Source organism: Rutidosis leptorrhynchoides, chromosome 3 (genome assembly GCF_046630445.1).
Source record: "Rutidosis leptorrhynchoides isolate AG116_Rl617_1_P2 chromosome 3, CSIRO_AGI_Rlap_v1, whole genome shotgun sequence".
Taxonomy (NCBI): domain Eukaryota; kingdom Viridiplantae; phylum Streptophyta; class Magnoliopsida; order Asterales; family Asteraceae; genus Rutidosis; species Rutidosis leptorrhynchoides.
This window is the reverse complement of record NC_092335.1, coordinates 550,413,813-550,557,991: the sequence shown is the minus strand read 5'-3', so window position 1 is coordinate 550,557,991 and position 144,179 is coordinate 550,413,813.

Genomic DNA, 144,179 nt, shown 5'->3' with positions numbered 1-144,179 from the left:
CCTTATTATTTTCTTTTGCCTTTTTAAATTCAGTTGGGGTAATTTCTATAACATCATCGGAATTCTCGTCGGAATCCGATTCATCGGAGAATTGGTAATCCTCCCAATATTTTGCTTCCTTGGCGGAAACACCATTGACCATAATTAACCTTGGTCGGTTGGTTGAGGATTTTCTTTTACTTAACCGTTTTATTATTTCCCCCACCGGTTCTATTTCTTCATCCGGTTCCGATTCTTCTTCCGGTTCCGACTCTTCTTCCGGTTCCGATTCTTCTTCCGGTTCCGACTCTTCTTTCGGTTCCTCTTCGGGAACTTGTGAATCAGTCCATGAATCATTCCAATTTACATTTGACTCTTCATTATTATTAGGTGAGTCAATGAGACTTGTTCTAGAGGTAGACATCTATCACATAATATCAAACAGATTAATATATCACATAATATTCACATGTTAAAAATATATAGTTTCCAACAAAATTTGTTAAGCAATCATTTTTCAAGTAAACACGGTCGAAGTCCAGACTCACTAATGCATCCTAATAAACTCGATAAGACACACTAATGCAAAATTCTGGTTCTCTAAGACCAACGCTCGGATACCAACTGAAATGTCCCGTTCTTATTGATTAAAAACGTTCCATATTAATTGATTTCGTTGCGAGGTTTTGACCTCTATATGAGACGTTTTTCAAAGACTGCATTCATTTTTAAACAAACCATAACCTTTATTTCATCAATAAAGGTTTAAAAAGCTTTACGTAGATTATCAAATAATGATAATCTAAAATATCCTGTTTACACACGACCATTACATAATGGTTTACAATACAAATATGTTACAACAAAATAAGTTTCTTGAATGCAGTTTTTACACAATATCATACAAGCATGGACTCCAAATCTTGTCCTTATTTAAGTATGCGACAGCGGAAGCTCTTAATAATCACCTGAGAATAAACATGCTTAAAACGTCAACAAAAATGTTGGTGAGTTATAGGTTTAACCTATATATATCAAATCGTAACAATAGACCACAAGATTTCATATTTCAATACACATCCCATACATAGAGATAAAAATCATTCATATGGTGAACACCTGGTAACCGACATTAACAAGATGCATATATATAAGAATATCCCCATCATTCCGGGACACCCTTCGGATATGATATAAATTTCGAAGTACTAAAGCATCCGGTACTTTGGATGGGGTTTGTTAGGCCCAATAGATCTATCTTTAGGATTCGCGTCAATTAGGGTGTCTGTTCCCTAATTCTTAGATTACCAGACTTAATAACAAAGGGCATATTCGATTTCGATAATTCAACCATAGAATGTAGTTTCACGTACTTGTGTCTATTTTGTAAATCATTTATAAAACCTGCATGTATTCTCATCCCAAAAATATTAGATTTTAAAAGTGGGACTATAACTCACTTTCACAGATTTTTACTTCGTCGGGAAGTAAGACTTGGCCACTGGTTGATTCACGAACCTATAACAATATATACATATATATCAAAGTATGTTCAAAATATATTTACAACACTTTTAATATATTTTGATGTTTTAAGTTTATTAAGTCAGCTGTCCTCGTTAGTAACCTATAACTAGTTGTCCACAGTTAGATATACAGAAATAAATCGATAAATATTATCTTGAATCAATCCACAACCCAGTGTATACGTATCTCAGTATTGATCACAACTCAAGCTATACATATTTTGGAATCAACCTCAACCCTGTATAGCTAACTCCAACATTCACATATAGAGTGTCTATGGTTGTTCCGAAATATATATAGATGTGTCGACATGATAGGTCGAAACATTGTATACGTGTCTATGGTATCTCAAGATTACATAATATACAATACAAGTTGATTAAGTTATGGTTGGAATATATTTGTTACCAATTTTCACGTAGCTAAAATGAGAAAAATTATCCAATCTTGTTTTACCCATAACTTCTTCATTTTAAATCCATTTTGAGTGAATCAAATTGCTATGGTTTCATATTGAACTCTATTTTATGAATCTAAATAGAAAAAGTATAGGTTTATAGTCGGAAAAATAAGTTACAAGTCATTTTTGTAAAGGTAGTCATTTCAGTCGAAAGAACGACGTCTAGATGACCATTTTAGAAAACATACTTCCACTTTGAGTTTAACCATAATTTTTGGATATAGTTTCATGTTCATAATAAAAATCATTTTCTCAGAATAACAACTTTTAAATCAAAGTTTATCATAGTTTTTAATTAACTAACCCAAAACAGCCCGCGGTGTTACTACGACGGCGTAAATCCGGTTTTACGGTGTTTTTCGTGTTTCCAGGTTTTAAATCATTAAGTTAGCATATCATATAGATATAGAACATGTGTTTAGTTTATTTTAAAAGTCAAGTTAGAAGGATTAACTTTTGTTTGCGAACAAGTTTAGAATTAACTAAACTATGTTCTAGTGATTACAAGTTTAAACCTTCGAATAAGATAGCTTTATATGTATGAATCGAATGATGTTATGAACATCATTACTACCTTAAGTTCCTTGGATAAATATACTGGAAAAGAGAAAAATGGATCTAGCTTCAATGGATCCTTGGATGGCTCGAAGTTCTTGAAGCAGAATCATGACACGAAAACAAGTTCAAGTAAGATCATCACTTAAAATAAGATTGTTATAGTTATAGAAATTGAACCAAAGTTTGAATATGATTATTACTTTGTATTAGAATGATAACCTACTGTAAGAAACAAAGATTTCTTGAGGTTGGATGATCACCTTACAAGATTGGAAGTGAGCTAGCAAACTTGAAAGTATTCTTGATTTTATGAAACTAGAACTTTTGGAATTTTTGAAGAACACTTAGAACTTGAAGATAGAACTTGAGAGAGATCAATTAGATGAAGAAAATTGAAGAATGAAAGTGTTTGTAGGTGTTTTTGGTCGTTGGTGTATGGATTAGATATAAAGGATATGTTATTTTGTTTTCATGTAAATAAGTCATAATTGATTACTCATATTTTTGTAATTTTATGAGATATTTCATGCTAGTTGCCAAATGATGGTTCCCATATGTGTTAGGTGACTCACATGGGCTGCTAAGAGCTGATCATTGGAGTGTATATACTAATAGTACATACATCTAAAAGTTGTGTATTGTACGAGTACGAATACGGGTGCATACGAGTAGAATTGTTGATGAAACTGAACGAGGATGAAATTGTAAGCATTTTTGTTAAGTAGAAGTATTTTGATAAATGTATTGAAGTCTTTCAAAAGTGTATAAATACATATTAAAACACTACATGTATATACATTTTAACTGAGTCGTTAAGTCATCGTTAGTCGTTACATGTAAGTGTTGTTTTGAAACTTTTAGGTTAACGATCTTGTTAAATGTTGTTAACCCAATGTTTATAATATCAAATGAGATTTTAAATTATTATATTATCATGATATTATCATGTATGAATATCTCTTAATATGATATATATACATTAAATATCTTTACAACGATAATCGTTACATATATGTCTCGTTTAAAAATCATTAAGTTAGTAGTCTTGTTTTTACATATGTAGTTCATTGTTAATATACTTAATGATATGTTTACTTATCATAGTATCATGTTAACTATATATATATATATATATCCATATATATGTCATCATATAGTTTTTACAAGTTTTAACGTTCGTGAATCACCGGTCAACTTGGGTGGTCAATTGTCTATATGAAACATATTTCAATTAATCAAGTCTTAACAAGTTTGATTGCTTAACATGTTGGAAACATTTAATCATGTAAATATCAATCTCAATTAATATATATAAACATGGAAAAGTTCGGGTCACTACACCAACATCCCATCTTCACCCTGATAACTAGCATACAACAAATCCGTAACCTGCAGGGAAGATGTGGGGGATTAGCACGAAGCTAAGTGAGTGCAACTAACTATAGGCAATAGTATACAGGAACCGTCATACTACTCATGTCACATAGTCTAACACACAAACATCACCCAAGTGCCGTCTACAGAGACTCTGGCGGCTCGGCCACACCATTAACCACCAGCTGATCGGACTGGGGCTTACCAGAAGTTCCTCCACCACCGTATGTATATACATAATCCACACGCGACGGACGCGTCATTCACATATATATACACCACGGCTGTCTCGGCCACCACATGAGGAACCCAACCCGCAGGTTGATCTCTCCTACCGAGGCCACCACACAATAGGGACGCACTGGGCTCCAACAGACAAGCATCAACCAACATGCAGTCATCACAATGTACTAACTATCCACACCAATAAGTATATCTAACAAGCATGGCAGTCATGATATAACATGCTACTATATACTATATTCTCCAGTTAGTCCCACTCACCGATACCGGCATCACTCGGTAGTCTCATATCACCGAGTCTTTTCCTCGTCTGTATCACCTGAAAACAATACTCACAAGTTAGCAAATCATATTCCAAATGCTAACAATATTATAATCACAATATATATACATATATACATACACACATATTCCATCAATATACAAACTGGCAGCATAACAGCTAACAATCAACACTTAGGTAAAATATTCTGCCCTGGATACACAGTCGGTCGACTGTATCCTCAATCGGTCGACTGACGTAGACAGTCGGTCGACTGTTGACACAACCGATCGACTAACTTTCTCAATCGGTCGACTTATTTAGTATTTACACAATCGGCCGAAAGTCAAACTCAGTCGGTCGGTTCACTCGCCAGTCGGTCGGTTCAACCCTCAGTCGGTCGACTGTCGACCGACTGTATTCATCTTTCTCAGAAACTGAACAAAGGCTATGGACTTCACGATGAAATCCTCAAATCTCGATCTAGAGCTCGTTTTAAACGCCAAAAATCGACCACAACTTGTTCACTACTTGTTATTGACTCAAAACCCACAACAATTTGATCATAACAACACTTAAATCACTAGTTTTGACACAAATTCAAGCTTTTTACAAAACCCACACAAAACTATGAATTTAACATCGAATTGAACACAAAAATACATGTTACTTACCTTGTTAGAATCAGTAGACAACAAAGAACACGATTCTAAGATCAATTTGAGCTCAAGAACAAGGATTAAGGATTAGGGTTTGGTAGGTGAAGGAGATGAAGTACGGAGTGTGATTTGGGAAGAATCTAGAAAATGCAAGAAATGGCAACACTAGGCATCATATTTGGGTTAAATTCCCACACTGAGCAACACACGGGTATTTATCAGTTATCTGATATCTTTCGTACTTAATTTGACTGCCATAACGGAGTCCAAATTAAATAAACAAACTTGTTCTGTGACCCTTGTCACATACTGGTCCTATCCACATCATTAAATAATACAAAATATAAAATTAGAATAAAAGCATATAATAACACCACCCAACCTGAGGGCAAAATAGTAATCTAACAACTAGGCCCGCTTCGAGGGTGTTACAAATCTACCCCCCTTAAAGAGATTTCGTCCTCGGAATCTGCTAAGTCATAGCCAACACGGGTCACAGGGAACAAATACCAACACAATTGGTCACACCGGTAGCTACACCAAAACACATCCTAAGATAACAAGCATTACCAAGGTTCATTAGTTTTTCTCATCTGCCAACCTATAAGCGAAAATCATTAATTTAAATACTCACCGTCACTAAGTCAATGCTAAGCCTTTCTGTTACGACCAACTCCAATCATGCAACACACATTCAGATAATTTATCCCGCAATTGTCTATAGCATCACAATTATCGCTCGAAGGGGTAACCAAGTACCAACAATCAACTGTTTAACAAGGCCGCGCACGTCATCTTTTATCCTAGCACTATGCTAAGAGGATAACGATTAAATAATTCAACACTAGATGCAATCAACATTCATTCAAATACAAGACAACCCAAACGTATAATATAGACCCATCATCAACTTAATTGACTTCCACAAAAAGTTTCACGTCAAACTGTCACTACACCCCACTTTCTGAAGATACCAACGGTTATATACTGTCAATTTCATTGAATCAAACTGATCCATCAAATTTCAAGATTACCCATAAAGTTAACCCATTAAATCTTATATTCAGTTTATTCTAAGTCATCAGTCTGTTGTCATCGTGTCACATGAAAACGCAACTCAGTTAAGCCTACAATTCTGCATCACTAAATCAACAAAGGTCATGGGTATTACAAATCACCAAAACGGGCCACAACGTAAATGAAGTCAAATCATGTCCTACGGTCATATGCTTTACAAAGCTCCGTCCATTCTCGTAGGTCAAAAGCTAACTTATCGGTCTAAGGCCAAACACATCATCTGCTAGTCTACTATCCAAGTGTTGAGACCCACTATATGTCGATCTGCAAACTTACTTACTTACATTACACGATATCCGAATCGTTCCTCACATTCTGGTCTAGAAAACAGTCTTTACCACGAGCTAAAGAAGTTCAATGCTGAAAACCTATCGCTATCTAATAACTGAAAAAGTCTAATTTTGTCTGAATTCCAAACTTGATCTATCAATAATCTTACGAAATACCACGAAAATTCCATCTCATGTCTAGGTTTTACACACTAACTCTCGAGTCACTACTAATGACCCACAACATTATATCTGTCAATCATGATTTGAGGTTATTCTCGAGTCACTTTCATCGAATTTCCTAGATCAACTCACTCTAAAACACTGAATAATGGCTATCATTTACCTTAGAATACACAAACTTAGCTAATTTCATCACTACAACATAGCCAAATCAACTCGGATTACACTGATTTACCCAAATTCCGTAATTTAATACTTGTTTCAATCCTGATATTTAAGAATTTCGTTGAAATTTGCTTATCTGGTTCAATGTTCCCCAATTATTCAACGACTAAATCGTTATTCTGATCAACTCAATCATAGTTGAAATGATTACCAACCCAATTTCAAATCAATTCAATCATTACATCACAAATCTTGAGTAAAGAATAATCGTCCACACATTCTTAATGTAATTATCAAACTATTAATTTCCTCAAGTAACATCAATACACATGCCCAACACTGCTACAGTTACATCAGAAAAATCGTCACTTGGTTAAAGTGCTACCAGAGCCCGCAATTAAATACCTAGTTCAAATTTGATATTTAAGGGTTTCGTCATAAATCACTTATCTAAGTTGATACTTACCCAAAATTCATCACTTAAAACCTGATTTTATTCATATCATCATCCTTAGAAGAAACACTTAAAAATGCAATATTAAATCAACATTAATCATTCGAATCATGGATTTCAAGTCAACGATATCCACCCCACAAGCAATAAACATCCATCTAACAATTGAGTCCGTCAAATGATATCAATACACGCGTTTGACACCACTGAAACTATCTCTGCATCGACTTTATTTTGCTTTGAACTTCATCAGAACTCAAAACTAAGACTTATTCGATCATCAATAGCCTAGTGTCATAACCCGTCCTTAACCATAAGAACGTGTTAGATAACGTATGATTTCATTGCGAGGTATTGACCTCTATATGCGACATTTTTAAAAGAGAAACTGCATATATTATACATTACAAACCATAACCATTATTTTTGTTACAAACTTTAGACAATAAAAAGATGATTATCGTTTAGCGATAATCTTCGACTTACAAACTTTACATATAATGATAACAACACGATTTCGAGCATATTTTACAACACAAATCCTTGGGTATGCAGTTTTATTTTTGACACAAATATGCGTACGCAAGATCCTGCTCAAATTCAACATAATGCAGCGGAAGCTTTAGTAATCACCTGAGAATAGACATGTTTTAAAAGGTCAACATAAAGTTGGTGAGATATAGGTTTAATGCCGGCAGCAATATATATATATAGACCACAAGATTTCGTATATAAACAGTTTAATAAAAATATTCTAAGTGGTTGAGCACTTGGTAACCATACTTAACATTTAATCACGTCGCATATTCCCTTTATTATGAAATCTTACTACACCGTACCAAGTGTAGTCACGAAACGAAGTACTGTGCAACCGTTGAATACTGGTCGTCCAGTCCGGTTGGGGTTGTCAGGCCCGATAGATCTATCAACAGGATTCGCGTTTACAATACCGCTGTAAATAACAGTTACCAAGCTACAGGGAAGTATGCCAGTGGTACAACTCAACGTAGAATATATTTTTCAGTTACTTGTGTCCATAACGTAAAACATAAAATACATGTATTCTCATCCCGAAATATTTAGAGTTTAAAAGTGGGACTATATACTCACTTTCGTCTTGAAGATATATATATAATTTGACTTGGTCTCCGGTTGATATCACGAACCTATCCATATATAATATATCAATACCTTTTCTTTTTAAACAAACGTCACATATATATACTTGTTATACTTTTAATACTTTGAATAATTCCTTAGTCCGTAGTTAGCAGTTCGTTGTTAGTAATTCAATTTTAATGGTTCATTTTTAGATGTTTAATATACCCGCAATGAAATAAATAAAACCCCCAACGAAATAAATAAAACCCCATCGTATATGTATTGGTCGAGATTAATCTTGACCCATGGTACCGGTGTTGTCAAATGACGTGTTGCGTACATAAAGTACCGGTGTTGTCAAATGACGTGTTGCGTACAATCATGGGATCTTATGATTAATCTTCTCGTGTTGTTTACGGGTGATCCTGAACCATATAAAATTGAATTATAAGTACATATATATAAAATATCATGTTAACTTAAAAAGATGTGATTTATTTAATTTTTTCCCAATTATTTTCGTGGCTAAACTAGTCTTGGATATCCGATTTTGTTTCGGTCATAGTTTCTTCGTTACAACTCCGTTTTCGTTGATTCAACTTGCCATCTCCTTGGATCGAGTCCCTCTTTAAGACTATGAACTGTAAATACCTTAGTTTGTATTCAAAATCACACGGCATAGGTCAAACTTTAGTGAAACTTATGAAGTTAATCATTTTCCATCATGTAAACAACCTCAAATGATTATTTTTCTAAAAATACTTATACTTTGAGTTAAATCATGAAATTTTTATGTGTTATCATATTCATAGTAAAAATCATTTTTCCAGAAAATAAACCTCCAATTCAAAGTTTAAGATGGTTTTTAATTATCCAACCCAAAACAGCCCCCGGTTGCACTCCGACGTCGTAAATTCAGTTTTTAAGGTGTTCTTTGAAAAACCAAGTTATACCTTGTTAAGTTAGCATATAATTAAGATATGTTACAGGTCTTGAAGTATTTTAAAAGTTAAGTTAGAAGGATCTATTTAGTTTGCGAACAAGTTTGAAATCATTCAAACTATGTTCTAGTTTATAAACTCTTATATATATAGCTTTAAATATATGAATTGAAAAAGAGTTGAAGTAGAGTTTTTACCTCAAGTTTAAAATGTAAAGTTGCTGGAAAGAAGTAGTAAAATAAAAGTTGAGAGAGTTCTTGCAAGTGTGTGTGAAAATTGGAAGTAAAATTTGGAAAATGAATGTGTAAAAATGAGTTAGAAATGGTGCTTATTTATAGGCTTGAAAATTTGGTTTTTAGTGAAAATATCTAAGATAAGTTAAAATTTATTATGTCATGAATGACATATTATTCCAATAATTGAAGATTTCTATTGGTATATACCAATAGTAAATACTTCTAGAAGCTGTGTATAGTACCCTAGATATACGTATAGGATTATTGAGGAAACGGAACGAGAATTCAAATATAACTATCTTTTGTAAATATACTTATATTGTTTTATGTATAAAAGCCCTTTAAAAATGATTAAATACATTACTTATACGATATATGTATAAACATTATAAATCATCAGTATTTATGTCAAATAACGTTACGTATGGTTATCGTTTTGAAAACTTAAGTTAGTAGTTTCAAAATATACTTATAACTTATTGTTATTAATAAAAAAATGAGATATTAAAACATTCTTAGATCATGTTAAATATGTATATATACATATATATACACAAACGTATAATTATCATATATTGTATAGTTCGTAATATCATCGGTCAAACTAGACGGTCAAACGTTGTGTAAAACTCTTTTCGAAAAACATAAGTCTCGACAATTTGGATTGCTTGTCATGTTGGTAAGGTTTAATTTATGTAAATATTAATCTTATAAATATAGAATGATCGAAAAAGTGCGGGTCATTACAGTACCTACCCGTTAAATAAATTTCGTCCCGAAATTTTAAAATTGTACCTATTTTGCGTCATCGGGAAACAAGTGTGGATACTTTTGTTTCATTTGATCCTCTCGTTCCCAAGTAAACTCGGGACCTCTTCGAGCATTTCAACGAACCTTAACGATTGGTATGTTGCTCTGCTTGAGCTGTTTAACTTCACGATCCATGATTTCGATTGGTTCTTCGATGAATTGTAGTTTCTCATCGACATGGATTTCTTCAAGAGGAATGGTGAGGTCTTCCTTTGCAAGACACTTCTTAAGGTTTGAGACGTGAAAGGTATTGTGTACTCCGGCGAGTTGTTGCGGTAACTCGAGTCGATAAGCTACCGGTCCAATGCGTTCGATGATCTTGAACGGGCCTACATATCTTGGGTTCAGTTTACCTCTTTTACCGAAACGTATTACACCTTTCCAAGGTGACACCTTTAGCATAACCATGTCCCCAATCTGAAACTCTAATGGTTTCCTTCGGACATCGGCGTAGCTCTTTTGGCGACTTCGGGCTGTTTTCAATCTCTCCTTGATTTGTACTATCTTCTCAGTCGTTTCGTGTATGATCTCGGGACCAGTTAATTGTCGATCTCCTACTTCATTCCAACAGATAGGAGATCTACACTTCCTTCCATACAATGCTTCGAATGGTGCAGCTTTAATGCTTGCATGATAACTATTATTATACGAAAATTCTGCTAACGGTAGATACTTATCCCATCCGTTTCCAAAATCGATCACACATGCCCTGAGCATGTCTTCAAGAGTCTGAATTGTTCTTTCACTCTGCCCGTCCGTTTGCGGATGATATGCGGTACTCATATCCAAACGAGTTCCTAGTGCCTCCTGTAGTGATTGCCAGAACTTTGAGGTAAATCTACTATCACGATCAGATATAATGGAAATAGGTATTCCATGCCTTGAAACTATTTCCTTTATATATAATCGTAATAATTTCTCCATTCTATCTGTTTCCTTTATAGGCAAGAAATGTGCAGATTTGGTAAGACGATCAACAATTACCCAAATGGTGTCGTATCCCCAGGCAGTCTTTGGTAACTTCGTGATGAAATCCATGGTAATACCGTCCCATTTCCATTCTGGAATTTCTGGTTGTTGAAGTAACCCTGACGGCTTCTGGTGTTCTGCTTTGACTTTGGAACAAGTTAAACATTCCCCAACATATGTTGCAACGTCTGTCTTCAAATTAGGCCACCAATAATGCGTCTTAAGATCTTGGTACATCTTTCCAACTCCAGGATGTATCGAATATCTTGTCTTATGTGCCTCGTTCAATATCAACTTCCTTAATCCACCCAACTTCGGTACCCAAATACGATTTGCAAAATATCGAATTCCATCTTCCCGCATAACGAGTTGCTTCTCATACTTCTTCATTATTTCATTTCCTATATTTTCTTTAGTAAGTGCTTCTCGTTGAACTTCTTTGATTTGTGAGTTGAGATTCATGCGAATTTTTATGTTCATCGCTCGTACTCGAATTGGTTCTCGTTCCTTTCTGCTTAGTGCGTCAGCCACCACATTCGCTTTCCCGGGATGATAACGAATTTCACAATCATAGTCGTTTATTAACTCGACCCACCTACGTTGCCTCATGTTCAGCTGTTTCTGATCAAAAATATGTTGAAGACTTTTATGATCAGTAAACACAGTGCATCTAACCCCATATAAGTAGTGTCTCCATATCTTTAACGCAAACACGACTGCTCCCAGTTCTAGATCATGCGTCGTATAATTCCGCTCGTGAATCTTCAATTGTCGAGATGCGTATGCAATAACTTTCTTTCGTTGCATAAGAACACAACCAAAACCTTGTCGCGAAGCGTCACAATATATTTCAAAATCATCGTTCCCTTCAGGTAACGATAAAATAGGCGCCGTAGTTAACTTCTTCTTCAGTAATTGAAATGCGTTCTCCTGCTCCGAGGTCCATTCGTATTTCTTCCCTTTTTGCGTTAATGCTGTCAACGGCTTAGCTATTCGGGAAAAATCTTGAATAAACCTTCTATAATAACCGGCTAAACCCAAAAATTGGCGTATCTGCATTGGTGTTTTAGGAGTCTCCCATTTTTCAATGGCTTCAATTTTTGCTGGATCAACCTGAATTCCTTTGCTACTAACAACGTGGCCAAGAAATTGCACTTCTTTCAACCAGAAAGCACACTTAGAAAATTTAGCGTATAGCTGTTCTTTTCTCAACAACTCTAATATCAACCTTAAATGCTGCTCATGCTCTTGCTCACTCTTGGAATAGATAAGAATGTCATCAATGAAAACGATAACAAACTTATCTAAATACGGACTACAAACTCGATTCATGAGGTCCATGAATACAGCTGGCGCATTCGTCAATCCAAACGGCATGACCAAAAATTCGTAATGACCGTAGCGTGTCCGAAAATCAATTTTCGGTATATCTTCTTCTTTGACACGTAATTGATGATAGCCTGATCTTAGGTCAATTTTCGAGTACACACATGATCCTTGGAGTTGATTAAATAAGTCGTCAATTCTCGGTAGTGGATACCGATTCTTGATAGTTAACTTATTTAATTCACGATAATCTATACACATTCGGAAAGATCCGTCTTTCTTCTTGACGAATAAAATTGGAGCTCCCCACGGTGAAGTACTTGGTCGTATGAATCCACGATCCAGTAATTCTTTTAACTGACTCTGAAGTTCTTTTAACTCGGACGGTGCAAGTCTATATGGAGCACGGGCAACCGGTGCAGCTCCTGGTACAAGATCTATTTGAAATTCTACAGATCTAAATGGAGGTAATCCCGGCAACTCTTCCGGAAATACTTCAGGAAAATCTCTTGCTACAGGCACGTCATTGATGCACTTCTCTTTTTCTTTCTTTTCGACTTTATTAACATGTGCTAAGATAGCATAGCACCCTTTCTTCAAGCACTTTTGAGCTTTCAAATAACTAATGAGTTTTAGCTTTGAGTTACCCTTCTCTCCATAAATCATCACCGGCATTCTATCCTTACAAGGAATGCGAATTGCCTTCTTGGCACACACAACTTCAGCTCCTACTTTGGACATCCAGTCCATGCCGACTATTACATCAAAACTTCCTAATTCTACGGGTATTAAGTCAATTTTAAATGTTTCTCCGGCTAAATTTATTTTACAATCACGGCAAATTTTATCGGCTTTAATTAGTTTACCATTAGCTAACTCAATCATGTACTTAGCATCTAGAGGTAATGATGAACAATTCAATTTAGCGTGAAAGTCTCTACACACGTAACTTCTATCAGCACCAGTATCAAATATAATAGATGCGGATAAGTTATTAATGGTAAACGTACCCGTAACAAGCTCCGGGTCTTCACATGCCTCTCTAGCATTAATAACAAATGCTCTTCCACGTGCAGGTCCGATATTCTTCTCTGGATTCGGGCACTGGCTCTTATAGTGACCTTGTTTTCCACACCCAAAACAAGTAATGGTAGCCAAAGCAGTTCTATTTGCATTGGTGGCAGGAGTCTTGGTACCATTTGTATTTGTAACGAGAGCCCTACAATCTTCAGCAAGATGACCCTTTCGATTACATTTGTTGCATACCACATTACAGTAGCCAGAGTGATGTTTGTGGCATCGGTTGCATAAAGGATTTTGTCCTTTGTAACCAAATCTTGAACCACTACCTGCACCTTGTATGGTTTCTTGTTTCTTAAAAGATTGTTGTTGGTTACCTCGATCATAATTTCCATTCCACTTTCTTTTGTTACCTGATACCTTCACATCAGTATTGGATGCTTTCTTATCCATGATGACCTGATCCATTAGCTCATTTGCCATGGTTATAGCTTCATGAATTGTCTTAGGTTTCGATGCTGTAACATTTGCCTTGACCTTTTTGGGCAAACCATCTTTGTACATTTCAATCTTCCGTTCTTCGGTTGGAACCAATTCAGGACATAGTAAAACTAATTCCATGAATCGCTGATTGTAGTTGGTGATTTCAGTACCAACAACCTTCAGGCTTCGTAATTCATCTTCCAACTTCCTAACCTCGTTCCTTGGACAATATTCGTTGATTAACATTGTTTTGAATTCTTCCCACGGAGTATCATAAGCTACATCTCCTCCTACAGCCTTCACATAATTTTTCCACCACGTGAGTGCACTATCTTGTAAAGTGCACGATGCATACTTGGTCATGTCCTTTTCAACACAACCACTGATTTTAAACACAGTCTCCATCTTTTCTATCCACCGGGTTAAACCGATTGGTCCTTCTGTTCCACTGAATGATGAGGGCTTGCAAGCTTGAAAAGTTTTGTAAGTGCACCCCACACGAGGATTTGGGTTAACTGCAGCACCTCTTGCAGCCTCGACCCATAACATTCTGTCGTTCACTCGTTGATTGATGAGTTCCTGGATTTCTTGTTCCGTCATTCGGTTCAATCGCGCCATATTCTTCTATAAGAATGAAAAGAAAATAATTATTCACATGGAATATTATAGATGTAGTGTATATTTACAGTACATTATAGCTTATTAATAATATGAACCAGGTATTATTATAAAAGCCTTTTCTTCTTATTAGCGTTTTATAATTATATCTAGGGTAGTACCTACCCGTTAATGTCCATACTTAATAGCTTAGTACAGAATCAATTACTACCATCCAAATAATACTTAACCATGGAAAATTATTGCATTTCACACTTCACTATTTTACATATGCTTATCTTACATCGAACATTAAGCAAACCACACTAATAATATTATACAAAACATTATATGATCCCATGGTTTAATACGGCAGCGCATCGTTTGGTCTATTTTCTAGGACGTTTAGGTTCAAAGAATCGCTTAACGCTTATCCTGGCTGTCTGCCTATATTTTGGCTGTGGGACTGAAGAACTGGATGCCGAGATAGAACGAATAGGAATAGCGGGAATAGGGGTGGTAGTGTCTAGTGGAGTTGGTGCCACATCATCCTTATTAAACTCAGGATTTGAATTTTCTAATTCATTAGCCTTTCGTTTCTTTCCTAGTTCGAACTCGTCTTTTGTAATTTCCTGTATTTCTTCCTCGGGTTCACTTTCCTCCTCGGGTTCACTTTCCTCCTCGGGTTCACTTTCCTCCTCGGGTTCACTTTCCTCCTCGGGTTCACTTTCCGGGTTCTCTATAGTTGGTTCATCAGGAATTTGTGAGTCTTCCCCAAAGATATCATTTTCGTCATCGGATAGGTTAATGACTGGAACACCATCTGAAGATTCTGGTTCGGAGTCGCTGAATGTGATAACAAGTTTTGAGCCCGACATCTATCATACAACAACTAACCCATTAGTACTACATAATATTTACATATAAATTTTAACCAACAATGATAAGCAATGGTTTTTAAATCAGACCCGGTCAAAGTCCAGACTTACTAATGTATCCTAACGACTTATCGGTTAGACACACTAATGCAAACCTGGTTCGCTAAGACCACCGCTCTGATACCACATGTCATAACCCGTCCTTAACCATAAGAACGTGTTAGATAACGTATGATTTCATTGCGAGGTATTGACCTCTATATGCGACATTTTTAAAAGAGAAACTGCATATATTATACATTACAAACCATAACCATTATTTTTGTTACAAACTTTAGACAATAAAAAGATGATTATCGTTTAGCGATAATCTTCGACTTACAAACTTTACATATAATGATAACAACACGATTTCGAGCATATTTTACAACACAAATCCTTGGGTATGCAGTTTTATTTTTGACACAAATATGCGTACGCAAGATCCTGCTCAAATTCAACATAATGCAGCGGAAGCTTTAGTAATCACCTGAGAATAGACATGTTTTAAAAGGTCAACATAAAGTTGGTGAGATATAGGTTTAATGCCGGCAGCAATATATATATATAGACCACAAGATTTCGTATATAAACAGTTTAATAAAAATATTCTAAGTGGTTGAGCACTTGGTAACCATACTTAACATTTAATCACGTCGCATATTCCCTTTATTATGAAATCTTACTACACCGTACCAAGTGTAGTCACGAAACGAAGTACTGTGCAACCGTTGAATACTGGTCGTCCAGTCCGGTTGGGGTTGTCAGGCCCGATAGATCTATCAACAGGATTCGCGTTTACAATACCGCTGTAAATAACAGTTACCAAGCTACAGGGAAGTATGCCAGTGGTACAACTCAACGTAGAATATATTTTTCAGTTACTTGTGTCCATAACGTAAAACATAAAATACATGTATTCTCATCCCGAAATATTTAGAGTTTAAAAGTGGGACTATATACTCACTTTCGTCTTGAAGATATATATATAATTTGACTTGGTCTCCGGTTGATATCACGAACCTATCCATATATAATATATCAATACCTTTTCTTTTTAAACAAACGTCACATATATATACTTGTTATACTTTTAATACTTTGAATAATTCCTTAGTCCGTAGTTAGCAGTTCGTTGTTAGTAATTCAATTTTAATGGTTCATTTTTAGATGTTTAATATACCCGCAATGAAATAAATAAAACCCCCAACGAAATAAATAAAACCCCATCGTATATGTATTGGTCGAGATTAATCTTGACCCATGGTACCGGTGTTGTCAAATGACGTGTTGCGTACATAAAGTACCGGTGTTGTCAAATGACGTGTTGCGTACAATCATGGGATCTTATGATTAATCTTCTCGTGTTGTTTACGGGTGATCCTGAACCATATAAAATTGAATTATAAGTACATATATATAAAATATCATGTTAACTTAAAAAGATGTGATTTATTTAATTTTTTCCCAATTATTTTCGTGGCTAAACTAGTCTTGGATATCCGATTTTGTTTCGGTCATAGTTTCTTCGTTACAACTCCGTTTTCGTTGATTCAACTTGCCATCTCCTTGGATCGAGTCCCTCTTTAAGACTATGAACTGTAAATACCTTAGTTTGTATTCAAAATCACACGGCATAGGTCAAACTTTAGTGAAACTTATGAAGTTAATCATTTTCCATCATGTAAACAACCTCAAATGATTATTTTTCTAAAAATACTTATACTTTGAGTTAAATCATGAAATTTTTATGTGTTATCATATTCATAGTAAAAATCATTTTTCCAGAAAATAAACCTCCAATTCAAAGTTTAAGATGGTTTTTAATTATCCAACCCAAAACAGCCCCCGGTTGCACTCCGACGTCGTAAATTCAGTTTTTAAGGTGTTCTTTGAAAAACCAAGTTATACCTTGTTAAGTTAGCATATAATTAAGATATGTTACAGGTCTTGAAGTATTTTAAAAGTTAAGTTAGAAGGATCTATTTAGTTTGCGAACAAGTTTGAAATCATTCAAACTATGTTCTAGTTTATAAACTCTTATATATATAGCTTTAAATATATGAATTGAAAAAGAGTTGAAGTAGAGTTTTTACCTCAAGTTTAAAATGTAAAGTTGCTGGAAAGAAGTAGTAAAATAAAAGTTGAGAGAGTTCTTGCAAGTGTGTGTGAAAATTGGAAGTAAAATTTGGAAAATGAATGTGTAAAAATGAGTTAGAAATGGTGCTTATTTATAGGCTTGAAAATTTGGTTTTTAGTGAAAATATCTAAGATAAGTTAAAATTTATTATGTCATGAATGACATATTATTCCAATAATTGAAGATTTCTATTGGTATATACCAATAGTAAATACTTCTAGAAGCTGTGTATAGTACCCTAGATATACGTATAGGATTATTGAGGAAACGAAACGAGAATTCAAATATAACTATCTTTTGTAAATATACTTATATTGTTTTATGTATAAAAGCCCTTTAAAAATGATTAAATACATTACTTATACGATATATGTATAAACATTATAAATCATCAGTATTTATGTCAAATAACGTTACGTATGGTTATCGTTTTGAAAACTTAAGTTAGTAGTTTCAAAATATACTTATAACTTATTGTTATTAATAAAAAAATGAGATATTAAAACATTCTTAGATCATGTTAAATATGTATATATACATATATATACACAAACGTATAATTATCATATATTGTATAGTTCGTAATATCATCGGTCAAACTAGACGGTCAAACGTTGTGTAAAACTCTTTTCGAAAAACATAAGTCTCGACAATTTGGATTGCTTGTCATGTTGGTAAGGTTTAATTTATGTAAATATTAATCTTATAAATATAGAATGATCGAAAAAGTGCGGGTCATTACACCTAGGTTCAAATATTGTTCAACTAACATTACTATGTTGAAAAAGTCTACTCTCGGTCAACAGTTCATCGAAAATCACAATCATCGTCAAACAACACCCGATCTAACACTCGTTACATCTCTTCCGACTCTCGAAACTACTGTATGATTCACTACAATGTATTTTCGTTGGCCAGACGTAATACATCATTCTAAATCACACTTTCATTTCGAGTATTTCGGAACAAGATCTTAATAGAATTCATCAATAAAACACGGTCTATTTTCTGAAGTCACCGTTAGTTATAAATTTCTACTATATCCCAACTAATAGATTTTACAATCTAAGACTGTCAAAACAGCAATAAGTCTTGTAGGTAAACAAGTAACTCTGTTCCAGCTCGATCTTAATTCTACTAAGTCCTCTTTAGCAACCATAATTGAAAATCCGACCCAACATTCAATAAACTATACCTACTTACTTCGTCTTATTTGCAAATACTATTATTGTCCGTCCTCGACCTTGCATTCAAATCTTCAAAAGATAAGATGTTCACATTAGTCACTATCGAACTATTAGATCAATGATTCTACCTTAACAGTAATAAGATCACTGTTCTAATCACGTCTTCTGACCTAGTCAAGATTCATCACAATTCAGCTTGAACTGAATTCCTATTTCGATTAAAGTCTTTTCCACTTTCAAGAAAGTCACTAAACGAACGTCTCTTATACTGACATCTAATGAGTCACATCAATTCACAAAAGTCAACAACTTCTCAGTACAACTCTACGAGTCCTACATAGCTAGTCAAATCCTGCAACGGTACAGCCAGGCTAGTAATAATCCTCACATAACAACAAAACATAATTTTCCTATCTTCAGTCAAGACTACATGGAAAGCTCTATTCAAACATACTTCTTAAAGGTCACCACCAACTCACATGTGTCTAAGGTAGGAAAAACGAATCCTCAAGGTCTTACTACGATCACAAACATCTGAACCAAAAGTCTACATCATACATGACATGCAAACTACATACATACGACAGTAACAAACAGGGTTTGGGTCCTCTTAATAGGAGACAAGAAAACTACTACTCTATTCCAATCCTCACAGGCCACTACGTGTGTCCCATTGATCCATAAAAAGGAATTATATTTCACCTAAGTCCCACACAACAAGTCCCGTCATACTACAATATCACAGGGCCCGTCATCTATTGATTCAGTTACGGTCAACAAGCATGAAATCTACACTTCACATAGTTACACAATAGGTTTCGGGGCTTTCACTACTCATCAAGGGGTCACTACCCTAATCAGTCTTTATGGGTCACTACGTGTGTCCCATCAGTCAACGGTCAGGAAATGACTTCATATTCGCCTTTTGTTAATACTACAAATCATTCACTTCAATTCTTCTAGTCTAGGCCAACAGTAATCTCACATATAGTACAACAGGCCATATAACAAAGAATTCACAATAGCATGACACCATATCACAAAGGTCATATCTATAAACTCTCATAGAATATAACAGTCAGTCTAAGGGAATAAAATCCCGATAGTGGCAGGGTAGCTCTAGACACAGTCGTCGTAACTGTGTCCGTCAACTGTCATCTACTTCTATCTTACAAGTACAATTAATCAATCGCAACTTGAAACACTAATCGTCACAGATTATCATTACAACAATAAACACCAAATTGACAAAGGCATGAACTCAATCTACAGGTACAATAATAACAATTACAGCAACGTAATAAGAATGTACCTTTATGAATAAGAAGACATCTTCTGTATCTATCAACACCTCGATCGCACCCGCACCCTTAACCCTCATCAACTCTGCAACTGAATCCTCATCATTGGAGCCATGTCAACTAATACGCGTCAAGTCCTTCATCCAAATCGGCATCAAACGCATCCACCGAAGTTCTGTCAGTACTGAGGGTCAACAAGGCACCAGCAGGGTGGAATCGATCTTCATACCTGTCTTAACACAACATCTCACACACAAAGCTTAGTAGATAATCTGTTAGTTTCCGCTAAATAACTCGTCAATACCTACTTCACTCACTTAACCCACCCCAAGATATGTTTGACTCGACACATGGTTTGGAAACATGTCACTTCCGTGCACATGCTGCCAAACCTACGCTCTGATACCAACTTGTAACACTCCATATTTTTTTTTTATACATCGGAAGACCAATTTAACTAGTATATAAGTTAAAAATATATATATATATACATATATAATCCACTTAATGAAAAACATGTTAATAAATAAACGACCGGGTGTTATATTAAAACGTAAATACAACTTTAATAGAAAAGATACGACATCAGAGTTTCCGACTTTGTCAAACATATCTTCCAACATCCCATCTTCACCCTGATAACTAGCATACAACAAATTCATAACCTGCAGGGAAGATGTGGGGGATTAGCACGAAGCTAAGTGAGTGCAACTAACTATAGGCAATAGTATACAGGAACCGTCATACTACTCATGTCACATAGTCTAACACACAAACATCACCCAAGTGCCGTCTACAGAGACTCTGGCGGCTCGGCCACACCATTAACCACCAGCTGATCGGACTGGGGCTTACCAGAAGTTCCTCCACCACTGTATGTATATACATAATCCACACGCGACGGACGCGTCATTCACATATATATACACCACGGCTGTCTAGGCCACCACATGAGGAACCCGACCCGCAGGTTGATCTCTCCTACTGAGGCCACCACACAATAGGGACGCACTGGGCTCCAGCAGACAAGCATCAACCAACATGCAGTCATCACAATGTACTAACTATCCACACCAATAAGTATATCTAACAAGCATGGCAGTCATGATATAACATGCTACTATATACTATATTCTCCAGTTAGTCCCACTCACCGATACCGGCATCACTCGGTAGTCTCATATCACCGAGTCTTTTCCTCGTCTGTATCACCTGAAAACAATACTCACAAGTTAGCAAATCATATTCCAAATGCTAACAATATTATAATCACAATATATATACATATATACATACACACATATTCCATCAATATACAAACTGGCAGCATAACGGCTAACAATCAACACTTAGGTAAAATATTCTGCCCTGGACACACAGTCGGTCGACTGTATCCTCAATCGGTCGACTGACGTAGACAGTCGGTCGACTGTTGACACAACCGGTCGACTAACTTTCTCAATCGGTCGAATTATTTAGTATTTACACAATCGGCCGAAAGTCAAACTCAGTCGGTCGGTTCACTCGCCAGTCGGTCGGTTCAACCCTCAGTCGGTCGACTGTCGACCGACAGTCGGCCGACTGTATTCATCTTCCTCAGAAACTGAACAAAGGCTACGGACTTCACGATGAAATCCTCAAATCTCGATCTAGAGCTCGTTTTAAACGCCAAAAATCGACCACAACTTGTTCACTACTTGTTATAGACTCAAAACCCACAACAATTTGACCATAACAACACTTAAATCACTAGTTTTGACACAAATTAAAGCTTTTTACAAAACCCACACAAAACTATGAATTTAACATCGAATTGAACACAAAAATACATGTTACTTACCTTGTTAGAATCAGTAGACAACAAAGAACACGATTCTAAGATCAATTTGAGCTCAAGAACAAGGATTAAGGATTAGGGTTTGGTAGGTGAAGGAGATGAAGTACGGAGTGTGATTTGGGAAGAATCTGGAAAATGCAAGAAATGGCAACACTAGGCATCATATTTGGGTTAAATTCCCACACTGAGCAACACACGGGTATTTATCAGTTATCTGATATCTTTCGTACTTAATTTGACTGCCATAACGGAGTCCAAATTAAATAAACAAACTTGTTCTGTGACCCTTGTCACATACTGGTCCTATTCACATCATTAAATAATACAAAATATAAAATTAGAATAAAAGCATATAATAACACCACCCAACCTGAGGGCAAAATAGTAATCTAACAACTAGGCCCGCTTCGAGGGTGTTACAAATCTACCCCCCTTAAAGAGATTTCGTCCTCGGAATCTGCTAAGTCATAGCCAACACGGGTCACAGGGAACAAATACCAACACAATTGGTCACACCGGTAGCTACACCAAAACACATCCTAAGATAACAAGCATTACCAAGGTTCATTAGTTTTTCTCATCTGCCAACCTATAAGCGAAAATCATTAATTTAAATACTCACCGTCACTAAGTCAATGCTAACCCTTTCTGTTACGACCAACTCCAATCATGCAACACACATTCAGATAATTTATCCCGCAATTGTCTATAGCATCACAATTATCGCTCGAAGGGGTAACCAAGTACCAACAATCAACTGTTTAACAAGGCCGCGCACGTCATCTTTTATCCTAGCACTATGCTAAGAGGATAACGATTAAATAATTCAACACTAGATGCAATCAACATTCATTCAAATACAAGACAACCCAAACGTATAATATAGACCCATCATCAACTTAATTGACTTCCACAAAAAGTTTCACGTCAAACTGTCACTACACCCCACTTTCTGAAGATACCAACGGTTATATACTGTCAATTTCATTGAATCAGACTGATCCATCAAATTTCAAGATTACCCATAAAGTTAACCCATTAAATCTTATATTCAGTTTATTCTAAGTCATCAGTCTGTTGTCATCGTGTCACATGAAAACGCAACTCAGTTAAGCCCACAATTCTGCATCACTAAATCAACAAAGGTCATGGGTATTACAAATCACCAAAACGGGCCACAACGTAAATGAAGTCAAATCATGTCCTACGGTCATATGCTTTACAAAGCTCCGTCCATTCTCGTAGGTCAAAAGCTAACTTATCGGTCTAAGGCCAAACACATCATCTGCTAGTCTACTATCCAAGTGTTGAGACCCACTATATGCCGATCTGCAAACTTACTTACTTACATTACACGATATCCGAATCGTTCCTCACATTCTGGTCTAGAAAACAGTCTTTACCACGAGCTAAAGAAGTTCAATGCTGAAAACCTATCGCTATCTAATAACTGAAAAAGTCTAATTTTGTCTGAATTCCAAACTTGATCTATCAATAATCTTACGAAATACCACGAAAATTCCATCTCATGTCTAGGTTTTACACACTAACTCTCGAGTCACTACTAATGACCCACAACATTATATCTGTCAATCATGATTTGAGGTTATTCTCGAGTCACTTTCATCGAATTTCCTAGATCAACTCACTCTAAAACACTGAATAATGGCTATCATTTACCTTAGAATACACAAACTTAGCTAATTTCATCACTACAACATAGCCAAATCAACTCGGATTACACTGATTTACCCAAATTCCGTAATTTAATACTTGTTTCAATCCTGATATTTAAGAATTTCGTTGAAATTTGCTTATCTGGTTCAATGTTCCCCAATTATTCAACGACTAAATCGTTATTCTGATCAACTCAATCATAGTTGAAATGATTACCAACCCAATTTCAAATCAATTCAATCATTACATCACAAATCTTGAGTAAAGAATAATCGTCCACACATTCTTAATGTAATTATCAAACTATTAATTTCCTCAAGTAACATCAATACACATGCCCAACACTGCTACAGTTACATCAGAAAAATCGTCACTTGGTTAAAGTGCTACCAGAGCCCGCAATTAAATACCTAGTTCAAATTTGATATTTAAGGGTTTCGTCATAAATCACTTATCTAAGTTGATACTTACCCAAAATTCATCACTTAAAACCTGATTTTATTCATATCATCATCCTTAGAAGAAACACTTAAAAATGCAATATTAAATCAACATTAATCATTCGAATCATGGATTTCAAGTCAACGATATCCACCCCACAAGCAATAAACATCCATCTAACAATTGAGTCTGTCAAATGATATCAATACACGCGTTTGACACCACTGAAACTATCTCTGCATCGACTTTATTTTGCTTTGAACTTCATCAGAACTCAAAACTAAGACTTATTCGATCATCAATAGCCTAGGTTCAAATATTGTTCAACTAACATTACTATATTGAAAAAGTCTACTCTCGGTCAACAGTTCATCGAAAATCACAATCATCGTCAAACAACACCCGATCTAACACTCGTTACATCTCTTCCGACTCTCGAAACTACTGTATGATTCACTACAATGTATTTTCGTTGGCCAGACGTAATACATCATTCTAAATCACACTTTCATTTCGAGTATTTCGGAACAAGATCTTAATAGAATTCATCAATAAAACACGGTCTATTTTCTGAAGTCACCGTTAGTTATAAATTTCTACTATATCCCAACTAATAGATTTTACAATCTAAGACTGTCAAAACAGCAATAAGTCTTGTAGGTAAACAAGTAACTCTGTTCCAGCTCGATCTTAATTCTACTAAGTCCTCTTTAGCAACCATAATTGAAAATCCGACCCAACATTCAATAAACTATACCTACTTACTTCGTCTTATTTGCAAATACTATTATTGTCCGTCCTCGACCTTGCATTCAAATCTTCAAAAGATAAGATATTCACATTAGTCACTATCGAACTATTAGATCAATGATTCTACCTTAACAGTAATAAGATCACTGTTCTAATCACGTCTTCTGACCTAGTCAAGATTCATCACAATTCAGCTTGAACTGAATTCCTATTTCGATTAAAGTCTTTTCCACTTCCAAGAAAGTCACTAAACGAACGTCTCTTATACTGACATCTAATGAGTCACATCAATTCACAAAAGTCAACAACTTCTCAGTACAACTCTACGTGTCCTACATAGCTAGTCAAATCCTGCAACGGTACAGCCAGGCTAGTAATAGTCCTCACATAACAACAAAACATAATTTTCCTATCTTCAGTCAAGACTACATGGAAAGCTCTATTCAAACATACTTCTTAAAGGTCACCACCAACTCACATGTGTCTAAGGTAGGAAAAACGAATCCTCAAGGTCTTACTACGATCACAAACATCTGAACCAAAAGTCTACATCATACATGACATGCAAACTACATACATACGACAGTAACAAACAGGGTTTGGGTCCTCTTAATAGGAGACAAGAAAACTACTACTCTATTCCAATCCTCACGGGCCACTACGTGTGTCCCATTGATCCATAAAAAGGAATTATATTTCACCTAAGTCCCACACAACAAGTCCCGTCATACTACAATATCACAGGGCCCGTCATCTATTGATTCAGTTACGGTCAACAAGCATGAAATCTACACTTCACATAGTTACACAATAGGTTTCGGGACTTTCACTACTCATCAAGGGGTCACTACCCTAATCAGTCTTTATGGGTCACTACGTGTGTCCCATCAGTCAACGGTCAGGAAATGACTTCATATTCGCCTTTTGTTAATACTACAAATCATTCACTTCAATTCTTCTAGTCTAGGCCAACAGTAATCTCACATATAGTACAACAGGCCATATAACAAACAATTCACAATAGCATGACACCATATCACAAAGGTCATATCTATAAACTCTCATAGAATATAACAGTCAGTCTAAGGGAATAAAATCCCGATAGTGGCAGGGTAGCTCTAGACACAGTCGTCGTAACTGTGTCCGTCAACTGTCATCTACTTCTATCTTACAAGTACAATTAATCAATCGCAACTTGAAACACTAATCGTCACAGATTATCATTACAACAATAAACACCAAATTGACAAAGGCATGAACTCAATCTACAGGTACAATAATAACAATTACAGCAACGTAATAAGAATGTACCTTTATGAATAAGAAGACATCTTCTGTATCTATCAACACCTCGATCGCACCCGCACCCTTAACCCTCATCAACTCTGCAACTGAATCCTCATCATTGGAGCCATGTCAACTAATACGCGTCAAGTCCTTCATCCAAATCGGCATCAAACGCATCCACCAAAGTTCTGTCAGTACTGAGGGTCAACAAGGCACCAGCAGGGTGGAATCGATCTTCATACCTGTCTTAACACAACATCTCACACACAAAGCTTAGTAGATAATCTGTTAATTTCCGCTAACTAACTCGTCAATACCTACTTCACTCACTTAACCCACCCCAAGATATGTTTGACTCGACACACGGTTTGGAAACATGTCACTTCCGTGCACATGCTGCCAAACCTACGCTCTGATACCAACTTGTAACACCCCATATTTTTTTTTATACATCGGAAGACCAATTTAACTAGTATATAAGTTAAAAATATATATATATATACATATATAATCCACTTAATGAAAAACATGTTAATAAATAAACGACCGGGTGTTATATTAAAACGTAAATACAACTTTAATAGAAAAGATACGACATCAGAGTTTCCGACTTTGTCAAACATATCTTCCAACATCCCATCTTCACCCTGATAACTAGCATACAACAAATTCATAACCTGCAGGGAAGATGTGGGGGATTAGCACGAAGCTAAGTGAGTGCAACTAACTATAGGCAATAGTATACAGGAACCGTCATACTACTCATGTCACATAGTCTAACACACAAACATCACCCAAGTGCCGTCTACAGAGACTCTGGCGGCTCGGCCACACCATTAACCACCAGCTGATCGAACTGGGGCTTACCAGAAGTTCCTCCACCACTGTATGTATATACATAATCCACACGCGACGGACGCGTCATTCACATATATATACACCACGGCTGTCTAGGCCACCACATGAGGAACCCAACCCGCAGGTTGATCTCTCCTACTGAGGCCACCACACAATAGGGACGCACTGGGCTCCAGCAGACAAGCATCAACCAACATGCAGTCATCACAATGTACTAACTATCCACACCAATAAGTATATCTAACAAGCATGGCAGTCATGATATAACATGCTACTATATACTATATTCTCCAGTTAGTCCCACTCACCGATACCGGCATCACTCGGTAGTCTCATATCACCGAGTCTTTTCCTCGTCTGTATCACCTGAAAACAATACTCACAAGTTAGCAAATCATATTCCAAATGCTAACAATATTATAATCACAATATATATACATATATACATACACACATATTCCATCAATATACAAACTGGCAGCATAACGGCTAACAATCAACACTTAGGTAAAATATTCTGCCCTGGACACACAGTCGGTCGACTGTATTCTCAATCGGTCGACTGTTGACACAACCGGTCGACTAACTTTCTCAATCGGTTGACTTATTTAGTATTTACACAATCGGCCGAAAGTCAAACTCAGTCGGTCGGTTCACTCGCCAGTCGGTCGGTTCAACCCTCAGTCGGTCGACTGTCGACCGACAGTCGGCCGACTGTATTCATCTTCCTCAGAAACTGAACAAAGGCTACGGACTTCATGATGAAATTGAAATGTCCCGTTCTTATTGATTAAAAACGTTCCATATTAATTGATTTCGTTGCGAGGTTTTGACCTCTATATGAGACATTTTCTAAGACTGCATTCATTTTTAAAACAAACCATAACCTTTATTTCATAGATAAAGGTTTTAAAAACTTTACGTAGATTATCAAATAATGATAATCTAAAATATCCTGTTTACACACGACCATTACATAATGGTTTACAATACAAATATGTTACAACAAAATAAGTTTCTTGAATGCAGTTTTTACACAATATCATACAAGCATGGACTCCAAATCTCGTCCTTATTTAAGTATGCGACAGCGGAAGCTCTTAATAATCACCTGAGAATAAACATGCTTAAAACGTCAACAAAAATGTTGGTGAGTTATAGGTTTAACCTATATATATCAAATCATAATAATAGACCACAAGATTTCATATTTCAATACACATCCCATACATAGAGATAAAAATCATTCATATGGTGAACACCTGGTAACCGACATTAACAAGATGCATATTTAAGAATATCCCCATCATTCCGGGACACCCTTCGGATATGATATAAATTTCGAAGTACTAAAGCATCCGGTACTTTGGATGGGGTTTGTTAGGCCCAATAGATCTATCTTTAGGATTCGCGTCAATTAGGGTGTCTGTTCCCTAATTCTTAGATTACCAGACTTAATAAAAAGGGGCATATTCGATTTCGATAATTCAACCATAGAATGTAGTTTCACGTACTTGTGTCTATTTTGTAAATCATTTATAAAACCTGCATGTATTCTCATCCCAAAAATATTAGATTTTAAAAGTGGGACTATAACTCACTTTCACAGATTTTTACTTCGTCGGGAAGTAAGACTTGGCCACTGTTGATTCACGAACCTATAACAATATATACATATATATTAAAGTATGTTCAAAATATATTTACAACACTTTTAATATATTTTGATGTTTTAAGTTTATTAAGTCAGCTGTCCTCGTTAGTAACCTATAACTAGTTGTCCACAGTTAGATGTACAGAAATAAATCGATAAATATTATCTTGAATCAATCCACGACCCAGTGTATACGTATCTCAGTATTGATCACAACTCAAACTATATATATTTTGGAATCAACCTCAACCCTGTATAGCTAACTCCAACATTCACATATAGAGTGTCTATGGTTGTTCCGAAATATATATAGATGTGTCGACATGATAGGTCGAAACATTGTATACGTGTCTATGGTATCTCAAGATTACATAATATACAATACAAGTTGATTAAGTTATGGTTGGAATAGATTTGTTACAAATTTTCACGTAGCTAAAATGAGAAAAATTATCCAATCTTGTTTTACCCATAACTTCTTCATTTTAAATCCGTTTTGAGTGAATCAAATTGCTATGGTTTCATATTGAACTCTATTTTATGAATCTAAACAGAAAAAGTATAGGTTTATAGTCGGAAAAATAAGTTACAAGTCGTTTTTGTAAAGGTAGTCATTTCAGTCGAAAGAACGACGTCTAGATGACCATTTTAGAAAACATACTTCCACTTTGAGTTTAACCATAATTTTTGGATATAGTTTCATGTTCATAATAAAAATCATTTTCTCAGAATAACAACTTTTAAATCAAAGTTTATCATAGTTTTTAATTAACTAACCCAAAACAGCCCGCGGTGTTACTACGACGGCGTAAATCCGGTTTTACGGTGTTTTTCGTGTTTCCAGGTTTTAAATCATTAAGTTAGCATATCATATAGATATAGAACATGTGTTTAGTTGATTTTAAAAGTCAAGTTAGAAGGATTAACTTTTGTTTGCGAACAAGTTTAGAATTAACTAAACTATGTTCTAGTGATTACAAGTTTAAACCTTCGAATAAGATAGCTTTATATGTATGAATCGAATGATGTTATGAACATCATTACTACCTTAATTTCCTTGGATAAACCTACTGGAAAAGAGAAAAATGGATCTAGCTTCAATGGATCCTTGGATGGCTCGAAGTTCTTGAAGCAGAATCATGACACGAAAACAAGTTCAAGTAAGATCATCACTTGAAATAAGATTGTTATAGTTATAGAAATTGAACCAAAGTTTGAATATGATTATTACCTTGTATTAGAATGATAACCTACTGTAAGAAACAAAGATTTCTTGAGGTTGGATGATCACCTTACAAGATTGGAAGTGAGCTAGCAAACTTGAAAGTATTCTTGATTTTATGAAACTAGAACTTTTGGAATTTATGAAGAACACTTAGAACTTGAAGATAGAACTTGAGAGAGATCAATTAGATGAAGAAAATTGAAGAATGAAAGTGTTTGTAGGTGTTTTTGGTCGTTGGTGTATGGATTAGATATAAAGGATATGTAATTTTGTTTTCATGTAAATAAGTCATGAATGATTACTCATATTTTTGTAATTTTATGAGATATTTCATGCTAGTTGCCAAATGATGGTTCCCACATGTGTTAGGTGACTCACATGGGCTGCTAAGAGCTGATCATTGGAGTGTATATACCAATAGTACATACATCTAAAAGCTGTGTATTGTACGAGTACGAATACGGGTGTATACGAGTAGAATTGTTGATGAAACTGAACGAGGGTGTAATTGTAAGCATTTTTGTCAAGTAGAAGTATTTTGATAAGTGTATTGAAGTCTTTCAAAAGTGTATAAATACATATTAAAACACTACATGTATATACATTTTAACTGAGTCGTTAAGTCATCGTTAGTCGTTACATGTAAGTGTTGTTTTGAAACCTTTAGGTTAACGATCTTGTTAAATGTTGTTAACCCAATGTTTATAATATCAAATGAGATTTTAAATTATTATATTATCATGATATTATCATGTATGAATATCTCTTAATATGATATATATACATTAAATGTCTTTACAACGATAATCGTTACATATATGTCTCGTTTAAAAATCATTAAGTTAGTAGTCGTGTTTTTACATATGTAGTTCATTGTTAATATACTTTATGATATGTTTTCTTATCATAGTATCATGTTAACTATACATATATATATCCATATATATGTCATCATATAGTTTTTACAAGTTTTAACGTTCGTGAATCACCGATCAACTTGGGTGGTCAATTGTCTATATGAAACATATTTCAATTAATCAAGTCTTAACAAGTTTGATTGCTTAACATGTTGGAAACATTTAATCATGTAAATATCAATCTCAATTAATATATATAAACATGGAAAAGTTCGGGTCACTACAGTACCTACCCGTTAAATAAATTTCGTCCCGAAATTTTAAGCTGTTGAAGGTGTTGACGAATCTTCTGGAAATAGATGCGGGTATTTCTTCTTCATCTGATCTTCCCGCTCCCAGGTGAACTCGGGTCCTCTACGAGCATTCCATTGAACCTTAACAATTGGTATCTTGTTTTGCTTAAGTCTTTTAACCTCACGATCCATTATTTCGACGGGTTCTTCGATGAATTGAAGTTTTTCGTTGATTTGGATTTCATCTAACGGAATAGTGAGATCTTCTTTAGCAAAACATTTCTTCAAATTCGAGACGTGGAAAGTGTTATGTACAGCCGCGAGTTGTTGAGGTAACTCAAGTCGGTAAGCTACTGGTCCGACACGATCAATAATCTTGAATGGTCCAATATACCTTGGATTTAATTTCCCTCATTTACCAAATCGAACAACGCCTTTCCAAGGTGCAACTTTAAGCATGACCATCTCTCCAATTTCAAATTCTATATCTTTTCTTTTAATGTCAGCGTAGCTCTTTTGTCGACTTTGGGCGGTTTTCAACCGTTGTTGAATTTGGATGATCTTCTCGGTAGTTTCTTGTATAATCTCCGGACCCGTAATCTGTCTATCCCCCACTTCACTCCAACAAATCGGAGACCTGCACTTTCTACCATAAAGTGCTTCAAACGGCGCCATCTCAATGCTTGAATGGTAGCTGTTGTTGTAGGAAAATTCTGCTAACGGTAGATGTCGATCCCAACTGTTTCCGAAATCAATAACACATGCTCGTAGCATGTCTTCAAGCGTTTGTATCGTCCTTTCGCTCTGCCCATCAGTTTGTGGATGATAGGCAGTACTCATGTCTAGACGAGTTCCTAATGCTTGCTGTAATGTCTGCCAGAATCTTGAAATAAATCTGCCATCCCTATCAGAGATAATAGAGATTGGTATTCCATGTCTGGAGACGACTTCCTTCAAATACAGTCGTGCTAACTTCTCCATCTTGTCATCTTCTCTTATTGGTAGGAAGTGTGCTGATTTGGTGAGACGATCAACTATTACCCAAATAGTATCAAAACCACTTGCAGTCCTTGGCAATTTAGTGATGAAATCCATGGTAATGTTTTCCCATTTCCATTCCGGGATTTCGGGTTGTTGAAGTAGACCTGATGGTTTCTGATGCTCAGCTTTGACCTTAGAACACGTCAAACATTCTCCTACGTATTTAGCAACATCGGCTTTCATACCCGGCCACCAAAAATGTTTCTTGAGATCCTTGTACATCTTCCCCGTTCCAGGATGTATTGAGTATCTGGTTTTATGAGCTTCTCTAAGTACCATTTCTCTCATATCTCCAAATTTTGGTACCCAAATCCTTTCAGCCCTATACCGGGTTCCGTCTTCCCGAATATTAAGATGCTTCTCTGATCCTTTGGGTATTTCATCCTTTAAATTTCCCTCTTTTAAAACTCCTTGTTGCGCCTCCTTTATTTGAGTAGTAAGGTTATTATGAATCATTATATTCATAGATTTTACTCGAATGGGTTCTCTGTCCTTCCTGCTCAAGGCATCGGCTACCACATTTGCCTTCCCCGGGTGGTAACGAATCTCAAAGTCGTAATCATTCAACAATTCAATCCACCTACGCTGCCTCATATTCAGTTGTTTCTGATTAAATATGTGTTGAAGACTTTTGTGGTCGGTATATATAATACTTTTGACCCCATATAAGTAGTGCCTCCAAGTCTTTAATGCAAAAACAACCGCGCCTAATTCCAAATCATGCGTCGTATAATTTTGCTCGTGAATCTTCAATTGTCTAGACGCATAAGCAATCACCTTCGTTCGTTGCATTAATACACAACCGAGACCTTGCTTTGATGCGTCACAATAAATCACAAAATCATCATTCCCTTCAGGCAATGACAATATAGGTGCCGTAGTTAGCTTTTTCTTCAATAACTGAAACGCTTTCTCTTGTTCATCCTTCCATTCAAATTTCTTCCCTTTATGCGTTAATGCAGTCAAGGGTTTTGCTATTCTGGAAAAGTCTTGGATGAACCTTCTGTAGTAACCAGCTAGTCCTAAAAACTGGCGTATGTGTTTCGGAGTTTTCGGGGTTTCCCACTTTTCAACAGTTTCTATCTTTGCCGGATCCACCTTAATACCTTCTTTGTTCACTATGTGACCGAGGAATTGAACTTCTTCCAACCAAAATGCACACTTTGAAAACTTAGCGTACAATTCTTCCTTCCTCAATACTTCTAACACCTTTCTCAAATGTTCACCGTGTTCTTGGTCATTCTTTGAGTAAATAAGTATGTCATCAATGAAAACAATGACAAACTTGTCAAGGTATGGTCCACACACTCGGTTCATAAGGTCCATGAACACAGCTGGTGCATTAGTTAAACCAAACGGCATGACCATAAACTCGTAATGACCGTAACGTGTTCTGAAAGCAGTCTTTGGAATATCATCTTCTTTCACCCGCATTTGATGATACCCGGAACGTAAGTCAATCTTTGAATAAACAGACGAGCCTTGTAGTTGATCAAATAAGTCGTCGATTCTCGGTAGTGGGTAGCGGTTCTTGATGGTAAGTTTGTTCAACTCTCGGTAGTCGATACACAACCTGAATGTACCATCTTTCTTCTTGACAAACAAAACAGGAGCTCCCCACGGTGATGTGCTTGGTCGAATGAAACCACGCTCTAAAAGTTCTTGTAATTGGCTTTGCAGTTCTTTCATCTCGCTGGGTGCGAGTCTGTAAGGAGCACGAGCTATTGGTGCAGCTCCTGGTACAAGATCTATTTGAAATTCAACGGATCGATGTGGGGGTAATCCCGGTAATTCTTTCGGAAATACATCGGGAAATTCTTTTGCAATGGGAACATCATTGATGCTCTTTTCTTCAGTTTGTACTTTCTCGACGTGTGCTAGAACAGCATAGCAACCTTTTCTTATTAGTTTTTGTGCCTTCAAATTACTAATAAGATGTAGCTTCGTGTTGCCCTTTTCTCCGTACACCATTAAGGGTTTTCCTTTTTCTCGTATAATGCGAATTGCATTTTTGTAACAAACGATCTCCGCTTTCACTTCTTTCAACCAGTCCATACCGATTATCACATCAAAACTCCCTAACTCTACTGGTATCAAATCAATCTTAAATGTTTCGCTAACCAGTTTAATTTCTCGATTCCGACATATATTATCTGCTGAAATTAATTTACCATTTGCTAATTCGAGTAAAAATTTACTATCCAAAGGCGTCAATGGACAACTTAATTTAGCACAAAAATCTCTACTCATATAGCTTCTATCCGCACCCGAATCAAATAAAACGTAAGCAGATTTATTGTCAATAAGAAACGTACCCGTAACAAGCTCCGGGTCTTCCTGTGCCTCTACCGCATTAATATTGAAAACTCTTCCACGGCCTTGTCCATTCGTGTTCTCCTGGTTCGGGCAATTTCTAATAATGTGGCCTGGTTTTCCACATTTATAACAAACTACATTGGCATAACTTGCTCCGACACTACTTGCTCCGCCATTACTCGTTCCGACACCATTTGTTCCTTTCGTTCTATTAACCCCTGGTCCGTAAACCTCACACTTCGCCGCGCTATGACCATTTCTTTTACACTTGTTGCAAAATTTGGTGCAGAACCCCGAGTGATTCTTTTCACACCTTTGGCATAGCTGCTTCTGATTGTTGTTGTTGTTGCGGTTATTATTGTTGTTGGGATGATTGTTGTAGTTGCTGTTGTTGTTGTTGTTGTTGTTGTTGTTGGGCCGTTTGTTGTAGTTGCGATTGATGTTGCGATTGTTGGGATAATTGTTGCGATTATTGTTGTAATTGCTGTTGTTGTTGTATTGGTGATTCTTATCACCGTTTTCCTCCCACTTTCTTTTGACTTGCTTCACATTGGCCTCTTCAGCAGTCTGTTCTTTAATTCTTTCTTCAATCTGGTTCACTAGTTTGTGAGCCATTCTACATGCCTGTTGTATGGAGGCGGGCTCGTGTGAACTTATATCTTCTTGGATTCTTTCCGGTAATCCTTTCACAAACGCGTCGATCTTCTCTTCCTCATCTTCGAATGCTCCCGGACACAATAGGCACAATTCTGTGAATCGTCTTTCGTACGTGGTAATATCAAATCCTTGGGTTCGTAACCCTCTAAGTTCTGTCTTGAGCTTATTGACCTCGGTTCTGGGACGGTACTTCTCGTTCATCAAGTGCTTGAATGCTGACCACGGTAGTGCGTACGCATCATCTTGTCCCACTTGCTCTAGATAGGTATTCCACCATGTTAACGCAGAACCTGTGAAGGTATGCGTAGCGTACTTCACTTTGTCCTCTTCAGTACACTTACTTATGGCAAACACCGATTCAACCTTCTCGGTCCACCGTTTCAATCCGATCGGTCCTTCGGTTCCATCAAATTCCAAAGGTTTGCAGGCAGTGAATTCTTTGTAGGTGCATCCTACACGATTTCCTGTACTGCTAGATCCAAGGTTATTGTTGGTATGTAGCGCAGCCTGTACTGCGGCTATGTTTGAAGCTAGAAAAGTACGGAATTCCTCTTCATTCATATTCATGGTGTGTCGAGTAGTCGGTGCCATTTCCTTCAAAATAGTCAAATGGAACAAGTTAATCATACAGAATATTAAGAGTAGTTAATAGTATTTCGTAGCATAATATGAACTCATTTATAAAAGCTTTTTCTTCATATTAGCGTTTTATAAGTTTAAATTCGGGTAGTACCTACCCGTTAAGTTCATACTTAATAGCTAATATACAATTCAACTACTACAATTCTATATGAAAAACTGATTATAATAATATTTCGCGTTCAAACTTTTATACAATATTTTACAAACTTACAATACCGCTTATTTTACATAAAGCATGAAATATAGCACACAATAACTTTGATACAAGATAGTTGTGAAGATAATTCTAGCTAGTACACAAGTCGTTCAGCAAAGGCAATAAAGACACGTAATTCATACGTCCAGAAACAAGTCATGCATTCTGGTTTTACTAGGACTACTTCCCATCCTTGGTCTTGTGCAACATAACCGTTATGGCCGTTGATAAGACATCGTGTTGTAACGTCGTCAAAGGGACGAGGGTTACGTAATGTCCAACAGTCCCGTAATAATCTAAAAACCTCATTTCTTACCCCAATTACCGACTCCGTCACTTGTGGAAACGTTTTGTTTAATAGTTGTAGCCCGATGTTCTTGTTCTCACTTTGGTGAGAAGCGAACATTACTAATCCGTAAGCATAACATGCTTCTTTATGTTGCATGTTAGCCGCTTTTTCTAAATCACGAAGTCCAATATTCGGATATATTGAGTCAAAATAATTTCTTAACCCGTTGCGTAAAATAGCATTTGGGTTCCCCGCAATATATGCGTCAAAGTAAACACATCGTAACTTATGGGTTTCCCAATGTGATATCCCCCATCTTTCAAACGAAAGTCTCTTATAAACCAAGACATTCTTGGAACGTTCTTCGAATGTCTTACAAACTGATCTCGCCTTAAATAGTTGTGCCGAGGAATTCTGGCCGACTCTAGACAAGATTTCATCAATCATGTCTCCGGGTAGGTCTCTTAAAATATTGGGTTGTCTATCCATTTTGTGTTTTTAAACTGTAAAATAGACAAGAGTTAGATTCATAGAAAAATACTTATTAATACAAGCAATTTTTACATATATCATAAAGCATAAGAACACTATATTACATATATTACACCACACGAATACAACTATCTTATTCCGACTCGCTCGTTTCTTCTTCTTCGGTTTTGGTTCGTTTTGCCAAGTTTCTAGGGATATATGATGTTCCCCTAATACGAGCCGTCGTTGTCCACATTGGTTTAGAAAAACCTGGTGGTTTAGAGGTTCCCGGGTCATTGTTACAACTTAAGGACTTCGGGGGTTGACGATACATATAAAGTTCATCGGGGTTGGAATTAGATTTCTCTATTTTTATGCCCTTTCCCTTATTATTTTCTTTTGCCTTTTTAAATTCAGTTGGGGTAATTTCTATAACATCATCGGAATTCTCGTCGGAATCCGATTCATCGGAGAATTGGTAATCCTCCCAATATTTTGCTTCCTTGGCGGAAACACCATTGACCATGATTAACCTTGGTCGGTTGGTTGAGGATTCTCTTTTACTTAACCGTTTTATTATTTCCCCCACCGATTCTATTTCTTCTTCCGGTTCCGATTCTTCTTCCAGTTCCGATTCTTCTTCCGGTTCCGACTCTTCTTCCGGTTCCTCTTCGGGAACTTGTGAATCAGTCCACGAATCATTCCAATTTACATATAACTCTTCATTATTATTAGGTGAGTCAATGGGACTTGTTCTAGAGGTAGACATCTATCACATAATATCAAACACGATAAGAGATTAATATATCACATAATATTCATATGTTAAAAATATATAGTTTCCAACAAAAATGTTAAGCAATCATTTTTAAAGAAAACACGGTCGAAGTCCAGACTCACTAATGCATCCTAACAAACTCGATAAGACACACTAATGCAAATTTTCTGGTTCTCTAAGACCAACGCTCGGATACCAACTGAAATGTCCCGTTCTTATTGATTAAAAACGTTCCATATTAATTGATTTCGTTGCGAGGTTTTGACCTCTATATGAGACATTTTCTAAGACTGCATTCATTTTTAAAACAAACCATAACCTTTATTTCATAGATAAAGGTTTTAAAAACTTTACGTAGATTATCAAATAATGATAATCTAAAATATCCTGTTTACACACGACCATTACATAATGGTTTACAATACAAATATGTTACAACAAAATAAGTTTCTTGAATGCAGTTTTTACACAATATCATACAAGCATGGACTCCAAATCTCGTCCTTATTTAAGTATGCGACAGCGGAAGCTCTTAATAATCACCTGAGAATAAACATGCTTAAAACGTCAACAAAAATGTTGGTGAGTTATAGGTTTAACCTATATATATCAAATCATAATAATAGACCACAAGATTTCATATTTCAATACACATCCCATACATAGAGATAAAAATCATTCATATGGTGAACACCTGGTAACCGACATTAACAAGATGCATATTTAAGAATATCCCCATCATTCCGGGACACCCTTCGGATATGATATAAATTTCGAAGTACTAAAGCATCCGGTACTTTGGATGGGGTTTGTTAGGCCCAATAGATCTATCTTTAGGATTCGCGTCAATTAGGGTGTCTGTTCCCTAATTCTTAGATTACCAGACTTAATAAAAAGGGGCATATTCGATTTCGATAATTCAACCATAGAATGTAGTTTCACGTACTTGTGTCTATTTTGTAAATCATTTATAAAACCTGCATGTATTCTCATCCCAAAAATATTAGATTTTAAAAGTGGGACTATAACTCACTTTCACAGATTTTTACTTCGTCGGGAAGTAAGACTTGGCCACTGTTGATTCACGAACCTATAACAATATATACATATATATTAAAGTATGTTCAAAATATATTTACAACACTTTTAATATATTTTGATGTTTTAAGTTTATTAAGTCAGCTGTCCTCGTTAGTAACCTATAACTAGTTGTCCACAGTTAGATGTACAGAAATAAATCGATAAATATTATCTTGAATCAATCCACGACCCAGTGTATACGTATCTCAGTATTGATCACAACTCAAACTATATATATTTTGGAATCAACCTCAACCCTGTATAGCTAACTCCAACATTCACATATAGAGTGTCTATGGTTGTTCCGAAATATATATAGATGTGTCGACATGATAGGTCGAAACATTGTATACGTGTCTATGGTATCTCAAGATTACATAATATACAATACAAGTTGATTAAGTTATGGTTGGAATAGATTTGTTACAAATTTTCACGTAGCTAAAATGAGAAAAATTATCCAATCTTGTTTTACCCATAACTTCTTCATTTTAAATCCGTTTTGAGTGAATCAAATTGCTATGGTTTCATATTGAACTCTATTTTATGAATCTAAACAGAAAAAGTATAGGTTTATAGTCGAAAAAATAAGTTACAAGTCGTTTTTGTAAAGGTAGTCATTTCAGTCGAAAGAACGACGTCTAGATGACCATTTTAGAAAACATACTTCCACTTTGAGTTTAACCATAATTTTTGGATATAGTTTCATGTTCATAATAAAAATCATTTTCTCAGAATAACAACTTTTAAATCAAAGTTTATCATAGTTTTTAATTAACTAACCCAAAACAGCCCGCGGTGTTACTACGACGGCGTAAATCCGGTTTTACGGTGTTTTTCGTGTTTCCAGGTTTTAAATCATTAAGTTAGCATATCATATAGATATAGAACATGTGTTTAGTTGATTTTAAAAGTCAAGTTAGAAGGATTAACTTTTGTTTGCGAACAAGTTTAGAATTAACTAAACTATGTTCTAGTGATTACAAGTTTAAACCTTCGAATAAGATAGCTTTATATGTATGAATCGAATGATGTTATGAACATCCTTACTACCTTAATTTCCTTGGATAAACCTACTGGAAAAGAGAAAAATGGATCTAGCTTCAATGGATCCTTGGATGGCTCGAAGTTCTTGAAGCAGAATCATGACACGAAAACAAGTTCAAGTAAGATCATCACTTGAAATAAGATTGTTATAGTTATAGAAATTGAACCAAAGTTTGAATATGATTATTACCTTGTATTAGAATGATAACCTACTGTAAGAAACAAAGATTTCTTGAGGTTGGATGATCACCTTACAAGATTGGAAGTGAGCTAGCAAACTTGAAAGTATTCTTGATTTTATGAAACTAGAACTTTTGGAATTTATGAAGAACACTTAGAACTTGAAGATAGAACTTGAGAGAGATCAATTAGATGAAGAAAATTGAAGAATGAAAGTGTTTGTAGGTGTTTTTGGTCGTTGGTGTATGGATTAGATATAAAGGATATGTAATTTTGTTTTCATGTAAATAAGTCATGAATGATTACTCATATTTTTGTAATTTTATGAGATATTTCATGCTAGTTGCCAAATGATGGTTCCCACATGTGTTAGGTGACTCACATGGGCTGCTAAGAGCTGATCATTGGAGTGTATATACCAATAGTACATACATCTAAAAGCTGTGTATTGTACGAGTACGAATACGGGTGTATACGAGTAGAATTGTTGATGAAACTGAACGAGGGTGTAATTGTAAGCATTTTTGTTAAGTAGAAGTATTTTGATAAGTGTATTGAAGTCTTTCAAAAGTGTATAAATACATATTAAAACACTACATGTATATACATTTTAACTGAGTCGTTAAGTCATCGTTAGTCGTTACATGTAAGTGTTGTTTTGAAACCTTTAGGTTAACGATCTTGTTAAATGTTGTTAACCCAATGTTTATAATATCAAATGAGATTTTAAATTATTATATTATCATGATATTATCATGTATGAATATCTCTTAATATGATATATATACATTAAATGTCTTTACAACGATAATCGTTACATATATGTCTCGTTTAAAAATCATTAAGTTAGTAGTCGTGTTTTTACATATGTAGTTCATTGTTAATATACTTTATGATATGTTTTCTTATCATAGTATCATGTTAACTATACATATATATATCCATATATATGTCATCATATAGTTTTTACAAGTTTTAACGTTCGTGAATCACCGATCAACTTGGGTGGTCAATTGTCTATATGAAACATATTTCAATTAATCAAGTCTTAACAAGTTTGATTGCTTAACATGTTGGAAACATTTAATCATGTAAATATCAATCTCAATTAATATATATAAACATGGAAAAGTTCGGGTCACTACAGAAATCCTCAAATCTCGATCTAGAGCTCGTTTTAAACGCCAAAAATCGACCACAACTTGTTCACTACTTGTTATAGACTCAAAACCCACAACAATTTGACCATAACAACACTTAAATCACTAGTTTTGACACAAATTCAAGCTTTTTACAAAACCCACACAAAACTATGAATTTAACATCGAATTGAACACAAAAATACATGTTACTTACCTTGTTAGAATCAGTAGACAACAAAGAACACGATTCTAAGATCAATTTGAGCTCAAGAACAAGGATTAAGGATTAGGGTTTGGTAGGTGAAGGAGATGAAGTACGGAGTGTGATTTGGGAAGAATCTGGAAAATGCAAGAAATGGCAACACTAGGCATCATATTTGGGTTAAATTCCCACACTGAGCAACACACGGGTATTTATCAGTTATCTGATATCTTTTGTACTTAATTTGACTGCCCTAACGGAGTCCAAATTAAATAAACAAACTTGTTCTGTGACCCTTGTCACATACTGGTCCTATCCACATCATTAAATAATACAAAATATAAAATTAGAATAAAAGCATATAATAACACCACACAACCTGAGGGCAAAATAGTAATCTAACAACTAGGCCCGCTTCGAGGGTGTTACAGTTGGTGATTTAATTCATCTTGATTTGTGGGGACCTTTCAGAGTTCAAAGCAGAGAAGACTTTGAGTAGTTCTTCACTGTTGTTGATGATTTCTTTAGGGTTGCGTGGATTTATATGCTTAAGTCTAAAGATGAAGTTTTTGATAATATAACTTGTTTTGTAAACTTAATTGAAACTCAATTTTTAAAAAAGGTTAAAATATTTCGAAGTGATAATGGAACTGAGTTTATCAATTCAAGAATTGATGTTAAAGTGATTATTTGTTTGGTGTTTTATCAATTCAACAACTTTTAGGGGGTTAATGTTTGGTGTTTTATCGATTATTTGTCAATTGAAGTTAAAGTGATATCAACGGACTGACTCATAATATATGTTGATCTTCGCGCTCGTCCTTTCACATGTTTGAAATTAATTGGATTTGTTAGGTAATTCCCAACTTCTAATTAACATCAGCTTCGTCTTTCTAACTCGATCTTATGAAATTTTGAGTTCAACTAAAAGATTAATATTTGTCCTTAACAATCCAGGTATAATCTGCACAACCCTATTACATGTAATATCCCATAAAAATTAACACTACAACTTTCATAATATTTAAGACATATGTTTTGAAGGATAATCATTTATAAGTAAATAGTTACATTATATCATAAGTTAATATAATTAATTATAATCTAAGTTTGTTTAAACATTAAAGTTAACATAAGTTAAATATTTATTATGTTGTCACATGTTAAATAAATTCTTAAGGTATGTACCTTTTAGTTAATTCACTTTATAATTTAGAACTTTTAACATTTGATTCTTTTTATCATGAGCCTAAAACATTAATAAACTAGATACAATGTGTGATTGAACTTTGCATCATTTACATGTCTAGATACATAAAGAAACCTTTAAATACCATGTCATTATAACTTATTAGTAACTTAACTTTAATCACTATTTACTTTCAAATTTATAATCATTTCATCTATAAACTAATGACATTTTAATATGAGACCTTTCACATACTTTTGAAAATGAAATGCTTAAGTTTTCTCTATTTTTCTCCCATCATTTTTACTAAAAAATCTGCACTCTTTTGCTTTACAATATCATATGCATTTGATTCATTTTGGTGAAAATACAAGATTGTTTGATGTCCTAGTGTTAAGATAATATTTCTAACTTTTGTTCTACATTATCAAATGCATATAATAATTGTATATGGTCTAAAATTCAGAATTTAAAACTACCTAAATTTTATGTCAAAACTTCGTTTGATAATCACACTTTTAATGGTTAAAATACAACAGAATTGATAAGATTTAGTCAAGCTTAGAAATTTAGTGTGACGACCCAGAAATTTTCGACCGAATTTAAACTTAATCTTTATATGTTTCCGACACGATTAGCAAAGTCTGTTATGTTAAGTCTCAAAAAGATTGAACTATTATCATACATGCATTTAACCTTGATTATCCCCGATGATTCACGAACAATTTGTTTGCAAGTAAATATGTAATTATATATATATATATATATATATATATATATATATATATATATATATATATATATATATATATATATGAATGAATGATAACTAAAACATCTAAATTAAAAATAACTATGTTGTAATTTAAAATGAATCTACATATAAATATATATGATTTTTAGGTATGAATATTATTATATGTACATTGTAATTATTCAACAGTATATTAGTAATTATTATATAATTGACAAATTATAGTATGAATATATTAAATGTAATTACAAGTTAAAAAGTATAATTTGTAGTGACCCGAACTTTTCCATGTTTATATATATTAATTGAGATTGATGTTTACATGATTAAATGTTTCCAACATGTTAAGCAATCAAACTTGTTAAGACTTGATTAATTGAAATAGGTTTCATATAGACAATTGACCACCCAAGTTGACCGGTGATTCACGAACGTTAAAACTTGTAAAAAAAACTATATGATGACATATATATGGTTATATATATAGTTAACATGATATTATGATAAGTAAACATATCATTAATTATATTAACAATGAACTACATATGTAAAAAACAAGACTACTAACTTAATGATTTTGAAACGAGACATATATGTAACGTTTATCGTTGTAACGACTAACGATGACTTAACGACTCAGTTAAAATGTATATACATGTAGTGTTTTAATATGTATTTATACACTTTTGAAAGACTTCAATACACTTATCAAAATACTTCTACTTAACAAAAATGCTTACAATTACATTCTCGTTCAGTTTCATCAACAATTCTACTCGTATGCACCCGTATTCGTACTCGTACAATACACAGCTTTTAGATGTATGTACTATTGGTATATACACTCCAATGATCAGCTCTTAGCAGCCCATGTGAGTCACCTAACACATGTGGGAACCATCATTTGGCAACTAGCATGAAATATCTCATAAGATTACAAAAATATGAGTAATCATTCATGACTTATTTACATGAAAACAAAATTACATATCCTTTATATCTAATCCATACACCAACGACCAAAAACACCTACAAACACTTTCATTCTTCAATTTTCTTCATCTAATTGAACTCTCTCAAGTTCTATCTTCAAGTTCTAAGTGTTCTTCATAAATTCCAAAAGTTCTAGTTTCATAAAATCAAGAATACTTTCAAGTTTGCTAGCTCACTTCCAATCTTGTAAGGTGATCATCCAACCTCAAGAAATCTTTGTTTCTTACAGTAGGTTATCATTCTAATACAAGGTAATAATCATATTCAAACTTTGGTTCAATTTCTATAACTATAACAATCTTATTTCAAGTGATGATCTTACTTGAACTTGTTTTCGTGTCATGATTTTGCTTCAAGAACTTTGAGCCATCCAAGGATCCATTGAAGCTAGATCCATTTTTCTCTTTTCCAGTAGGTTCATCCAAGGAACTTAAGGTAGTAATGATGTTCATAACATCATTCGATTCATACATATAAAGCTATCTTATTCGAAGGTTTAAACTTGTAATCACTAGAACATAGTTTAGTTAATTCTAAACTTGTTCGCAAACAAAAGTTAATCCTTCTAACTTGACTTTTAAAATCAACTAAACACATGTTCTATATCTATATGATATGCTAACTTAATGATTTAAAACCTGGAAACACGAAAAACACCGTAAAACCGGATTTACGCCGTCGTAGTAACACCGCGGGCTGTTTTGGGTTAGTTAATTAAAAACTATGATAAACTTTGATTTAAAAGTTGTTATTCTGAGAAAATGATTTTTATTATGAACATGAAACTATATCCAAAAATTATAGTTAAACTCAAAGTGGAAGTATGTTTTCTAAAATGGTCATCTAGACGTCGTTCTTTCGACTGAAATGACTACCTTTACAAAAAACGACTTGTAACTTATTCTTCCGACTATAAACCTATACTTTTTCTGTTTAGATTCATAAAATAGAGTTCAATATGAAACCATAGCAATTTGATTCACTCAAAACGGATTTAAAATGAAGAAGTTATGGGTAAAACAAGATTGGATAAATTTTCTCATTTTAGCTACGTGAAAATTGGTAACAAATATATTCCAACCATAACTTAATCAACTTGTATTGTATATTATGTAATCTTGAGATACCATAGACAAGTATACAATGTTTCGACCTATCATGTCGACACATCTATATATATTTCGGAACAACCATAGACACTCTATATGTGAATGTTGGAGTTAGCTATACAGGGTTGAGGTTGATTCCAAAATATGTATAGTTTGAGTTGTGATCAATACTGAGATACGTATACACTGGGTCGTGGATTGATTCAAGATAATATTTATCGATTTATTTCTGTATATCTAACTGTGGACAACTAGTTGTAGGTTACTAACGAGGACAGCTGACTTAATAAACTTAAAACATCAAAATATATTAAAAGTGTTGTAAATATATTTTGAACATACTTTGATATATATGTATATATTGTTATAGGTTCGTGAATCAACCAGTGGCCAAGTCTTACTTCCCGACGAAGTAAAAATCTGTGAAAGTGAGTTATAGTCCCACTTTTAAAATCTAATATTTTTGGGATGAGAATACATGCAGGTTTTATAAATGATTTACAAAATAGACACAAGTACGTGAAACTACATTCTATGGTTGAATTATCGAAATCGAATATGCCCCTTTTTATTAAGTCTGGTAATCTAAGAATTAGGGAACAGACACCCTAATTGACGCGAATCCTAAAGATAGATCTATTGGGCCTAACAAACCCCATCCAAAGTACCGGATGCTTTAGTACTTCGAAATTTATATCATATCCGAAGGGTGTCCCGGAATGATGGGGATATTCTTATATATGCATCTTGTTATTGTCGGTTACCAGGTGTTCACCATATGAATGATTTTTATCTCTATGTATGGGATGTGTATTGAAATATGAAATCTTGTGGTCTATTGTTACGATTTGATATATATAGGTTAAACCTATAACTCACCAACATTTTTGTTGACGTTTTAAGCATGTTTATTCTCAGGTGATTATTAAGAGCTTTCGCTGTCGCATACTTAAATAAGGACAAGATTTGGAGTCCATGCTTGTATGATATTGTGTAAAAACTGCATTCAAGAAACTTATTTTGTTGTAACATATTTGTATTGTAAACCATTATGTAATGGTCGTGTGTAAACAGGATATTTTAGATTATCATTATTTGATAATCTACGTAAAGCTTTTTAAACCTTTATTGATGAAATAAAGGTAATGGTTTGTTTAAAAATGAATGCAGTCTTTGAAAAACGTCTCATATAGAGGTCAAAACCTCGCAACGAAATCAATTAATATGGAACGTTTTTAATCAATAAGAACGGGACATTTCATAATTGTTATGATCAATAGTACTATTACTACCTTCATTATTATTAATATTAATATTAATATCAATATTAGTAATATTAATAAATATTAAATATTAAAATCTCAATAAATTTAAGGTTCATGATTATCAAAGTAAATACTTAAAATACAAAAATTAATATAAGAACGATTAACATTATTATTTAGTTGTAATATTATTAGTTATTATGATTAATAGTAATATTACTTTTATAGTTATCATTATTAATATTATCATAAAAATAATTAAATTTATCAATTATATCATTAATTATATCAATTTTAATATTGATTTTTATAAAAATCGTAATTAATAATATTATTATTAATTATTATTACTAATATTTTTATTATTAATAAACAAATTATATTTAATATAATACTGGATATAGAATAATTACATATTAGGAATCAGAAAAATTAGTAGAACCAGTTTCATGTAGCTGTCTTACTGTATTTGAATTTGTTTGTATCTCCTCAATTGTTAGACAAGAAGAATCGATCGAACCAATCTAATTACCTTTACAGTTAATTTTTTTTTGATTATTCGATCCTTGATTAAATTAAGCCTGTCGACAAGCAATTGGCTTTAACACAAACAATCGTTCTATGTTATTAACAAATACAATTAGCTTTTCACTCCCATTATCATTTACAATCACTACAAAATACAATGGATAAACAAGTTGTGTTATATATTCGATTTCAATAAACCAAAATTTCACTTACATGAAATCTCACACACTTTACACACATATGCAGAAAAGAAAACCGGTACTTGGCGCCTTTGAAGTTAAATTGTAATCTATTCTTAACTACCATCACGATAACCATCTTGTAACCTAGAACCATCCATAACCACCTGCGATTTTTTTTTCTTTTCTATTTCGATGCCACACACTACTATAAATCACATCACCTTAGAACCCCATGAAGACCCATCTAACTCGCCACCTTACTTTCTATCTTTCCTATTCTTTTCTCATACAACCATCATCAAAAATCACATTGATGTTTAATGTTTCTGTATCGAACCATTCTCTTCACCCTTCAAACAACCTGCAAATATTACTCGACCTCTGCTGTTGCTGCTGTACGTATTTTTTGGTTGTTGGTGAACATAGAAGCTATAAATGAAGCTGGGAAAATAGTTGGTTGAACTAGGTATTGTATTATTGAAACAATCATTGTTTATATACCTCAAATATTGCAATAAGAGTGCCTTTTTTTTCTTTCCTTTCCAGCTGGTACCATCTTATTTAACCACTTGCTAATAAACAACACATCTAATGGGTGCGTTTCTTTTCATTTCTTTTATGCCGACACTTGCAATCAAACAGTCCCACTTGATTGGTAATGGAACATGACATCATTTTTGTTACAAAGTGGATCCAAGAACGCTAGTGCTTTTCCAGTTCACCACAAATTCATTATTTTAAAAACTCGCCCAACTGTTATATGTAACCAATAGGATCGGAATTCTTTATTTATTTCACAACTTGGGCCGAACGTGTGATACTTGGACTGCTTTCTAGGCTTGCAAACAGCAGCTACTAGTCACGATAATGGGCTGGAAGTTGCCCTGTGCGTTTTGGCCCGATTAAAGATGGGCTATCTGTTATTGGATATGTCTCACGAAACCAACTCATAAACTGCTACGCTCCTGTTGCACCTGCAACTACAACAACGTTTTTTTTTTAACATCAACGAAGAAGATGAAACCGTAAAAGACGTTGATGATAATAATATTATCACGATAATAATAAAGATTAGATTGATAATGATAATCGAGAAGATGATGAAACGATTATTTATTGATGATATGGTGATGATAGGAATAACAATGATACATGAAACATGAGATGATTTCATGTTAAAGAAATCGTTGTGATAATGTATACGATGGTGGTGATGATATGATTGATGATGAGTGTGACATGAAATAACGATGTTGATGATGAAAGTCGATGCAAGATGATAATGATTTGCTGCTCGTTTGTTGCTGCTCCTGTACCTTGATCACGATTATGATGTATATGATGATAATGATGAGTGTTATAATTAAGTGAAGAAGAGAATGGAAACTGAAACAAACAGGTTAAATAAATATGTCGAGCGAATCAAAACAGAAAAGAAAGTAGCAGTGGAGTGGTTTGGGTGTTCAGAGGTTAGCGAGAGGTCGTGGGTTCGAGCCCGGGCAACGTTAGTTTTTATTTTTAAAAGCTTATAAGGTAGTATTTTATTTTATTAATATTAATATTCTTATTGTTATTATTATTATTGTTGTTATTATTACTATTGTGCTATTACTAATACTAAAAATATAATTATTATTATCATTATAACAATTAATATTATTATCATTATTATTATTAGTATTAGTACTATTAAAACTATCATTATTATTATCGTTATTACTATCATTATTATTATTTTCATTAACATGATTTATATATATAATTTTATGTACATTATTTTTATTATTATTATCGTTAATATTATTATTATTACAGTATTATTATTACTACAAACATATTAATTTTTTTTTTATATTTACATGTAACAAATTTTGATTTACTAATATAATACTAATTATATAGATATATATGTATTAGTATAACTATATTGAGACGACCCTTCCTAATCCATAAGGACGAATACAATAACATATGATTACATTGCGAGGTATTTGACTTCTAAATGATACATTTTACAAACATTGCATTCGTTTTTAAAAGACAAAGTTTCATATCCTCGAAAGTTGACAGGCATGCATACAATTCCATAATATATCCAAACTATAAATGACTTAATAATATTCTTGATGAACTCAACGACTCGAATGCAATGTCTTTGAAATATGCCATGAATGACTCCAAGTAATATCTTTAAAATGAGCAAATGCACAGTCACAGATTTCTTTCATACCTGAAAATAAACATGCTTTAAAGTATCAACCAAAAGCTTGGTGAGTTCATTAGTTTAACATGAACAATCATTTCATAATTTTAATAGACCACAAGATTTCATATTTCCAATTCTCATAAATATACGTCCCATGCATAGAGACAAAAATATCATTCATATGGATTGAACACCTGGTAACCGACATTAACAAGATGCATATAAGAATATCCCCTATCATTCCGGAAAATCCTTCGGACATGATAAAAACAACATCGAAGTACTAAAGCATCCGGTACTTTGGATGGGGTTCGTTAGGCCCAATAGATCTATCTTTAGGATTCGCGTCAATTAGTAGACTGGTTTACTAATTCTTAGGTTACCAAGTAAAAATGGGCATATTCGGCTTCCATCATTCAACCATATAATATAGTTTCGATTACTTGTGTCTATTTCGTAAAACATTTATAAAAATTGCGCATGTATTCTCAGCCCAAAAATATAAAGGGTAAAAAGGCAAATGAAACTCACGATACTGTATTCTGTAGTAAGAATACATATGACGATACTGAACAATGCAGGGTTGGCCTCGGATTCACGAACCTATATCATTTGTATATTTATTAATATATATAATAGTAATTGAATAAATATATTTATTATATTTTAATTTATATATATTATGTGTAGTTGATTTGTGTATATATTCAATTTAAATTAATATTTGTATAGTTATATTAATATGTCCATATTTATATACATAATTGTTTAGTGTTATATTTAAAATCGATAGTTTATCATTTGTAAGTATTTATATAAATAATCTTAATAAATTGGATATATAGAGTTATACGAAATTTTATTATAATTATAGTATATGTAATAAGTATATTTATGTATAAAATATTTATCTATTTGAAAAGATAGTTTTTGATGGTAATAATGATTTACTAATAATAATAATAACTTTATTAATAATAATAATAATATTGTTAATACTGATACTTATAACAATAATAAAAATTTTATTGTAATGATAATATTTTTATTTCATAACCCTCTTCCTAATATTCAAATATCTTCATATAAAAATAATATAATAATGTTTAGTGTTATTAGTAATCTTAATAATAATGATAATAACTGTAGTTTTTAAATAAAATGAAAATTTTGATTATAATAATAACGAAAATAATACTTTTGATAAAAATACATAATACTTAATGATCATAATAATAATAACAACAATCCTTTTTATTATTAATGTTAATATTTATAATAATACTTAAGTGATAATCTTAACAATAATAAATACATTAATGATACTTATAAGATTAATAATAATAATAATAATAATAATAATAATAATAATAATAATAATAATAGTTATACTACTTATAATTATGATAACAATAATAATAATAACAATAATAATAATTATAACAACAATAATCATAATAATAATAATTATAATGATAATGGAAAAGAAATAAAAATATATACCATTTACACATTTATTTTTGGTTCTTGCCAAAAAGAAACGCGTACAGGGGAGTAACAAGGTGTTTCTTCCTTTTCTGATTAATTCCTCATATCCAGTTATTTATTTTTGGTAATTGATATTGTTAGTGAAAAGGAAACTTGAATGTCTGCTATCCTACATAACTGATCGATGGTTATATCTAATTGGTTGGTAGACACACTTATTCATTCCATAGAAAAAAAGACAGAAGAAAAAATGGAAATTGATTAGAATGAATTGATTGGTACGAATGATAAGGATTTGTAACTAATTTTGTTTGATCCTGTAGGTTTATTCGTCTGGTAACCAGCTAAGAAACAATAATATAAAGGTTGATCGTGAGGTTATACTGATTCCACAAAAGAAATATCACGTTTCTTATTTTATTTTTTTATTTAATTAATTATTTTTTTATTTTTAAATAATAAATATAGTATTAATAGTAATTGTACTTAATATTATAAAAAATACTGATAAAAAATAAAAATATATATGTATATATATATATATATATATATATATATATATATATATATATATATATATAACGATAAATATATGAGGATTTTAATAACAACCTAAATGATATAATATTCATATTGATACAAATAATAAATTGTATTGTTAATAATAATGATTTTAATGATAATGGTAAAAATAATAATAATCTTAATCAAAGTGTTACTACTCATTATAACATAATAATGATATTAATACTGATAACAACAATATTTGTAATAATAATATCATAATAACTTATATGTATTAATTTTTATCTCCATATATTATCTTTTGAAAATAATAATAATATTACTATAACAACTTATAATTTAATATTTAATATATATTACTTTTACATATTAATAAGTATGTGATATTTAAGTTTTACTTAATATATATATAATAACATATATTGATTTATTTATTTCAATACACATATAAAAATAATTACACATAAGAATTATATATAATTATATATAGTTTCATTTTAAGATTCACTTAATTATTATATTTATCATTTTACATTCTTCATTCCAATTGCTTAAAGTGTATTTTATTAACTCAAGGTATTATATATATACTCTTATATATATATATATATATATATATATATATATATATATATATATATATATATATATATATATATATATATATATATATATATATATATATATATATATATATATATATATATATATATATATATATATATATATATATATATATATATATATATATATACATATTTATTTACACACAATTGTTCGTAAATCGTCGAAGATAGTCAAGGGTAATTGATTACATGAATATAGTTCCAAAATTTTTGAGACTCAACATTACAAACTTTGCTTATCGTGTCGAAATAATATAAAAATTAAGTTTAAATTTGGTCGGAAATTGCCGGGTCGTCACAGTACCTACCCGTTAAAGAAATTTCGTCCCGAAATTTGAGTGGGGTTGTCATGGCTAACAATAAACATGTTTTCATGACGAATATGAGTTGATAAATAAAGTTTTATTACCATATATTAATATGGATAAATCGATTCGATTATGCGAAGAGTACGAGTGAACTTATCACAAAAGAGTGAAATAAAAAAGTAGAGATTTAGCTTTTGACGTAGTCAAGGTTGAATTTAGAAAATAAGGTGCGTCTTAACTTTTGACGTTGTCTTGGTTGAATTCCGGAATTCAAGGGATTTAAAGAAAATCTTCGAAATCTAAAAGATTTGACTCTTCGGCGAGTAAGGAAATTAAGATCTCTATAATTAAATACGGTGATCTGCATCGATTACTCTGTCTGATATTTCCATTATAAATTAAACTTTTTCCGTTTCAATATTTTCCACCACTCCCATTTTCTATACTTTCATTCTTAATTCTTACTTCTAAAAGATTTTGAAAATGCTTCATCCAGTTCTAATCATTGATATTTTCCTAATTATCCTTTCTGTCATCCTTCTTTTTAATCTTCCACCAGAAGAATCTGTTTACTTCTACTATTACCTTGGGATGATACTATTCTTAATTCTACCGTGTCTTTATATTTCTATTCGTATTAATATCCACGGTTTGTAATCTCCGTGTTGTTATTGGGCTTTATATTTTCTCTTATATTTCGGTGTCCCTGCTTGTGTCTCCTATAATCATTGTCATCCACAGTTAATGCTCTTTCTTATTTGCTGCGATTTATACCCCCTTTCTATTTCGGAGCTTCATGCTTTTGTTTTCTTTTTGCAAGTAATGGTCCAGAATTTGTAGGTATGGAGTTCCGAATGAACTTAATGTTCTAAGCAAGAAAGAACGTAATAGCACGATTTGATTTGTCAAATTACCAGAATCACTGAGAATAGAACTATCAAGAATATACTTTCTTGATATGTTCAGAAATTAAGCAGAATGAAAGAGTTATGTAACATGGCACGTGATGACATTATGATCTGTGAATCATCACGTCCCATTAGAAACTCAGCATGACTTACGGTAATATAATCACATTGATCAAGTGTCATTATATTATACTAATTCATGCATCAATTTCTTTATATTTCTCCAGAATTCATTCATAAATTAAACTTAGTTTTTACAGAAGTTTCCAATATAATGAAACACATGATGCACGAAGAGGTATATAATCTCGGACGAGAATATTTAAGAAAATATCCTCAGAAATATCGAAGATATTTATGATGATATTTTGGAATTTCTAAGTTCGAAGGTTGATGAAGAAAAAAATTTCCGCAAGATTTTAACATGACTTCGGAGCAAGATATTCTCTAAAGATTTCAACGGATCCAGAATTACCTGGATTCTTTGAATAAAGGGTATGGTCCTTGTATTTATCCTTGGTCTCCTTCGTGGTTAGCTCAATCCGTTTTCCAGTTCCAACTTTTTCGAGCTTTTCCAACATACTAATCTTTATCATAAAACTTTCGACGATTAAGGTCGTTTACGGTTTTTGCTGCTTCATCAGCATTTCGAGGACTAGTTCGCAGTTCGAGGTGTTTTTCAGAAACTTCACATTCAAGCATGTAAGTCCAGATGATAGAAGTTATATGTACACATATAACTGTTGGCATAGGCATGCTGCGAGATTTCAAAATACTGATTGCTAGTTCCCGATGATTCGTATGGCAATTCTTGTTACAAGATGCAGATGAGTAAATGATGGGGTTTTGATAAATATAAAGATTTTTCGAAAAATTCTAGATCATTACAGTTGCTGATAAGTTTGCTGCTAATGTGGTGGAATATAAGCGGTTCCCCGGTAACGATGGCGAAAAGGCAATGTATATATCAAGGTTATAATAAGGCTGTTTCGACTGAAAAGTCGAAGTTGACTTGCTGGAGCTGTGACAAAACTGACTACTTTGAAAAAAAATTGGAATGCTATTTTCAGTAATAACAATGCCAAAGGAGCTAGCACAGATACGTGTTAAACGTTTACTCAGGTTTTGAGTGTTTTTCAGATGCATAACTATATGTATCAATCTTTTCTTCCGTAGATGAAGTTCGGTTGGTTCATCCTCTCGATTGAGATGTTTTCAAGAATCATGAAAGGTTTGAACGCAGATTGTAATTGTCAAGACACAAATGAGGTTTAAGATGAAATCAAGTGGCAAACTTGAAGAAATATTTAGTTTCATATGTTATAATCCATATTTTAATTCATTTTAATTGTCCAATGTTGGTAGTCCACAGTTAGCAGTCCACAGTTACTAATTCAATAATTCATATATAGTTTATAATATTCGAATTAATTAATAAGTATCGTGACCCGTGTACATGTCTCAGACTCAATCACAACTCAAACTATATATATTATTGTAGAATCAACCTCAACCCTGTATAGCTTACTCCAGCATTACTGCATATAGAGTGTCTATGGTTATTCCAAATAATATATATAGATGTGTCGATATGATATGTCAAAACCTTGTATACGTGTCCCGATATGTAAAGTGCGGAAAATAAATAACAGAAATTAAATGACGATAAATAAAGTGCGTAAAGTAAATAACAGAAATTAAATGACAATAAATAAAATTGCGAGAATTAAATTGCGATAAATAAATTGCGATAAATAAAATGTAATACGAAATTAGCAGTTAGCTAGGATCAGTTAGCTAGGATTTCGTTAGCGTGGATTCTTAACAAAATTTCTCATAGTTAATTTGTTTGTTTCTAACAAATTTTATTTTGTCTAATGTTTTCTTCATTATGCCACTTGTTGGATTCTGATAAATCAAAATTCAAATATGAAATTGTATGAAAATGGTTATTCTGTGGTGAACGAATACGTATATCGGTGGATATAAGTAGGATAGTAAATGACTATTGAATCAGCTTCGAAGAATGTACAGTGTAACTTATTAATGTGAAATTTAAATATTCCCCGGGTATTACCTACCCGTTAAAATATTTTCACCATTAACAGTTTGTACAAAAGAATTTTTAATTACAATCTTTATGAAAACATATATACATATGTATTTTCTTCAGATGTAATCATGGATTTAATGAGTCAATAAGATATTAAACTCATTTGATTTACCGTTAGAACGAGAATATATAATTTCTAAAACATTAAAGATTACATAATCGCCATGTCGAATGAAGGTAATTAATGTAGAACGATTCGTAGAACGATGATTATACTCGAGGTACAGAATGAGATGTTGAGTCATGGATTGTTGAAACTTGGGTTGTTGGTGGTACTGGTGCCGTTGGTGCTGAGGCTGGTGACGTTACTGGTGTTGGTGATACTGCTGGTGCTTGCAAATTGTGTACCGTGCTCTCTAAAGTTAATACTCGAGCTCGGAGTTCTCTAACTTCTTCTACTAACCCTGGTTGGTTATCAGTGTGAGGTAGAGGTCAGATATCTCCTCTATTTCCGTTAATGGTAGCCTCAAGACTAAAAATTCTTGTAAAAAGGGTATAAACGGTGTTGCGAACGGGTTCACCGGTGAGCGGGTCAAGTACTCCAAGGTTAGGTGGTAGATTCGGTTCATGATATGGAGTACCTTCTTCCCTTCTCCATAGGGTGAGTATGTCGCGAACCCACCCCCATTTTCTCCAGTAATCACGGTAGTTGATTGATTGATGTGCTCCTATCATGCTGTCTTCGGAGTCCGAGGAACTTGGTCGATTCGTAGAGGCCATCTTATGTGACGACCCGGAAATTTCCAACCAAATTTAAACTTTAATCTTTATATTATTCCGACATGATAAGCAAAGTTTGTTAAGTTAAATCTCAAGAATTTTAAACTGTGTTCATACATTCATTATAACCTCGACCAAATTCCGGCGATTCACGAACCGTTATATATAGATAGATATGTATATGTATATATATATTATAACTTGAGAATATTAATAAAGTATTAAACATATAATACTTTACACGAACGTATTTGTTTCAATATGATTTTCGACTAAATTAAAAAAAAAATATATTAAATGATTGAATTATCAGAAACATTGAATTATGATTACAAGTCTATGTTGAGAGGTCCACTATGATTTGAGAAATCTATTCCTCTTAACGATATTCGGAATAATTTGTAAAGCTATTTATAAATAAAAACAAAAAGTGTCATTTACGAAAGTTAGACAAAAGTTAGTGGAGAATTGGTTTCCATAATATTCTATTAATCTATTTTCAAACGTACAAAGACGTTTTCAGTTTAAAAAAAGAACTTTATTATTAAAACGTATATAACTTTTATAAATATCTAGAATCACTTTTGACAACTCATTACTTAACCAGTATAATAAATATAACGATATTTATATTTTATTTCATTAAATATATATAACGATTTAAATTAATATTATATATATTTATACGCGTATTATACATACATAGTTTTTATACTTTTACTATACTTTAACTTTACCTTTACTTTACTTTTACTTTACTTTAACTTTAATAATTCACTTTAATAATTCATACTTTAATAATTCACTTTAATAATTCATACTTTAATAATTCATACTTTAATAATTCACTTTAATAATTCATACTTTAATAATTCACTTTAATAATTCATACTTTAATAATTCACTTTAATAATTCAAAAATCTATTCTAAATAAAATTCAATAGGTTTCATTATTTCATAGAAACTTGAAAATATATTTCTCTAAACTCTCTCAATCGATTTATATATACATATATATATATATATATATATATATATATATATATATATATATATATATATATATATATATATATATATATATATATATATATATATATATATATATATATATATATATATATATATATATTTGCTCTGTATTATTTCAAGATATTATTAGTATACATAAAATATTACGACGGAGTGCTGTCCGAGTGATTTCAAAATAGTTTTTTTTGAATGAGTCGAAGCTAAGGAAATTATGGGTTATAGCTATGGAGGTGATGGGTATGATTCATGGGTATGCTCGTGAGGTCAATCTAGTGTTTATCATCTCTGTTGCATCTACGTACTTTCCTGCAATATTGAATCTCAATATTGATACGTTCGTGAATTCGAGGCCAACCTTGCACTTGTTAAATGACGTTATATGTATTTTTACTACGAAATATAGTATTGTGAGTTTCATTTGCTCCCTTTTATATATATTTTTGGGACTGAGAATACATGCGCTGTTTTTATAAATGTTTTACGAAATAGGCTCAAGTACTAAAACTAATTCTACGTGGGTTTAAACCAGAAATATACCCTTAGCTTGGTAACATTAAACTACTTGTCTATGTACGGTAGGCGCGAATCCTAAAGATAGATCTATTGGGCCTGACAAACCCCATCCTGACTATGGGATGCTTTAGTACTTCGAGGTTATTTTAAACACACCTGATCTGGTGTACTTCAGAGGGTAAAACAGGAACGTTAAGGCTTGTTACCGGGTGCCTACAACTTATAGAATACTTTTATACACTTGCGAGTGTACATATATTTATAAACGGAAATCTTGTAGTCTATTAATATATTGAAATGATTGTTATGATAAACCTATGAACTCACCAACCTTTTGGTTGACACTTTAAAGCATGTTTATTCTCAGGTATTAAAGAAATCTTCCGCTGTGCATTAGCTCATTTTAAGGATATTACTTAGAGTCATTCATGGCATATTTTGAAAGACATTGCATTCGAGTCATTGAGTTCATCAAGATTATTATTAAACCAATTATAGTTGGATGTATTATGAAATGGTGTGCATGCCGTCAACTTTCGTTGTAAAGAAAGTTTGTCTTTTAAAAACGAATGCAATGTTTGTAAAATGTATCATATAGAGGTCAAATACCTCGCGATGTAATCAACTATTGTGAATCGTTTATAATGTATATGAACGGGTCCTTTCAGTTGGTATCAGAGCGGTGGTCTTAGCGAACCAGGTCTGCATTAGTGTGTCTAACTGATAGTCGTTAGGATGCATTAGCGAGCCTGGACTTCGACCGTGTCTGCATGTCAAAAGTTTTGCTTATCATTTTTGTCGGAAATTGCCTGCTTATCATTCTTAGTCTAGACACGTCTTACTGCATTGATTGCATGAATAGTGTATAGACAAAATTCATATCTTAGCGTATCTGCTAATCCATATCTTAGCGTATCTGTTACTGTAAACTTTGCCTGACATATCCCGTAATTTCCTCCGTAATCTACAAAATCTTTTGCGCTATATATATAGATATTCTATGTAATTAGAATACCACCCGATAGCCGAAAAATCATTTCATATCGAAAAATTCTTTATTCAATCGAACAAAATGGAATTCATCATTAGTTCAAGTCCCTCGAATTCCGATATGGAATCCCACTCAAGATTCGAAAGCAGTGTAACCGGAATGGAGCAACCAATCAGCCATCCCCAATTCATCTGATGGGTTCGTAATCTACTTAACCATTGGAGACAAGAAGAAGGTGATCCCTTCCATCCACCACATTGCCCTCTTGGCGAAGAACCAGAAGCACTTACCGGCGAACCTATCCGAAACACCATTTTCTCTCTTATTTCTAGAGTATCTCGTCATGATTACATACTACACCAAATTCTAGATTTTATTTATCCGCTCGTCCGAACCGACAATCACCCCAGTGTAATAGAAGAAGTCAACGAGCTTCGCGCTCGGGTAGTGGCTTTGAAGAATATGGTGCAAAGGTTACAAACACCAGCAGCAGCACCAGCAGCATAACCAGTACCACCATCAACAACATCAACAGTACCATTACCACCACCAACAACAACCGCATCGCAAACCTCAACTTCACAATCTGTCCCACGAGCATCGACGTCATACGCCATGTAGATACCAAGGAATACCACAACGATTAAGTATTGATTCATAACTTCATTGGGGAAACATTCTACGGCGATTATGTAATTTCTAAAGTTTAGAAATTATCTATCCTAGCCTTAACCATAAATTAAATGAGTTTAATTTAATATTAACTCATTAAATCTATATTACATCTGAAGAAATATACACATATATATTTCCATAAAGACTGTAATAAAATTCTTTTGTACAAAATATTAATTGTGAATTTTTTTTTAACGGGTAGGTAATACCCGAGAGATATATAAATGCACAATTAATATATTACATTCTTCGATTCTAATTCAGTAAATCATCAACTATACTCCCTATTTTCACAAAAGTATACCTTCTTTTATAAGAAATCAAAACAACCATACTCATTCAAATTCAATCACCTATTCTGATTTTTGAAATCTCAGAATGCAACTCGAGATATAACAAAACCATCACTCTTAGATTCCTATATCTTTCAAAGCTATACTTTGACTTCAAAACTGTGTTAGAACATCATATGTATTAACGATTATAATATGTGCTCAAACCCTTCGAAATTCCTGAAGACACTTCAACTAAGGAACAATCGAGATGATGATCCAACCACATGTTACCCACAGTTATACACCTGTAAAACTCTCGAACCCAAAGTCATAGTTTAACACGTACCCGCGTTGAATTCTTTAGCAAAAACAACCTTACGATTCTTTTCAAAGTAGCCAGTTTTGTCACAGCTCCAACAAGTCAACTTCGACTTTTCAGTAAAACTAATTTTATTATAACTTCAATAGATACGCTGCCCTTTCACAATCTTACTGGGGAACCTTTCATATCTCACCACATTAGCAGTAAACTTATCAACAACTTCATTAAACTTCAACTTAAACCTCTCCGAAAAGTCACTATACTTTTTCATTGAAACTCCATCTCTTACTCATCCGCATCTTGCAACAAGAATTGCCATACCAATTATTGAGAATCAACAATCAGTATTTTGAAACCTCGTAGCATGTCTACATCAACAATTATATATACACACAACGTCTACCTCCAAGACTTACATTCTTTGAATGAGAAATTTCTGAAAAACACCCTAAACTGCGAATCAGTTCTCGAAATTTTGAAAAATGCTGATGAAGCAGCAAAAACTGTAAACGACCTTAACAGTAAAAAGTTGGATGATAAAGGATAGTATATTGGCAAAGCTCAGAAAAAGAGAAGGTTTGGAACTAGAAAACGGATTGAGCAAAGTATGAAGGAGGCTGTGGAAAAATCACAAAGGCTGAACCTGCCTTTAAAGAATCCAAATGATTCAGTACTTGCTGAAGTCATTAACGAATACCTTGCTCCTGACTCCAAACCCCTGCGGACAATATCCTTCATCATCCTCTGATATTAGACATTCTAAGATATTATCGTATCTTTCATTATAAATATCATCCATACTTCTGAAGATATTTTTATAATTATTCTTATCTGAAATCATTTACCTCTTCGCGCTATCTGTATTATATCATAAAAGAAACTATTTTAGTTTCAAAATTCTGAAACATTTGAGTTTAAAATAGGAATATTCTTGAAGAAGTGTTGGGAGCTGAAGCATGAGTTAGTATAATATAATGACACTTGATCAACGTGATTATATTACAGTAATTCATGCTGAGTTTCTAAATGGAACATGATGATTCATAGATCATAACATCATCATGTGCTATGTTACACGACTCTTGTATTCTCTTTGATCTCTAAATATCAAGAAAATATTTCTTGATGATTCGGCCTTTTCCGAGGTATTCTGGTAATTTGACAAGTCAAGATCGTGCCATTACAATTTCCTTCCTAGAACATTAACAATGTTCATTCCAAAATTTATATCTGCGAATTCTAGACCATTACAAGCGGTGCTTAATCGCAAGAAGAAGAAACGAAAGGAAAAAGCTCCGAACTAGAATTGGGAGTATAAATCATCGCAAATAGAAGAGAACATTAACTGTGGATGGCAATGATTATAGAAGAAGTAAGGACTTTGAAATATAAGAGAAGATATAAAACCCAACAACAACCCAGAAATCACAAACCGTATATATCAATGCATATAGCAAAATAAAGACACGGGAGAACTAAAAACACTATAAAACCAAGAGTATAGTAGAAGTAAATAGATTCTTCCGAAGGCAGATGAAAAAGAAGAGTGACAGATATGAAAGTGAGGAGTATATCAAGAATCAGCACTGGATGAAGCATATTGACAAATACTTTAAAATATGAGTTGAAAAGGTGTGAGTTGTGAGAAAACAAATGAGGTGGATTTATAGTGAAATATCCGACAGAGAAATCAAAATGGATTATCGCATTAATTCGAAGAGGATCATAATTTCCTTAATCGCCGAATAATCAAATCCAATATAGATTACAAAGATTTTCTTTTCGGAGATCAATCGTGATGACGTCAAAAGATACGACGAATCACTATTATCTTATTTTATTCATTTACGATAACTTCACTCACACGCTTCGAGTAATCGAATTATTTTATCCATTCTTCTTGAACATGATAAAACTCTGTAATCGTTATAATAACATTCTCATTGTTAGTCATGACGACCTCTATCAAATTTCGGGGACGAAATTTCTTTAACGGGTAGGTATTGTGACGACCCGGAAATTTCCAACCAAATTTAAACTTTAATCTTTATATTATTCCGACATGATAAGCAAAGTTTGTTAAGTTAAATCTCAAGAATTTTAAACTGTGTTCATACATTCATTATAACCTCGACCAAATTCCGGCGATTCACGAACCGTTATATATAGATAGATATGTATATGTATATATATATTATAACTTGAGAATATTAATAAAGTATTAAAAGTATAATACTTTACACGAACGTATTTGTTTCAATATGATTTTCGACTAAATTAAAAAAAATATATTAAATGATTGAATTATCAGAAACATTGAATTATGATTACAAGTCTCTGTTGAGAGGTCCACTATGATTTGAGAAATCTATTCCTCTTAACGATATTCGGAATAATTTGTAAAGCTATTTATAAATAAAAACAAAAAGTGTCATTTACGAAAGTTAGACAAAAGTTAGTGGAGAATTGGTTTCTATAATATTCTATTAATCTATTTTCAAACGTACAAAGACGTTTTCAGTTTAAAAAAAGAACTTTATTATTAAAACGTATATAACTTTTATAAATATCTAGAATCACTTTTGACAACTCATTACTTAACCAGTATAATAAATATAACGATATTTATATTTTATTTCATTAAATATATATAACGATTTAAATTAATATTATATATATTTATACGCGTATTATACATACATAGTTTTTATACTTTTACTATACTTTAACTTTACCTTTACTTTACTTTTACTTTACTTTAACTTTAATAATTCACTTTAATAATTCATACTTTAATAATTCACTTTAATAATTCATACTTTAATAATTCACTTTAATTATTCATACTTTAAGAATTCACTTTAATAATTCATACTTTAATAATTCACTTTAATAATTCATACTTTAATAATTCACTTTAATAATTCAAAAATCTATTATAAATAAAATTCAATAGGTTTCATTATTTCATAGAAACTTGAAAATATATTTCTCTAAACTCTCTCAATCGATTTATATATATATATATATATATATATATATATATATATATATATATATATATATATATATATATATATATATATATATATATATATATATATTTGCTCTGTATTATTTCAAGATATTATTAGTATACATAAAATATTACGACGGAGTGCTGTCCGAGTGATTTCAAAATAGTTTTTTTTGAATGAGTTGAAGCTAAGGAAATTATGGGTTATAGCTATGGAGGTGATGGGTATGATTCATGGGTATGCTCGTGAGGTCAATCTAGTGTTTATCATCTCTGTTGCATCTACGTACTTTCCTGCAATATTGAATCTCAATATTGATACGTTCGTGAATTCGAGGCCAACCTTGCACTTGTTAAATGACGTTATATGTATTTTTACTACGAAATATAGTATTGTGAGTTTCATTTGCTCCCTTTTATATATATTTTTGGGACTGAGAATACATGCGCTGTTTTTATAAATGTTTTACGAAATAGGCTCAAGTACTAAAACTAATTCTACGTGGGTTTAAACCAGAAATATACCCTTAGCTTGGTAACATTAAACTACTTGTCTATGTACGGTAGGCGCGAATCCTAAAGATAGATCTATTGGGCCTGACAAACCCCATCCTGACTATGGGATGCTTTAGTACTTCGAGGTTATTTTAAATACACCTGATCTGGTGTACTTCAGAGGGTAAAACAGGAATGTTAAGGCTTATTACCGGGTGCCTACAACTTATAGAATACTTTTATACACTTGCGAGTGTACATATATTTATAAACGGAAATCTTGTGGTCTATTAATATATTGAAATGATTGTTATGATAAACCTATGAACTCACCAACCTTTTGGTTGACACTTTAAAGCATGTTTATTCTCAGGTATTAAAGAAATCTTCCGCTGTGCATTAGCTCATTTTAAGGATATTACTTGGAGTCATTCATGGCATATTTTGAAAGACGTTGCATTCGAGTCATTGAGTTCATCAAGATTATTATTAAACCAATTATAGTTGGATGTATTATGAAATGGTGTGCATGCCGTCAACTTTCGTTGTAAAGAAAGTTTGTCTTTTAAAAACGAATGCAATGTTTGTAAAATGTATCATATAGAGGTCAAATACCTCGCGATGTAATCAACTATTGTGAATCGTTTATAATGTATATGAACGGGTCCTTTCATCTTACGCGATCTCAGAAAAGATTTTTGCTATAAAGAGTTTAGTGACAACAATTGATAGTTGGATGGTATTCTCTATGCATAATATGCATAGATATATATAGTACCAGGTTCCCTTAAATTACGAAGAAATTTACGGAAGATATCAGGCAAAGTCTACCGTAATGGATACGCTAAGATATGAATTTGTCTATACAGTATTCATGCAATTAATGCAGTAAGATGTGTCTAGACTAACACGGTAAGAAGATAATTTTTGACAAGAATTGATAAGCAAAACTTTTGACATACAGACTAGGTTCAAGTCCAGACTTATTAATATATCCTATCAACTACTAGGTCGAAGTCCAGACTCATTAATGCATATTAACAACTACCAGTTAGACACACTAATGCAAGACCTGGTTTGTTAAGACTACCGCTCTGATACCACATGAGACGACCCGTCCTAATCCATAAGGACGAATACAATAACATATGATTACATTGTGAGGTATTTGACCTCTAAATGATACATTTTACAAACATTGCATTCGTTTTTAAAAGACAAAGTTTCATATCCTCGAAAGTTGACAGGTATGCATACCATTCCATAATATATCCAAACTATAAATGACTTAATAATATTCTTGATAAACTCAACGACTTGAATGCAACGTCTTTTGAAATATGCCATGAATGACTCCAAGTAATATCTTTAAAATGAGCAAATGCACAGCCACAGATTTCTTTCATACCTGAGAATAAACATGCTTTAAAGTGTCAACCAAAAGCTTGGTGAGTTCATTAGTTTAACATGAACAATCATTTCATAATTTTAATAGACCACAAGATTTCATATTTCCAATTCTCATAAATATACGTCCCATGCATAGAGACAAAAATATCATTCATATGGATTGAACACCTGGTAACCGACATTAACAAGATGCATATAAGAATATCCCCTATCATTCTGGGAAATCCTTCGGACATGATAAAAACAACATCGAAGTACTAAAGCATCCAGTACTTTGGATGGGGTTCGTTAGGCCCAATAGATCTATCTTTAGGATTTGCGTCAATTAGTAGACTGGTTTACTAATTCTTAGGTTACCAAATAAAAAGGGGCATATTCGGCTTCGATCATTCAACCATATAATGTAGTTTCGATTACTTGTGTCTATTTCGTAAAACATTTATAAAAATTGCTCATGTATTCTCAGCCCAAAAATATAAAGGGTAAAAAGGCAAATGAAACTCACGATACTCTATTCTGTAGTAAGAATACATATGACGATACTGAACAATGCAGGGTTAGCCTCGGATTCACGAACCTATATCATTTGTATATTTATTAATATATATAATAGTAATTGAATAAATATCTTTATTATATTTTAATTTATATATATTATGTGTAGTTGATTTGTGTATATATTCAATTTAAATTAATATTTGTATAGTTATATTAATATATCCATATTTATATACATAATTGTTTAGTGTTATATTTAAAATCGATAGTTTATCATTTGTAAGTATTTATATAAATAATCTTAATAAATTGGATATATAGAGTTATACGAAATTTTATTATAATTATAGTATATGTAATAAGTATATTTATGTATAAAATATTTATCTATTTGAAAAGAAAGTTTTTGATGGTAATAATGATTTACTAATAATAATAATAATAACTTTACTAATAATAATAATAATATTGTTAATACTGATACTTATAACAATAATAAAAATTTTATTGTAATGATAATATTTTTATTTCATAACCCTCTTCCTAATATTCAAATATCTTCATATAAAAATAATACAATAATGTTTAGTGTTATTACTAATCTTAATAATAATGATAATAACTGTAGTTTTTAAATGAAATGAAAATTATGATTATAATAATAACGAAAATAATACTTTTGATAAAAATACATAATACTTAATGATCATAATAATAATAACAACAATCCTTTTTATTATTAATGTTAATATTTATAATAATACTTAAGTGATAATCTTAACAATAATAAATACATTAATGATACTTATAAGGTTAATAATAATGATAATAATAATAATAGTTATACTACTTATAATTATGATAACAATAATAATAATAATAACAATAATAATAATTATAACAACAATAATCATAATAATAATAATTATAATGATAATGGAAAAGAAATAAAAATATATACCATTTTTAAAGGCTTCCTAAAAAGAATTGCCCAAGATGAGGCTCGAACTCAAGACCTCTTGCTACCCCGACACTTGCCCAAACCATTCTTATGTCCTAGCATTTCTGTTTTAAAACCCCATCATATTTTATATAACTGATTATTCTTAATTCATATTTCTTCTTCTTCTTCTCAAAACTGAATCGACCAAGTTTGATACCAAATAAAAAAAATGTTTCTTATTTGAAAAGGAAACTTGAATGTCTGCTATCCTACATAACTGATCGATGGTTATATCTAATTGGTTGGTAGAAACACTTATTCATTCCATAGAAAAAAAGACAAAAGAAATAGTGGAAATTGATTAGAATGAACTGATTGGTACGAATGATAAGGATTTGTAACTAATTTTGTTTGATCATGTAGGTTTATTCGTCTGGTAACCAGCTAAGAAACAATAATATAAAGGTTGATCGTGAGGTTATACTGATTCCACAAAAGAAATATCACGTTTCTTATTTTATTTTTTTATTTAATTAATTATTTTTTTATTTTTAAATAATAAATGTAGTATTAATAGTAATTGTACTTAATATTATAAAAAATACTGATAACAAATAAAAATATATATGTATATATATAATGATAAATATATGAGGATTTTAATAACAACTAAAATGATATAATATTCATATTGATACAAATAATAAATTGTATTGTTAATAATAATGATTTTAATGATAATGGTAAAAATAATAATAATCTTAATCAAAGTGTTACTACTCATTATAACATAATAATGATATTAATACCGATAACAATAATATTTGTAATAATAATATCATAATAACTTATATGTATTAATTTTTATCTCCATATATTATTTTTTGAAAATAATAATAATATTACTATAACAACTTATAATTTAATATTTAATATATATTACTTTTACATACTAATAAGTATGTGATATTTAAGTTTTACTTAATATATATATAATAACATATATTGATTTATTTATTTCAATACACATATAAAAATAATTACACATAAGAATTATATATAATTATATATAGTTTCATTTTAGGATTCACTTAATTATTATATTTATCATTTTACAATTTTCATTCCAATTGCCTAAAGTGTATTTTATTAACTCAAGGTATTATATATATACTCTTATATTTATATATATATACATATTTATTTACACTCAATTGTTCGTGAATCGTCGGAGATAGTCAAGGGTAATTGATTACATGAATATAGTTCCAAAATTTTTGAGACTCAACATTACAAACTTTGCTTATCATGTCGAAATAATATAAAAATTAAGTTTAAATTTGGTCAGAAATTGCCGGGTCGTCACATATATGTATAACTATTAATATACAAAATAAATTTATATATATATATATATATATATATATATATATATATATATATATATATATATAACTTTTGAAATCACAAATAGATTACTAAATTAAATAAGTAATATACATAAACTAGTTTGATTTATTATTATGTGATTATATGTGTTAATATATATAAATGATATAGGTTCGTGAATCTGAGGCCAACTCTGCATTGTTCAGTTTCGTCGTATGAATATTTTTACTACAAAATATTGGATGTGAGTTTCATTTGCTCCCTTTTTAAATGCTTTTGCAATATATATTTTTGGGACTGAGAATACATGCACTATTTTTATAACTGTTTTACGAAATAGACACAAGTAATTGAAACTACATTATATGGTTGAATGGATCGAAGCCGAATATGTCCCTTTTAGCTTGGTAGTCTAAGAATTAGGGAACATACCCCCTAATTGACGCGAATCCTAAAGATATATCTATCGGGCCCAACAAGCCCCATTCTGGAATTTGGAATGCTTTATGAAATGTCCCGTTCATATTGATTATAAACGTTCCATATTAATTGATTTCGTTACGAGGTTTTGACCTCTATATGAGATATTTTTCAAAGACTGCATTCATTTTTAAAACAACCATAACCTTTATTTTATCAATAAAGGTTTTAAAAAAACATTACGTAGATTATCAAATAATGATAATCTAAAATATACTATTTACAAACGACCTTTACATAATGGTTTACAATAGAAATATATTACATCGACATATGTTTCTTGAATGCAGTTTTTTAAACAATATCATACAAACATGGACTCCAATTCTTGTCCTTATTTTAGTATGCAACAGCGGAAGCTCTTAGTATTCACCTGAGAATAAACTTGCTTTAAACGTCAACAAAAATGTTGGTGAGTTATAGGTTTAACCTATATATATCAAATCGTAACAATAGACCACAAGATTTCATATTTCAATACACATCCCATACATAGAGATAAAATTCATTCATATGGTGAACACCTGGTAACCGACATTAACAAGATGCATATATAAGAATATCCCCATCATTCCGGGACACCCTTTGGATATGATATAAATTTCGAAGTACTAAAGCATCCGGTACTTTGGATGGGGTTTGTTAGGCCCAATAGATCTATCTTTAGGATTCGCGTCAATTAGGGTGTCTGTTCCCTAATTCTTAGATTACCAGACTTAATAAAAAGGGGCATATTCGATTTCGAGAATTCAACCATAGAATGTAGTTTCACGTACTTGTGTCTATTTTGTAAATCATTTATAAAACCTGCATGTATTCTCATCCCAAAACTATTAGATTTTAAAAGTGGTACTATAACTCACTTTCACAGATATTTCCTTCCTCGGAAATAAGACTTGGCCACGGATCGATTCACGAACCTATACAAATATGTACATATATATCAAAGTATGATCAAAATATAATTACAACCATTTTTATTATGTTTTAAAGATTTGAGTGTATTAAGTCAGCTGTCCTCGTTAGTAACCTACAACTAGTTGTCCACAGTTAGATGTACAGAAATAAATCGATATATATTATCTTGAATCAATCCACGATCTAGTGTATACACGTCTCAGGCTAGATCACAACTCAAAGTATATATATTTTTAGAATCAACCTCAACTCTGTATAGCTAACTCCAACATTACTGCATATAGAGTGTCTATGGTTGTTCCAAATAATATATATACATGGGTCGATATGATATGTCAAAACATTTGCATACGTGTCTATGGTATCCCAAGATTACATAATATATTAGAATACATGTATAATACAATATAAGTTAGCTAAGATATGATTTGTATAGATTTGTTAAACATTTCCCGTAGCTAAAATAATCAAAAAATATCCAATTTTGTTTTACCCATAACTTCTTCATTTTAAATCCGTTTTGAGTGAATCCAATTGATATGGTTTCATATTGAACTTAAGTTTATGAATATATACAGAAAAAGTATAAGTTTATAGTCAGAATTATAGGTTACAAGTCGTTTTTGTAAAGGTAGTCATTTCAGTCGAAAGAACGACGTCTAGATGACCATTTTGGAAAACATACTTCCACTTTGAGTTTAACCATGATTTTTGGATATAGTTTCATGTTCATAAGAAAAATCATTTTCCCAGAAGAACAACTTTTAAATCAAAGTTTATCATAGTTTTTAATTAACTAACCCAAAACAGCCCGCGGTGTTACTACAACGACGTATATCCGGTTTTACAGTGTTTTTCGTGTTTTCCGGTTTTAAATTATTAAGTTAGCATATCATATAGATATAGAACATGTGTTTAGTTGATTTTAAAAGTCAAGTTAGAAGGATTAACTTTTTTTTGCGAACAAGTTTAGAATTAACTAAACTATGTTCTAGTGATTACAAGTTTAAACCTTCGAATAAGATAGCTTTATATGTATGAATCGAATGATGTTATGAACATAATTACTACCTCAAGTTTTCTGGATAAAGCTACTAGAAATGAGAAAAATGGATCTAGCTTTAAAGGATCCTTGGATGACTTGAAAGTTCTTGAAGCAGAATCATGATACGAAAACAAGTTCAAGTAAGATTTTCACTCGAAATAAGATTGTTATAGTTGTAGAAATTGAATCAAAGTTTGAATATGAATATTACCTTGAATTAGAAAGATAACCTACTATAAATAACAAACTTGATCTTAGATGATTACTTGGAATGGATTAGAAAGCTTGGAAGTAGACTTGCAAACTTGGAAGTATTCTTGATTTTTATGAAACTATACTTATGGAATTTATGAAGAACACTTAGAACTTGAAGATGGAACTTGAGAGAGATCAATTAGATGAAGAAAATTGAAGAATGAAAGTGTTTGTAGGTGTTTTTGGTCGTTGGTATATGGATTAGATATAAAGAATATGTAATTTTGTTTTCTTGTAAGTAAGTCATGAATGATTACTAATATTTTTGTAATTTTATGAGATATTTCATGCTAGTTGCCAAATGATGGTTCCCACATGTGTTAGGTAACTCACATGGGCTGCTAAGAGCTGATAATTGGAGTGTATATACCAATAGTACATACATCTAAAAGCTGTGTATTGTACGAGTACGAATACGGGTGCATACGAGTAGAATTGTTGATGAAACTGAACGAGGATGTAATTGTAAGCATTTTTGTTAAGTAGAAGTACTTTGATATGTGTCTTGAAGTCTTTCAAAAGTGTATGAATACATATTAAAGCACTACATGTATATACATTTTAACTGAGTCGTTAAGTCATCGTTAGTCGTTACATGTAAATGTTGATTTGAAACCTTTAAGTTAACGATCTTGTTAAATGTTGTTAACCCAATGTTTATTATATCTAATGAGATGTTAAATTATTATATTATCATGATATTATGATATATTAATATATCTTAATATGATATATATACATTTAAATGTCGTTACAACGATAATCGTTACATATAAGTCTCGTTTCGTAATTCTTGAGTTAGTAGTCTTGTTTTTACGTATGTAGTTCATTGTTAACACACTTAATGATATATTTATAGTGTATCAATATCTTAATATGATACATATTTATTTAGTAGACGTTATCATAACGATAATCGTTATATATATCATTTCGAGTTTCTTAGCTTAGTAATCTCATTTCTTATGTATATCACACATTGTTAATATACTTAGTGAGATACTTACTCATCATAATCTTATGTCAACCATATATATATATATCTATATATATACCACAACATGTAGTTTTTACAATTTTGTAACGTTCGTGAATCGCCGATCAACTTGGGTGATCAATTGTTTATATGAAACTTATTTTATTTAATCAAGTCTTAACAAGTTTGAGTGCTTAACATGTTGGAAACATTTAATCATGTAGATAACAATTTCATTTAATATATATAAACATGGAAAAGTTCGGGTCACTACAGTACCTACCCGTTAAATAAATTTCGTCCCGAAATTTTAAGCAGTTGGAGGTGTTGACGAATCTTCTGGAAATAGATGCGGGTATTTCTTCTTCATCTGATCTTCTCGTTCCCAGGTGAACTCGGGTCCTCTACGAGCATTCCATCGAACCTTAACAATTGGTATCTTGTTTTGCTTAAGTCTTTTAACCTCACGATCCATTATTTCAACGGGTTCTTCGATGAATTGAAGTTTTTCGTTGATTTGGATTTCATCTAACGGAATAGTGATATCTTCTTTAGCAAAACATTTCTTCAAATTCAAGACGTGGAAAGTGTTATGTACAGTCGCGAGTTGTTGAGGTAACTCAAGTCGGTAAGCTACTGGTCCGACACGATCAATAATCTTGAATGGTCCAATATACCTTAGATTTAATTTCCCTCGTTTGCCAAATCGAACAACGCCTTTCCAAGGTGCAACTTTAAGCATGACCATCTCTCCAATTTCAAATTCTATATCTTTTCTTTTAATGTCGGCGTAGCTCTTTTGTTGACTTTGGGAGGTTTTCAATCGTTGTTGAATTTGGATGATCTTCTTGGTAGTTTCTTGTATTATCTCCGGACCCGTAATCTGTCTATCCCCCACTTCACTCCAACAGATCGGAGACCTGCACTTTCTACCATAAAGTGCTTCAAACGGCGCCATCTCAATGCTTGAATGGTAGCTGTTGTTGTAGGAAAATTCTGCTAACGGTAGATATCGATCCCAACTGTTTCTGAAATCAATAACACATGCTCGTAGCATGTCTTCAAGCGTTTGTATCATCCTTTTGCTCTGCCCATCAGTTTGTGGATGATAGGCAGTACTCATGTCTAGACTTATTCCTAATGCTTGCTGTAATGTTTGCCAAAATCTTGAAATAAATCTGCCATCCCTATAAGAGATAATAGAGATTGGTATTCCATGTCTGGAGACGACTTCCTTCAAATACAGTCGTGCTAACTTCTCCATCTTGTCATCTTCTCTTATTGACAGGAAGTGTGCTGATTTGGTGAGACGATCAACTATTACCCAAATAGTATCAAAACCACTTGCAGTCCTTGGCAATTTAGTGATGAAATCCATGGTAATGTTTTCCCATTTCCATTCCGGGATTTCGGGTTGTTGAAGTAGACCTGATGGTTTCTGATGCTTCGCTTTGACCTTAGAACACGTCAAACATTCCCCTACGTATTTAGCAACATCGGCTTTCATACCTGGCCACCAAAAATGTTTCTTGAGATCTTTATACATCTTCCCCGCTCTGGGATGTATTGAATATTTGGTTTTATGTGCTTCTTTAAGTACCATTTCTCTCACATCTCCAAACCTTGGTACCCAAATTCTATCAGCCCTATATCGGGTCCCGTTTTCCCGAATATTAAGATGTTTCTCTGATCCTTTGGGTATCTCATTCTTCAACTTTCCTTCTTTTACAACCTCCTATTGCGCCTCCTTTATTTGAGTAGTAAGGTTAGTACGAATAATTATATTCATAGCTTTTACCCGTATAGGTTCTCTGTCCTTTCTACTCAAAGCGTCGGCTACCACATTCGCCTTCCCCGGGTGGTATCGAATCTCAAAATCATAGTCATTCAACAGTTCAATCCACCTGCGTTGTCTCATATTCAGTTGTTTCTGATTAAATATATGTTGAAGACTTTTGTGGTCGGTATATATAATACTTTTGACCCCATATAAATAATGCCTCCAAGTCTTTAATGCAAAAACAACAGCACCCAATTCCAAATCGTGAGTTGTATAATTTTGCTCGTGAATCTTCAATTGTCTAGATGCATAAGCAATCACCTTCGTTCATTGCATTAATACCCAACCGAGACCTTGCTTTGATGCGTCACAATAAATTACAAAATCATCATTCCCTTTAGGCAATGACAATATAGGTGCCGTAGTTAACTTTTTCTTCAATAACTGAAACACCTTCTCTTGTTCATCCTTCCATTCAAATTTCTTCCCTTTATGAGTTAATGCAGTCAAGGGTTTTGCTATTTTGGAGAAATCTTGGATGAATCTTCTGTAGTAACCAGCCAATCCTAAAAATTGACGTATATGCTTAGGAGTTTTTGGGGTTTCCCACTTTTCAACGATTTTGATCTTTGCCGGGTCCACCTGGATACCTTCTTTGTTCACTATGTGACCGAGGAATTGAACTTCTTCCAACCAAAATGCACACTTTGAAAACTTAGCGTACAGTTTTTCTTTCCTCAATACTTCTAGCACTTTTCTCAAATGTTATTCGTGCTCTTGATCATTCTTTAAGTAAATAAGTATGTCATCGATGAAAACAATGATAAACTTGTCAAGATATGGCCCACACACTCGGTTCATAAGGTCCATGAACACAGCTGGTGCGTTAGTCAATCCAAACGGCATAACCATAAACTCGTAATGACCATAACGCGTCCAAAAAATAGTTTTTGGAATATCATCCTCCTTTACTCGCATTTGATGATATCCAGAACGTAAATCGATTTTCGAATAAACCGACGAGCCTTGTAGTTGATCAAATAAGTCGTCAATTCTCGGCAGTGGATAACGGTTTTTGATGGTAAGTTTGTTCAACTCTCTGTAGTCAATACACAACCTAAATGTACCATCCTTCTTCTTGACAAACAAAACAGGAGCTCCCCATGGTGATGTGCTTGGTCGAATGAAACCACGTTCTAATAGTTCTTGCAGTTGGCTTTGCAGTTCTTTCATCTCGCTGGGTGCGAGTCTGTAAGGAGCACGAGCTATTGGTGCAGCTCCTGGTACAAGATCTATTTGAAATTCAACAGATCGATGTGGTGGTAGTCCCGGTAATTCTTTTGGAAATACATCGGGAAATTCTTTTGCGACGGGAACATCATTGATGCTCTTTTCTTCAGTTTGTACTTTCTCGACGTGTGCTAGAACAGCATAGCAACCTTTTCTTATTAGTTTTTGTGCCTTCAAATTACTAATAAGATATAGCTTCGTGTTGCCCTTTTCTCCATACACCATTAAGGGTTCTCCTTCTTCTTGTACAATGCGAATTGCATTTTTGTAACATACGATCTCTGCTTTCATCTCCTTCAGCTAGTCCATGCCAACTATTACATCAAAACTCCCTAACTCTACTGGTATCAAATCAATCTTAAATATTTCGCTACCCAGTTTAATTTCTCGATTCTGGCATATATAATCTGCTGAAATTAATTTTCCGTTTGCTAATTCGAGTAAAAATTTACTATCCAACGGCGTCAATGGACAACTTAATTTAGCACAAAAATCTCTACTCATATAGCTTCTATCCGCACCCGATCAAATAAAACGTAAGCAGATTTATTGTTAATAAGAAACGTACCCGTAACAAGCTCCGGGTCTTCCTGTGCCTCTGCCGCATTAATATTGAAAACTCTTCCGCAGCCTTGTCCATTCGTGTTCTCCTGGTTCGGGAAATTTCTAATAATGTGGCCCGGTTTTCCACATTTATAACAAACTACATTGGCATAACTTGCTTCGACACTACTTGCTCTGCCATTACTCGTTCAGACACCATTTGTTCCTTTCGTTCTGTTAACCCCTGGTCCGTAGACCTCACACTTCGCCGAGCTATGACCATTTCTTTTACACTTGTTGCAAAATTTGGTGCAGAACCCCGAGTGATACTTTTCACACCTTTGGCATAGCTGCTTCTAATTGTTGTTGTTGTTGCGGTTGTTATTGTTGTTGGGATGATTGTTGTAGTTGTTGTTGTTGTTGTGCCGTTTGTTGTAGTTGCGATTGATGTTGCGATTGTTGGGATAGTTGTTGTTGTTTTAGTGACTCTTATCACCATTTTCCTCCCACTTTCTTTTGACTAACTTCACGTTGGCCTCTTCGGCCGCCTGTTCTTTAATTCTTCCCTCAATCTGGTTCACCAGTTTGTGAGCCATTCTACATGCCTTTTGTATGGAGGTAGGCTCGTGTGAACTTATATCTTCTTGGATTCTCTCCGGTAACCCTTTCACAAATGCGTCGATCTTCTCTTCCTCAACTTCAAATGCTCTCGGACACAATAGGCACAATTTTGTGAATCGTCTTTCATACGAAGTAATATCGAATCCCTCTGTTCATAACCCTCTAAGTTCTGACTTAAGATTATTGACCTCGGTTCTGGGACGGTACTTCTCGTTCATCAAGTGCTTGAATGCTGACCATGGTAGCGCGTAAGCAGCATCTTGTCCCACTTGCTCTAGATAGGTATTCCACTATGTTAACGCAATACCTGTGAAGGTATGTGTAGCGTACTTAACTTTGTCCTCTTCAGTACACTTACTTATGGCAAACACCGATTTGACTTTCTCGGTCCATCGTTTCAATCCAATTGGTCCTTCGGTTCCATCAAATTCCAAAGGTTTGCAGGTAGTGAATTCTTTGTAGGAGCATCCTACACGATTCCTTGTATCGTTAGCTGTATTGCTAGATTCAGAGTTATTGTTGGTATGTAGCGCGGCCTGTACTGTGGCTATGTTTGAAGCAAGAAAGGCACGAAATTCCTCTTAGCTCATATTCAAGGTGTGTCGAGTAGTCGGTGCCATTTCCTTCAAAATAGTCAAATGAAACAATTTAATCATACAGAATATTAAGAGTAGTCAATAGTATCTCGTAGCATAATATGAACTCATTTATAAAAGCTTTTTCTTCATATTAGCGTTTTATAAGTTTAAATTCGGGTACTACCTACCCGTTAAGTTCATACTTAGTTGCTAATATACAATTCAACTACTACAATTCCATATGAAAAACTGATTATAATAATATATCACATACAAATATTCTTCAAACTTACAACTTCGCTATATTACATATAACATGAAATATAGTACACTATGATACAGGACAGTTTTGAAGATAAATCTAGATAATACGCAAGTTGTTCAGCAAAGGAAATAAAGACACGTAATTCATAAGTCCAGAAACAAGTCATGCATTCTGGTTTTACTAAGATGACTTCCCATCCTTGGTCTTGTGGAAAATAACCGTTATGACCATTGGCTAGGCAACATGTTGTAATGTCGTCAAAAGGACGAAGGTTTCGTAATGTCCAACAGCCCCGTAATAATCTAAAAACCTTGTTTCTCACCCCAACTACTGAATCCGTCACTTGTGGGAAGGTTTTATTTAAAAGCTGCAATCCGATGTTCTTTTTCTCACTTTGGTAAGAAGCGAACATCACTAACCCGTAAGCATAACATGCTTCTTTATGTTGCATGTTAGAAGCTCTTTCTAATTCACGAAATCCTATGTTGGGATATGTTGAGTCAAAGTAGGTTCTCAACCCGTAGCGTAAAATTGCATTTGGGTTCCCCGCATTTAACGTTTTAAAGAAGACACGACATAACTTACAGTCTCCCCAATGTGATATACCCCACCTATCAAAGGAAAGCCTTTTATAAACTAAGGCATTTCTGGAAAGTCTTTCAAATGTTTGACAAGTTAATTTCGCCATAACTAAATGTGCTGATGAATTCTGACCGACTCTAGACAAGATTTCCTCAATCATATCCTCTGGTAGGTCTTCTAAAATATTCGGTTATCTACCCTTAACGTCCATTTTGTTTTTATACTATAAAATAGACAAGGATTAGATTCGTAAAAACAAACAATACAAGCAATTTTTACATAGAACATAAAAGTACAAGCACATTACAATACATTTATTACACGACATGCTCACACCCCTCTAATCTGAATCACTGGTTTCTTTTTCTTCGGACTTGGTTCTTTTTCCTAATCTTTTAGGGATATATGATGTTCCTCTAATACGAGTCGTCATTTTCCACATTGGTTTAGAAAAACCTGGTGATTTAGAGGTTCCCGGGTTATTGTCACGATATTGAAAATACGGGTGTTGACAGTACATATAAAGTTCATCGGGGTCGGAATCAGATTTCTCTATTTTGATGCCTTTTCCCTTATTATTTTCTTTTACCTCATTAAATTGGGTCGGGGTAATTTCTATAACATCATCGGAATCCTCATCAGGATCCGATTCATCGGAAAATTAGTAATTTTTCCAATATTTTGCTTCCTTAACGAAAACACCATTGACCATTATTAACTTTGGTCCATTGGTTGAGAATTTTCTTTTATTTGACCAGTTTTCTGTGGTTCCTACTATTCCCCCCTCCAGAACCTCTTCTTCTTCCGGTTCCTCTTCTTCTGGTTCCTCTTCTTCCGGTTCCTCTTCTTCCGGTTCCGTTTCCTCTTCTTCCGGTTCTTCGGGAACTTGTGAATCTTGCCAATATATATTCGAATCTTCGTTATTATTAGGTGAGTCAATGGGATTTGTGCTAGAGGTAGACATCTATCACACAATATCAAACATGTTAAGAGATTAATATATCACATAATATTTACGTGTTAATAATATATAGTTTCCAACAAAAATGTTAAGCAATCATTTTTAAAGAAAACACGGTCGAAGTCCAGACTCACTAATGCATCCTAACAAACTCGATAAGACACACTAATGTAAATTTTTCTGGTTCTCTAAGACCAACGCTCGGATACCAACTGAAATGTCCCGTTCATATTGATTATAAACGTTCCATATTAATTGATTTCGTTGCGAGGTTTTGACCTCTATATGAGATGTTTTTCAAAGACTGCATTCATTTTTAAAACAACCATAACCTTTATTTTATCAATAAAGGTTTTAAAAAAAACATTACGTAGATTATCAAATAATGATAATCTAAAATATACTGTTTACACACGACCATTACATAATGGTTTACAATAGAAATATATTACATCGACATATGTTTCTTGAATGCAGTTTTTTAAACAATATCATACAAACATGGACTCCAATTCTTGTCCTTATTTTAGTATGCAACAGCGGAAGCTCTTAGTATTCACCTGAGAATAAACATGCTTTAAACGTCAACAAAAATGTTGGTGAGTTATAGGTTTAACCTATATATATCAAATCGTAATAATAGACCACAAGATTTCATATTTCAATACACATCCCATACATAGAGATAAAAATTATTCATATGGTGAACACCTGGTAACCGACATTAACAAGATGCATATATAAGAATATCCCCATCATTCCGGGACACCTTTCGGATATGATATAAATTTCAAAGTACTAAAGCATCTAGTACTTTGGATGGGGTTTGTTAGGCCCAATAGATCTATCTTTAGAATTCGCGTCAATTAGGGTGTCTGTTCCCTAATTCTTAGATTACCAGACTTAATAAAAAGGGGCATATTCGATTTCGATAATTCAACCATAGAATGTAGTTTCACGTACTTGTGTCTATTTTGTAAATCATTTATAAAACCTGCATGTATTCTCATCCCAAAAATATTAGATTTTAAAAGTGGGACTATAACTCACTTTCACAGATATTTCCTTCCTCGAAAATAAGACTTGGCCACGGACCGATTCACGAACCTATACAAATATGTGTATATATATCAAAGTATGATCAAAATATAATTACAACCATTTTTATTATGTTTTAAAGATTTGAGGGTATTAAGTCAGCTGTCCTCGTTAGTAACCTACAACTAGTTGTCCACAGTTAGATGTACAGAAATAAATCGATATATATTATCTTGAATCAATCCACGACCCAGTGTATACACGTCTCACGCTAGATCACAACTCAAAGTATATATATTTTTGGAATCAACCTCAACCCTGTATAGCTAACTCCAACATTACTGCATATAGAGTATCTATGGTTGTTCCAAATAATATATATACATGGGTCGATATGATATGTCAAAACATTTGCATACGTGTCTATGGTATCCAAAGATTACATAATATATTAGAATACATGTATAATACAATATAAGTTAGCTAGGATATGATTTGTATAGATTTGTTAAACATTTCCCGCAGCTAAAATAATCAAAAAATATCCAATCTTGTTTTACCCATAACTTCTTCATTTTAAATCCGTTTTGAGTGAATCCAATTGCTATGGTTTCATATTGAACTTAAGTTTATGAATCTATACATAAAAAGTATAAGTTTATAGTCGGAATTATAGGTTACAAGTCATTTTTGTAAAGGTAGTCATTTCAGTCGAACGAACGACGTCTAGATGACCATTTTGGAAAACATACTTCCACTTTGAGTTTAACCATGATTTTTGGATACAGTTTCATGTTCTTAAGAAAAATCATTTTCCCAGAAGAACAGCTTTTAAATCAAAGTTTATCATAGTTTTTAATTAACTAACCCAAAACAGCACGCGGTGTTACTACGACGGCGTATGTCCGGTTTTACAGTGTTCTTCGTGTTTCCAGGTTTTAAATCATTAAGTTAGCATATCATATAGATATAGAACATGTGTTTACTTTATTTTAAAAGTCAAGTTAGAAGGATTAACTTTTGTTTGCGAACAAGTTTAGAATTAACTAAACTATGTTCTAGTGATTACAAGTTTAAACCTTCGAATAAGATAGCTTTATATGTATGAATCGAATGATGTTATGAACATCATTACTACCTCAAGTTTTCTGGATAAAGCTACTAGAAATGAGAAAAATGGATCTAGCTTCAAAGGATCCTTTGATGGCTTGAAAGTTCTTGAAGCAGAATCATGACATGAAAAACAAGTTCAAGTAAGATTTTCACTCGAAATAAGATTGTTATAGTTATAGAAATTGAATCAAAGTTTGAATATGAGTATTACCTTATATTAGAAAGATATCTTACTGTAAATAAGAAATATTTCTTGAGGTTGGATGATCACTCTACAAGATTGGAAGTAAGCTAGCAAACTTGGAAGTATTCTTGATTTTATGAAACTAGAACTTGTAGAATTTATGAAGAACACTTAGAACTTGAAGATAGAACTTGAGAGAGATCAATTAGATGAAGAAAATTGAAGAATGAAAGTGTTTGTAGGTGTTTTTGGTCGTTGGTGTATGGATTAAATATAAAAGATATGTAATTTTGTTTTCATGTAAGTAAGTCATGAATGATTACTCATATTTTTGTAATTTTATGAGATATTTCATGCTAGTTACCAAATGATGGTTCCTACATGTGTTAGGTGACTCACATAGGCTGCTAAGAGCTGATCATTGGAGTGTATATACCAATAGTACATACATCTGAAAGCTGTGTATTGTACGAGTACGAATACGGGTGCATACGAGTAGAATTGTTGATGAAACCGAACGAGGATGTAATTGTAAGCATTTTTGTTAAGTAGAAGTATTTTTATAAGTGTCTTGAAGTCTTTCAAAAGTGTATGAATACATATTAAAACACTACATGTATATACATTTTAACTGAGTCATTAAGTCATCGTTAGTCATTACATGTAAGTGTTGTTTTGAAACCTTTAGGTTAACGATCTTGTTAAATGTTGTAAACCCAATGTTTATAATATCAAATGAGACTTTAAATTATTATATTTTCATGATAATATGATGTATGAATATCTCTTAATATGATATATATACATTAAATATCATTACAACGATAATCGTTACATATATGTCTCGTTTCATAATCATTAAGTTAGTAGTCTTGCTTTTACATATGTAGTTCATTGTTAATATACTTAATGATATGTTTACTTATCATAATATCATGTTAACTATATATATATATCCATATATATGTCATCATATAGTTTTTACAAGTTTTAACGTTCGTGAATCACTGGTCAACTTAGGTGGTCAATTGTCTATATGAAACCTATTTCAATTAATCAAGTATTAACAAGTTTGATTGCTTAACATGTTGGAAACACTTAATAATGTAAATAACAATTTCATTTAATATATATATAAACATGGAAAAGTTCGGGTTACTACAGTACCTACCCGTTAAATAAATTTCGTCCCGAAATTTTAAGCAGTTGGAGGTGTTGACGTATCTTCTGGAAATAAATGCGGGTATTTCTTCTTCATCTGATATTCACGCTCCCAGGTGAACTCAGGTCCTCTACGAGCATTCCATCGAACCTTAACAATTGGTATCTTGTTTTGTTTAAGTCTCTTAACCTCACGATCCATTATTTCGACGGGTTCTTCAATGAATTGAAGTTTTTCATTGATTTGGATTTCGTCCAATGGAATAGTGAGATCTTCTTTAGCAAAACATTTCTTCAAATTCGAGACGTGGAAAGTGTTATGTACATTCGCAAGTTGTTGAGGTAACTCAAGTCGGTAAGCTACTGGTCCGACACGATCAATAATCTTGAATGGTCCAACATACCTTGGATTTAATTTCCCTCATTTACCAAATCGAACAACACCTTTCCAAGGTGCAACCTTAAGCATGACCATCTCTCCAATTTCAAATTCTATGTCTTTTCTTTTAATGTCGGCGTAGCTCTTTTGTCGACTTTGGGCGGTTTTCAACCGTTGTTGAATTTGGATGATCTTCTCGGTAGTTTCTTGTATTATCTCCGGACCCGTAATCTGTCTATCCCCCACTTCACTCCAACACATCGGAGACCTGCACTTTCTACCATAAAGTGCTTCAAACGTCGCCATCTCAATGCTTGAATGATAGCTGTTGTTGTAGGAAAATTCCGCTAACGGTAGATGTCGATCCCAACTATTTCCGAAATCAATAACACATGCTCGTAGCATGTCTTCAAGCATTTGTATCATCCTTTTGCTCTGCCCATCAGTTTGTGGATGATAGGCAGTACTCATGTCTAGACGAGTTCCTAATGCTTTCTGTAATGTCTGCCAGAATCTTGAAATAAATCTGCCATCCCGATCAGAGATAATAGAGATTGGTATTCCATGTCTGGAGATGACTTCCTTCAAATACAGTCGTGCTAACTTCTCCATCTTGTCATCTTCTCTTATTGGCAGGAAGTGTGCTGACTTGGTGAGACGATCAACTATTACCCAAATAGTATCATAACCACTTGCAGTCCTTGGCAATTTAGTAATGAAATCCATGGTAATGTTTTCCCATTTCCATTCCGGGATTTCAGGTTGTTGTATTAGACCTGATGGTTTCTGATGTTCAGCTTTGACCTTAGAACACGTCAAACATTCTCCTACATATTTAGCAATATCGGCTTTCATACCTGGCCACCAAAAATGTTTCTTAAGATCCTTGTACATCTTCCCCGTTCTAGGATGTATTGAGTATCTGGTTTTATGAGCTTCTCTAAGTACCATTTCTCTCATATCTCCAAATTTTGGTACCCAAATTCTTTCAGCCCTATACCGGGTTCTGTCTTCCCGAATATTAAGATGCTTCTCTGATCCTTTGGGTATTTCATCCTTTAAATTTCCCACTTTTAAAACTCCTTGTTGCGCCTCCTTTATTTGAGTAGTAAGGTTAGTGTGAATCATTATATTCATAGACTTTACTCGAATGGGTTCTCTGTCCTTTCTGCTCAAGGCGTCGGCTACCACATTTACCTTCCTCGGGTGGTAACGAATCTCAAAGTCGTAATCATTTAACAATTCAATCCACCTACGTTGCCTCATATTCAGTTGTTTCTGATTAAATATATGTTGAAGACTTTTGTGGTCGGTATATATAATACTTTTGACCCCATATAAGTAGTGCCTCCAAGTCTTTAACGCAAAAAACAACCGCACCTAATTCCAAATCATGCATCGTATAATTTTGCTCGTGAATCTTCAATTGTCTAGACGCATAAGCAATCACCTTCGTTCGTTGCATTAATACACAACCGAGACCTTGCTTTGATGCGTCACAATAAATCACAAAATCATCATTCCCTTCAGGCAATGACAATATAGGTGCCGTAGTTAGCTTTTTCTTCAATAATTGAAACGCCTTCTCTTGTTCATCCTTCCATTCAAATTTCTTCCCTTTATGCATTAATGCAGTCAAGGGTTTTGCTATTTTGGAGAAATCTTGGATGAATCTTCTGTAGTAACCAGCCAATCCTAAAAATTGACGTATATGCTTCGGAGTTTTTGGGGTTTCACACTTTTCAACGATTTCGATCTTTGCAGGGTCCACCTGGATACCTTCTTTGTTCACTATGTGACTGAGGAATTGAACTTCTTCCAACCAAAATGCACACTTTGAAAATTTAGCGTACAGTTTTTCTTTCCTCAATACTTCTAGCACTTTTCTCAAATTTTCTTCATGCTCTTGATCATTCTTTGAGTAAATAAGTATGTCATCGATGAAAACAATGACAAACTTGTCAAGATATAGCCCACACACTCGGTTCATAAGGTCCATGAACACAGCTAGTGCGTTAGTCAATCCAAATAGCATAACCATAAACTCGTAATGACCATAACGCGTCCTAAAAGCAGTTTTTGGAATATCATCCTCCTTTACTCTCATTTGATGATATCCAGAACGTAAATCGATCTTCGAATAAATCAACGAGCCTTGTAGTTGATCAAATAAGTCGTCAATTCTCGGCAGTGGATAACGGTTTTTAATGGTAAGTTTGTTCAACTCTCTGTAGTCAATACACAACCTAAATGTACCATCCTTCTTCTTGACAAACAAAACAGGAGCTCCCCATGGTGATGTGCTTGGTCGAATAAAACCACGTTCTAATAGTTCTTACAGTTGGCTTTGCAGTTCTTTCATCTCGCTGGGTGCGAGTCTATAAGGAGCACGAGCTATTGGTGCAGCTCCTGGTACAAGATCTATTTGAAATTCAACAGATCGATGTGGAGGTAGTCCCAGTAATTCTTTCGGAAATACATCGGGAAATTCTTTTGCGACGAGAACATCATTGATGCTCTTTTCTTCAGTTTGTACTTTCTCGACGTGTGCTAGAACAGCATAGCAACCTTTTCTTATTAGTTTTTGTGCCTTCAAATTACTAATAAGATGTAGCTTCGTGTTGCCCTTTTCTCCGTACACCATTAAGGGTTCTCCTTCTTCTCGTACAATGCGAATTGAATTTTTATAACATACGATCTCTGCTTTCACCTTCTTCAGCCAGTCCATGCCAACTATTACATCAAAACTCCGTAACTCTACTGGTATCAAATCAATCTTAAATATTTCGCTTCCCAGTTTAATTTCTTGATTCCGGAATATATAATCTGCTGAAATTAATTTACCATTTGCTAATTCGAGTAAAAATTTACTATCCAACGGCGTGAATGGACAACTTAATTTAGCACAAAAATCTCTACTCATATAGCTTCTATCCGCACCCGAATCAAATAAAACGTAAGCAGATTTATTGTCAATAAGAAATGTACCCGTAACAAGCTCTGGGTCTTCCTGTGCCTCTGCCGCATTAATATTGAAAACTCTTCCACGGCCTTGTCCATTCGTGTTCTCCTGGTTCGGGCAATTTCTAATAATGTGGCCCGGTTTTCCACATTTATAACAAACTACATTGGCATAACTTGCTCCGACACTACTTGCTCCGCCATTACTCGTTCTGACACCATTTGTTCCTTTCGTTCTGTTAACCCCTGGTCCGTAGACCTCACACTTCACCGCGCTATGACCATTTCTTTTACACTTGTTGCAAAATTTGGTGCAGAACCCCGAGTGATACTTTTCACACCTTTGGCATAGCTGTTTCTGATTGTTGTTGTTGTTGTTGCAGTAGTTATTGTTGTTGGGATGATTGTTATAGTTGTTGTTGTTGGGCCATTTGTTGTAGTTGCGATTGATGTTGCGATTGTTGGGATAGTTGTTGCGATTATTGTTGTAATTGCTGTTGTTGTTGTATTGGTGATTCTTATCGCCGTTTTCCTCCCACTTTCTTTTGACTTGCTTCACATTGGCCTCTTCAGCCGCCTGTTCTTTAATTCTTTCCTCAATCTGGTTCACTAGTTTGTGAGCCATTCTACATGCCTGTTGTATGGAGGCGGGCTCGTGTGAACTTATATATTCTTGGATTCTTTCCGGTAATCCTTTCACAAACGCGTCGATCTTCTCTTCCTCATCTTCGAACGCTCTCGGGCACAATATGCACAATTTTGTGAATCGTCTTTCATACATGGTAATATCAAATCCTTGGGTTCGTAACCCTCTAAGTTCTGTCTTGAGCTTATTGACCTCGGTTCTGGGACGGTACTTCTCGTTCATCAAGTGCTTGAATGCTGACCACGGTAGTGCGTAAGCATCATCTTGTCCCACTTACTCTAGATAGGTATTCCACCATGTTAACGCAGTACCTGTGAAGGTATGCGTAGAGTACTTCACTTTGTCCTCTTCAGTACACTTACTTATGGCAAACACCGATTCGACCTTCTCGGTCCATCGTTTCAATCCGATCGGTCCTTCAGTTCCATCAATTTCCAAAGGTTTGCAGGCAGTGAATTCTTTGTAGGTGCAACCTACACGATTTCTTGCGCCGTTAGCTGCCTTGCTAGATTCGGAGTTATTGTTGGAATGTAGCGCAGCCTGTACTGCGGCTATGTTTGCAGCAAGAAAGGTACGAAATTCCTCTTCGCTCATATTCATGGTTTGTCGAGTAGTCGGTGCCATTTCCTTCAAATAGTCAAATGAAACAAGTTAATCATACAGAATATTAAGAGTAGTCAATAGTATCTCGTAGCATAATATGAACTCATTTATAAAAGCTTTTTCTTCATATTAGCATTTTATAAGTTTAAATTCGGGTAGTACCTACCTGTTAAGTTCATACTTAGTAGCTAATATACAATTCAACTACTACAATTCTATATGAAAAACTGATCATAATAATATTTCGCGTTCAAACTTTTTCACAATATTTTACAAACTTACAATACCGCTTATTTTACATATAACATGAAATATAGCACACAATAACTTTGATACAAGATAGTTATGAAGATAATTCTAGCTAGTACACAAGTCGTTCAGCAAAGGCAATAAAGACACTGATAATGCTAAAAACGAACATATATTTCATAGCATTATTCCTCAAGAAAGACAAGCTTTTAGTTGCAGTTGTTCTATTTACAAGTGATATTCGTTTAAATAATAAAAGGTGAAGACAAAAGACAGATTCGACGAATTGAAGATGCAAACGACCAAAAAGCTCAAAAGTACAAAATACAATCAAAGAGGTTCCAATTATTGATAAGAAACGTCTCGAAATTACAAGAGTACAAGATTCAAAACGCAAAGTACAAGATATTAAATTGTACGCAAGGACGTTCGAAAATCCGGAACCGAGACCAGAGTTAACTCTCAACGCAACGGACTAAAAATTACAAGTCAACTATGCACATAAATATAATATAATATTTAAATAATTTTTATAATTATTTATATATTATATAAATAAATAAAAACCGTCGGCAAGAAAGACTCCAAATTTGTGTGAGCTGTATTTACAAACTCCGTGACTCGCGGAGTTTGAAGGCAAAAAGGGCCGCGAGTCGCGGAGCCCCAAATTCTGCAATTCCCTATAAAGCCAACCGAATTATGATCATTTTTCATCATCAATATATCTATCTCTCTCTCAATATATACGTAAATATATATATATATATAATTTATATTTTAATTTTAATTTTAATTTTAAATCCTAATAATAAGGGTATGTTAGCAAATATTGTAAGGGTGTAAGTCGAAATTCTGTCCGTGTAACGCTACGCTATTTTTAATCATTGTAAGTTATGTTCAACCTTTTTAATTTAATGTCTCGTAGCTAAGTTATTATTATGCTTATTTAATCCGAAGTAATCATGATGTTGGGCTAATTACTAAAATTGGGTAATTGGGCTTTGTACCATAATTGGGGTTTGGACAAAAGAACGACACTTGTGGAAATTAGACTATGGTCTATTAATGGGCTTTATATTTGTTTAACTAAATGATAGTTTGTTAATGTTAATATAAAGATTTACAATTGAGCGTCCCTATAAATTACCATATACATTCGATCGGACACGATGGGCGGGGTATTTATATGTACGAATAATCGTTCATTTAACCGGACACGGGAATGGATTAATAACCACTAGAATAATTAAAACAGGGGTGAAATTATGTACAAGGACACTTGGTATAATTGATAACAAAATATTAAAACCTTGGGTTACACTCAGTCGACATCCTGGTGTAATTATTAAACAAAGTATTAAAATCTTGTTACAGTTTAAGTCCCCAATTAGTTGGAATATTTAACTTCGGGTATAAGGATAATTTGACGAGGATACTCGCACTTTATATTTATGACTGATGGACTGTTATGGACAAAAACCAGAAGGACATATTAAATAATCCAGGACAAAGGACAATTAACCCATGGGCATAAAACTAAAATCAACACGTCAAACATCATGATTACGGAAGTTTAAATAAGCATAATTCTTTTATTTCATATTTAATTTCCTTTATTTTATATTTAATTGCACTTCTAATTATCGCATTTTTATTATTATTGTATTTAATTGCACTTTTAATTATCGTACTTTTTAATTATCGCAAGTTTATTTTATCGCACTTTTATTATTCGCAATTTCATTATCGTTATTTACTTTACGCTTTAATTTAAGTCTTGTATTTATTTTTAATATTTTACATTTGGTTTTAACTGCGACTAAAGTTTTAAAATCGACAAACTGGTCATTAAACGGTAAAAACCCCCCTTTATAATAATAATATTACTTATATATATATTTGTATTTTTATAAAAGTAAACTAATATAGCGTTAAGCTTTGTTTAAAGATTTTCCCGGTGGAACGAACCGGACTTACTAAAAACTACACTACTGTACGATTAGGTACACTGTCTATAAGTGTTGTTTCAAGGTTTAAGTATATCCATTCTCTAAATAAATAAATATCTTGTGTAAAATTGTATCGTATTTAATAGTATTTCCTGCTAAAATTAATAGCTATTTTATATACACCTCGCACGACATCAAGTATATTTTTGGCGCCGCTGCCGGGGAATAGCTTAAAAGCCGGAAGCGCAACGCTAATATATAGAAAAAAAAATATAAGTATTTTTAAGATTTTGTTAAATATTTAAGTTTTATAAAGTTTCTTTATTTTTATATAAGTTTTATTTAAATATTTTGTTTTTATTTAAAACAAAAAATCAAAAACCGAAAAAAATAAAAAATAAAAAATATATATAAATCTAGCTTTAGGATTTTTATTTATAAAATTATAAAGTAGTTCTATTTTTATTCTAGTTTTTAAAATATAAGTTTTTATTATATATAAATTTTAGATTTTAAAACAGAAAAAATATAAAACAGAAAAAAAATAAAAATAAAAAATAAAAAATAAAAACGTCATATTTTGAACTGCACCCGAGTTGAATTTTGGATCCCCGCGACTCGCGGAGTTTTCTGCTTCGGGCACCGCAACTCGCGGAGATACTCTGACACCGACAGAACCCTAATTCAGCATTAATTACGGGTAATTATTAATTATTATTATTATTAACCCTAAATAATTATTATTATTATAATTAGTTTTATTATAATTAGTTTTACTTTTTATTTAATTTGTTTTATTTAGTTAAATTAGTTTAATTAAATTGTAAAATTAGTAGTTTTATTAAATAAATAATATAAAAATAATATTTTTATAAAAATTTGTAACTTTTTACAACTTTTAATATATTTTTATATTTTGTCCCTTTTTAATTATTTTAGCGTAATATTTGTATTTTTCGCTCATATTTAGTTTTAAACTTAGTTTTTGCCATAGTTATTTTTACTTCTAGATTTTTAGACTTTGCCGTAGAATTCCTTAAGTGCTTTTTCTTTAGACTAAGATTTAGGTACTTTAGAATTTTGCGACGCCTTTTTAAGTTTTAGTTTCTTTTTAAGTTATTTCTATTTGGGATTTAGTTTTTCCTGTAAGCTTTAATATTTTTAGACGACTTTTACCTATGTATCAATTATCATTCCAATTAGTAATCTCAATTTGCGATTATAATTTTAAGTTAGTTGTAGTAATAAGGTTAGGTTAGTCAAGTATTTTTAAGTTTTATAAGTTTCTTTTATTTTTCCGTCACCTTTTATTTTTCAACCAATTTTCTTTTTCGACCTTTTTCGACGAACTCTTTTTCTTTCTTATTTCTCGCTATTCTAGTTTTAGGACATAGATTTTTATTCTACTTCTTATCTAAATTTCTTAAAATTACGAAAATTTATTTTAAGTGGTTAAATTAATAGACATCAAAATTTTCTGGTTCGTAGTAATAGTTGGATTTGTACGTGGACCGGGTTATTGGAGCCAAACAGTCCTCAATTATATTGAGACCAAACGAATCCTGCCCCTCTGCTGCATCTTTTGGCTATTCGAAACGTGAGCAAAATCAGAAAAGTCTATTGATTGTATAACTTATTATAATTTTTCTTTCCTTTTAAAAAACTAATAGGATATTCAGTGAATGCACCGAGCAAGACGTTCACCACCTTTTGTACGTTCACCACCTGTAACTAGATCAAGACATTTAGCAAATATTACTGCCGTTGATTTTTCTTTAGAATCGTCATCCAGTCGACCAAGTACTCCAGTTCAAATTTCCGATAATCCATTTTTTGAACCCGACCTCACAATTGAGAATCCCGAGAATATTCAGGAACGGTTCGTAGATCCTGAACCACTAAATTTTCCTCCGGAACCACCAATCATTCAAACAGAGATTGTTGAGGAACGAACCATTAAATCAGAATCCTCTAGTGATTCCGATTCAACAAATTCAATTATGGAGAATTTGGAACCTTTAAGTATGGAAGACCGAATGAGAGCTAAACGCACTGGCCAAGGTCACGCAATAACTCATCCAGACATTAATGTGCCAGATTATGAAATCAAAGGACAAATTCTACACATGGTGACTAATCAATGCCAATTTAGTAGTGCGCCGAAGGAAGATCCAAATGAACATTTACGTACCTTTAATAGGATCTGCACACTATTTAAAATCCGAGAAGTGGAGGATGAACAGATATATCTCATGTTATTTCCCTGGACTTTAAAGGGAGAAGCCAAAGATTGGTTGGAATCGTTACCTGAAGGGGCGATTGATACATGGGATGTTTTAGTTGAAAAATTTCTTAAACAATTCTTTCCAGCATCTAAAGCCGTAAGACTTCAAGCAGAAATTGTTACGTTTACACAGAAGCCGAATGAAACTCTATATGAGGCGTGGACTAGATTTGGAAAGTTATTAAGAGGATGTCCGCAACATGGTTTAGACACCTGTCAAATAGTACAAATATTCTACCAAGGATGCGACATCACTACAAGAAAAGACATAGATATAGCAGCTGGTGGTTCTATTATGAAGAAAACCGAAACTGATGCTTACAAAATTATTGATAACACTGCTTCCCACTCACATGAGTGGCACCAAGAAAAAGATATCGTTAGATCATCTAAAGCAGCTAGAGCCGATTCTAGCCATGACTTAGATTCCATTTCCGCAAAGATAGATGCTGTCGAGAGACGAATGAAAAAGATGACTAAAGATATTCACTCAATACGAATTAGTTGTGAGCAGTGTGGAGGACCACATTTGACAAAAGATTGTCTCAGTATTGAATTAACAATGGAACAAAGAGAGAATATTTCATACATAAACCAAAGGCCTGGAAATAATTATCAGAATAATTATCAACCGCCAAGACCAATTTACAATCAAAACTAGAATTATAACAGAAAAATTCCATACAACAACCAACAAGGTCCTAGCAATCAACAAGTATCCAATAATACTTACAATCAGCAAAGACCTAATTTTCAAAACAAACCACCATAACAAACCGATGATAAAAAGCCGAATTTAGAAGATATGATGACGAAGCTAGTTGAAACTCAAACACAGTTTTTCACATCTCAGAAACAAACCATTGAACAAAATGCTCAAGCATTTAGAAATCAACAAGCTTCTATTCAAAATCTGGAACAAGAAGTAAGTAACCTAGCAAGGTTAATAGGTGAAAGAAAACCGGGAAGTCTACCTAGTGATACAAATGCTAACCCCCGGAATGAAACAGCTAAAGCCATTACCACAAGAAGTGGTACAACACTTAAACCACCGGAAATGCCTGTAACTTCTGATGAAGCTATTCCTACTCCACAAGAACCACAACCTGATCAAGATAAGGAAAAAGAACCGGTAGTTAAAAAGGTTAATGAAGATAACACAGTTAAGGCTAAACCTTATGTTAAACTATACCAACCACCACTTCCTTACCCGAGTAAAATGAAGAAAGAGAAACTTGAAGCCGAGCAATCCAAATTCTTGGATATGTTTAAACAGATAAATGTAAATCTTCCTTTCATTGATGTGATTTCAGGAATGCCTAGATATGCTAAATTCTTGAAAGATCTAATCTCAAATAGAAAGAAAATGGAAGAACTCTCGGCTGTTACTATGAATGCTAATTGTTCAGCAGTGCTGTTGAATAAGATACCAGAAAAACTATCTGATCCAGGAAGTTTCACAATTCCATGTTTTCTGGGTAGTCTTAGTTCAATAGAAGCATTGGCAGACTTAGGTGCTAGTATAAATCTAATGCCGTATTCACTATACGCTAAACTAGACCTTGAAGAATTGAAACCAACCAGAATAAGCATACAACTAGCCGATAGATCAATAAAATATCCTAGAGGGATAATGGAGAACATGCTAGTTAAAGTTGGTACTTTAGTATTTCCAGTAGATTTTGTTGTTCTGGACATGGAAGAAGATTCTCAAGTTCCTCTCATATTAGGAAGACCATTCTTAAATACGGCTAAAACAATGATAGACGTGTTCGGTAAGAAACTGACCCTAAGTATAGAGGATGAGAGTGTTACCTTTTCAGTTGATAGAGCAATGCAATAACCACAATCTGCAGATGATACATGTTATTATATTCAAACTATAGATGCACATGCAGAATTATTAGAAGAATTTCTAGAATTACAAGGAACAGGAGAATGTTCTTTAGGAGAAGGTAATGAACCAATTGATGAAGCTGAAATGTTAGCTACACTTATAGCTAATGGATATGAACCAACAACAGAAGAAATTCAAATGCTAAAAGAAGAAGACAGATATCGATACAAATCATCGATAGAAGAACCACCGAAATTAGAGTTAAAGCCACTTCCAAACCATTTGGAATACGCTTATTTACATGGTGAATCTGAATTACCTGTAATAATATCGTCTTCTCTTACTGAAAATGAGAAATCACAACTTATTTCTGTGTTGAAAGCTCATAAACCAGCCATTGCATGGAAGATTCATGATATTAAAGGAATAAGTCCTTCGTATTGCACACATAAAATCCTTATGGAAGAAGGTCATAAAACGTATGTGCAACGCCAACGAAGACTAAATCCTAATATGTAAGATGTAGTTAAGAAAGAGATTATTAAACTGCTAGATGCAGGTTTAATTTATCCAATTTCTGATAGTCCATGGGTAAGCCCAGTTCAATGCGTGCCTAAGAAGGGTGGCATGACTGTCATTACAAATGAGAAAAATGAGCTTATTCCTACTAGGACTGTAACAGGATGGCGTGTGTGTATTGATTATAGAAAATTAAATGACGCCACCAGAAAAGATCACTTTCCCTTACCTTTCATTGATCAAATGTTGGAAAGATTAGCCGGAAATAGTTACTATTGTTTTCTAGATGGATTTTCCGGATATTTTCAAATTCCAATAGCACTCGAAGACCAAGAGAAAACCACGTTCACATGCCCTTATGGTACTTTTGCTTACAAACGCATGCCATTTGGACTTTGTAACGCCCCTGCAACCTTTCAAAGGTGTATGATGGCGATTTTTCATGACATGATAGAAGGATGCATGAAAGTTTTCATGGATGACTTTTCAGTCTTCGGTGATACATTTGAATCATGTCTAGTTAATCTTGAACGAATGCTAATTAGATGCGAACAATCAAATCTAGTTCTTAATTGGGAGAAATGCCATTTCATGGTTAAAGAAGGCATCGTTCTTGGACATAAAATTTCAAAAGAAGGAATTGAAGTGGATAGAGCTAAAGTAGATGTAATTGCTAAACTTCCACATCCCACCAATGTTAGAGAGTTAGGAGTTTTCTAGGGCATGCCGGTTTTTACCGACGTTTCATAAAAGATTTTTCTAAAATTGCCACTCCTATGAATAAACTCCTAGAAAAGGATGCTCCATTCATCTTTTCAGATGAGTGTATCAAATCTTTTAATATTCTTAAAGAGAAACTCACTAATGCACCGATCATGATAACACCAAATTGGAATCTACCATTTGAACTAATGTGCGATGCAAGTGATTTTGCAATGGGAGCCGTTTTAGGACAAAGGATTGAAAAACGATTTCAACGTATATATTATGCTAGTAAGACGTTACAAGGAGCACAAACGAACTATACAACTACTGAAAAAGAACTCCTTGCTATTGTCTTTGCTTTTGACAAATTTCGTTCATATCTCGTTCTAGCAAAAACGGTGGTCTATACCGACCATTCTGCTCTTAGATACCTATTTTCAAAACAAGATGCTAAACCAAGATTAATCCGTTGGATCTTACTCTTACAATAGTTTGATATTGAAATCCGAGATAAAAGAGGAGCAGAAAATCTCGCCGCTGATCATCTTTCTCGTCTTGAAAATCCCGAATTAGAAGTTCTAAATGAATCGGCCATACAAGACAACTTTCCTGATGAATATCTATTGAAGATAGATTATAAAGAAATTCCATGGTTTGCAGACTATGCAAACTACTTAGTTTGTGGATTCCTTGAAAAAGGATTATCGTACCAAAGACGAAAGAAATTCTTCAGTGATATAAAACACTATTTTTGGGAAGATCCACATTTGTTTAAAAGTTGTCCCGATGGAATAATACGCAGATGTGTATTTGGAGATGAAGCTAGTAAAATATTAAACCATTGTCACACAGGACCAACAGGAGGGCATTATGGGCCTCAACTAACAGCAAGAAAAGTTTATGATGCTGGATTCTATTGGCCTACAATTTACAAAGACGCACACCTTCTTTGCAAATCCTGTGATGCTTGTCAAAGGGCCGGAAAAATAAGTCAACGTGATGAAATGCCACAAAATGTTATCCAAATATGTGAAGTATTTGACATTTGGGGTATTGACTTTATGGGTCCATTTCCAAAATCTCATAATAATCTATATATACTCGTAGCCATTGATTATGTATCTAAATGGGCAGAAGCACAAGCTCTCCCAACTAACGATGCATGAGTTGTAGTCAACTTTTTAAAACGTCTTTTTGCAAGGTTTGGAACACCGAAAGCTTTAATAAGTGATCGGGGTACTCATTTCTATAATAATCAACTTGAGAAAGTTCTTAAAAGATATGGAGTAACTCATAAAATCTCCACCGCATATCATCCACAAACAAGTGGACAAGTTGAAAATACAAACCGAGCTTTAAAACGTATTCTAGAGAAAACCGTAGGATCAAATCCGAAGGAATGGTCCATTAAATTGGAGGATGCACTCTGGGCTTTTAGAACAGCCTACAAAACTCCAATTGGAACCACGCCTTTTAGACTTGTTTATGGAAAAGCATGTCATCTTCCAGTAGAAATTGAACACAAAGCATTTTGGGCTTTGAAGACATGTAATCTTGATTTACATGAAGCCGGACGTCTTTGATTAAGTCAACTAAACGAATTAGAAGAATTAAGACATGAAGCATACGAAAATTTGTTAATCTATAAAGAAAGAACGAAGAAATGGCATGATAAAAGAATCAGAAGTTCAAAAGAATTTAAAGAAGGAGACAGAGTTCTTCTTTTTAATTCACGATTCAAGCTATTTCCTGGAAAATTGAAATCAAGATGGTCTGGACCATTCATAGTCAAAAGAGTTTTCCCATACGGAACGATAGAATTGATAAATTCAAATGGGATTGAATTTAAAGTTAATGGTCACAGAGTTAAACACTACATAGATAGTCCGATGGAAGTCGACAACGAAGTTAATCACAATTTCGACACCACAGCTAGCTAAGTGTGGGGAGAATCAAGTCTTTAAAGGATAATATGTATTTATGTTAGAGTTAGATTGTGTGTTTTCGTGTAGTTCTCGAAAATAGAACCCGAATGGTCTTTCCATAGCAGACCCTAAAGAACTAGTCTTCTCCCCCCATTCTTAATTTTTAATTTTTTTAGGTTTTTACAAAATGAAGACTGCCTGTGAATTAAAACCATGGTCTAATGCTACACGCTTTGATCACTAAACGTAATAATGACATACTACCGAGTGAAATAGTATCAGTAATCAGAGAAAGAATGGACGGAGTTAGAAAAGAATCCAGATGCGAAGATAATAAGTTACAATTTGATAAAGGAAAATCAAAATCCGCAGCGAAAAGAAGAGCACGACACCTAGAAAGATGTCACAAATGTGGAAAATGGTCACATGGAGGTAAATGTTCAAATAATCAAACCTATTCAAATACCGAATTTGTTACTTTATGCAGAGACGGACCGTTCATATGTTTAGAAGAAAAGACATTGAATGCTCGAGGTTACGCCTATGTAGCCATGGAAAACCAATTAAACCGACTATCTTATGAATGGGATAGATCATATAACTAAGAAATCTATTTCACAGGTATGTTTGTACAGTTTTTATTTTTTTTTATTTTTAACCTTTTGATAATAAACGCTAATTTGTTCGCTATAAAGTATTAAATTGATATTGAATAAAATTAGGTTTGGCGACCGAAATTATTGATATCATTCAAAAATTTATTACATCACTGCGAAATTTAACGTTTATTCTTAAGGTATAAATATCTTTAAACAATCAACCCAAAATATTTCAAAAATCCGTCATGAGTTAAATTAGGTCTTGGAACTGAAATTACTTTACCGAAAAGAGGGGCGCATATTTTTGATAATATTTGATTGATTAAAGTGGGATAAAAAGCCAAAAAGATTTTTAATTTTATTTTTATCATGTTTTTAAATTAATATTTAAATCTTAAATTAATATTGTAAACTTTGTAAAAATAATATATTTAAAATTGTAAATATTTGAAAAAAATTAATATAAGTTTGGTGTGAATTTATAATATGAATTTTTAAAAATTAAGTTTGGTGTGAATTTTTAATTTTTTTTAAAATATGAATTTTTAATTTTATGCATTTCAAATTTTAAAGTTTGGTGTGAATTTTTAATATTAATTTTGAATTTTATATTTAAATTGTGTGAATTTAAAAACAAAAATTTACTTTATCTCATTAAGTTAAAAATATGATTTTTAAAATTCGTCGTAAGTTGAAGACTAGGTCGTTGAACCGAAATTGCTTTACCCGAGGGAGGGACGAGAACTTTTTATTATCATTATTTTTTTTATCTTATTCAATTAAAGTATGCCAAAAACATTAAAAAAAAAACCCAAAAATCTTAGCTTTTAAAACAATCGCTACAAAAAGACAAATTTTAAAATTTTATCGAAGGACGGACTAGGACATCGATCCGAAACGACCTCGTCCTAAATAACAAGGGAAACAAAATTTTAAATTAATTAATTAATTGTTTTAATTAGTATAAGATGTTAAAAAAAAAATTAAATAACAAACTCCGCGACTCGCGGAGTTTGAAGCTTTAAACCCCGCGACTCGCGGAGGGACCGAATTACAAAAAAAAAATATAAGAGCTGGAACAGCTCAGTCCACACAAAACCCACAGAAAACACTGCGAAAATATTCCACAAAAACCCAAAAAATACACCCCAAAATCACAATTTTTAACCGTTAATCATCAAATCTTTTACTAAAATCATGTTGAGAAGGATGCTATCAAGGAATTACTCAAGAAAAACGGTAAATTTCTACACCTAAACACCATTTAATCCGAAAATTAGTGTTCTTGAGCAATTTTATACCCAATTTGATTTTGATGCTTTTTAGTGTAATTATGCTTAAATTATTTATGTATTATGCTTGTATAACCTAGATTGATGCTATTTAACATGATTAGAAGCCTTAAACTTCAAATTTTGGGTAATCTAGGGTTTGTGTTCTTGAGCAAATTTGGGGCTTTTTGATATAAACAGGTTATGGCCGATTTTTGTCATGAATTGTTGCTAAATTAAGTAGTGTAACATGTTTAGGTAGTTAAATGATCCAAACTTTGAGCCTAAACATGATTTTGAGAATTAAAGTAGACTTTTTCAAGTCTAAAATTCATGAACTTGATTTTTGAAAGATAATGCCATTTGAAACTTGTTTAATTGCTAGTAATGATTATTTTGACATGTTATTTGAGTTGAATGCTTATGAACTTGGCGAACATTTTCGTATATGCTTATTTGAAAAAGCGTAGATTTGATAAAAATGTGAAAATGAGCTTAAGTTTGATATAAATTGATCATGTCATTGTAATTATTTTGATTGATGATTTTGCTGACACTAATGCATATTTGGATGCACAAAAATTGTGTTTGATGTGTTTTGCAGACTGAAAGGGGTGAATCTTCATCCCAAGCTCGCAATGCTCCTGCAGAGAATGCGGAACAATAGGAGGTGGATAGCTACTACAAGCAAGATATACCTCATCCAGTCATGACATTTTCTGATATGCACTTGGAAGATTTGCATCCGAACCTGAGATTTGACAGACTTTGGATAGATTATCCAAAATACCAAAGGGGTTTGCATACTCTTCATTCTAAAGTTATTGAGGTACCTAGGGTCATAGAATGGGGACCATTAGAAGCTGTAGAATTGGCCGTTTATTCACCATGCGTAGACCTGTATATAAAGTATGGTGTGAAGAATTGTTGTGTAGTATAGAATTAAATAATCGGGTAGCTAGTTTAACCGATCGATCTTTTATTAGATTTTTGTTAGGAGGTTCGATGCGCCACATGTCTTTACTAGACATGGCTCAGGCTTTACGTATATATACGCCTGAGGAGTTAGCATCTGCCGATTGTAGAGGGTTGATACTAAATGGTAGAAAGATAGATGAAAATTTTGATACACATGGTGTATGGAGTCAAATGACAAGCCATCACCGATTCAAAGGGGGAAATTACTCTTATTTGGATATAGATAGAGCTGAATTAAGAGTGATTCATAGGTTTTTAGCTAATTCGATTACACAAAGAGGTAAGAACAAGGAAAAGGTAAATGAACAGGATTTGTTTTAACATATGTGTATTCGAGACCCACAAAGCACTGTAAGTATACCTTATTGTGTGGGTTATTATTTATCAGCTATGGTTAGGGGGATGAGACCGCATAGCATAATAGGAGGTGGTATTTTTATTACTTTGATTGCTGAATATCTCGGTGTGGATATAAGTCGGGGGGGATTATTAGTCGAAGAACCAGAACCCCGCGATACTATAGGTTTAAATGTATACCATGGTGCGAAAGTTTTGAAGAGGTGAAATAACGCCGCAGTACAATACCATGGTAGACATCCACAGGTTGAGAGAAACCAACAGCAAAGTAATGTAGGAGGGGGAAATGAAATGCAAGAAATGCAAAGGTTTATAGCTTCACAGGAGTACGAAAATGCTAGACAGAGAGCATTTGAAGATTGGCAAGTTCATCAAAACCAAATCATAGCTCATTGCCAACATATAGGTAGAAACTATATTCCTACTCCAAAACCCATATTCCCTCCCTGGTCTATAGAGATGCAACCACCGTATCCTACGTATAACCCTGCCGAAGCATTTTATAGCACCTATGGTTATGCATGGAACCCCTATTGGTATCAGTATCATCCCTAGTCTACTTAGTTTTATTTATTTTGTAATTTGTAATATTGATACGTTTAATACTTATGTTAATATTGTAATAGTTTTTATAATTTTCTAACTTTTATTCTTAGATTTTAATAATTTTTGAATGTGGGGTAATATACCAAACTTCAAAAATATGTATATATGTTTGCAGTTTATTTTATGTACACAACAGGGTAAAACAACGCATTTTCAAAGACTGGCATTAAGTTCAGCAAAAGCAACTAATTTTGACGACAAGATGCAAAATATATGTGAAATAACAACAAGACGGAATGAACAAATGATGTGCACCATTTATCATTCAGCAAACAAACGCCAATATATTTGGAAACTTTGGTAAAATTTAATCATTTTCACACAAATCACCCTCAATAATTTAAATTGTTACTGATTTCTTGCAAATGAGGGCATTGCAAGATCTTAAGTGTGGGAAGTGGTTAAATTCTTTCGGATTTTAAAATTTTTACTTTATACAGTTGGTTACCATTAGAAATACTAGTAAAGTAGTAGTTGTATTAGAATCTAGTGCTCTCTAATAATAAAGAACAGCCCTAGTCTTATATACTGACTACCCAATTCTAGTAAAATTTTTCAAAATTTTCAATTAAATGAACTCAAAATCATGTTTATACATATTTATGAACGATAAAACTAGGTTTTAACACCGAAATTATTGTAACCTCGGAAATGACATAAATTGAGAAACAAACCAAAATGTTAAAATTCATTTAAAATGGAATAGAGGACGATAAAAAGGAAAATAAAAGCCAAGTGTGAGAAAATTTACCAAGTTATCTTAAACACATGTCACATATATCTGTAACAAATAACTGAAAATACTTTTGCTTTGGACAAAACTAAAAAGTTTTACCTGATTTACTGTAAGAGAGATGGATCTACACGATGAATCAATTCCATCATTAAAAGGAAGTAAAGTCTTCCGAAAAAGACACGCGCTTCTTGATTTAGGTCAAGAAATTGTCGTCCAGACCAGCTGTAGGTTGACGAAAAACCTAGAAAAGTCATCACTAAAATCAGCAGGAAATCCACGGACCTCAGCATTAAACAGGGTCGCCAAGTGGTCAGATTTATCCTAACCATGAGAAGGATTTATCTCGTAAAATGGGGGGGCACCATGCAAATTAGCTGGATAAGACTAATGAATCAGATCCCCAGAAAGGATAATCTCCTTAAAAGATCAAAAATCAGCTTTTAAGCCTGATATTACTCAATCCTTGAGATTGACCTTAAAGATTGAGAATTACAAACTCATGGAATTCAATGATATCTAAACTCGAGCTTGAACGAGAAAATATGTTGATCAAAATTACAAACCGATTTGTTTTCTGAAAACCCTATTCTCAATGCGTTCATTACCATTGAACGTAAAATCCTAGGAATTCACCTGGAATTCATTAGGTCACCTGAACTAAATTGGGTGTCAACCGTAAGAATGGTGGTTGCATAGTGGTCAAAGACAGGACCTTGTGCCAGACCGAAAAATCATAAGGGTGAGCTTTACTATTGCTCCTACCAAGGATAGTAATTGCGTCCGACACGTTATAGACCATAATTAAAAGCATGTCAGGGGACATTGCCTTAACAGTTGCTTGTTCAACGCTTTCCTTTACAACCGGACGGTAGTTTAACGAAAGGTAATATATGGGACAAGTAAACTGGACGTGTTGCTTTCCAAATACAAGGTTAGCAAGTGGGTGACACAAAACCGCAAGTTTTGAGCTAAAATTTTCAAATCTGAAACCCACCAAACCCACAAAAATATTTTGCAAACACCGGTAAAGGGTTATTCCGGAAAACTTATCTAGGGTAAAAACTAGATTTAATTTTCAGAAGATCAAATGTTTTCATAAAGATCCAATTTCCTTAATGGATCTAAATTTTTATAGTCATGTGGGACTGTAAACCATATCGTTACTACCATTGTTTATACCGCCGTATAGAAATCACTGATGTACAAAGTGTGAAGAATAAAGAAGTGATTCTAATATTTCAAGACGATATTTCTTGAGGACAAGCAACGCTCAAGTATGGGAATATTTGATAATGCTAAAAACGAACATATATTTCATAGCATTATTCCTCAAGAAAGACAAGCTTTTAGTTGCAATTGTTCTATTTACAAGTGATATTCGTTTAAATAATAAAAGGTGAAGACAAAAGACAGATTCGACGAATTGAAGACGCAAACGACCAAAAAGCTCAAAAGTACAAAATACAATCAAAGAGGTTCCAATTATTGATAAGAAACGTCTCGAAATTACAAGAGTACAAGATTCAAAACGCAAAGTACAAGATATTAAATTGTACGCAAGAACGTTCGAAAATCCGGAACCGGGACCAGAGTCAACTCTCAACGCTCGACGCAACGGACTAAAAATTACAAGTCAACTATGCACATAAATATAATATAATATTTAAATAATTCTTATAATTATTTATATATTATATAAATAAATAAAAACCGTCGGCAAGAAAGACACCAAATTGTGTGAGCTGTATTTACAAACTCCGCGACTCGCGGAGTTTGAAGGCAAAAAGGGCCGCGAGTCGCGGAGCCCCAAATTCTGCAATTCCCTATAAAGCCAACCGAATTCTGATCATTTTTCATCATCAATATATCTATCTCTCTCTCAATATATATGTAAATATATATATATAATTTATATTTTAATTTTAAATCCTAATAATAAGGGTATGTTAGCAAATATTGTAAGGGTGTAAGTCGAAATTCTGTCCGTGTAACGCTACGCTATTTTTAATCATTGTAAGTTATGTTCAACCTTTTTAATTTAATGTCTCGTAGCTAAGTTATTATTATGCTTATTTAATCCGAAGTAATCATGATGTTGGGCTAATTACTAAAATTGGGTAATTGGGCTTTGTACCATAATTGGGGTTTGGACAAAAGAACGACACTTGTGGAAATTAGACTATGGTCTATTAATGGGCTTTATATTTGTTTAACTAAATGATAGTTTGTTAATGTTAATATAAAGATTTACAATTGGGCGTCCCTATAAATTACCATATACACTCGATCGGACACGATGGGCGGGGTATTTATATGTACGAATAATCGTTCATTTAACCGGACACGGGAATGGATTAATAACCACTAGAATAATTAAAACATGGGTGAAATTATGTACAAGGACACTTGGTATAATTGATAACAAAATATTAAAACCTTGGGTTACACTCAGTCGACATCCTGGTGTAATTATTAAACAAAGTATTAAAATCTTGTTACAGTTTAAGTCCCCAATTAGTTGGAATATTTAACTTCGGGTATAAGGATAATTTGACGAGGATACTCGCACTTTATATTTATGACTGATGGACTGTTATGGACAAAAACCAGACGGACATATTAAATAATCTAGGACAAAGGACAATTAACCCATGGGCATAAAACTAAAATCAACACGTCAAACATCATGATTACGGAAGTTTAAATAAGCATAATTCTTTTATTTCATATTTAATTTCCTTTATTTTATATTTAATTGCACTTCTAATTATCGCATTTTTATTGTTATTGTATTTAATTGCACTTTTAATTATCGTACTTTTTAATTATCGCAAGTTTATTTTATCGCACTTTTATTATTCGCAATTTCATTATCGTTATTTACTTTACGCTTTAATTTAAGTCTTGTATTTATTTTTAATATTTTACATTTGGTTTTAACTGTGACTAAAGTTTTAAAATCGACAAACCGGTCATTAAACGGTAAAAACCCCCCTTTATAATAATAATATTACTTATATATATATTTGTATTTTTATAAAAGTAAACTAATATAGCGTTAAGCTTTGTTTAAAGATTTTCCCTGTGGAACGAACCGGACTTACTAAAAACTACAATACTGTACGATTAGGTACACTGCCTATAAGTGTTGTAGCAAGGTTTAAGTATATCCATTCTCTAAATAAATAAATATCTTGTGTAAAATTGTATCGTATTTAATAGTATTTCCTGCTAAAATTAATAGCTATTGTATATACACCTCGCACGACATCAGACACGTAATTCATACGTCCAGAAACAAGTCATGCATTCTGGTTTTACTAGGACTACTTCCCATCCTTGGTCTTGTGGAACATAACCGTTATGGCCGTTGATAAGACAGCGTGTTGTAACGTCGTCAAAGGGACGAGGGTTATGTAATGTCCAACAGTCCTGTAACAATCTAAAAACCTTGTTTCTCACCCCAACTACTGAGTCCGTCACTTGTGGGAACGTTTTATTTAATAGTTGTAGCCCGATGTTCTTGTTCTCACTTTGGTGAGAAGCGAACATTACTAACCCGTAAGCATAACATGCTTCTTTATGTTGCATGTTAGCCGCTTTTTCTAAATCACGAAGTCCTATATTCAGATATATTGAGTCAAAATAATTTCTTAACCCGTTGCGTAAAATAGCATTTGGGTTCCCCGCAATATATGCGTCAAAGTAAACACATCATAACTTATGGATTTCCCAATGTGATATCCCCCATCTTTCGAACGAAAGCCTTTTATAAACCAAGGCATTCTTGGAACGTTCTTCGAATGTCTTACAAACTGATCTCGCCTTAAATAGTTGTGCCGAGGAATTCTGACCGACTCTAGACAAGATTTCATCAATCATGTGTCCGGGTAGGTCTCTTAAAATATTGGGTTGTCTATCCATTTTGTGTTTTTATACTGTAAAATAGACAAGAGTTAGATTCATAAAAAAAATACTTATTAATACAAGCAATTTTTACATATATCATAAAGCATAAGCACACTATATTACATATATTACACCACACGAATACAACTATCTTATTCCGACTCGCTCGTTTATTCTTCTTCTATTTTGATTCGTTTTGCCAAGTTTCTAGGGATATATGATGTTCCCCTAATACGAGCCGTCGTTTTCCACATTGGTTTAGAAAAACCTGGTGGTTTAGAGGTTCCCGGGTTATTGTCACAACTTAAGAAATACGGGTGTTAACGAAACATATAAAGTTCATCGGGTTTGGAATCAAATTTCTCTATTTTTATGCCCTTTCCCTTATTGTTCTCGTTTGCCTTATTAAATTGTGTTGGGGTAATTTCTATAACATCATCGGAATCCTTGTCGGGATCCGATTCATCGGAGAATTGGTAATCCTCCCAATACTTTGCTTCCTTGGCGGAAACACCATTGACCATAATTAATTTTGGTCGGTTGGTTGAGGATTTTCTTCTACTTAACCGTTTTATTATTTCCCCCACTGGTTCTATTTCTTCTTCCGGTTCCGATTCTTCTTCCGGTTCTGACTCTTCTTCCGGTTCCTCTTCGGGAACTTGTGAATCAGTCCACGAATCATTCCAATTTATATTTGACTCTTCATTATTATTAGGTGAGTCAATAGGACTTGTTCTAGAGGTAGACATCTATCACATAATATCAAACACGTTAAGAGATTAATATATCACATAATATTCACATGTTAAAAATATATAGTTTCCAACAAAATTTGTTATGCATTCATTTTTCAAGTAAACACGGTCGAAGTCCAGACTCACTAATGCATCCTAACAAACTCGATAAGACACACTAATGCAAAATTCTGGTTCTCTAAGACCAACGCTCGGATACCAACTGAAATGTCCCGTTCATATTGATTATAAATGTTCCATATTAATTGATTTCGTTGCGAGGTTTTGACCTCTATATGAGACGTTTTTCAAAGACTGCATTCATTTTTAAAATAACCATAACCTTTATTTTATCAATAAAGGTTTCAAAAGCATTACGTAGATTATCAAATAATGATAATCTAAAATATACTGTTTACACACAACCATTACATAATGGTTTACAACAGAAATATATTACATTGACATATGTTTCTTGAATGCAGTTTTTACACATTATCATACAAACATGGACTCCAAATCTTGTCCTTATTTTAGTATGCAATAGCGGAAGCTCTTAGTATTCACCTGAGAATAAACATGTTTTAAACGTCAACAAAAATGTTGGTGAGTTATAGGTTTAACCTATATATATATCAAAGCGTAACAATAGACCACAATATTTCATATTTCAATACGCGGATAAAAATCATTCATATGGTGAACACCTGGTAACCGACATTAACAAGATGCATATATAAGAATATCCCCATCATTCCGGGACACCCTTCGGATATGATATAAATTTCGAAGTACTAAAGCATCCGGTACTTTGGATGGGGTTTGTTAGGCCCAATAGATCTATCTTTAGGATTCGCGTCAATTAGGGTGTCTGTTCCCTAATTCTTAGATTACCAGACTTAATAAAAAGGGGCATATTCGATTTTGATAATTCAACCATAGAATGTAGTTTCACGTACTTGTGTCTATTTTGTAATTCATTTATAAAACCTGCATGTATTCTCATCCCAAAAATATTAGATTTTAAAAGTGGGACTATAACTCACTTTCACAGATTTTTACTTCGTCGGGAAGTAAGACTTGGCCACTGGTCGATTCACGAACCTATAACAAATATGTACATATATATCAAAGTATATTCAAAATATATTTACAACACTTTTAATACATTTTGATGTTTTAAGTTTATTAAATCAGCTGTCCTTGTTAGTAACCTACAACTAGTTGTCCAACGTTAGATGTACAGAAAAAAATTGATATATATTATCTTGAATCAATCCACGACCCAGAGTATACACGTCTCAGGCTAGATCACAACTCAAAGTATATATATTTTTGGAATCAACCTCAACCCTGTATAGTTAACTCCCTCATTACTGCATATAGAGTGTCTATGGTTGTTCCAAATAATATATACACATGGGTCGATATGATATGTCAAAACATTTGCATACGTGTCTATGGTATCCCAAGATTACATAATATATTAGAATACATGTATAATACAATATAAGTTAGCTAGGATATGATTAATATAGATTTGTTACCAATTTTCACGTAGCTAAAATGAGAAAAATTATCCAATCTTGTTTTACCCATAACTTCTTCATTTTAAATCCGTTTTGAGTGAATCAAATTGCTATGGTTTCATATTGAACTCTATTTTATGAATCTAAACAGAAAAAGTATAGGTTTATAGTCGGAAAAATAAGTTACAAGTCGTTTTTGTAAAGGTAGTCATTTCAGTCGAAAGAACGACGTCTAGATGACCATTTTAGAAAACATACTTCCACTTTGAGTTTAACCATAATTTTTGGATATAGTTTCATGTTCATAATAAAAATCATTTTCTCAGAATAACAACTTTTAAATCAAAGTTTATCATAGTTTTTAATTAACTAACCCAAAACAGCCCGCGGTGTTACTACGACGGCGTAAATCCGGTTTTACGGTGTTTTTCGTGTCTCCAGGTTTTAAATCATTAAGTTAGCATATCATATAGATATAGAACATGTGTTTAGTTGATTTTAAAAGTCAAGTTAGAAGGATTAACTTTTGTTTGCGAACAAGTTTAGAATTAACTAAACTATGTTCTAGTGATTACAAGTTTAAACCTTCGAATAAGATAGCTTTATATGTATGAATCGAATGATGTTATGAACATCATTACTACCTTAAGTTCTGATAATGCTAAAAACGAACATATATTTCATAGCATTATTCCTCAAGAAAGACAAGCTTTTAGTTGCAATTGTTCTATTTACAAGTGATATTCGTTTAAATAATAAAAGGTGAAGACAAAAGACAGATTCGACGAATTGAAGACGCAAACGACCAAAAAGCTCAAAAGAACAAAAGACAATCAAAAAGGTTCCAATTATTGATAAGAAACGTCTCAAAATCACAAGAGTACAAGATTCAAAACGCAAAGTACAAGATATTAAATTGTACGCGAGGACGTTCGAAAATCCGGAACCGGGACCAGAGTCAATTCTTAACGCTCGACGCAACGGACTAAAAATTACAAGTTAACTATATATATAAATATAATATAATATATAATTAATTATATTAATTATATATATATTATATATATATATTTAAAACCGTCGGCAGCAGGAAACTCCAAGGGTGTAAACTGTAAATACCTCTCCGCGACTCGCGGAGTTTTAAGGGTATTTTGCCGCGAGTCGCGGAGCCCCAAAATTCACTTCTGGCTATAAAGCCAACCGAATTCTGATCGAATTTTACATGATATTTTCTCAATCTCTCTCAATATATACGTAATATATATTTATATTTATAATTTATATTTTAATTTTAATTATAATTCTAATAATAAGGTTATGTTAGCGAATGTTGTAAGGGTGTAAGTCGAAATTCTGTCCGTGTAACGCTACGCTATTTTTAATCATTGTAAGTTATGTTCAACCTTTTTATATTAATGTCTCGTAGCTAAGTTATTATTATGCTTGTTTAAAACGAAGTAATCATGATGTTGGGCTAATTACTAAAATTGGGTAATTGAGCTTTGTACCATAATTGGGGTTTGGACAAAAGAACGACACTTGTGGAAACTAGACTATGGGCTATTAATGGGCTTTATATTTGTTTAACTAAATGAAAGTTTGTTAATGTTAATATAAAGATTTACAATTGGGCGTCCCTATAAATTACCATATACACTCGATCGGACACGATGGGCGGGGTATTTATATGTACGAATAATCGTTCATTTAACCGGACACGGGAATGGATTAATAGCCACTAGAATAATTAAAACAGGGGTGAAATTACATTCAAGGGTAATTGGTGTAATTATTAACAAAGTAGTAAAACCTTGGTTTACACGCAGTCGATAACCTGGTGTATTCATTAAACAAAGTATTAAAACCTTGTTACAATTCGAATCCCCAATTAGTTGGAATATTTATCTTCGGGTATAATAATAATTTGACAAGGACACTTGCAATTTATATTTATGACTGATGGACTGTTATGGACAAAAACCAGACGGACATATTGAATAATCCAGGACAAAGGACAATTAACCCATGGGCATAAAACTAAAATCAACACGTCAAACATCATGATTACGGAAGTTTAAATAAGCATAATTCTTTTATTTCATATTTAATTTCCTTTATTTTATATTTAATTGCACTTCTAATTATCGCACTTTTATTTATTGTTATTTTATTTTATCGCACTTTTAATTATCGTACTTTTTAATTACCGCAAGTTTATTTTATCGCATTTTTATTATTCGCAATTTCATTATCGTTATTTACTTTACGCTTTAATTTTAGTCTTGTATTTATATTTTACATTAGGTTTTAACTGCGACTAAAGTTTTAAAATCGACAAACCGGTCATTAAACGGTAAAAACCCCCCTTTATAATAATAATATTACTTATATATATATTTGTATTTTTATAAAAGTAAATTAATATAGCGTTGAGCTTTGTTTAAAGATTTCCCTGTGGAACGAACCGGACTTACTAAAAACTACACTACTGTACGATTAGGTACACTGCCTATAAGTGTTGTAGCAAGGTTTAAGTATATCCATTCTATAAATAAATAAATATCTTGTGTAAAATTGTATCGTATTTAATAGTTTTTTCTGCTAAAATTTAATAGTATTTTATACCCCTCTGCTTTGACATCAAGTATTTTTTTGGCGCCGCTGCCGGGGAAAGTATCTTAAAAGCCGGAAGCGCAACGCTAATATATAAAAAAAAATTTTAAAATTTTAGTTACTTTTATTAAAAAATTCGCTTTTGTAAAAATACGTTTTAAATATTCAAAAATATAAAAAGAAAAACAAAAATATAAGTATTTTTAGGATTTTGTTAAATATTTAAGTTTTATAAGTTTCTTTATTTTTATTTTAGTTTATAAAAATATAAGTTTTAATTTTAATATCTTTATTTAATTAAAAAAAACAGAAAATAATAATAAAAAAAAAAAAAAATAAATAAATAAAACGCGTAAAAACAAAACCTGTCAACTGAATTACTGAACCCCGCGACTCGCGGGGTTTTCCTCTTTATTTGCCGCGACTCGCGGAGGCCTTCTGACACACGGACAAAAACCCTAATCACGGGTTATTTTTAATTATTATTATTATTAAAACCTAATTATTATTATTATTATTATTATTAATTTTAATTTTACTTTTACTTTTTATTTAATTTGTTATATTTAGTATAAATAAGTTTATTAAAATTGTAAAATTAGTAGTTTTAATTAAATAAATAATATAAAAATAATATTTTTATAAAAATTGTACTTTTTACAACTTTTTGTATATTTTTATATTTTGTACCTTTTTAATCATTGTAGCGTAATATTTATATTTTTAGCTCATAATTAATTTTAAACTTAGTTTTTGCTATAGTTATTTTTACTCCTATATTTTTAGGCTTTGCCGTAGAATTCCTTAAGTGCTTTTTCTTTAGACTAAGATTTAGGTGCTTTAGAATTTTGCGACGCCTTTTTAAGTTTTAGTTTCTTTTTAAGTTATTTCCATTTGGGACTTAGTTTTTCCTGTAAGCTTTAATATTTTTAGACCTTTTACTATGTATCAATTATCATTCCAATTAGTAATTTCAATTTGCGATTATAATTTTAAGTTAGTTGTAGTAATAAGGTTAAATTAGTTAAGTTTTTTTAAGTTTTTATAAGTTTCTTTTATTTTTCCGTCACCTTTTATTTTTCAACCATTTTTTCTTTTTCGACCTTTTGCGACGAACTCTTTGTCTTTCTTATTTCTCGCTATTCTAGTTTTTAGGACTTAGAATTTTTTCTACTTCTTATCTAAATTTCTTAAAATTACGAAAATTTATTTTAAGTGGTTAAATTAATAGACATCAAAATTTTCTGGTTCGTAGTAATAGTTGGATTTGTACGTGGACCGGGTTATTGGAGCCAAACAGTCCTCAATTATATTGAGACCAAACGAATCCTGCCCCTCTGCTGCATCTTTTGGCTATTCGAAACGTGGGCAAAATCAGAAAAGTCTATTGATTGGATAACTTATTATAATTTTTCTTTCCTTTTTAAAACTAATAGGATATTCTGTGAATGCACCGAGCAAGACGTTCATCACCTTTTGTACGTTCACCACCTGTAACTCGATCAAGACATCGTTTAACAAATATAACCGCCGTTGATTTTTCTTTAGAATCGTCATCCAGTCGACCAAGTACTTCAGTTCAAATTTCCGATAATCCATTTTTTGAACCCGATCTCACAATTGAGAATCCAGAAAATATTCAGGAACGGTTCGTAGATCCTGAACCATTAAACTTTCCTCCGGAACCACCAATCATTCAAACAGAGATTGTTGAGGAACGAACTATTAAATCAGAATCATTCAGTGATACCAAGTCAACAAATTCAATTATGGAGAATCTGGAACCTTTAAGTATGGAAGACCGAATGAGAGCTAAACGCACTGGCCAAGGTCACGCAATTACTCATCCAGACATTAATGCACCAGATTATGAAATCAAAGGACAAATTCTACACATGGTAACTAATCAATGCCAATTTAGTGGTGCGCCGAAGGAAGATCCAAATGAACATCTACGTACCTTTAATAGGATCTGCACACTATTTAAAATACGAGAAGTGGAGGATGAACAGATATATCTCATGTTATTTCCCTGGACTTTAAAGGGAGAAGCCAAAGATTGGTTGGAATCGTTACCTGAAGGGGCGATCGATACATGGGACGTTTTAATTGACAAATTTCTTAAACAATTTTTTCCTGCATCTAAAGCCGTAAGACTTCAAGCAGAAATTGTTACGTTCACACAGAAGCCAAATGAAACTCTATATGAGGCGTGGACAAGATATGGAAAGTTGTTAAGAGGATGTCCGCAACATGGTTTAGACACCTGTCAAATAGTACAAATATTTTACCGAGGATGCGACATCACTACAAGAAAAGACATAGATATAGCAGCTGGTGGTTCGATTATGAAGAAAACCGAAACTGATGCTTACAAAATTATTGATAACACTGCTTCCCACTCACATGAGTGGCACCAAGAAAAAGATATCATTAGATCATCTAAAGCAGCTAGAGCCGATTCTAGCCATGACTTAGATTCCATTTCCGCAAAGATAGATGCTTTCGAGAGACGAATGGAAAAGATGACTAAAGATATTCATGCTATACGAATTAGTTGTGAGCAGTGTGGAGGACCACATTTGACAAAAGATTGTCTAAGTATTGAATTAACAATGGAACAAAGAGAGAATATTTCATACATAAACCAAAGGCCTGGAAATAATTATCAGAATAATTATCAACCGCCAAGACCGATTTACAATCAAAACCAGAATTATAACTGAAATATTCCATACAACAACCAACAAGGTCCTAGCAATCAACAAGTATCCAATAATACTTATAATCAGCAAAGACCGAATTTTCAAAACAAACCACCACAACAAACCGATGATAAAAAGCCGAATTTAGAAGATATGATGACGAAGCTAGTTGAAACTCAAACGCAGTTTTTCACATCTCAAAAACAAACCAATGAACAAAATGCTCAAGCATTTAGAAACCAACAAGTTTCTATTCAAAATCTGGAACAAGAAGTAAGTAACCTAGCAAGGTTAATAGGTGAAAGAAAACCGGGAAGTCTACCTAGTGATACAAATGCTAACCCCCGGAATGAAACAGCTAAAGCTATTACCACAAGAAGTGGTACAACACTTAAACCACCTGAAATACCTGTAACTTCTGATGAAACTATTCTTACTACACAAGAACCACAACCTGATCAAGATAAGGAAAAAGAACCGGTAGTTGAAAAGGTTAATGAAGATAACACAGTTAAGGATAAACCTTATGTTAAACCATACCAACCACCACTTCCTTATCCGAGTAAAATGAAGAAAGAAAAACTTGAAGCCGAGCAATCCAAATTCTTGGATATGTTTAAACAGATAAATGTAAATCTTCCTTTCATTGATGTGATTTCAGGAATGCCAAGATATGCTAAATTCTTGAAAGATCTAATCACGAATAGAAAGAAAATGGAAGAACTCTCGGCTGTTACTATGAATGCTAATTGTTCAGCAGTGCTGTTGAATAAGATACCAGAAAAACTATCTGATCCAGGAAGTTTCACAATTCCATGTTTTCTGGGTAGTCTTAGTTCAATAGAAGCATTGGCTGATTTAGGTGCTAGTATAAATCTAATGCCGTATTCACTATACGCTAAACTAGACCTTGGAGAATTGAAACCAACCAGAATAAGCATACAACTAGCCGATAGATCAATAAAATATCCTAGAGGGATAATGGAGAACATGCTAGTTAAAGTTGGTACTTTAGTATTTCCAGTAGATTTTGTTGTTTTGGACATGGAAGAAGATTCTCAAGTTCCTCTCATATTAGGAAGACCATTTTTAAACACGGCTAAAGCAATGATAGACGTGTTCGGTAAGAAACTGACCCTAAGTATAGAGGATGAGAGTGTTACCTTTTCAGTTGATAGAGCAATGCAACAACCACAATCTGCAGATGATACATGTTATTATATTCAAACTATAGATGCACATGCAGAATTATTAGAAGAATTTCCAGAATTACAAGGAACAGGAGAATGTTCTTTAGGAGAAGGAAATGAACCAATTGAAGAAGCTGAAATGTTAGCTACACTTATAGCCAATGGATATGAACCAACAACAGAAGAAATTCAAATGCTAAAAGAAGAAGACAGATATCGATATAAATCATCGATAGAAGAACCTCCAAAATTAGAGTTAAAGCCACTTCCAAACCATTTGGAATACGCTTATTTACATGGTGAATCTGAATTACCTGTAATAATATCGTCTTCTCTTACTGAAAATGAGAAATCACAACTCATTTCTGTGTTGAAAGCTCATAAACCAGCCATTGCATGGAAGATTCATGATATTAAAGGAATAAGTCCTTCGTATTGCACACATAAAATCCTTATGGAAGAAGGTCATAAAACGTATGTGCAACGCCAACGAAGACTAAATCCTAATATGCAAGATGTAGTTAAAAAGGAAATTATTAAACTGCTAGATGCAGGTTTGATATATCCAATTTCTGATAGTCCATGGGTAAGCCCAGTTCAATGCGTGCCTAAGAAGGGTGGCATGACTGTTATCACAAATGAGAAAAATGAGCTTATTCCTACTAGGACTGTAACAGGATGGCGTGTATGTATTGATTATAGAAAATTAAATGACGCCACCAGAAAAGATCACTTTCCCTTACCTTTCATAGATCAAATGTTGGAAAGATTAGCCGGAAATAGTTACTATTGTTTTCTAGATGGATTTTCCGGATATTTTCAAATTCCAATAGCACCCGAAGATCAAGAGAAAACCACATTCACGTGCCCTTATGGTACTTTTGCTTACAAACGCATGCCATTTGGACTTTGTAACGCCCCTGCAACCTTTCAAAGGTGTATGATGGCGATTTTTCATGACATGATAGAAGAATGCATGGAAGTATTCATGGATGACTTTTCAGTCTTCGGTGATACATTTAAATCATGTCTAGTTAATCTGGAACGAATGCTAATTAGATGCGAAAAATCAAATCTAGTACTTAATTGGGAAAAATGCCATTTCATGGTTAAAGAAGGCATCGTTCTTGGACATAAAATTTCAAAAGAAGGAATTGAAGTGGATAAAGCTAAAGTAGATGTAATTGCTAAACTTCCACATCCCACAAATGTTAGAGGAGTTAGGAGTTTTCTAGGGCATGCCGGTTTTTACCGACGTTTTATAAAAGATTTTTCTAAAATTGCCACTCCTATGAATAAACTCCTAGAAAAGGATGCTCCATTCATCTTTTCAGATGAGTGTATCAAATCTTTTAATATTCTTAAAGAAAAACTCACTAATGCACCGATCATGATAACACCAAATTGGAATCTACCATTTGAACTAATGTGTGATGCAAGTGATTTTGCGATGGGAGCCGTTTTAGGACAAAGGATTGAAAAACGATTTCAACCTATATATTATGCTAGTAAGACATTACAAGGAGCACAAACGAACTATACAACTACTGAAAAAGAACTCCTTGCTATTGTCTTTGCTTTTGACAAATTTCGATCATATCTAGTTCTAGCAAAAACGGTGGTCTATACCGACCATTCTGCTCTTAGATACCTATTTTCAAAACAAGATGCTAAACCAAGATTAATCCGATGGATCTTACTCTTACAAGAGTTTGATATTGAAATCCGAGATAAAAGAGGAGCAGAAAATCTCGCCGCCGATCATCTTTCTCGTCTTGAAAATCCCGAATTAGAAGTTCTGAATGAATCGGCCATACAAGACAACTTTCCTGATGAATATCTATTGAAGATAGATTATAAAGAAATCCCATGGTTTGCAGACTATGCAAACTACTTAGTTTGTGGATTCCTTGAAAAAGGATTATCGTACCAAAGACGAAAGAAATTCTTCAGTGATATAAAACACTATTTCTGGGAAGATCCACATCTGTTTAAAAGTTGTCCCGATGGAATAATACGCCGATGTGTATTTGGAGATGAAGCTAGTAAAATTTTAAACCATTGTCACACAGGACCAACAGGAGGGCATTATGGGCCTCAACTAACAGCAAGAAAAGTTTATGAAGCTGGATTCTATTGGCCTACAATTTACAAAGACGCACACCTTCTTTGCAAATCCTGTGATGCATGTCAAAGGGCCGGAAAAATAAGTCAACGTGATGAAATGCCACAAAATGTCATCCAAGTATGTGAAGTATTTGACATTTGGGGTATTGACTTTATGGGTCCATTTCCAAAATCTCATAATAATCTATATATACTCGTAGCCATTGATTATGTATCTAAATGGGCGGAAGCACAAGCTCTCCCAACTAACGATGCACGAGTTGTAGTCAACTTTTTAAAACGTCTTTTTGCAAGGTTTGGAACACCGAAAGCTTTAATAAGTGATCGGGGTACTCATTTCTGTAATAATCAACTTGAGAAAGTTCTTAAAAGATATGGAGTAACTCATAAAATCTCCACCGCATATCATCCACAAACAAGTGGACAAGTTGAAAATACCAACCGAGCTTTAAAACGTATTCTAGAGAAAACCGTAGGATCAAATCCGAAGGAATGGTCCATTAAATTGGAGGATGCACTCTGGGCTTTTAGAACAGCCTACAAAACTCCAATTGGAACCACACCTTTTAGACTTGTGTATGGAAAAGCATGTCATCTTCCAGTAGAAATTGAACACAAAGCATTTTGGGCTTTGAAAACATGTAATCTTGATTTACATGAAGCCGGACGTCTACGATTAAGTCAACTAAACGAATTAGAAGAATTAAGACATGAAGCATACGAGAATTCGTTAATCTATAAAGAAAGAACGAAGAAATGGCATGATAAAAGAATCAGAAGTTCAAAAGAATTTAAAGAAGGAGACAGAGTTCTTCTTTTCAATTCACGATTCAAGCTATTTCCTGGAAAATTGAAATCAAGATGGTCTGGACCATTCATAGTCAAAAGAGTTTTCCCATACGGAACGATAGAATTAATAAATTCAAATGGGATTGAATTTAAAGTTAATGGTCACAGAGTTAAACATTACATACAGGGTCCGATGGAAGTCGACAACGAAGTTAATCACAATTTCAATACCACAGCTAACTAAGTATGGGGAGAATCAAGTCTTTAAAGGATAATATATATTTCTGTTAGAGTTAGATTGTCTGTTTTCGTGTAATTCTCGAAAATGGAACACGTATGGTCTTTCCCTAGCAGACCCTAAAGAACTAGTCTTCTCCCCCCATTCTGAATTTTTATTTTTTTTAGGTTTTTACGAAATGAAGACTGCCTGTGAACTAAACCATGGTCTAATGCTACACGCTTTGATCGCTAAACGTAATAATGACATACTCCCGAGTGAAATAGTATCAGTAATCAGAGAAAGAATGGACGGAGTTAGAAAAGGATCCAGATGCGAAGATAATAAGTTACAATTTGGTAAAGGAAAATCAAAATCCGCAGCGAAAAGAAGAGCACGACACCTAGAAAAATGTCACAAATGCGGAAAATGGTCACATGGAGGTAAATGTTCAAATAATCAAACCTATTCAAATACCGAATTTGTTACTTTATGCAGAGACGGACCGTTCATATGTTTAGAAGAAAAGACAATGAATGCTCGAGGTTACGCCTATGCAGCCATGGAAAACCAATTAAACCGACTATCTTATGAATATAATAGATCATATAACTAAGAAATCTATTTCACAGGTATGTCTGTACAGTTTTTATTTTTATTTTTATTTTTAACCTTTTGATAATAAACGCTAATTTGTTCGCTAAAAAGTATTAAATTGGTATTAAATAAAATTAGGTTTGGCGACCGAAATTATTGATATCATTCAAAAATTTATTACATCACTGCGAAATTTAACGTTTATTCTTAAGGTATAAATATCTTTAAACAATCAACCCAAAATATTTCAAAAATTCGTCATGAGTTAAATTAGGTCTTGGAACCGAAATTACTTTACCGAAAAGAGGGGCGCATATTTTTGATAATATTTGATTGATTAAAGTGGGATAAAAAGACAAAAAGATTTTTAAATTTATTTTTACCATGTTTTTAAAATTAATATTTAAATCTTAAGTTAATACTGTAAACTTTATAAAAACAATATTTTTAAAATTGTAAAAATATGAATTTTTAAAATAAGTTTGGTGTGAATTTATAATATGAATTTTTAAATTAAGTTTGGTGTGAATTTTTAATTTTTAAAATATGAATTTTAATTTTATGCATTTTAAATTTTGAGTTTGGTGTGAATTTTTAATTTTAATTTTGAATTTTATATTTATGTTGTGTGAATTTAAAAAACAAAAATTTACTTTATCTCATTAAGTTAAAAATATGATTTTTAAAATTCGTCGTAAGTTGAAGACTAGGTCTTTGAACCGAAATTGCTTTACCCGAGGGAGGGACGAGAACTTTTATTATCATTATTTTTAATCTTATTGATTTAAAGTATGCCAAAAACATTGAAAAAACCCAAAAATCTTAGCTTTTAAAACAATCGCTACAAAAAGACAAATTTTAAAATTTTGTCGAGGGACGGACTAGGACATCGATCCGAAACGACCTCGTCCTAAATAACAAGGGAAACAAAATTTTAAAATTAATTTCTTAATTGTTTATAAGTTAAAGATTATAAAAATGGGTAAACTCCGCGACTCGCGGAGTTTTCAGTGCAAACCTCCGCGACTCGCGGAGGGACAAAAATACAGAAAAAAAAAATAAATAAAAGGAACGAGCTGGAACAGGATAACACACACACACATACTGCACTTCGAAAAAACCCGAGAAAACCCACGAAAATCATCCCAAAAACTCGATTTTTCACCGTTAATCTTCAAATTTTTCACTACAATCATGTTGAGGAGGATCTTATCTAAGAATTACTCAAGAAAACAGGTACAATTACACCCCAAATCACCTTTAAATCCGAATTTTAGTGTGTTCTTGAGCATATTTTCATAATTTGAATTTTGTTAATTTTTAGTGTAATTAGTGTTAAATTGTTAGTATATTATGCATGTATAACCTAGATTGATGCTTGTTAACATGATTTGAAGCCAAAAACTTCAAAATCTTTAGAATCTAGGGTTTGTGTTCTTGAGCAAATTTGGGGCTTTTTGATATAAACAGGTTATGGCCGATTTTTGTCATGAATTGTTGCTAAATTGAGTAGTATAACATGTCTAGGTAGTTAAATGATCCAAACTTTGAGCCTAAACATGATTTTGAGAATTAAAGTGGACTTTTTCAAGTCCAAAATTCATGAACTTGATTTTTGAAAGATAATGCCATTTGAGACTTGTTTATTTGCTAATAATGATTATTTTGACATGTTATTTGAGTTGAATGCTTATGAACTTGGCGAAAATTTTCGTATATGCTTATTTGAAAAAGTGTAGATTTGATAAAAAATGTGAAAATAAGCTTAAGTTTGATATAAATTAATAATGTCATTGTAATTATTTTGATTGATGATTTTGCTGACACTAATGCATATTTGGATGCACAAAATTTGTGTTTGATGTGTTTTGCAGAATGAAAGGGGTGAATCTTCATCCCAAGCCCGTCATGCTCCTGCTGAGAACTTGGAACAACAGGAGGTAGATAACTACTACAAGCAGGATGTACCTCATCCAGTCATGACCTTTTCAGATATGCACTTGGAACAGTTGCACCCGAACCTGCGATTTGACAGACTTTTGATAGATTATCCAAAATATCAACGGGGTTTGCATACTCTTCACTCCAAGGTTGTTGAGGTACCAAGGGTCATAGAATGGGGACCCTTGGAAGCTGTAGAATTGGCCGGGCCAATTAGGGAATTACTGGTACAAAGGTATGGTAATTCTTCTTTTAATGACTGGATATGTTTATTCACCATACGCAGACCTGTATATAAAGTATGGTGTGAAGAGTTGTTATGTAGTATAGAGTTGAATGATCGGGTAGCTAGTTTAACCGATCGTTCTTTTATTAGATTTTTGTTAGGCGGTTCGATGCGCCACATGTCTTTACTGGACATGGCTCAGGCTTTACGTATATATACGCCTGAGGAATTAGCGTCTGCCGATTGTAGAGGATTGATACTAAACGGTAGGAAAATAGATGAAAATTTTGATACACACGGTGTGTGGAGTCAAATGACAAGCCATCACCGTTTTAAAGGGGGAAACTACTCTTATTTGGATATAGATAGAGCCGAATTAAGAGTAATACATAGGTTTTTAGCTAATTCGATTACACAAAGGGGTAAAAACAAAGAAAAGGTAAATGAACAAGATTTGTTTTACCATATGTGTATTCGAGACCCACACAGCGCTGTAAGTATACCATATTGTGTGGGTTATTATTTATCAGCTATGGTTCGAGGGATGCGTCCACATAGCATAATAGGAGGTGGTATTTTTATTACTTTGATTGGTGAATATCTCGGTGTGGATATAAGTCGGGGGGGATTATTAGTAGAAGAGCCGGAACCCCGCGACACTATAGGTTTAAATGTATACCATGGTGCGAAAGTTTTGAAGCGGCGAAATAACGCCGCAGTACGATACAATGGTAGACATCCACAGGTAGAGAGAAACCAGGAACAAGATAATGTAGGAGGGGGGCAAGAAATACATAGGTTTATAGCTTCTCAGGAATACGAAAATGCTAGACAGAGAGCATTTGAAGATTGGCAAGTTCATCAGAACCAGATCATAGCGCATTGCCAACATATAGGTAGAAACTATATTCCTACACCGAAACCCGTCTTCCCTCCTTGGTCGATAGAGATGCAGCCACCATATCCTACGTATGATCCTGCCGAAGCATTCTATAGCACTTATGGTTATGCGTGGAACCCCTATTGGTACCAATATCATCCTTAGTTTACTTATTTTATTTTTTTATTATTTTGTAATTTGTAATTATTGATATGTTTAATATTTTTGTTAATATTGTAATCATTTTTATAATTTCTAACATTTATTCTTAGATTTCAATAATTTTTGAATGTGGGGTAATAAACCAAACTTCAAAAATATGTATATATGTTTGCAGTTTATCTTATGTACAAAACAGGGTAAAACAACGCATTTTCAAAGACTGGCATTAAGTTCAGCAAAAGCAACTAATTTTGACGACAATGATGCAAAATATATGTGAAATAACAACAAGACGGAATGAACAAATGACGTGCACCATTTATCATTCAGCAAACAAACGCCAATATATTTGGAAACTTTGGTAAAAATTTAATCATTTTCACACAAATCACCCTCAATAATTTAAATTGTTACTGATTTCTTGCAAATGAGGGCATTGCAAGATCTTAAGTGTGGGAAGGGGTTAAATTCTTTCGGATTTTAAAAATTTTTATTAAACACTTGGTTACCATTAAAATACTAGTAAAGCAGTAGTTGTATTAGAATCTAGTGCTCTCTGATAAAAAAGAACAGCACTAGTCTTATATACTGACTACCCAATTCTAGTAAAATTTTTCAATTAAATGAATTCAAATCATGTTTATACATATTTATGAACGATAAAACTAGGTTTTAACACCAAAATTATTGTTACCTCGGAAAGGACATAAATTGAGAAACAAACTAAAATGTTAAAATTCATTTAAAATGGAATAGAGGACGATAAAAAGAAAAATAAAAAGCCAAGTGTGGGAAAATTTACCAAATTATTTTAAACATATGTCACATATATCTGTAACAAATAACTGAAAATACTTTTGCTTTGGACTAAACTAAACTGTTTTACCCGATGAAAGAAAAGAAGAGATGGATCTACACGATGAATCAATTCCATCATTAAAAGGAAGTAAAGTCTTCCGAAAAAGACACGCGCTTCTTGATTTAGGTCATGAAGTTGTCGTTCAGACCAGCTGTAGGTTGACGAAAAATCTAGAAAAGTCATCACTAAAATCAGCAGGAAATCCACGGACCTCAGCATTAAACAGGGTCGCCAAGTGGTCAGATTTATCCTAACCATGAGAAGGATTTATCTCGTACAATGGGGAGGCACCGTGCAAATTAGCTGGATAAGACTAATGAATCAGATCCCCAGAAAGGATAATCTCCTTAAAGATCAAAAATCAGCTTTTAAGACTGATATTACTCAATCCTAGAGATTGACCTTAAAGATTGAGAATTCAAACTCATGGAATTCAATGATATCTAAACTCGAGCTGAATCGAGAAAATATTTTGATCAAAATTATAAACCGATTTGTTTTCTGAAAACCCTATTTTCAAAGCGTTCATTACCATTGAACGTAAAATCCTAGGAATTCACCTGGAATTCATTAGGTCACCTGAACTAAATCGGGTGTCAACCGTAAGAACGGTGGTTGCATAACATGGTCAAAGACAGGACCTTGTGCCAGACCGACAAATTATAAGGGTGAGCTTTACTATTGCTCCTACCAAGGATAGTAATTGCGTCCGACACGTTATAGACCATAATCAAAAGCATGTCACGGGACATTGCCTTAAACAGTTGCTTGTTCAACGCTTTCCTTTACAACCGGACGGTAGTTTGCCGAAAGGTAATATACGGAACAAGTAAACTGGACGTGTTGCTTTCCAAATACAAGGTTAGCAAGTGGGTGACACAAAACCGCAAGTTTTGAGCTAAAATTTTCAAATCTGTAACCCACCAAACTCACAAAAATATTTTGCAAACACCGGTAAAGGGTTATTCCGGAAAACTTATCTAGGGTAAAAACTAGATTTAATTTTCAAAAGATCAAATGTTTTCATAAAGATCCAATTTCCTTAATGGATCTAAATTTTTATAGTCATGTGGGACTGTAAACCATATCGTTACTACCATTGTTTATACCGCCATATAGAAATCACTGATGTACAAAGTGTGAAGAATAAAGAAGTGATTCTAGTATTTCAAGACGATATTGCTTGAGGACAAGCAACGCTCAAGTGTGGGAATATTTGATAATGCTAAAAACGAACATATATTTCATAGCATTATTCCTCAAGAAAGACAAGCTTTTAGTTGCAATTGTTCTATTTACAAGTGATATTCGTTTAAATAATAAAAGGTGAAGACAAAAGACAGATTCGACGAATTGAAGACGCAAACGACCAAAAAGCTCAAAAGAACAAAAGACAATCAAAAAGGTTCCAATTATTGATAAGAAACGTCTCAAAATCACAAGAGTACAAGATTCAAAACGCAAAGTACAAGATATTAAATTGTACGCGAGGACGTTCGAAAATCCGGAACCGGGACCAGAGTCAATTCTTAACGCTCGACGCAACGGACTAAAAATTACAAGTTAACTATATATATAAATATAATATAATATATAATTAATTATATTAATTATATATATATTATATATATATATTTAAAACCGTCGGCAGCAGGAAACTCCAAGGGTGTAAACTGTAAATACCTCTCCGCGACTCGCGGAGTTTTAAGGGTATTTTGCCGCGAGTCGCGGAGCCCCAAAATTCACTTCTGGCTATAAAGCCAACCGAATTCTGATCGAATTTTACATGATATTTTCTCAATCTCTCTCAATATATACGTAATATATATTTATATTTATAATTTATATTTTAATTTTAATTATAATTCTAATAATAAGGTTATGTTAGCGAATGTTGTAAGGGTGTAAGTCGAAATTCTGTCCGTGTAACGCTACGCTATTTTTAATCATTGTAAGTTATGTTCAACCTTTTTATATTAATGTCTCGTAGCTAAGTTATTATTATGCTTGTTTAAAACGAAGTAATCATGATGTTGGGCTAATTACTAAAATTGGGTAATTGAGCTTTGTACCATAATTGGGGTTTGGACAAAAGAACGACACTTGTGGAAACTAGACTATGGGCTATTAATGGGCTTTATATTTGTTTAACTAAATGAAAGTTTGTTAATGTTAATATAAAGATTTACAATTGGGCGTCCCTATAAATTACCATATACACTCGATCGGACACGATGGGCGGGGTATTTATATGTACGAATAATCGTTCATTTAACCGGACACGGGAATGGATTAATAGCCACTAGAATAATTAAAACAGGGGTGAAATTACATTCAAGGGTAATTGGTGTAATTGTTAACAAAGTAGTAAAACCTTGGTTTACACGCAGTCGATAACCTGGTGTATTCATTAAACAAAGTATTAAAACCTTGTTACAATTCGAATCCCCAATTAGTTGGAATATTTATCTTCGGGTATAATAATAATTTGACAAGGACACTTGCAATTTATATTTATGACTGATGGACTGTTATGGACAAAAACCAGACGGACATATTGAATAATCCAGGACAAAGGACAATTAACCCATGGGCATAAAACTAAAATCAACACGTCAAACATCATGATTACGGAAGTTTAAATAAGCATAATTCTTTTATTTCATATTTAATTTCCTTTATTTTATATTTAATTGCACTTCTAATTATCGCACTTTTATTTATTGTTATTTTATTTTATCGCACTTTTAATTATCGTACTTTTTAATTACCGCAAGTTTATTTTATCGCATTTTTATTATTCGCAATTTCATTATCGTTATTTACTTTACGCTTTAATTTTAGTCTTGTATTTATATTTTACATTAGGTTTTAACTGCGACTAAAGTTTTAAAATCGACAAACCGGTCATTAAACGGTAAAAACCCCCCTTTATAATAATAATATTACTTATATATATATTTGTATTTTTATAAAAGTAAATTAATATAGCGTTGAGCTTTGTTTAAAGATTTCCCTGTGGAACGAACCGGACTTACTAAAAACTACACTACTGTACGATTAGGTACACTGCCTATAAGTGTTGTAGCAAGGTTTAAGTATATCCATTCTATAAATAAATAAATATCTTGTGTAAAATTGTATCGTATTTAATAGTTTTTTCTGCTAAAATTTAATAGTATTTTATACCCCTCTGCTTTGACATCAAGTTCCTTGGATAAACCTACTGGAAAATAGAAAAATAGATCTAGCTTCAACGGATCTTTGGATGGCTCGAAGTTCTTGAAGCAGAATCATGACACGAAAACAAGTTCAAGTAAGATCATCACTTGAAATAAGATTGTTATAGTTATAGAAATTGAACCAAAGTTTGCATATGATTATTACCTTGTATTAGAATGATAACCTACTGTAAGAAACAAAGATTTCTTGAGGTTGGATGATCACCTTACAAGATTGAAAGTGAGCTAGCAAACTTGAAAGTATTCTTGATTTTATGTAACTAGAACTTGTAGAATATATGAAGAACACTTAGAACTTGAAGATAGAACTTGAGAGAGATCAATTAGATGAAGAAAATTGAAGAATGAAAGTGTTTGTAGGTGTTTTTGGTCGTTGGTGTATGGATTAGATATAAAGAATATGTAATTTTGTTTTCATGTAAATAAGTCATGAATGATTACTCATATTTTTGTAATTTTATGAGATATTTCATGCTAGTTGCCAAATGATGGTTCCCACATGTGTTAGGTGACTCACATGGGCTGCTAAGAGCTGATCATTGGAGTGTATATACATATAGTACATACATCTAAAAGCTGTGTATTGTACGAGTACGAATACGGGTGCATACGAGTAGAATTGTTGATGAAACTGAACGAGGATGTAATTGTAAGCATTTTTGTTAAATAGAAGTATTTTGATAAGTGTATTGAAGTCTTTCAAAAGTGTATAAATACATATTAAAACACTACATGTATATACATTTTAACTGAGTCGTTAAGTCATCGTTAGTCGTTACATGTAAGTGTTGTTTTGAAACCTTTAGGTTAACGATCTTGTTAAATGTTGTTAACCCAGTGTTTATAATATCAAATGAGATTTTAAATTATTATATTATCATGATATTATCATGTATGAATATCTCTTAATATGATATATATACATTAAATATCTTTACAACGATAATCGTTACATATATGTCTCGTTTAAAAATCATTAAGTTAGTAGTCTTGTTTTTACATATGTAGTTCATTGTTAATATACTTAATGATATGTTTACTTATCATAGTATCATGTTAACTATATATATATATATATATATATCCATATATATGTCATCATATAGTTTTTACAAGCTTTAACGTTCGTGAATCACCGGTCAACTTGGGTGGTCAATTGTCTATATGAAACATATTTCAATTAATCAAGTCTTAACAAGTTTGATTGCTTAACATGTTGGAAACATTTAGTCATGTAAATATCAATCTCAAATAATATATATAAACATGGAAACGTTCGGGCCACTACAGTACCTACCCGTTAAATAAATTTCGTCCCGAAATTTTAAGCTGTTGAAGGTGTTGACGAATCTTATGGAAATAGATGAGGGTATTTATTCTTCATCTGATCTTCATGCACCCAGGTGAACTCGGGTCCTCTACGAGCATTCCATCGAACCTTAACAATTGGTATCTTGTTTTACTTAAGTCTTTTAACCTCACGATCCATTATTTCGACGGGTTCTTCGATGAATTGAAGTTTTTCGTTGATTTGGATTTCATCTAACGGAATAGTGAGATCTTCTTTAGCAAAACATTTCTTCAAATTCTAGACGTGGAAAGTGTTATGTACAGCCGCGAGTTGTTGAGGTAACTCAAGTCGGTAAGCTACCGGTCTGACACGATCAATAATCTTGAATGGTCCGATATACCTTGGATTTAATTTCCCTCGTTTACCAAATCGAACAACGCCTTTCCAAGGTGCAACTTTAAGCATGACCATCTCTCCAATTTCAAATTCTATATCTTTTCTTTTAATGTCAGCGTAGCTCTTTTGTCGACTTTGGGCGGTTTTCAACCGTTGTTGAATTTGGATGATCTTCTCTGTAGTTTCTTGTATAATCTCCGGACCCGTAATCTGTCTATCCCCCACTTCACTCCAACAAATCAGAGACCTGCACTTTCTACCATAAAGTGCTTCAAACGGCGCCATCTCAATGCTTGAATGGTAGCTATTGTTGTAGGAAAATTCTGCTAACGGTAGATGTCGATCCCAACTGTTTCTGAAATCAATAACACATGCTCGTAGCATGTCTTCAAGCATTTGTATCGTCCTTTCGCTCTGCCCATCAGTTTGTGGATGATAGGCAGTACTCATGTCTAGACGAGTTCCTAATGCTTGCTGTAATGTCTGCCAGAATCTTGAAATAAATCTACCATCCCTATCAGAGATAATAGAGACTGGTATTCCATGTCTGGAGATGACTTCCTTCAAATACAGTCGTGCTAACTTCTCCATCTTGTCATCTTCTCTTATTGACAGGAAGTGTGCTGATTTGGTGAGACGATCAACTATTACCCAAATAGTATCAAAACCACTTGCAGTCCTTAGCAATTTAGTGATGAAATCCATGGTAATGTATTCCCATTTCCATTCTGGGATTTCGGGTTATTGAAGTAGACCTGATGGTTTCTGATGCTCAGCTTTGACCTTAGAACACGTCAAACATTCTCCTACGTATTTCGCAACATCGGCTTTCTTACCCGGCCACCAAAAATGTTTCTTGAGATCCTTGTACATCTTCCCCGTTCCAGGATGTATTGAGTATCTGGTTTTATGAGCTTCTCTAAGTACCATTTCTCTCATATCTCCAAATTTTGGTACCCAAATCCTTTCAGCCCTATACCGGGTTTCGTCTTCCCGAATATTAAGATGCTTCTCCGATCCTTTGGTTATTTCATCCTTTAAATTTCCCTCTTTTAAAACTCCTTGTTGCGCCTCCTTTATTTGAGTAGTAAGGTTATTATGAATCATTATATTCATAGATTTTACTCGAATGGGTTCTCTGTCCTTCCTGCTCAAGGCATCGGCTACCACATTTGCCTTCCCCGGGAGGTAACGAATCTCAAAGTCATAATCATTCAATAATTCAATCCACCTACGCTGCCTCATATTCAGTTGTTTCTGATTAAATATGTGTTGAAGACTTTTGTGGTCGGTATATATAATACTTTTGACCCCATATAAGTAGTGCCTCCAAGTCTTTAATGCAAAAACAACTGCTCCTAATTCCAAATCATGCGTCGTATAATTTTGTTCGTGAATCTTCAATTGTCTAGACGCATAAGCAATCACCTTCGTTCGTTGCATTAATATACAACCGAGACCTTGCTTTGATGCATCACAATAAATCACCAAATCATCATTCCCTTCAGGCAATGACAATATAGGTGCCGTAGTTAGCTTTTTCTTCAATAACTGAAACGCTTTCTCTTGTTCATCATTCCATTCAAATTTCTTCCCTTTATGCGTTAATGCAGTCAAGGGTTTTGCTATTTTGGAAAAGTCTTGGATGAACCTTCTGTAGTAACCAGCTAGTCCTAAAAACTGGCGTATGTGTTTCGGAGTTTTTGAGGTTTCCCACTTTTCAACAGTTTCTATCTTTGCCGGATCCACCTTAATACCTTCTTTGTTCACTATGTGACCGAGGAATTGAACTTCTTCCAACCAAAATGCACACTTTGAAAACTTAGCGTACAATTCTTCCTTCCTCAATACTTCTAACACCTTTCTCAAATGTTCACCGTGTTCTTGGTCATTCTTTGAGTAAATAAGTATGTCATCAATGAAAACAATGACAAACTTGTCAAGGTATGGTCCACACACTCGGTTCATAAGGTCCATGAACACAGCTGGTGCATTAGTTAAACCAAACGGCATGACCATAAACTCGTAATGACCGTAACGTGTACTGAAAGCAGTCTTTGGAATATCATCTTCTTTCACCCGCATTTGATGATACCCGGAACGTAAGTCAATCTTTGAATAAACAGACGAGCCTTGTAGTTGATCAAATAAGTCGTCGATTCTCGGTAGTGGGTAGCGGTTCTTGATGGTAAGTTTGTTCAACTCTCGGTAGTCGATACACAACCTGAATGTACCATCTTTCTTCTTGACAAACAAAACAGGAGCTCCCCACGGTGATGTGCTTGGTCGAATGAAACTAACCTCTAAAAGTTCTTGTAATTGGCTTTGCAGTTCTTTCATCTCGATGGGTGCTAGTCTGTAAGGAGCACGAGCTATTGGTGAAGCTCCTGGTACAAGATCTATTTGAAATTCAACGGATCGATGTGGGGGTAATCCCGGTAATTCTTTCGGAAATACATCGGGAAATTCTTTTGCAATGGGAACATCATTGATGCTCTTTTCTTCAGTTTGTACTTTCTCGACGTGTGCTAGAACAGCATAGCAACCTTTTCTTATTAGTTTTTGTGCCTTCAAATTACTAATAAGATGTAGCTTCGTGTTGCCCTTTTCTCCGTACACCATTAAGGGTTTTCCTTTTTCTCGTATAATGCGAATTGCATTTTAGTAACAAACGATCTCTGCTTTCACTTCTTTCAACCAGTCCATACCGATTATCACATCAAAACTCCCTAACTCTACTGGTATCAAATCAATCTTAAATGTTTCGCTAACCAGTTTAATTTCTCGATTCCGACATATATTATCTGCTGAAATTAATTTACCATTTGCTAATTCGAGTAAAAATTTACTATCCAAAGGCATCAATGGACAACTTAATTTAGCACAAAAATCTCTACTCATATAACTTCTATCCGCACCCGAATCAAATAAAACGTAAGCAGATTTATTGTCAATAAGAAACGTACCCGTAACAAGCTCCAGGTCTTCCTGTGCCTCTGCCGCATTAATATTGAAAACTCTTCCGCGGCCTTGTCCATTCGTGTTCTCCTGGTTCGGGCAATTTCTAATAATGTGACCCGGTTTTCCACATTTATAACAAACTACATTGGCATAACTTGCTCCGACACTACTTGCTCCACCATTACTCATTCCGACACCATTTATTCCTTTCGTTCTATTAACTCCTGGTCCGTAGACCTCACACTTCGCCGCGCTATGACCATTTCTTTTACACTTGTTGCAAAATTTGGTGCAGAACCCCGAGTGATACTTTTCACACCTTTGGCATAGCTGCTTCTGATTGTTGTTGTTGTTGCAGTTATTATTGTTGTTGGGATGATTGTTGTAGTTGCTGTTGTTGTTGTTGTTGTTGGGCCGTTTGTTGTAGTTGCGATTGATGTTGCGATTGTTGGGATAATTGTTGCGATTATTGTTGTAATTGCTGCTGTTGTTGTTGTATTGGTGATTCTTATCACCCTTTTCCTCCCACTTTCTTTTGACTTGCTTCACATTGACCTCTTCAGCAGTCTGTTCTTTAATTCTTTCTTCAATCTGGTTCACTAGTTTGTGAGCCATTCTACATGCCTGTTATATGGAGGCGGGCTCGTGTGAACTTATATCTTATTGGATTCTTTCCGGTAATCCTTTCACAAACGCGTCGATCTTCTCTTCCTCATCTTCGAATGCTCCCGGACACAATAGGCACAATTCTGTGAATCGTCTTTCGTACGTGGTAATATCAAATCCTTGGGTTCGTAACCCTCTAAGTTCTGTCTTGAGCTTATTGACCTCGGTTCTGGGACGGTACTTCTCGTTCATCAAGTGCTTGAATGCTGACCATGGTAGTGCGTACGCATCGTCTTGTCCCACTTGCTCTAGATAGGTATTCCACCATGTTAACGCAGAACCTGTGAAGGTATGCGTAGCGTACTTCACTTTGTCCTCTTCAGTACACTTACTTATGGCAAACACTGATTCAACCTTCTTGGTCCACCGTTTCAATCCGATCGGTCCTTCGGTTCCATCAAATTCCAAAGGTTTGTAGGCAGTGAATTCTTTGTAGGTGCATCCTACACGATTTTCTGTACTGCTAGATCCAAGGTTATTGTTGGTATGTAGCGCAGCCTGTACTGCGGCTATGTTTGAAGCTAGAAAAGTACGGAATTCCTCTTCATTCATATTCACGGTGTGTCGAGTAGTCGGTGCCATTTCCTTCAAAATAGTCAAATGGAACAAGTTAATCATACAGAATATTAAGAGTAGTTAATAGTATTTCGTAGCATAATATGAACTCATTTATAAAAGCTTTTTCTTCATATTAACGTTTTATAAGTTTAAATTCGGGTAGTACCTACCCGTTAAGTTCATACTTAGTAGCTAATATACAATTCAACTACTACAATTCTATATGCAAAACTGATTATAATAATATTTCGCGTTCAAACTTTTACACAATATTTTACAAACTTACAATACCGCTTATTTTACATATAGCATGAAATATAGCACACAATAAATTTAATACAAGATGGTTGTGAAGATAATTCTAGCTAGTACACAAGTCGTTCAGCAAAGGCAATAAAGACACGTAATTCATACATCCAGAAACAAGTCATGCATTCTGGTTTTACTAGGATTACTTCCCATCCTTGGTCTTGTGAAACATAACCGTTATGGCCATTGATAAGACAGCGTGTTGTAACGTCGTCAAAGGGACGAGGGTTACGTAATGTCCAACAGTCCCGTAACAATATAAAAACCTCATTTCTTACCACAATTACCGACTCCGTCACTTGTGGGAACGTTTTGTTTAATAGTTGTAGCCCGATGTTCTTGTTCTCACTTTGGTGAGAAGCGAACATTACTAATCCGTAAGCATAACATGCTTCTTTATGTTGCATGTTAGCCGCTTTTTCTAAATCACGAAGTCCAATATTCGGATATATTGAGTCAAAATAATTTCTTAACCCATTGCGTAAAATAGCATTTGGCTTCCCCGCAATATATGCGTCAAAGTAAACACATCGTAACTTATGGATTTCCCAATGTGATATCCCCCATCTTTCGAACGAAAGCCTTTTATAAACCAAGGCATTCTTGGAACGTTCTTCGAATGTCTTACAAACTGATCTCGCCTTAAATAGTTGTGCCGAAGAATTCTGACCGACTCTAGACAAGATTTCATCAATCATGTCTCCGGGTAGGTCTCTTAAAATATTGGGTTGTCTATCCATTTTGTATTTTTATACTGTAAAATATACAAGAGTTAGATTCATAAAAAAAATACTTATTAATACAAGCAATTTTTACATATATCATAAAGCATAAGCACACTATATTACATATATTACACCACACGAATACAACTATCTTATTCCGACTCGCTTGTTTCTTCTTCTTCGGTTTTGGTTCGTGTTGCCAAGTTTCTAGGGATATATGATGTTCCCCTAATACGAGCCGTCGTTTTCCACATTGGTTTAGAAAAACCTGGTGGTTTAGAGGTTCCCGGGTCATTGTTACAACTTAAGGACTTCGGGGGTTGACGATACATATAAAGTTCATCGGGGTTGGAATTAGATTTCTCTATTTTTATGCCCTTTCCCTTATTATTTTCTTTTGCCTTTTTAAATTCAGTTGGGGTAATTTCTATAACATCATCGGAATTCTCGTCGGAATCCGATTCATCGGAGAATTGGTAATCCTCCCAATATTTTGCTTCCTTGGCGGAAACACCATTGACCATAATTAACCTTGGTTGGTTGGTTGAGGATTTTCTTTTACTTAACCATTTTATTATTTCCTCCACCAGTTCTATTTCTTCATCCGGTTCTGATTCTTCTTCCGGTTCCGATTCTTCTTCCGGTTCCGACTCTTCTTTCGGTTCCTCTTCGGGAACTTGTGAATCAGTCCACGAATCATTCCAATTTACATTTGATTCTTCATTATTATTAGGTGAGTCAATGGGACTTGTTCTAGAGGTAGACATCTATCACATAATATCAAACGCGTTAAGAGATTAATATATCACATAATATTCACATGTTAAAAATATATAGTTTCCAACAAAATTTGTTAAGCAATCATTTTTCAAGTAAACACGGTCGAAGTCCAGACTCACTAATGCATCCTAACAAACTCGATAAGACACACTAATGCAAAATTCTGGTTCTCTAAGACCAACGCTCAGATACCAATTGAAATGTCCCGTTCTTATTGATTAAAAACGTTCCATATTAATTGATTTCGTTGCGAGGTTTTGACCTCTATATGAGACGTTTTTCAAAGACTGCATTCATTTTAAAATAAACCATAACCTTTATTTCATCAATAAAGGTTTAAAAATCTTTACTTAGATTATCAAATAATGATAATCTAAAATATCCTGTTTACACACGACCATTACATAATGGTTTACAATACAAATATGTTACAACAAAATAAGTTTCTTGAATGCAGTTTTTACACAATATCATACAAGCATGGACTCCGAATCTCGTCCTTATTTAAGTATACGACAGCAGAAGCTCTTAATAATCACCTGAGAATAAACATGTTTAAAACGTCAACAAAAATGTTGGTGAGTTATAGGTTTAACCTATATATATCAAATCATAATAATAGACCACAAGATTTCATATTTCAATACACATCCCATACATAGAGATAAAAATCATTCATATGGTGAACACCTGGTAACCGACATTAACAAGATGCATATATAAGAATATCCCCATCATTCCGGGATCCTCCTTCGGACATGATATAAATTTCGAAGTACTAAAGCATCCGGTACTTTGGATGGGGTTTGTTAAGCCCAATAGATCTAAATTTAGGATTCGCGTCAATTAGGGTCTCTGTTCCCTAATTCTTAGATTATCAGACTTAATAAAAAGGGGCATATTCGATTTCAATAATTCAACCATAGAATGTAGTTTCACGTACTTGTGTCTATTTTGTAAATCATTTATAAAACCTGCATGTATTCTCATCCCAAAAATATTAGATTTTAAAAGTGGGACTATAACTCACTTTCACAGATTTTTACTTCGTCGGGAAGTAAGACTTGGCCATTGGTTGATTCACGAACCTATAACAATATATACATATATATCAAAGTATGTTCAAAATATATTTACAACACTTTTAATATATTTTGATGTTTTAAGTTTATTAAGTCAGCTGTCCTAGTTAGTAACCTACAACTAGTTGTCCACAGTTAGATGTACATAAATAAATCGATAAATATTATCTTAAATCAATCCACGACCCAGTGTATACGTATCTCAGTATTGATCACAACTCAAACTATATATATTTTGGAATCAACCTCAACCCTGTATAGCTAACTCCAACATTCACATATAGAGTGTCTATGGTTGTTCCGAAATATATATAGATGTGTCGACATGTAGGTTGAAACATTGTATACGTGTCTATGGTATCTCAAGATTACATAATATACAATACAAGTTGATTAAGTTATGGTTGGAATAGATTTGTTACCAATTTTCACGTAGCTAAAATGAGAAAAAATTATCCAATCTTGTTTTACCCATAACTTCTTCATTTTAAATCCGTTTTGAGTGAATCAAATTGCTATGATTTCATATTGAACTCTATTTTATGAATCTAAACAGAAAAAGTATAGGTTTATAGTCTAAAAAATAAGTTACAAGTCTTTTTTGTAAAGGTAGTCATTTCAGTCGAAAGAACGACGTCTAGATGACCATTTTAGAAAACATACTTCCACTTTGAGTTTAACCATAATTTTTGGATATAGTTTCATGTTCATAATAAAAATCATTTTCTCAGAATAATAACTTTTAAATCAAAGTTTATCATAGTTTTTAATTAACTAACCCAAAACAGCCCGCGGTGTTACTACGACGGCGTAAATCCGGTTTTACGGTGTTTTTCGTGTCTCCAGGTTTTAAATCATTAAGTTAGCATATCATATAGATATATAACATGTGTTTAGTTGATTTTAAAAGTCAAGTTAGAAGGATTAACTTTTGTTTGCGAACAAGTTTAGAATTAACTAAACTATGTTCTAGTGATTACAAGTTTAAAACTTCGAATAAGATAGCTTTATATGTATGAATCGAATGATGTTATGAACATCATTACTACCTTAAGTTCCTTGAATAAACCTACTGGAAAAGAGAAAAATGGATCTAGCTTCAACGGATCCTTGGATGGCTCGAAGTTCTTGAAGCAGAATCATGACACGAAAACAAGTTCAAGTAAGATCATCACTTGAAATAAGATTGTTATAGTTATAGAAATTGAAACAAAGTTTGCATATGATTATTACCTTGTATTAGAATGATAACCTACTGTAAGAAACAAAGATTTCTTGAGTTTGGATGATCACCTTACAAGATTGAAAGTGACCTAGCAAACTTGAAAGTATTCTTGATTTTATGTAACTAGAACTTGTAGAATATATGAAGAACACTTAGAACTTGAAGATAGAACTTGAGAGAGATCAATTAGATGAAGAAAATTGAAGAATGAAAGTGTTTGTAGGTGTTTTTGGTCGTTGGTGTATGGATTAGATATAAAGGATATGTAATTTTGTTTTCATTTAAATAAGTCATGAATGATTACTCATATTTTTGTAATTTTATGAGATATTTCATGCTAGTTGCCAAATGATGGTTCCCACATGTGTTAGGTGACTCACATGGGCTGCTAAGAGCTGATCATTGGAGTGTATATACCAATAGTACATACATCTAAAAGCTGTGTATTGTACGAGTACGAATACGGGTGCATACGAGTAGAATTGTTGATGAAACTGAACGAGGATGTAATTGTAAGCATTTTTGTTAAGTAGAAGTATTTTGATAAGTGTATTGAAGTCTTTCAAAAGTGTTTAAATACATATTAAAAAACTACATGTATATACATTTTAACTGAGTCGTTAAGTCATCGTTAGTCGTTACATGTAAGTGTTGTTTTGAAACCTTTAGGTTAACGATCTTGTTAAATGTTGTTAACCCAATGTTTATAAAATCAAATGAGATTTTAAATTATTATATTATCATGATATTATCATGTATGAATATCTCTTAATATGATATATATACATTAAATATCTTTACAACGATAATCGTTACATATATGTCTCGTTTAAAAATCATTAAGTTAGTAGTCTTGTTTTTACATATGTAGTTCATTGTTAATATACTTAATGATATGTTTACTTATCATAGTATCATGTTAACTATATATATATATATATATCCATATATATGTCATCATATAGTTTTTACAAGTTTTAATGTTCGTGAATCACCGGTCAACTTGGGTGGTCAATTGTCTATATGAAACATATTTCAATTAATCAAGTCTTAACAAGTTTGATTGCTTAACATGTTGGAAACATTTAGTCATGTAAATATCAATCTCAAATAATATATATAAACATGGAAAAGTTCGGGTCACTACACCTTTGAAGCTAGATCCATTTGTCTTTTTTCCAGTAGGTTTATCCATAAAACTTGAGGTAGTAATGATGTTCTTAACATCATTCAATTCATACATATAAAGCTATCTTATTCGAAGGTTTAAACTTGAAATCACTAGAACATAGTTTAGTTAATTCTAAACTTGTTCGCAAACAAAAGTTAATCCTTCTAACTTGACTTTTAAAATCAACTAAACACATGTTCTATATCTATATGATATGCTAACTTAATGATTTAAAACTGGAAACACGATGAACACCATAAAATCAGATATACGCCGTCGTAGTGAAACCGGGGGCTGTTTTGGTTTGGATAATTAAAAACTATGATAAACTTTGATTTATAAGTTGTTCTTCTGGGAAAATGATTTTTCATATGAACATGAAACTATATCCAAAAATCATGGTTAAACTCAAAGTGAAAGTATGTTTTCCAAAATGGTCATCTAGACGTCCTTCTTTCGACTGAAATGACTACCTTTACAAAAATGACTTGTAACCTGCAATTATAACTATAAACCTATAATTTTTCTGTGTAGATTCATAAAATAGAGTTCAATATGAAACCATAGCAATTTTATTCACTCAAAACGGATTTAAAACGAAGAAGTTATGGGTAAAACAAGATTGGATATTTTTGATCTTTTTAGCTACGAGAAATGTTTAACAAATCTATACAAATCATATCCTAGCTAACTAATATTGTATTATACATGTATTCTAATATATTATGTAATCTTGGGATATCATAGACACGTATGCAAATGTTTTGACATATCATATCGACCCATCTATATATATTATTTGGAACAACCGTAGACACTCTATATGCAGTAATGTTGGAGTTAGCTATACAGGGTTGAGGTTGATTCTAAAAATATATATAGTTTGAGTTGTGATCTAGCATGAGACGTGTATACACTGGGTCGTGGATTGATTCAAGATAATATATATCGATTTATTTCTGTACATCTAATTATGGACAACTAGTTGTAGGTTACTAACAAGGACAGCTGACTTAACAAACTTAAAACAGTAAAACGTATTAAAAATGTTGTAAATATATTTTGAACATACTTTGATATATATTGACATATTTGTTATAGGTTCGTGAATCGATTCGTGGCCAAGTCTTATTTCCGAGGAAAGAAATATCTGTGAAAGTGAGTTATAGTCCCACTTTTAAAAATGTTGTAAATATATTTTGAACATACTTTGATATATATGTACATATTTGTTATAGGTTCGTGAATCGATTCGTGGCCAAGTCTTATTTCCGAGGAAGGAAATATCTGTGAAAGTGAGTTATAGTCCCACTTTTAAAATCTAATATTTTTGGGATGAGAATACATGCAGGTTTTATAAATGATTTACAAAATAGACACAAGTACATGAAACTATATTCTATGGTTGAATTATCGAAATCGAATATGCTCCTTTTTATTAAGTCTGGTAATCTAAGAATTAGGGAACAGACACCCTAATTGACGCGAATCCTAAAGATAGATCTATTGGGCCTAACAAACCCCATCTAAAGTACCGGATGCTTTAGTACTTCAAAATTTATATCATATCCGAAGGGTATCCGGGAATGATGGGGATATTCTTATATATGCATCTTGTTAATGTCGGTTACCAGGTGTTCACCATATGAATGATTTTTATCTCTATGTATGGGATGTGTATTGAAATATGAAATCTTGTGGTCTATTGTTACGATTTGATATATATAGATTAAACCTATAACTCACCAACATTTTTATTGACTTTTAAAGCATGTTTATTCTCAGGTGAATATTAAGAGCTTCCGCTGTTGCATACTAAAATAAGGATAAGATTTGGAGTCCATGTTTGTATGATATTGTGTAAAAACTGCATTCAAGAAACATATGTCGATGTAATATATTTCTATTGTAAACCATTATGTAATGGTCGTGTGTAAACAGTATATTTTAGATTATCATTATTTGATAATCTACGTAATGTTTTTAAAACCTTTATTGATAAAATAAAGGTTATGGTGGTTTTAAAAATGAATGCAGTCTTTGAAAAACGTCTCATATAGAGGTCAAAACCTCGCAACGAAATCAATTAATATGGAACGTTTATAATCAATATGAACGGGACATTTCAGTTGGTATCCGAGCGTTGGTCTTAGAGAACCAGAAAATTTGCATTATTGTGTCTTATCGAGTTTGTTAGGATGCATTAGTGAGTCTGGACTTCGACCGTGTTTTCTTTAAAAATGATTGCTTAACATTTTTGTTGGAAACTATATATTATTAACATGTAAATATTATGTGATATATTAATCTCTAGTACAAATCCCATTGACTCACCTAATAATAACGAAGAGTCGAATATATATTGGCAAGATTCACAAATTCCCGAAGAACCGGAAGAAGAGGAAACATAACCGGAAGAAGAGAACCGGAAGAAGAGGAACCAGAAGAAGAGGAACCGGAAGAAGAAGAGGTTCCGGAGGGGGTAATAGTAGGAACCACAGAAAATCGGTCAAATAAAAGAAAATCCTCAACCAATGGACCAAAGTTAATAATGGTTAATGGTGTTTCCGCTAAGGAAGCAAAATATTGGGAAAATTACCAATTTTCTGATGAATCGGATCCTGATGAGGATTTCGATGATGTTATAGAAATTACCCCGACCCAATTTAATGAGGCAAAAGAAAATAATAAGGGAAAAGGCATCAAAATAGAGAAATCTGATTCCAACCCCGATAAACTTTATATGTACCGTCAACACCCGTATTTTCAATATCGTGACAATAACGCGGAAACCTCTAAACCACCAGGTTTTTCTAAACCAATGTGGAAAATGATGACTCGTATTAGAGGAACATCATATATCCCTAGAAGATTAGGAAAAAGAACCAAGTCCGAAGAAGAAGAAACCAGTGATTCAGATTAGAGGGGTGTGAGCATGTTGTGTAATAAATATATTGTAGTGTGCTTGTACTTTTATGTTCTATGTAAAATTTGCTTGTATTGTTTGTTATTACGAATCTAATCCTTGTCTATTTTACAGTATAAAAACAAAATGGACGTTAAGGGTAGACAACCGAATATTTTAGAAGACCTACCAGAGGATATGATTGAGGAAATCTTGTCTAGAGTCGGTCAGAATTCATCAGCACATTTAGTTATGGCGAAATTAACTTGTCAAACTTTTGAAAGACTTTCCAGAAATGCCTTAGTTTATAAAAGGCTTTCCTTTGATAGGTGGGGTATATCACATTGGGGAGACCGTAAGTTACGCCGTGTTTTCTTTAAAGCATTAAATGCGGGGAACCCAAATGCAATTTTACGCTACGGGTTAAGAACCTATTTTGACTCAGCATATCCCAACATAGGATTTCGTGAATTAGAAAGAGCTTCTAACATGTAACATAAAGAAGCATGTTATGCTTACGGGTTAGTGATGTTCGCTTCTTACCAAAGTGAGAAAAAGAACATCGGATTGCAGCTTTTAAATAAAACTTTCCCACAAGTGACGGATTCAGTAGTTGGGGTAAGAAACAAGGTTTTTAGATTATTACGGTGCTGTTGGATATTACGAAACCCTCGTCTTTTTGACGACATTACAACATGCTGCCTAGCTAATGGTCATAACGGTTATTTTCCACAAGACCAAGGATGGGAAGTCGTCTTAGTAAAACCAGAATGCATGACTTGTTTTTGGACTTATGAATTACGTGTCTTTATTTCCTTTGCTGAACAACTTGCGTATTAACTAGATTTATCTTCAAAACTGTCATGTATCATATTGTACTATATTTCATGTTATATGTAATATAGCGAAGTTGTAAGTTTGAAGAATATTTGTATGTGATATATTATTATAATCAGTTTTTCATATGGAATTGTAGTAGTTGAATTGTATATTAGCTACTAAGTATGAACTTAACGGGTAGGTAGTACCCGAATTTAAACTTATAAAACGCTAATATGAAGAAAAAGCTTTTATAAATGAGTTCATATTATGCTACGAGATACTATTGACTACTCTTAATATTCTGTATGATTAAATTGTTTCATTTGACTATTTTGAAGGAAATGGCACCGACTACTCAACACACCTTGAATATGAGCGAAGAGGAATTTCGTGCCTTTCTTGCTTCAAACATAGCCGCAGTACAGGCCGCGCTACATACCAACAATAACTCTGAATCTAGCAATACAGCTAACGGCGCAAGAAATCGTGTAGGATGCTCCTACAAGGAATTCACTGCCAGCAAACCTTCAGAATTTGATGGGACCGAAGGACCAATCGGATTGAAACGGTGGACCGAGAAAGTTGAATCGATGTTTGCCATAAGTAAGTGTGCTGAAGGAGACAAAGTGAAGTACGCTACGCATACCTTCACAGTTATTGCGTTAACATGGTGGAATACCTATCTAGAGCAAGTGGGACAAGATGCTACTTACGCGCTACCGTGGTCAGCATTCAAGCACATGATGAACGAGAAGTACCGTCCCAGAACCGAGGTCAATAAGCTCAAGTCAGAACTTAGAGGGTTACGAACACAGGGATTCGATATTACTTCGTACGAAAGACGATTCACAGAATTGTGCCTATTGTGTCTGAGAGCATTCGAAGATGAGGAAGAGAAGATCGACGCGTTTGTGAAAGGGTTACCGGAGAGAATCCAAGAAGATATAAGTTCACACGAGCCTGCCTCCATACAAAAGGCATGTAGAATGGCTCACAAACTAGTGAACCAAATTGAGGGAAGAATTAAAGAACAGGCGGCCGAAGAGGCCAACGTGAAGCTAGTCAAAAGAAAGTGGGAGGAAAACGGTGATAAGAGTCACCAAAACAACAACAACTATCCCAACAATCGCAACATCAATCGCAACTACAACAAACGGCACAATAACAACAACAACAACAGCAACAACAACAACAACAACAACAACAACAATCATCCCAACAACAATAACAACCGCAACAACAACAACAATCAGAAGCAGCTATGCCAAAGGTGTGAAAAGTATCACTCGGGGTTCTGCACCAAATTTTGCAGCAAGTGTAAAAGAAATGGTCATAGCGCGGCGAAGTGTGAAGTCTACGGACCAGGGGTTAACAGAACAAAAGGAACAAATGGTGTCGGAACGAGTAATGGCGAAGCAAGTAGTGTCGGAGCAAGTTATGCCAATGTAGTTTGTTATAAATATGGAAAACCGGGCCACATTATTAGAAATTGCCCGAACCAGGAGAACACGAATGGACAAGGCCGCAGAAGAGTTTTCAATATTAATGTGGCAGAGGCACAGGAAAACCCGGAGCTTGTTACGGGTACGTTTCTTATTGACAATAAATCTGCTTACGTTTTATTTGATTCGGGTACGGATAGAAGCTATATGAGTAGAGATTTTTGTGCTAAATTAAGTTGTCCATTGACGCCGTTGGATAGTAAATTTTTACTCGAATTAGCAAACGGTAAATTAATTTCAGCAGATTATATATGCCGGAATCGAGAAATTAAACTGGGTAGCGAAATATTTAAGATTGATTTGATACCAGTAGAGTTAGGGAGTTTTGATGTAATAGTTGGCATGGACTGGCTGAAGGAGATGAGAGCAGAGATCGTATCTTACAAAAATGCAATTCGCATTGTACAAGAAGAAGGAGAACCCTTAATGGTGTACGGAGAAAAGGGCAACACGAAGCTACATCTTATTAGTAATTTGAAGGCACAAAAACTAATAAAAAAAGGTTACTATGCTGTTCTAGCACACGTCGAGAAAGTACAAACTGAAAAAAAGAGCATCAATGATGTTCCTGTCGCAAAAGAATTTCCCGATGTATTTCCGAAAGAATTACCGGGACTACCTCCACATCGATCTGTTGAATTTCAAATAGATCTTGTACCAGGAGCTGCACCAATAGCTCGTGCTCCTTACAGACTCGCACCCAGCGAGTTGAAAGAACTGCAAAGCCAACTGTAAGAACTATTAGAACGTGGTTTCATTCGACCAAGCACATCACCATGGGGAGCTCCTATTTTGTTTGTCAAGAAGAAGGATGGTACATTTAGGTTGTGTATTGACTATAGAGAGTTGAATAAACTTACCATCAAAAACCGTTATCCACTGCCGAGAATTGATGACTTATTTGATCAACTACAAGGCTCGTCGGTTTATTCAAAAATCGATTTACGTTCTGGATATCATCAAATGCGAGTAAAGGAGGATGATATTCCAAAAACTGCTTTTAGGACGCGTTATGGTCATTACGAGTTTATGGTTATGCCGTTTGGATTGACTAACGCACCAGCTGTGTTCATGGACCTTATGAACCGAGTGTGTGAGCCATATCTTGACAAGTTTGTCATTGTTTTCATCGATGACATACTTATTTACTCAAAGAATGATCAAGAGCACGAAGAACATTTGAGAAAAGTGCTAGAAGAATTGAGGAAAGAAAAACTGTATGCTAAGTTTTCAAAGTGTGTATTTTGGTTGGAAGAAGTTCAATTCCTCGGTCACATAGTGAACAAAGAAGGTATCCAGGTGGACCCGGCAAAGATCGAAACCGTTGAAAAGTGGGAAACTCCAAAAACTCCGAAGCATATAAGTCAATTTTTAGGATTGGCTGGTTACTACAGAAGATTCATCCAAGATTTCTCCAAAATAGCAAAACCCTTGACTGCATTAACGCATAAAGGGAAGAAATTTGAATGGAAGGATGAACAAGAGAAGGCGTTTCAGTTATTGAAGAAAAAGCTAACTACGGCACCTATATTATCATTGCCTGAAGGGAATGATGATTTTGTGATTTATTGTGACGCATCAAAGCAAGGTCTCGGTTATGTATTAATGCAACGAATGAAGGTAATTGCTTATGCATCTAGACAATTGAAGATTCACCAGCAAAATTATACAACTCACGATTTGGAATTGGGTGCTGTTGTTTTTGCTTTAAAGACTTGGAGGCATTATTTATATGGGGTCAAAAGTATTATATATACCGATCACAAAAGTCTCCAACATATATTTAATCAGAAGCAACTGAATATGAGACAACGCAGGTGGATTGCACTGTTGAATGATTATGATTTTGAGATTCGATACCACCCGGAGAAGGCGAATGTGGTAGCCGACGCTTTGAGTAGAAAGGACAGAGAACCTATACGGGTAAAAGCTATGAATATAATTATTCGTACTAACCTTACTACTCAAATAAAGGAGGTGCAACAGGGAGTTGTAAAAGAAGGAAAGTTGAAGAATGAGATACCCAAAGGATCAGAGAAACATCTTAATATTCGGGAAGACTGAACCCGATATAGGGCTGATAGAATTTGGGTACCAAGGTTTGGAGATGTGAGAGAAATGGTACTTAAAGAAGCACATAAAACCAGATATTCAATACATCCTGGATCGGGAAAGATGTATGAAGATCTTAAGAAACACTTTTGGTGGCCGAGTATGAAAGCCGATATTGCTAAATATGTAGGAGAATGTTTGACGTGTTCTAAGGTCAAAGCTGAACATCAGAAACCATCAGGTCTACTACAACAACCTGAAATCCAGGAATGGAAATGGGAAAACACTGAAATGTCCCGTTCTTATTGATTAAAAACGTTCCATATTAATTGATTTCGTTGTGAGGTTTTGACCTCTATATGAGACGTTTTTCAAAGACTGCATTCATTTTTAAAACAAACCATAACCTTTATTTCATAAATAAAGGTTTAAAAAGCTTTACGTAGATTATCAAATAATGATAATCTAAAATATCCTGTTTACACACGACCATTACATAATGGTTTACAATACAAATATGTTACATCGAAATCAGTTTCTTGAATGCAGTTTTTACACAATATCATACAAACATGGACTCCAAATCTTGTCCTTATTTTAGTATGCAACAGCGAAAGCTCTTAATATTCACCTGAGAATAGACATGCTTTAAAAGTCAACAAAAATGTTGGTGAGTTATAGGTTTAACATATATATATCAAATCGTAACAATAGACCACAAGATTTCATATTTCAATACACATCCCATACATAGAGATAAAAATCATTCATATGGTGAACACCTGGTAACCGACATTAACAAGATGCATATATAAGAATATCCCCATCATTCCGGGACACCCTTCGGATATGATATAAATTTCGAAGTACTAAAGCATCCGGTACTTTGGATGGGGTTTGTTAAGCCCAATAGATCTATCTTTAGGATTCGCGTCAATTAGGGTGTCTGTTCCCTAATTCTTAGATTACCAGACTTAATAAAAAGGGGCATATTCGATTTCGATAATTCAACCATAGAATGTAGTTTCACGTACTTGTGTCTATTTTGTAAATCATTTATAAAACCTGCATGTATTCTCATCCCAAAAATATTAGATTTTAAAAGTGGGACTATAACTCACTTTCACAGATTTTTACTTCGTCGGGAAGTAAGACTTGGCCACTGGTTGATTCACGAACCTATAACAATATATACATATATATCAAAGTATGTTCAAAATATATTTACTACACTTTTAATATATTTTGATGTTTTAAGTTTATTAAGTCAGCTGTCCTCGTTAGTAACCTACAACTAGTTGTCCACAGTTAGATGTACATAAATAAATCGATAAATATTATCTTGAATCAATCCACGACCCAGTGTATACGTATCTCAGTATTGATCACAACTCAAACTATATATATTTTGGAATCAACCTCAACCCTGTATAGCTAACTCCAACATTCACATATAGAGTGTCTATGGTTGTTCCGAAATATATATAGATGTGTCGACATGATAGGTCGAAACATTGTATACGTGTCTATGGTATCTCAAGATTACATAATATACAATACAAGTTGATTAAGTTATGGTTGGAATAGATTTGTTACCAATTTTCACGTAGCTAAAATGAAAAAAATTATCCAATCTTGTTTTACCCATAACTTCTTCATTTTAAATCCGTTTTGAGTGAATCAAATTGCTATGGTTTCATATTGAACTCTATTTTATGAATCTAAACAGAAAAAGTATAGGTTTATAGTCGGAAAAATAAGTTACAAGTCGTTTTTGTAAAGGTAGTCATTTCAGTCGAAAGAACGACATCTAGATGACCATTTTAGAAAACATACTTCCACTTTGAGTTTATCCATAATTTTTGGATATAGTTTCATGTTCATAATAAAAATCATTTTCTCAGAATAACAACTTTTAAATCAAAGTTTATCATAGTTTTTAATTAACTAACCCAAAACAGCCCGCGGTGTTACTACGACGGCGTAAA